This window comes from Oratosquilla oratoria, chromosome 21, assembly GCF_046742065.1.
Source record: "Oratosquilla oratoria isolate Oo_2021 chromosome 21, ASM4674206v1, whole genome shotgun sequence".
NCBI classification, from domain to species: domain Eukaryota; kingdom Metazoa; phylum Arthropoda; class Malacostraca; order Stomatopoda; family Squillidae; genus Oratosquilla; species Oratosquilla oratoria.
Genome location: NC_134797.1, coordinates 20,561,015 through 20,691,014, shown reverse-complemented (window position 1 = coordinate 20,691,014; position 130,000 = coordinate 20,561,015). Strand labels below are relative to the sequence as shown.

Genomic DNA, 130,000 nt, shown 5'->3' with positions numbered 1-130,000 from the left:
CTCACCATAATTCTCAAACACATTTGGGCTTCATATTTCTGCCTCCTTTAAGTCCTAAATCTTTACTTTATGCAGCGCCATGGATACAATCGCCCCTTCGTACAGACTTCTCTTGCCAAGCATCCATCGCCAGATATCTGTTTCCCACGACACTTTTCATACTTCCCAGTCATTCACTTGCTTCCCAAAGTCTGTGGTTTGCCTTCATCCTAATCCTGTATCCCCTGCAACAGGTGACACTAAATGCTTAAAGCCCTCCACTTTCTCCATCCTCTCTCTCTATCTCTTTTTACTCACTTCTAACTTATTACCAGCCCTCCTTTTGTCATCTCATCTTTCATTTTTTACCACATTTACTTTCACCTTTCTTTTCTTTCAGGCCCTTCCAAACTCCACCAAAAAAATGTATGTTCCAATCCCTCCTCTGAATTGGTTACAAGCGTATTGTCATCCATAAACAATAACTGGTCCACTTCTCACTTTCACTCACCAGGTCCAACCCCCTGCCCCTCGCCCTCGCTGAACAACTCTGGTGACATCACACATCCGTGGAGCAGCCCTACTTTCTCCTCGAAACACTAACATTCTTCATTTCCTACCCTGGTAGAAGATTTACTATTAAAGTAAAAAAAAAACCTTAGTCTGCTATCGACAGACTTCTCCGTATCCCATACATCTGTAACACATCACATAATATCGTTTAGTCAACCCTGTCATAAACCTTTTCTAAATCCATAAAACCCCAAAATATATTATTTCGTTTTGCAAAAAAAAAAATGTAAATTCGATCAACATGCCCTCTTCCTTTCCTAGACCTACGTTGTTCTCCTAATCCTCTCTCTTAACACCCTGCCATGTGCTTTATCGACTACGCTTAACAGATTAGGCAATCTCAAATCCATCACAAATCCCCCACTATCTTCGTTTTATATAATCTTCGTAACACCCATTTAACCAGGTGCCCTTCCAGCTTTGATTACTTTCAATGCTCTATTTACCTAATATTTTCCTATGGTTTAATTTGAATTTATTAGTAAATATAAAAATACAATGTATAAAATTTGCGAGGATAACGAGTGCCCTATAATAACAGTTTCCCTGACGGTTCACACTGAATAAAATGGAGAGAGAGAATGGTTTGAGGTGAAGACAGTGCTGTATCAGGGTTGTATAATTATAATTTCTATTATTATCGTTACTATAATTATCATCATTATTATTATTAATTATTATTATGATCAATATCATTATTATCATTACTATTAATGTTATAATTATTATCATCATTGTAATTATTATTGCACTTTGTACAAATTGTTGGTACCAGGACACGACAGCGTGACCCGACGCGCCGTGCTGCGTCAGGTCGTGCGGCATTTCTTCTGCGTTTGTTTAACACTTTTATCCTCCGATCCTTCTGACTTGCAGTTTAACTCTGTGCCCCCTCAAAGCCGTTATTAGGTTAAGATAAGAATAGGGGCACGCTACCTAACGCAACATCTCCTTGCAGTACACGTTTATCAGGGCGCAGACCATGGCAACGGTTAATATGCATGTTCATAAACTGAAGGCAATACAATGCGAGGAATATGACAAAGCCTTTTGACGTCAAGTAGGTAATATGAGTATTACCATAGACCAGTTTATGGTGTGACAGAATAAAATATTTCTGTGGTTCCTCAGCATCATATATATTACAAAGGATTACAACGGCGGAGCATGCCGACAAGAGACCTTTTGGTCCACAACTAGGTCGGATGCTAAAAATATATATAATGATGATAGATGAATAAATAGATAACAAATATAATTATATAAATAACCATAAATAAATTGAATAAATAAATGCATAGGTATGGTAAATACATAAATAAGAATAATAAATAGAATAAATGATAAATAATAAATGAAATGATAAATGAAAATTATAGACAAACAGATAAATAGTAAACAGTAATAATTGACATATTACTATAATAATGAATGAAAACCAAGTAAATAATAAAAACCAAACAGACAAATAATAACAAACAAATAAATAAACAAATAATATAAAATAAATGGCAGTCGCACACATATGTGTGTGTGTGTGTGTGTGTGAGAGAGAGAGAGAGAGAGAGAGAGAGAGAGGGAGAAACGAATGTGTGTGCAACTGTGCATACAGGTCCCCCATCACGACCAACTTAGTATAGATTCCTTTTGCCTGGATGAAATAAAATATAATAATAGAATAAATGAATAAAATAAAATAGAATAATAAAATAGCCTGGCGGCAGGCAGAGCAAATACGCAAGACGTGAATGGCAGAAGAAGAGTTAAAAGGGAAAATGTGTAAATATTTCACACAAAATCTAGCTCAAAGTCGAATCGGGTGAAAAAAAAATTGTATACATAAAGACATCGCTATAGAATCCAACTGACTTTTACAGGACTGGAGGTCTTAGCAAACTAAACAAAGTTAGAGTTTGCCAATACAAAAATCATAACTACTACACTATTCAACGGATTAACTGTGCATAAAACAAATAAATCAGACTCCAAAATATACATTCCGTCCAAGTATTAGCATAGACAGCCCAGCGAAAAATCGTCTTAGTTCACACCAGTCCTGTTTTTTTCATCCTACGAGCAGCGGTTCTTAACCTTTTTCAGTGCCCGTGTACCTCTTGACTATCTAAAAAAAAATCTCGTGCACCCATCCAATATAAATACAATGCAAACATATGAAAAGGATTAATGATATAAACCTCGCTGAGAAATGGTCAGACATATTCAATTACTGAACAAAGGTACTTTTTCTTATTTCAAATCAGAAATGTCAATTAGCACATTATGCTTTCTCCTTGTATATATACAGTGTCATCGCACTGGCTATCATGTCTCGTATCCCCAGGGATTACAGGTACCCCAGTTTAAGAAACACTGATTACTAGGCTACCGGTGAAAATACATAATTTGATTTGTCTAACATATAACGATTTTACTCTAACTATACTAGATTAGGTAATTTATCTGCCCTTACAAGATTTTCCTAAATGTTTTCAATAGTTTATCCTTGGAAACAGACAAATGATATCTACGTTATTTTAATTTAAGCTTAATAATATTGAGTCATAACCAAGATCTATTTCAGTCAACTCGGACATAGAATGCATTCGCCTGAAAAATATATATGTAAATACATACATTCATTGTTCTAAACCCATGTCCATTATGAATATACTACGGAATAACAGTATTATCAACCAAGATATATATTATCAACCACACTTACCTACAAAAGTCGACTTCATGCAATTCAGCGTAATTTCACTTTATAAACACCTCAAAATAATGTTTAAATTTCAGATTTTAACGGCGGTAATTGAAGAGTATAATCACTGTCCTTTTGTATTCACATAAGAAATTCACTCACTATGGAAACAGTTTCGTAAACATTTTCATTCACTACGTTCACTTCCTTTCCACTCGCAAACACGTTCACTTCGACACCCAACGCAAGATAAACCATAGGCGCCTCCTTAGCATGTGCTTCATCTTCACCGACTTTTCATTTTGGTGTGATCTTAATTTCGTAATAGTATATATGTAAGAATCATTGTTATATGAACAAAGACAATATCTGAAACAAGAAAAAACATTAATGACGCAGTTGCAAAAACAAACAAATAAATTATACAACTGAAGTAATATTTCGTGGAAATTTTGTCTTGCAACGCGAAGATTTGAACGACAACAAGGTTCGGTACCGTTTTGCCGTTATGCACCACAGGCGCATCACAGGTCTCTTACCTCTTCAATATCCGCTGTGTTGCGTAGGTTTCCAAAATTGTTGAGAGTTCAATGATTATATTGATTCGTAATGTACAAGTAGTGATTGTATTTTCCATACCGTTCTGAATTAAATGTGCTATAAATTCTACTTGGAATGACCATGATCTTGTCTAGTCTTCTTCATATTGACGTCAACTTGAATTTCGTTTTGTTTCTGTCCATTTCAACGTACAGAATTAATTCTAACGGGAAAATCAACTCATGAGGACATTGTCCAGCACCCTGAACACACACACAACCACTGATTAAAGATGGGAAGGCTTTAAGGGGTCATGGAAGTAAATTAGAAAGACTACATATCAAAAGGATGTGAAGAAATACAGTTAAACAAAATGTGGAATAGTTTAGAAGATGATATAGCCCATCCAACAATGCAGGAGTTCAAATCTAAATATGATAATTGGTAATCAAATATATTAGTTTGAACCATACATGAATTTGAGTCTAGGTATGTAAGAAAATCAGAGAATAGGAGACGGTACCCAACGATCATTGCTCCTTTCCTGTGCACTACAATTAGGTAAATACACATTCCGTCTGATAGTACCTGGTAACACTAATAAAAAAAATCTTATGAGAAGGAAAATTAGTGAATGTAATGAAATGATAATGTTGAATTTAGCAGTGTCATTTGTCGGAGTTTTTAACTAATAGTATTATTTTTCCGGTCTTAACATATGGCAGTACGGAAAAGGACTTGACTGCGCTCAGGACGATGCCCGGTCAACGGTATATTTGAAAAAAAAAAGTCTGGAAGTGAATTTTTTTTATTGAAGTAAGACTTCGTGATGGTGTGATGTATTGCTAATGTATTTCATGTAAAAATATAAATACATACGCACGCACACACGACTCGATGGCGCAGTGGTTGCGCTCACAACTGCTACTACAGCGGTCCTAGTTTGAATCTCGCCCAGGGCTGAAATAACTTCAGTATCGCTGCGCTGCGAACCGTTACTCCAACTCTCCTGGGCGGGGAGTTTTGTGTGTGTGTGTGAGAGAGAGAGAGAGAGAAAGGTCACAATATTACCCATAGATCGGTCATACATTAGCTCTGAGCTCTCATCCGGGAGGATAGTAGCTGTCGATCACGAGTCCAACACGTGACGCAAGACCCTGGTGAATTACACACACACACACACACTCGTTGGCGCGGATGGCAGAGTCCCAGACTGTCAGTACGGCGGTGCCGGCGGTATCTGGTTCGAATCCTGCCCATGGCTGAAATTATTTCAGTATCGCTGCGCTTCGAGTCGTTACTCCAACTCTCGTGGGCGGGGAGTTGGGTGTGTGTGTGTGTGTGTGTGTGTACCCATAGATCGGTCATACGAGCTCTGAGCTCTCTTTCGGGAGGGAAATAGCTGTCGATCACGAGTCCAACCCGTGATCCAAAGACCAAGGTGAATCACACATTCATAAACTAATTGTGTCGTCATTGGAGGAAAGGATATTTCTTTGCCGCGGCTCGTGCCGCTTAAATTCTTCTTATCGGCTTAAGAAACCTGCACAGCGAAGCTATAGCGATAATCCCATACCACACTCCTGGTCATATGGCCATTTCCCGAAGGTTGAGTGTGGTTTGAATTTTCCGCCAAAATCATCGGAAATTTAAAATTCCCGGCTCTGTGCAGGCATGCGCATTGTCGACCCCACCTCCCCCTCCCTATTCCCTCCCTTCTTACCCGGCTAGCTCGAGCCGGACGTCGCGTCACTTCAATGAGAAATGAAGGCTTCGCCTGTGGGAGGAGGGAGGGACCCTAAATCTGTGCAGGTTTCTTAAGCCGATAAGAAGAATTTAAGCGGCACGAGCCGCGACAAAGAAATATTATCGGCTGAAAGAAACCTGCACAGCGAAGCTATGCATGAGACGAGGACAGGTGGGAGGAGAGGTGAAGCCTGAATCAAACCGTTATTACGTGTGTCTTTCCTATGGGAGACTTATTCATTTTATCACTCAGTAGAGGGGAGACAGAAACGTCAAGTACCCACGCCGAAGAATGTGACATGCACAACATTGCACTGTTCACACAATGCGTAAATTATACGAAATTTGTATCCTGTTCAACGGTTCCTGGCCCCTCCCCACTCCTCGGTCGCCCTTTGCCCCCTCCACTTTTTTGAGATGAGAGGGGTGGAGCCGTTTCCATGGCGACACATGGGACAGGGGCGACTGAGTGGTAGAGACACCGTGTCCCCAAGGGAGTCGTCGATGTCCAGTCCCTAGGTCCCGCACCCGCTCCACAGAGTGGGTGCGGAGAAACTCCAGCGACCGGCGTAGGGCCCCCGACCGAAGCCAGGGACGCAACAACCTGTGGAGTGCTGAGGGTATCGGCCCGGGCAGGTCACGCGGGAGAAGCAGTATGCTCCTGTCGACCTCCCGTACCAGCCGTCGGCGCCCCAAGCGGCTCAGTGGAAGGGCCGGGGTCGCGAAGTTGAGGCCCCCCCCCCCCCGCCACCGAAGGAGGGAGGACGTGTGAGAGAAGCACGCTCTTTTGGCGCAGGGGAGCACCCGAAGGACGCTGACTGTGTCCCACTCAATCCCGAGCCAATAAAGTCTGTGTGGGAGCAAGGGCAGACCCGTCCCAGTCCACCCCGAACTCCACGTCCGCCAACACACTCAGAGCCATTGAGATGTCGGCCGATGCACCCTCCCCGGTGGGCAAATGCATCCACTAGCCGTCTAGGAACATGAGTGTGGAGACGCTTGCTTCCGTCCAACGTACGCCTACCACTCTCACTAGTTTCGTGAAGATCCTCGGGGTAAGCGAGAAACCGAAAGGGAGTATGCGAGGCCAAGTTCGTTTCCGAGCGACCTCGTCCGTGGGCGTTAGTCAAGAGGCTTCGTCCTGGGTGAAGACGTTCCCTGAGCGTCTCCCACGAAGACGGGCCTGGACCCTCGGTATGTATCCAACTCACCCCAAGTCTTCCCGCGGGAAGTTCTCGAAGCCCGTGGCGAGCGTCTTCATCCAATAGTGTGCTATGGCAATTTGTGACGTCTCGTCACCCACAAGCGGACTTCTATATGTTTAATACCTAGTGACATCATGTGATTGTACTGTGACGTCACCGGATTGATCATGGCGCCATAGGATCGTCTCGTGACGTCACAGGGACACAAATTGACGTCATAGGACTACATGGTGACGTCAATTTATCACAATGACGTCATCATACCGTGACATCACTGAGTCACAGTGAGCGTTGAAATAAATTTTGACATGGTAAAATTCTGGACCATCATGACTGTAGATTAAATTAAGTTGAATAGGAAAAGTCATGTTCATTTCGACCTAAGTCACAGTGAGCGTCGAAATTAATTTTAACATGGTAAAATTCTCGACCATCATGACTGTAGATTAAATTAAGTTGAATAGGAAAAGTCATGTTCATGTTGACCTGAGTCACAGTGGGCGTTGAATTAGTTTAACATGGTAAAATTCTTGACCATCATGACTACAGATTAGCTTAAGTTGAATAGGAAAAGTCATGGTCATTTCGACCTAAGTCACAGTGAGCGTCGAAATTAATTTTAACATGGTAAAATTCTCGACCATCATGACTGTAGATTAAATTAAGTTGAATAGGAAAAGTCATGTTCATGTTGACCTGAGTCACAGTGGGCGTTGAATTAGTTTAACATGGTAAAATTCTTGACCATCATGACTACAGATTAGCTTAAGTTGAATAGGAAAAGTCATGGTCATTTCGACCTAAGTCACAGTGAGCGTCGAAATTAATTTTAACATGGTAAAATTCTCGACCATCATGACTGTAGATTAAATTAAGTTGAATAGAAAAAGTCATGTTCATGTCGACCTGAGTCACAGTGGGCGTTGAATTAGTTTAACATGGTAAAATTCTTGACCATCATGACTACAGATTAGCTTAAGTTGAATAGGAAAAGTCATGGTCATTTCGACCTAAGTCACAGTGAGCGTCGAAATTAATTTTAACATGGTAAAATTCTTGACCATCATGACTACAGATTAGCTTAAGTTGAATAGGAAAAGTCATGTTCATGTCGACCTGAGTCACAGTGGGCGTTGAATTAGTTTAACATGGTAAAATTCTTGACCATCATGACTACAGATTAGCTTAAGTTGAATAGGAAAAGTCATGGTCATTTCGACCTAAGTCACAGTGAGCGTCGAAATTAATTTTAACATGGTAAGATTCTCGACCATCATGACTGTAGATTAAATTAAGTTGAATAGGAAAAGTCATGTTCATGTCGACCTGAGTCACAGTGGGCGTTGAATTAGTTTAACATGGTAAAATTCTTGACCATCATGACTACAGATTAGCTTAAGTTGAATAGGAAAAGTCATGGTCATTTCGACCTAAGTCACAGTGAGCGTCGAAATCAATTTTAACATGGTAAAATTCTCGACCATCATGACTGTAGATTAGCTCAAGTTGAATAGGAAAAGTCATGTCCATTTCCACCTGAGTCACGGTGAGCGTCGAAATTAATTTCAACATGGTAAAATTCTCGACCATCATGACTGTAGATTAGCTCAAGTTGAATAGGAAAAGTCATGGTCATTTCGACCTGAGTCACAGTGAGCGTTGAAATTAATTTCAACATGGTAAAGTTCTTGACCATCATGACTATAGATTAGCTTAAGTTGAATAGGAGAAGTCATGTCCATTTCGACCTGTTTTTTTTTTTTTTTTTTTTTTTTACTTATATCGATATCAATATCAATATATATATATATTCATTTATTTATTTATTTTTTATAAAAATAATATTGTACAATTCACATAGTGCATAAATTCTATGTAGAATATTGTATCTTGCTCAGCGGTTCCTGGGCCTTCCCCTACCCCTCGGTCGCCCTTTGCCCCCCCTTCTTTTGCGAAGAGGGGTGGAGCCGTTCCCATGGCGACACATGGGACAGGGGTGATCGAGTGGTAGAGATACCGTGTCCTGAAGGAAGTTGCTGATGCCCAGCCCCCGAGGTCCTGCACCCGTTCCACAGAGTGGGTGCGGAGAAACGCCAGCGATGCCGCGAGGCCTCTGATGTTGTGGGCGTGGGGGGCATGGCCCGGGTCGGCCTTCCGGTGCCCTGTTGGTGGTGTCAGCTAGCCAAGACAGGAAGTCCAGAACTGTGCTAGCGGAGATGGTCACTATCGCGTGTCTCCGAAGGAAGTCCTGGAATCTCCGGTTGGGAGGGTTGTTGGATCTGGATGACGGTCGGGACCGTAGCGAAGACGCGGTCTGTCGCTTCCTGGTCGAACAGACCACGGGAAAGGGGAGCTGCTCTCACCACGCCCCGGCGAGCTATCTCCGGGGCCGACCGCGCTGCAGACTGACGAGCTGCCAGACGAGCCGCGGTGAAGGCCCTCGCTGCTGGGGGTAGGGCTGATGACGCCATGTTGGCTGTACCCTCTGCCACGGTAGAGAGTGCCGCCAGGGTGTCTCTGCATACAGAAAACACGCGAATCAAATTAGTAGGGCGAGAAGGATCCCGATCCCCGGAGGGTGTAATAAAGTCACATCGCTCAATTGTAGAACGTATAACATATGCGAAGCCGAGGTCGTTTCCGAACGACCTCGTCCTCGGGCGCTAGTCAAGAGGCTCCGTCCTGGGTGAAGACGCTACCCGAGCGTCTCTCGCCAGGACAGGTCTGGACCCTCTATAGATTGAAATATCCCACTCACCTCAATTCTTCCCGCGGGAAGTCCTCAAAGCTCGTGGCGAGCGTCGTCAGCCAGTTCCTCATCATCGCCATTGCCGTGACGGTCGAGATGGTAGAGGCAAGGTCTTGTCTGGTCGAGGCCTCCGTCGTCAGCAACTTAGCCTCCGGTTCACTAAGTTGCTGGGGGAGGGCGGGGTCCCTGCCCGAGTGCCACAAGCAATCGCGCAGGCCCTCCGGCGCGAAGGGTGGTGGCAGGACGACGGGGAATGATGAAGGGATATGCCGTCGAGGAGGAACCGTCTTGGGTTGGTCTTGGGCCCGCTCGAGAGCAGGGATGTCTAAGGCTTTCTCCCCTTTCTCCTGCGGGAACCAGGCGTTTGGGGAGAGTGCTACCGCCGGTGAGTCCCCCGACCTGTCGACAAACATATGCCCATCAGGGTTTAAACGAGGGTTCTCCAGGAGAGCACCTAATGCGTCCAGAGTGTTAGAGGTGGAAATCCTGGAGGGCGTGGAGGCCGGGGCGGAGAGGGGTCGAATCTTATATAGAACCTTAGCCCCCTCCGCGTCGTTGGCCCACTTTAGGATAACGTCATCTCTCCTCCTCCAGCCCTCCAGTAGCGAGTAGTCGGGAGACCAGGCCACTAGCTTGTGATCTTCTCCAAACGAGTACTCCCAGGACCGGGGAAGGTCACACCATGAGAAGGGGTGAACTCAAGAGTCCGTCATGGTAGGAGGATAAGGTAAAGAAGAACTGTAGTGGTCCTCCACCCCGTCCAACCCGACGGACGTCTGATTGGGGGGTTCCTCCTGAGAGGGGCCTTCTAGTCCTATACCTGTCGCCGGCACGGAGGGGCGGAGGGAAGGACCAGGAGGGAGAGTGGGAGGGGGGGCTAGAGCCGTAGGTTCAATAGGAGGTTGCTCTGGAGAGGGGTGCGTTATGATTTGCGCGGTCTGAAAGGCCGGATAATGTGATAGGGCCGATTCAAGGACGGGGCCTATCAGGGACGGAAGGAGGGCAGCCACTTGGGCAGCCAGAGTTCCCTCTCCCCTCGTTTCGTCCCCCGGCTCCCTGCCCTTGTGGGATTTACGGCGAGGAAAAGGAGAGCGAGGAAGGGAGGGTGAGTTGGGGGGAGAGGCTGTGGAGGGTGGGGACAAGCTGAGCGTCCTGGACCTCGGTGAGGCAGACCTCTTTTTCGAGCGAGATTTCCTGCCGGGTTCACGTGAGTGAACTAGGGAGGAAGACGAGTTCGTGGGGGTGCTTGACAAAGCAAGCCGTAAGGGTTTTAAGGACCCTTGATGGTCGGATGTATGGGGCTGCCGAGAGGCCTGAGGACGCTCGGGGACACCATACTCCGTAACATCAGACTCGTCCCCTTGTACTCCGAGAGGCCCAGGTTGTCCACCAACGGAAGTCTCGGAGACATAGGGAGACGGATGGCGAGGGCGAACGAGGCCCAATTCCACGCCTAACGCCGGATCCGCCCACACCAGGGGGGGGGGGTCGTCAGCGGATTTCAATTTCCGAGCTCTGCGCCATGCCTCCCGAAGAAGTTCGAGGGCGGCTAGCTTGGAACGGGTTTTGGGAGGAGCAGCACGAATCTCCTCAACCCGCGCTTTGCACACAACGCAGGCTAGGGGGTTAAAGCCAGCTTGTGAGAAACAAGGGGCATGGCGGGAGCAGAGGTCGTGGTGGCCGTCTGACGAGATCCTGGCTGTGCAGCCGGATTCCACACACAAGCGTTTGGTCTGAAAATAGAATAATGATAATCATAGAAGGGGTGTCCCAAAGGTGTCTGGACACAACACCGAAGGGGAAAAACTGCAGGAGAACAGGTAGGGCTCCCTACGAGAACACACGAGCACGAGCAGGAACCAGACTTACCGGCATGAAAAGAAGGTGGGTTGTGGAGTGACCGACTCGTCTGGTTCCGCGATGCTAAGTGACGCGACGTCCGGCTCGAGCTAGCCGGGTAAGAAGGGAGGGAATAGGGAGGGGGAGGTGGGGTCGACAATGCGCATGCCTGCACAGAGCCGGGAATTTTAAATTTCCGATGATTTTGGCGGAAAATTCAAACCACACTCAACCTTCGGGAAATGGCCATATGACCAGGAGTGTGGTATGGGATTATCGCTATAGCTTCGCTGTGCAGGTTTCTTTCAGCCGATAATAGTACAACAAGACTCGAAAAAAACTAACATAGTATCAATTCATACAATGAAGGAAATAGAGAAATAATTAAAATAAAAAAACTAATATATACGACCGGCAGGGTATTTAGATTATATGAAAGAACTGTAACAAATTTAATATTTCTATCTAAAATAATCGAACGTGTGATTCTAGATCAATCGATGGAACATGTAAACAAAGTCAATGTTTTACCGAATAAAGTCTGCATATAGACATTTTTATTCCACTGAAACTGCTTTATGTACGCTGACAAATTATATAGGTCTACTGAGGGATGAGGTCTTCCAGGGGAGTGTATTGGGTCCTATTTTGTTTTCCACTTATGCTAGTGAACTGTCACATTTGCTAAAAAAAATTATGGCGTTAGTTTTAAATAATTCGCCGGTGATACTCAATTCTACATGTGTCTGAGTAATATAACGGAAACAAAAAAATATACCGTTATGAGAGAAGTCAAGGTTTGGATGAATATAAAGTAATTTAAATTAAATTATGACAAATCAGAATGATTGATAGAAAGAGAAATTACTTAAGTAGGCTTGGAAAATCCAACTTGAGACTACGTGGGATTGATATGGAAGTGAAAATAGTGCTCAAAGATTTAGGAGTGCCACTTGTCTAACCTGACATTTCGTGATCAAATTAACAATGACAATGTAGTAAGAGTAACAGGATACAATTTACAATACATTGCTTTTTTAAAGAAACATTTAGATCAGAAAACAACAAAGATGTTTGCATATAATAATGTGATTGCAAAGCTAGACTGTTGTAGCTCCCTTTATTTCGGCGTACCTAATTATCTTCTGAAGAGGTTACAAAATGTTATGAACAGGGCTGCAACACTACTTAAGGACTTGCCTTGGCGAGCAAGAATCACACCGGCATTATTTGAACTGCACTGATTATTAATAAAGGCAAGAACTGTTTAAAGATGTGTGCCTTGACATACCAAGTTTGGGAAACCAGAATATATAAGAGATCATCTATCAAGAAGGTTACAACCAAAGACATCTATGGTGCTGAGGCATTGTCTAAACCCGCATCGATTAGACGAGCCGAGGAATAACTTGGAAATTTATTTCAGAGTTTTTGCAAGATATGCATCGAAGCTGTATAACAGGCTGCTCGATGACATAAATGATAGTGACACTAGATCGCTGTTTAAAAAGAAGCTGAAGACACATCTATTCACTCAATGCTACGGTCTAAACGAAAGGAGTATTAGAAACCACTACAAATGTCAAGAAGATACAAGGCGGGGCGCTACAGAGCATTGTAACAGCAGTGGAGAGGGACCCTAGAAATCGACACTTCAAATAACAAGTATAGGGACTCCTTTGGACTTCTCTGCAACCAGTGAATGCCTTAAAGTGTGGCGTCACAAACCTCTGAGGGATCCTTCATCCTGCGTTTACACTCTCTCTCCTAACACCGGATCGAGGACCTCCAGCCCCAGATCTCAGCCTCGCCACATTCTCGCCTAATTCAGTGAATAAAGAGAATAAGATCGCTGCTTTGATTCCCATCCTTGGTTGTCCTTCATACCAGAACACTACACGCGTCCACACCAAGTAAATGGAATCGATTTAATTCATGGAGAATCAAGACCATTCATTAATCGTGTTGGTTCGCTACACTAGTTTCAGTGTAATCGTTTATTACACCAGGCGAATCGAGTCAAATCGTGCCGATTCGCTTGGTGTAAACGGTTACACTAAAACTAGTGTGGTGAATCAAGACGTTTTATGAATTGTGTTGATTCATCATGAATCGATTCAATTCGGTTGGTGTGGACGCATGTAGTATTCTGGTTTGAAGGACAACCAAGGATGGGAATCAAAGCAGCGATCTTATTCTCTTTATTCACTGAATCAGGCGAGAATGTGGCGAGCCTGAGATCTGGGGCTGGAGGTCCTCGATCCGGTGTTAGGAGAGAGAGAGAGAGAGAAGGTCTTGGAGCATGTAGATCCTCGATCCGATGCTAGGAGACAGAAGGTCTGGGAGTTAGTCGAGTTGTTGCTGTTGAGATCGAAGAGGCTGTTCTATGGACTACCTAGGACAGTCCATCCGCTCGCGCGGGATCGGTAGTTGTAGGAGGTGGAAGAGATGTCTGTATGGAAATGAAAAGATAGTTGTGAATAGAAGAGTGCTATTGCCACCGGGCGAATTAGGGGTATTTATTTCGTGGGGTCGTGGCTTTGAAGGGGTCACCAGGAGACTTAGTGTTGGAGGCCGGAATCAATGCATGTAACCGTGAGGTTACTTTGGGACATTTATTCATCTTAACCTCATCCAACAAAGTTAGGAAAGGAGTAGGAGGCTTAGTCGTAGGGGAAGATAGAAAAATTGGAAATGATTTTAGTGGTAGGTAAACTGAAATGAGAAGATGCAGTAGGAGAGAAAGTTAGAAATGAAAATAATTTCAGTAGAAGGAAAAGTTTATGTAGATGTTTGTGCATGTAGTCGTGTTTTTGTTTGCGATATGCTTGTGTGTGTATACTACGCATAGAGGGTTGTTGCCTCTAAGTGTGTGTACATACAGCCTGATAATTAAAGGGCGAGATATCGACATTATTATTATTATTATTATTATTATTATTATTATTATTATTATTATTATTATTATTATTAATAGTAGTAGTAGTAGTAGTAGTAGTAGTAGTAGTAGTAGTAGTAGTAGTAGTAGTAGTAGTAGTAGTAGTAGTAGTATAATCAGCGAGGACTGAACCCGGCCAGCCATAGCACGTCTACTGAGAATCTGTTATCTTTCCTCACGCTTGCCGCTGGATATAGATATTATTATTATTATTATTATTATTATTATTATTATTATTATTATTATTATTAATAGTAGTAGTAGTAGTAGTAGTAGCAGTAGTAGTAGTAGTAGTAGTAGTAGTAGTAGTAGTAGTATAATCAGCGAGGACTGAACCCGGCCAGCCATAGCACGTCTACTGAGAATCTGTTATCTTTCCTCACGCTTGCCGCTGGATATAGACGGATTCATGTCCGTGGTACTTAGTCAGACAAAACCCAGCACATGGTGGCACGTCTGGTCACGATCAGTCAAAGCTGGTGAATGGATACGTTATTGATATGTGCGGCTATACATGATTTCTCGTGTACACTGGACGTGGGAGAGGCACAGCTGACAAATAGCCTGTGCTGTGTGGTCTAGGTGTGATGTGTCGTATTAGGTGTTTGTGTTTGGCGTGCAGTCTTTCTAGGTATCTCATGTGAAGTTCGTGTTTGTGTTGGGTGAGTGGACGGATGTTGGAAACTCGGTGTAGGGACTTAGCGGTTCTGAAGTCGCTCCACTGCAAACCCGTGATGAACTTGACTGTGGCCATTAGAAGAAGGCTGTTCTGGCCTCCGTTGGCAAGAGGCTGTCTTTTAAATCCAGGTAGCGGCTCACAGTCAGGTCCCGGTTTCTGAATAGTCTTCTGATTGGCCGCCTTCCCTTTGGCTATGGGCCAATTGCGAGCCCTGGCGAGTGCGTGCGCTTCCGCTCGCGTTGGTGCCGTCATCAGTCCCGGCTCGGTCTGCATGGGAGACGGTTGTCTCGGACACGGTCGGTGTTGGCGGATGGAGTGCCACCACTACACCACTCCCCCCCCCCCCCATCCAGATCTTTAGAAGCGAGCAGCCCGGAAGGTAAGGAGTCGCCCGAGCGGAGTGGGGGTAGCGGGCAAGCCTTCTGACCAGGCGGTCGGAGCGGGTGATTGTGCCATCGAACGAGATCTCTGGAAAGGATGGGTTGGATGATGGAGAAGAAGGCGACAAGCGGCTATAGGAGTGGTCGTGGATTTGACGAGGGGGTCTTGGCTGGGCATGGAGCTGTGGAGATAGACTGCTAGATGAGTGGGGTTAAGGTGAAAGCGGTAATGAGTCCAAGGATGGGAGTGGGTGTAATGTGTTGGTGGGTGGGTGGAACAATGGTGGTGGTATGAAGAGGTGGGCTGGCGTGGTCGTGATCTTGACGAGAGGGTCCTGGCTGGATATGAAACTGTGGAGATGGTCGGGTAGGTGAGTTGGGTAAAGGCGAAGAAGAAAGTGAGTCGGAAGGGGAAGAAATGTGTTGAAGATTAGGGGGAACAATTGTGGTGGCATGAGGGGGTGGGCTGGTTTGTTGTGGGCTAGTGGCAGGGATGTGTTGTAAGAGGGAGTGGAGGTGGAAAGGAGGGTTGGAATGGGAAGATGGAGGGAGGTGAGCTGGTTTGAACCTGTCGAAGGAAATGCTGTCTGGCTTAGAACCCCGGTCAATGAGGAAGTGCTTCGCCGACCTATTGATGACCCTGTGGGGTCCATCATACGGACGCTGGAGAGGGGTTCGTCTGGAGTCCCACCTGACGAAGACATGATCCGCTGACTCGAGGGATGGGGGAACACACACCGGGTTTGTGTGTGTCGTCCGTGGTGGTGGGGGACGGTTGTTGGCAAAGGTCTCCCTGAGTAGTTGAAGAAGGATGTATCGGTCGGGGTCTCCGATAGCAGAGGTGGATATCTCCCCGGGAAGGCGAAGGTCCTCTGCATACACTAGCTGGGACGGAGACACGTCGCTGTCGACCTTGGAAGTACTACGGATGGAGAGGAGCACAAGAGGAAGGGCATCAGCCCAACCATAAGAGGGTTGCTGTGCTTTGAGTGAGTCTTTCAGCTAGCGATGGAACCTTTCCACGAGTCCGTTGGCCTGGGGGAGGTACGCCGTGGCCCGGTCGCGGTGAGTACCCAAGAACTGGAGGAGTCTGGACCAGATATCAGATTCAAACTGGGCGCCTCTGTCGGTGATGATGGCGTGAGAGACGCCGAATCAGGATGCCCAACCTGAGATGAAGGCACGGGCGGTCGTCTCAGCAGAGATGTCAGGGAGAGGAATTGCTTCCGGCCACCTGGTGTACCTGTCGATGCAAGTGAGTAGGTAACGCATGCCACGCGAGGGAGCTAGGGGGCCCACAATGTCCACATGGACCGACTGGAAGCGTTTTGTGGGTGCGGGGAAGCGATGGAGTGGAGCATGTACGTGGCGCGTCACCTTTGGTGACTGGCAGGTACCAAGGTCTAAATATACAGGTCAGACCGTTTACATTCTTCTGCGCAGCTTCTGACGTCATTTGGCTGAGTCCATTTTCTCTTTGTGATACACTGAAGAAAACTGTGAAACGCCAAGGAAGACAGGAACTATAATATTTTATATATTATATATATATATATATATATATATATATATATATATATATATATATATATTATATATATCATATATATTATATATTCATATATATAGACAGGAACTATAATATTTTATATATATATTTTATATAATATTTGTCAGAATATAACTAATTGCGTGGAGCTGTGCGAGCGAAGGCGACGTCATTTTCGAACGACGGACCAGCTTCAACTGACAGCTATAACCCCACTTTGAACATCCAGGTGACGTTCACGGGCCCGCTGCGCCAACTCCCTCGAAATTCGGTCGGAAGTGGTTAGACCTTATATTCTTAGATCTTGGCAGGTACGGGCCCATTCCCTGACGCCTTTGTTGATACCAGACCAGACGAGCGTTGCCCGAATTCCAGGATCACTGCGGTTGTGGAACATTGAGAAGACATCCTTGCGATGGCAGGCCAGGATGAATGGTCGGGGTTTGCCTGCAGATACGTCTCACCACGCTGTTGCAGGGAGGATGTGTTGTCCAGGCTGAGGCGATGGAGTTCTTTGTCGACAGCCTGGGATGCTGCGGTGAGTGCGTAGTCGATGATCCTGGGAAAACACAGCTACATGCAGCCCAATTCAAAGGAGTGCAATCCTGTAAACATTCCCTTTTGGCCACATAAAATACAAGACTTTGAATTATATACATTTTAGCTCTCTTTCTACTATAAATGTTTACTTTTTCACTATTGTGACAATTTAAAGGCATCACCAACTTGAATATCAAACTATAATTACACCTACTCATCAGTTGTATAGATATTTTGTCTGCATTACCTACTTTTTTAAGTATTGAACTTGGAAAAGGACATTTTTTTTCTTATATTCTGTAAAAGGAAAATGGATACCAACAGGGTGAATAAAAGAAGATACTATAACACTCATATCTAAACTGTAATAATTTTTATATATCTAATAATGATCCCAGCCTTGAAACGGTGACAAGATTTGTAAATTACCATATCCGATTTTGGTCGTTCACACTAGCATGCCAAATATGATACGACAATATCGTTATTTACCTTAGACTCTTCAAACATCCTCATTGTGTTGTGCACAAAGATCTGACTGGAGCGGGAGAGCCAATCAGAATTATCGTCGTGGTGTGAAAACCATGGCGGATCCGCCTGGTATTGTGTTATATGTGTTAGGGGTATTGGTGAGTATTATATCTGTTTAACTTATTGAGAACCTATGCTGGGTTCCCAAATATAACATTTTAGATTTTAATTTGAGAAATTGTAGAAGAATATTAGTGATTGTGCTTGCCGGGTCATGTCAACAGTGTCGTTCCTTTTGTTTCCTTAATTTGATATCATTGTTTCCTCTACTTTCAATAGCCCGGGTTGTACGGCAACAATAATTGTTATAATTTTGAACTTAATGTCATTTTATGGGTTAACAAGCGTTCAATGAAGTCTGCAAATGTGTTGGGCAAAGCTGTAACATTTTGTGTGGCAGAAGTGAGAGAAGTCTATTTTTGACGTAATTTATTTTCTATTTGCAGATTGCTCTAGTCGAGAGTTTAGAATTTTCTGCGGAAGAATGCTTTGCCAAAGGTCTTAATCAGGCAAATCTTATGTGTTCATCATGCGACACTTTAAAAGAATTTAATCTCGATATTTTAGAGTAAGTGAACATCTGATTTTAAGTTGGAAAAAGTGCTTACTTCTTGGTGTCAGAAAAAAAAAAAAAGTATGGCAGAGGTTAGATGTAATTCTGTAAAATGGATCTACACTTCTGTTTTTGATATTGTATTTAATTGGTTTATCCAAAATTAAAAAATTTCAAAAAGCCACTTAAAGCACCTTGGTTCTGGAGCAATATTATAATGTATGCTTAATTGATATAAAAAATATTCCTGGTTGCAAAAAAAAAGATAAATAAATAAAATAGATAAAAATAATGATAATAACAAAAATAAAATTAAAGTAATCCAGATATCCGAAAAAGAGCTTACACAATAACTTCATTTGAACCAATTAGAAAATCCTGCATTACATAGAATTTCACTGATATCCACTATATCCAAGCTGATGGAAAGATTAGCAGTTGAAAGAATTGTAACTAAACTACCCACTTTGGCATTATTAAGGTTGTGCACACCTTCCTGATATATTAATACAAAATTGAATATTAATTTGGTAAATTAAAATACATCAACGTAATGTGTTTTTCATGACAGAAGTCGATAGCAAAAAAATCTTGCTTAAAGCAAATACACTACAGAGCTGCGGCAAGAGTTTCCAGATGCCATGTTTGTGTTGTCTGTCCAATCCTGTCAATGTCAGTTTGATGATGGTAATAGTTACCTATTGCACACCTAAGCAATATATCAGTATATGTAATATCCTATATATATACCAAAGGCTTTCCCACCTTACAAGGGAGGTAGCCAAAAACAAAGGCATAAAAACCACTCCCACCCATTCCATCCCTATACACTCCACTCCCATCCACCCCTTTCCTTCCCTCTTGTATTGGCACCTCCTGGATGATGGGTCATCCCAGCATCTCACCCACTGCCCTGGGTCAGAAGCAGTGTTGCAAGACACAGCACATCCACAGCAAGGCTTCATTAAATCGGTGACCCTCCCCTTTCTGCCCCCTCATGCAGAAAAGGAGAAGATGGACTGCGTCAATTTATTTTTCACACATGCTCTCTCACCCCCCATCCCCCACCCACTCCCCCTCATGCATTACAGCATCATCCATATACAACCATTCTCCATTCACCCGTCTTCTGTCCTCTCCCGTCCTACCTCAACAGACATTACCTTCTTTCCCAATGCCCCCTTTTACCCCATCTATCCATCTCATCCTTGGTGGCCCCCTCACATTCACTCCTTCCACCTCTGCCTTCCACACCTCTTTTACTAACCTTTTGTCACTCATTCTTTCCACATGTCCAAACCATCCCAATACTCTTTCATCAACCCTATCCCCCAACTCCCTTTCCACCCCTGATGTCCTCCTCACCTCCTCGTTTGTAAATTAAAACTCATCTTGGCAGAAATCTTTAACTAGAATTGCTAAAAGTGAGCCAATCATCTCGTTCCCCATGCCACATGTCGTCGAGCCGTGTACTTGTCAATACAATCTGATATCAGTTCATGTGTTTCTTGAAAAAATTAAACACCTACACTCCACAGTCCGATCGGATGCCAAAACCAGCCATTAACATCCCTGATGATGACAACGATCCTGATGATTTGTAACATTACAAGTATTGCATTACAAAATGCAGGTTAGGTTAGAACAGAACAATTTTCGTAGCCGTTCACATCAATCAAAATAAACATGGCATCTGGAAGAATGCATTGTGGTTCTGTTTGGTAGTATATCGCTATTAGCTAGGTTTTTGGTTATTGATTTCCATGATGAAAAACCTATTTTGATGTACAGACGCTCCTCAACTACGTTTTAGTTACGTTCTGAACGGCCGAACGTAACGTGAAAATGAACGTATGTTGTTACTGTACTTTACAGTAATGTATGACCATTAATACTTTACTATACATCGTTTATTTCTATTACTTTATCTTATAAAACACCCCTAAATCATTAATTATAAACATAACATTTTAAAATAATAAGATTAATTTCTAATAAATTAAATTCAAGCAACATAAAGGGAGATGGAAGGGGCGGAGGGGGACGAGGAGAGGCACGTTCAGTCTGTCGTTTGTGCCATGTAAACAATGGGCGCAGCGTCATGGGTAAATATCGTTTGAAAGTCTCGTACTCAAAAATTCACTTTTTTTTTTTTTTTTTTTTTTTTACAATTTTTTTTTTACAGTCAGTTCAAACGTAAAATCGAAAAAACGTAAAACGAATGAATGTAAGTAGAGGAGCGTCTGTATTATAAATTTCTGTATTAATATTTAGATTTCTAAAGCTACATAGTTTAGGTGAACACTTTAAACTTATCCCCACTTCCTCAAATAAACATGTATTCAGTTAGGTTCACCCCAGCACACTGCTCATAAACCTTACCCTTACAAGTGCTAGAAGGGTTGAAAAAAGCTCCACCAGAAAGAACGGTTATAGTAGCTACGTAAATAAGGCACTTGATAAGTCTATCGGAAAAGATCATATACATTAATTTTCATACTAACCAAAAGAAATGGTAAGCTAACATCCTAACAGGTTGACAACGCAGAGTGTTTGCTCTATGCAGACTATGCGAGAGCTGTAAATTAGCATCTTGATTGATATGTGGATCCTTTTTCCACTTGAAAAATTAATTCATATTTTAATTTTTTTTTTAATATTTTCAGAGCAAGTTGCCGTGGATGCTGTCTTGATGATGATGAACTTAGTTCAGCACCCACAAAATATCCTCGTGCACAACTCGAGGTGTGTGGGTGACGACTGGGAGCATATCCGCAGGTTCAGGGTACGTCATATAAAAGTTTTACATCTCATATGCTTCCTTAGTCTTACAACCAATTCCTAGATGCTCATTTCTCTTCTACTACCATCTTCACTTCATCATTCCGCCACTCACTACCCTTCCTTCTGTTCCCTCCATCCCCTTGTTCCACATACCATCTTTGCAGACCTCTTCACTTCCTCCTTGAAACACACCCTCTCCTCTTCCACTCACACCTCTACTCTATCCTCCTTCATCATCTCCCGCACTTCTTTCAGATTCTCCTGATACTTCTGCTCCTTTTCCTCATTTACAATTTTTACTCCAAGCACCTCTCTACTTTCTGTCCTTTTCCTCTTTTTCCACCTATCCTCCACTCTCAACTTATCTACCAAAAGAAAAATAATAATCTGACATTACCCCAACTCTCTCTCCTAAGAACATTGATAGAAATGTGAAATATAACCCTTATATGGTGTCCTTTATCAATTTTCTTTTGGCAGATTCCAGTTTATTTTATTCAGGTTGGGGAACAACTTTATGCCATATGTATGTGTGTGTGTATATATATATATGCATGCATGCTGTTTTGGCTCACATAAAGCAATTTTATTTGGCCGAGGGAATGGCACTATAGTACAGGAATTACATGTTCTTAGAATACTGATACCCATTATTTTCTATGTATCCAACAGCATTCGTAAAGAGTGACCGACCTGCAGCGTTCCCAAACCTCACCATCAAGTAAGTAATTTAATTCAGTTTAGGTATCTAATTTTTAAATGGCATGTAATTCTGTCTATAGACAGTTCTTTAGGGAATGTCTGAGGCACCCCTATGGACCAGAGCCACAAATTATTTGTTAAAGGAAAATCTCTCCCCATAGGGGAATGACGAAATGATCTCTATACTAATGCTGTCCAGTCTTTCTGATTTGTGTATACCACCTTTATGCCATCAGAATTAAAACTTTAGCACTGAAGTGGCATAGAGGAGACTAGGACGGGTTTCAAATTACCCCGTTTATCCAAATACTCCTTAAATCTGAACACTGGTCCAGTGTGCATGTAAATTTTTTGTCCTCCACCCTGTTTTTTGTGTAACAATCATAGTATTCCATTATCTGTCTGCAGTAGTTAGTAATTTTTCTTTCTTTTCCTCAGGTATGTTCGTGGGGCTGATCCCATCATTAAATTGATGGATGAAGATGGTGATGTGATGGAGACATTGGCCATTGACAAGTGGAACACAGATTCTGTGGAAGAGTTTCTTAATACTTACTTAATTCTTTCCGATGACAATCTGGATAGATCTGAAAATGAAATTTAAAATTGGGCAACTAGTTGTCTTCCAAGTAAACAGTAATACTTCAAATTGTCTTTCTGCAAAAGGGTTATGTGTTTAATGTTTCTAGCTGTTTTGGGAGTGGGTACATTTTCACTAGTCAGTGAGGTATTATTGTCTGGGTGTGATGTAGACTTGTAAATACAATAGCAAAGTGAGAAGGCATGTAAGTGAGTGAAAAATTTATGAAGAAGTCTCCAGAAAGCTGTACAAGGTTGGGGACATTGGATGCAGTTTTCACTTTCATACATAGATTTTTTCAAATAATTGCTCATTGTTAAGAGAGAAAAATGACCAAGAATTGCTGATACTCTTATTTTTCTGTATCTTGGAGAATAATAAAATTTATAAAAAAAAGAAAAGAATTTTTTTTTGTATTCAATCAGATATGTTGGGAAAGTAATGAGATGCCATCATCACGTGGTTTAAGATGAAAGGAGAAGGATTCTCTACTGTGACTAGCCACACAAGGTACTGAGATGGGAGGTGGTTGGTAAAATCACTTGTAAAGTTGAAATTTCACACAGTTGAAAATATGAAATGTATGTATTGGTTAACACAACCTCTGGGGAAATGCATTTTTCTATCCATTTATCCAACTTCTTAATTTTGCTGTGATAGTCAAAATTATCAAATAGATATAATTCAGCAAGAACAATAATTACTACTATTACAAAATATATAGATATGCATTTAATACCATAATGCAGGGTGAGTAGCCATTCAGGAAAGGAAGAATCTACAGGGCTGAGGTTTGCATAAGGCTACTGTTGTGGGCAAGAACCACAACCCTTACCCAAAAGTACACTGTAACATTTTTTTTCAACATGGGTGATTCACAATTCTCTGGCAATCATCCCTCTTCTATTAGCCGACATAAAGAGCAACCCTGGACCCACCACAAATTACATCTGTCCAACTCCCACCTATTCCACTCCCCTCCACCACCTTCCTCCCTCTCATCTTAGCTCCTCATGAATGATGGGTCATCCCTATACCCTGCCCACTGTCCTGGGTCAGAAGCTATGTAGCAAGACATAGTACAACCACAGCAAGGCCTCTTCACTTAAACGATGACCTCCCCCACCTCTGTCCCCTCATGTGGAAAAAGAGAAGACAGTGAGAAATCCCTTCGGGCTGTGCCAAAATATTCACAAATAAGCACCTCCTACCCTAGCATCCCTTCCTTGCATAGCAGTATAATCTATAAACAACCACTCTCCCCTATTTCCTGCCTGCTTACCTCCTTGCTCATCAGACATTCCCCTCTCACTCAACACCCTTTTCACCCCATCCATCCATGGTTGTCCCCTCAAATTCACTCTATCTCTGCCTTCCACACCTCTTTTACTAATCTTTCTTCACTCATTCTTTCCATGTGTCTAAACCATCCCAATCTTTTCATCAGCCCCATCTGTCATCTCCTTTTCCACTCCTGCTCTCCTCATTTCTCATTCTATCCAACCTTGTAACCTCTACCAACTCCTTCACAACTATATATCATGGGGCTCTTCCCCCTTACTAGGGAGGGAGCCACTCAAAACATACACTAACCCCCACCCATTCCACTTCCTTGTTTCCTTCTTGACTTAGTTCCTCATGGATGGAGGGTCATCCCTGTATCCTGCCTACTGCCTGGGTCATGAGCAATACAGTACGACACAGGACACCCACAGCAGGGCGACTTCATTTACATGGCAGTGCTCCTTCCTTGTCCCTTCATGTGAAAAATAGAGTAGATGGGGAGAAATCCTTTCAGGCTGCATCTAAATATCCATACACAACTATTATCCACTCACACTTATCCTGTAGCTGCTCCTTCCTTGCTCAATAGACATTTTCCTTTTGCTCAAAGCCCCTTTCACCTCGTCCATCTCATTTTTTATTATCCCCTAAAGTTCACTCCATCCATCTTTGCTTTCACACTCTTTTTGTCCAAAAACCTTATCAACTGATTACAATATGTTAGGATAATAAATTAATACAACAATTATAAATATGTATTGCAATTCATAGTCCTCTACAACTTTTGGATGCAAAGTGGTGTAAAATATTCTTTTTCACTCCATTCAATACAGTCTACTGAAGTATCAATATCAAACATTTTAACAGATTTTTGCAGAAGCTTTGATATCACACTGAAGCAGCTCATTGATAATAAAATATTTCTAAACTTTTTTAAGTTTGAGTAAGCATGATTTTGGAGAACAGTTCTTACAGTCTCAGTAATGACCTTGTGCTCTTCACATCTACCCTGTAAAAACTGTGAAATTGCTTCATCTTTTTGATATATCTGAAAGTAATGCATAAAAGCACTTGAAATAACCTGGCTTAACTCCAAAGGTTCCATATACAAGTTAACAGCATGTGATTCAAACAGGATTTTTTTCACTTTTGTTGTGTTGCCTTCATATTGTATTTGAGGTCCAAGGGCTGAAATCCACAATGTTTGCATCATAACAATATCTTTCTTTTTAATGGCAATGTCAATAACATAATGAATAAATACATGAAGAGCAACATTTGGGTGTAAACTCTGAAAATAATATGGATTCGACTTGCAGGGTAATGTAAATATGGCTTTGCAAACCTCTTTGCGTACTTCAGGATCTTCATCAAGGAGGAGGTTTATGGTGCACTTGACAACAGTTGATTGCATATCTCCCACAAAAATTGCAAAGGAATTCTTCATAATAGGTGCAAGGGCTCTTTTCAATGCATGGGCTGCTGCTAACCTATAGTCTTCAGTACATGTATCTTGTGCATACTCTTGAAGGGATTGCGTCCATGCAATAAGGATTTCAGAACTATGACACAATTCTCTGCCTATATAACTTGATAATATAGTGAGACTTTGGACAGACACTTTAGCACCATAACTTCCTTTAAGAAACGAGAGAAAATTTAACATAGAAGATTCAGATGGATGATATATTGGACCAAATTTATCTAAGAGACTTATAAGTAAATCTAAAGCTGGTGTGGCATGCCATATTTTTCCTGCATATTCATCTACTGCATTCCAAATAAGTTCCTGTAGCTGTAGGGCCAATTCTTTTGTTATGCATTCAGTGACTGATCTTTTAAACTCCTCTAAGCAAGCTTCAGATAAATCCCGATTCAACGACAGGAGATCTTTATCAATATTTTGTAAATTTAAAGATCCTCTAATATATATTTGAAATGCTTTTTTGAAGTACTCTGCAGAGCCAGGGCTACTAACAGCTTCAATTTCAGGCCTTCTACCCAAGTATATTTGATTATGTACTACTAAAATGATCTTTAAGGCAAGGGTTTTATTTACATAACATTTATAATCTGAGGTTAAAAATGGTTCCATAGTTTCAGATATTTGTATGCCTGTTTCATTACTTATTATTTCATTTCTTTCAATCAGCAACCAAAGTGTTAGAAGATTTCCATGCACTGTATTTGCACTCCCATAGTTCTTGACAATGCTACTCAGTATTCTACCACAAAGGTCAACATCTCCAGCTCTAGGTGTGAAAGCCAAGACACTGTGTGCTGCTAAGCGTCGAATGGTATGAACTGGTGAACTAAGAAGGCAAGACAGGACCCTAAGATACTTATCAAAAATCTTATTTAGTCCTTCTGTCTGATGGAGCTCAGTGCCTGGTGACAAGCGACACAACAGGCTAAGAACTGGGACCAGGTGGAATGATGAGGTGCCTAAGGAAATGTCTGGCACTGATGTCTTGCCAAAATCTTTCATATGAATGAATTCTGATGATTCCAGCTTTTGTTGGCAGGTGGTATGAAAGGTGCCATTTTCAAGCACTTTGAGGAGAAAGTCTGTCAGTTTAGGATACCGACTCATGAATTCTGATGCAGTCAAACTGTTCAGAACAGATGTGTCATCCTTCACCTTCTTTTGCCCCACCATCCTGGACACAACAGCTCCATACAACTGCAAAGCAGCATTCCTGAAAAGATACAGCAAACATACTTTCAAAATCAGAGGAACATAAGTCATTCATGCCAACTATGAATAATGGTGAAATTTTCAAGTGATATAGGCATCCATCACTATATCATCAAATAATGTAAGATTGATTGATTAAATTATGTTAAATTTTCTGTATCCTGTACAAGGGTTAGCGCGTCGTTACATGTGGTGATGGTCGAGGGGATGGCATTCGAACCCCACCACTGGTGAAGTTGAACCAAGGGCATGGTTCATTAAATTCCAAGCTACAAAGTCCTCTGTAAAGGGGCACTGTCCTAGCCTCCCGATAGGGGGGAGTTTGTGACATTAAACCATATCAACATCCAGCCAATATTTTAGGGTTACAGAAGCATAAGCAAATGATACTTTTGCACTGCAGTTGTCTCTCCTTTATATTGTTCCCCTGAATCTGTCCCTTACCACATCTATGCCTTTTCTGGATCCCCCTGTGGTGTGGGAAAGAGAATTCCATTTCTGTGTTTCCCATGCATGTGAAGAAGGGAACTAGAGATGGAGTGATGGAACTAGGAAGCTTGCCACTTCTGTTTCTCTTGTGGAAGATCAAGGGATAAGAGGGTCTGAGAGGAGGTCTCCAACCAAGGTCATTATATGTATGTGGTTGTGGTATAGATGATAGTAATAGGGAAGAGAATGGAGGTTTGTTTGTGAGAAGGAAAATAGATGTGTTAGTGTTAAATGAAGCTATATTGATGTGGAGGGATGTATTTGAGTTTAGGAGTGGCTCTTATGGTAAGTGAATTAATAGGAAATTGTGTAGTGGAGTAGATTGAAGGGCCTTCAAAGATAATGTAGGCAAAAGTGAAACGGAGTTGGGAGGTGTGGGTTTTTGTGAGTGCATATAGTCCTGGTAGTGACAAAAGTGAACAGGAAAGGGATGTTTTTGGATTAACTTGGAGTATTTAGTCATGGGAGGAATAAGAATGTATTGGTACTGGGGGATTTCATTACTAGATTAGGAGACTGAGCTAATAGATGGAGCAGCAGGGAAGTTTCAGGTGCCAAGTAAGAATTACAGAGGAGAGATGATGTTTGAGATGTGTTAAGGGGATTGATGATACTAACACACTGTTGAAAAAGAGAGACAAGCATAAGTATACATGGAAAAAGATGGTGGAGTGGAGTGCATTCAGTTCTGGTAGTGAGGAAAAGGGAGCATTTTTAGAATGACTTACATGAGTGATTAGTTTTGGGAGGAATATAAGTAAAGTGGTGATGAGGATCTCAATACTAGATTAAGAGATGAGGCAATAGAGTACTAGGGAGGTTTGGGGTGCCAGGTAAGAATCATAGGAGAGATGATGTTTGAGAGGTGTTTAAAATGGGAGTTGCTGAGAGCAAACAGTGTTTAAGAAGAGAGCCAAGTATAAGCACACATGGGAAAGGGTGGTGGAAGGGAAGATGGTTGATAGTGGATTAATGGACTAAGTAGTGGTACCCAAAGGGAGGTCCAAAAGAGTCTAGGACATTCATGTTTTCAGGGGAGAGAGTGGAGGAAAGTCAGATTTTTTGTAGGAAGGGAAATTAAGAATGGAGAAAAGAACAGAGGAGAAAGAAAAAGGATAGAAAAGTGCTGAGAGCACACAAGTTGAATGAGAGGTATAAGGAGAAAGACTACCAGAAGTTGAGAGAAGCTTGGGAGGTGGTGAGGGGTAAAGGGGAAGAATGAGTAGAAGAATAATAGGTATATTTCTAGGAAGAAGCGACAAAATGCACAAAGAGGTGAAGGAAGTGGTTGAAGAGAGGAAGCAAGCACATGGGAATCGGTACAACTAGGGAGGAATGGCTCAGAAATAACAGAATGGAAGCATCACCCCAGAAATCAACAATAACACTGCTCACCCCAGACAACCATGGACAAAATATAATAAAATTAAATGGCTAAATCCTTCCTTTGAAAAAGAACCCAAAAATTCTGGTTCTAACATTTGATACTCATATGAAATTCAGCCCACATGTCAATGACCTACAGCAAAAATAACCAGGAAAACAAACCTATATAAAACCATCATTGGCACTGACTTTGGACAACAAAAAGAAACCCTTATAACCATCTATATACAGTTAAGAACCATCCTAGAATACACCTCCATGACATGGTTCCCAATAATGAATAAACTGAACACAAACCATTTACAAACACTGTAGCATGGCGCACTGAGAGTCTGTACAGGTTGCACCAAACCCACCCCTCTAGGTCACCTGCATACAGAAACCCAAATCATACCAACAGAACATCAAATAAAAATGACAGGAATACAATTCTATGTCATTACCCTGAGCAACACCCATCCTTTGCACATCTCACAAGTACCACCAACAGAATGATAATAATAATGTATATATATTTTTTTTATGGTTTAACATCACAAAATCCCCCCCCCTATCGGAAGTTTAGGCTGGTGCCCCTCACTGAGGGCTTTGTAGCATGGAATTTAATGAACCATGCCCTTGGTTTAACTTTGCTGAAAGGAGGATTCAAACCACCATCCCCTCGACCTTTGCTGCAAGTAACGGCACCCTAACCTGCCCAGCCTCTTCCCTTTACCTATCGGTGTTTTCTAATGAGAGGTTAGATAAAGTACCTGACTGCGATCCGATTTTCAGAGGGGATGAAGAAAATAGCCTAACTAATATCAGCATTAGTAAAGAAGAAGTTATCAAGCAGATTGACAGACTTAAAGCTACAAAATCTCCGGGTCCGGACGAAATTTTTCCAAGAATGCTTAAAGAGTGTAAATTTGAAATCTGCGACCAGTTAACTGAAATATTCAATAAATCGGTAGACACTGGTTCTGTTCCAACTGCTTGGAGGCAGGCAAATGTTGTTCCTGTTTTTAAGAAGGGAGATAGATCGACCATATGCAACTACAGGCCAATCAGTTTGACATCGGTTATAGGAAAAATGCTTGAATCAATAATAGTAAATAGACTCAGAGAACACATTGAAGGGCATAATTTAATTCGTGACTCACAGCATGGTTTCTCCAAAGGTAAGTCATGCGTGACTAATCTTCTATCCTTTTACACTAAGGTATATAAGGCGTCAGACAACAATGAAAATTACGATGTTATTTACCTTGACTTTAGCAAAGTGTTCGACAAAGTGCCACACCAGAGACTACTAAATAAATTAAAAGCCCATGGCATAGGAGGAAAAGTGTTAGAATGGATTAGAGCTTGGATTAGTAACAGAAAACAGCGGGTCACCATAAATGGAATAAAATCTAGGTGGGGCAATGTTACTAGCGGGGTCCCCCAGGGCTCGGTTTTGGGTCCCTTATTGTTCATTATGTATATAAACGACTTAGACGATGGGTTAAATAGTGATGTTAGTAAGTTTGCGGACGACACTAAAATAGGACGCCTAATTAGGTCAGGAGAAGACGCCCAGATTCTACAGGATGATCTTAATAAACTGTTAACATGGTCGGTGAAATGGCAAATGAACTTCAATATCTCTAAGTGTAGTGTGTTAAACGTAGGGCTACACAACCCCGAAAATAGATACAACTTAGATGACACGTTTTTAGAAAAATCTGAGTGCGAGAGGGACTTGGGAGTTCTGGTGAGTCCGGACCTTAAAACCAGGAAGCAGTGCATTAGCGCCAGAAATAAAGCAAACAGACATTAGATTTCATTGCTAGGACGGTAATGAATAGAAGTGCAGAGGTAATTATTAAACTCTATCTAGCGATAGTTAGACCCATCCTTGACTATGCGGTACAGTTTTGGTCTCCGTCCTACAGAATGGACATAAATTCACTAGAATCAGTACAGAGAAGAATGACCAAAATGATACAAGGACTCGGAAATTTGCCTTACGAAGAGAGGCTTAGGCACCTAAACTTACACTCTCTGGAAAGACGCAGAGTGCGGGGTGATCTAATAGAAGTGTTCAAGTGGATCAAAGGCTATAACAAGGGTGATGCAAACAAGGTCATCATAATAAAACAACAGGGCAGGACTCGCAGTAATGGGTATAAACTGGACAAATTTAGATTTAAGAAGGAAATAGGCAAGAATTGGTTTACAAATAGGGTGGTCGATGAATGGAATAAACTTAGTAACCACGTAGTAAGCGCTGAAACTATCAGTTGTTTTAAAAAACGATTAGACAACTTTATGGATGGGGACGACAGGTGGTGATGGATACGGAGCTGCCTAGTGTAGGCCTTATAGTCTTTTGCAGTCTCCTTTATTTCTTATGTTCTTATGTTCTTTATAAGGGAGGTAGCCAGTCAAGGCATACACCCATTCCCACCCATTCCATTCTCATCCACCACCCTTTGTTTCCCTCTCATCTTAACTCCTCGTGGATGAAGAGTCATGCCTGTTTCCTGCCCACTGCCCTGGTGGGTCAGAAGCAATGCAAAAAGACACAGCACATCCAATGCAGGGCTGCTTCATTCACAAAGAAACCCTCCTTCCCCATCCTCACATAAGAAAAATAGAGAAGACAGGGTGAAATACCTTTGTGCTGCATCAAAATAGCATCCATAAAATAAAAAAAACATTCTCCAATCACACCTATCCCCTGCCTTCTTTCCCTGATCAACAAACCTTCCCCTCTTGCTCAAACCCCATTTGCCTCATCCATCCATCTCATTATAACTAAATCCAAACTGGATCCATCCCATTATACCCCATCCAATTGGATGTGGCAACAGTGCGTGCAAAAAATATACAGGAATTTAAAAATAAACTCGATCCGGAAAGATACAAAGATGGGTCACTACAAGCACAGCTCCCTTTCCATATAATACAACTAGGTAAATACATATATATATATATATATATATATGTATGTATGTACAGTATATACGCTATAAAGCCCTCTATGAGGGGCACCATCCTAGCCTCCCGATAGGGGGGAGTGTGTGATGTTAAACCATATCATACATGTATATAATCTTTTTACCTACCTAAGAGACCATGACTGTGAAGAGAAGGACATAACACAAGTTATGGTAATGGTTGAGAGATGTGGAACCATTTGATGAGACAAGGAGGCATCAAGTACCAGGTCATGAAGAACATGCAGAGCTAAACTTGAAGCAGAATCCACAGTCTCCTGTTTCTCAGTCTGTAAAAGAACAAGAAGGGAATATTTAGCTTTGTTTAAACATGTTTAATCTTTAAGTCATTCAGACGTAAAAAAAATTATGTTCCAACAGAAATGTCCATCTAGATTAGCTGTAGATGAAGCTATTTACAATGATTGCACTCACTAAGCCAAATAAAATCACTTGACATGAGCCAGAGGAAGATTTTGGTTTCTGAGTGTAAATGTTCAACTGAGGTAGTTTTAGTGCATCCCATTATCATTCTTAAACGCACAAACACCAAACAAAAGAGAAATGAAAATATCACAATTCCCCAAATCTATATTATTGATTTCCAAATATCATATTCTGATCTGAATTCATGTATTGTTTCAGCTTGAGCTACATCACCTCACAATACATCCACACAAAAACATATTCACACGCAGATCACTAACCAACCTCTCTAAGGCAGACAACCAAACTCAATACTCCACCAACACCCACCCCAGACATCAGCCCCACAGAAAAATCCCTCTCAAGAGAAGTAAGAACCAGATAAGCACACTTGCACTCAGGACAGCCTCTGGCATTAAAACAGTATCAACACAGAACAGGCCTGGCCACAGAATCAAACTGCCCTGGATGCAACCACCATACTGAAGATACATAAAAACTCATTCTTCAGTGCTCCACACTAACAAACCCTATGCAACAACATAATTTTTTTTCCCCTAAGTGACATATGGCAAACCCAGTGATACTAATGTGGAGGGCTGAATGCACATGTTAGTGATATTGAAAGACTAGTAAAAGAGGTATGGAAGGCAGATGTGGACGGAGTGAACATGAGGGGATGTCCTAGGATGAGGTGGATGGATGGGGTGAAGGGGGCTTTGGGGAAGAGGGGAATGTCTGTTGAGGAAGGACGGGAGAGGACAGAGGACAGGGGTGAATGGAGAATGGTTGTATATGGATGATGTTGTGATGCATGAGGTGGAATGGGCAGGGGGATGGGGGGTGAGGTAGTATGTGTGAGCAAATTTTGACGCAGCCCGAAGGGATTTCTCCCCGTCTTCGCCTTTATGCATGGGGGGACAGAGAGCGGGGGTCGCCGATTTAATGAAGCGGCCTTGCTGTGGATGTGCTGTGTCTTGCGACACTGCTTCTGACCCAGGGCAGTGGACAGGGTGCAGGGATGGCCCATCATCCAGGGGGTGCTAGGATGGGAGGGAGGATGGAGGGGTGTGGAGTGTATTTAGGGATGGAATGGGTGGGAGTGATTTTGTGCCTTTTCCTTTTTGGCTACCTCCCTTGTAAGGGGGAAAGAGCCTTGGTATATGTATGTCTGTATGTATGTATGTCTTCTTTGTATCTGGATTGTGATTATTTCTCCTGTGGTGCCTGTTTCTTTATTTACTTATCTATCTATTTCTTTGTCATGTTTATGCTTTATGTTTAAGCTACACAGCCAATATATATTGCCCCTAGAATTACACTATTTTTTACTCTAGAAGCTACAGTTATGCCATACCTCTGTATTTGTGATGTGTAAAAGTTCCTGTATGGTGCTTGATACAAAAGATGCCCTTGGAGCAGCACTACATGCTGCCTGCAAAGCCATGGAGAGTCCGGCACCCCGACGAGTGACTGAGCGTAATGAGGCCTCCCGCACCTCACTGACTAAATCACGTACCTGCCAATGTCATTTAGAAATACTGAATATTCTAAAAGAACAAGAACAAGAAGCAGAGGAAGAAAAAGAAGAAGCAGAAGAAAAAGTAGCAACAGCAGCAGAAGAAGAAGAAGAAGAAGAAGAAGAAGAAACTGTCTAATTTGTTAGGAATCTCTTGACTTTAGAACAATTAAGATTTTCTTACCAATAATAATAATATTTGTTTTCTCAATTCAATGAATGAAAAATTACATCCCAAAGAAGTCAGCAACAATCCTTAGACACTCCTCTGGGAAAAAATGTTAAAATGCTTTCTGGGTTTCAGAGGTGGAAAGGGAAAGGAGCAGTTACCAGTTGTTAGCTCTTTTTATGTAAAAAAGTGGAGAAGAAACAGCCTAAGTTAAAAGAAAGAGAATTTGAGCCGAGTCCAAAGACTGAGAGCCAGTTCCTTGGGGCTGGACCTCCAGATGGAAGCAAGAGTATTGGTGGGATATGAATACGAGCAACAGAGATGATTCTCTTCAGTATATCTCATTCAACCCACACATGGTCTCTTACCACAATATACTCGTACAAGACCTACAGTATAATCTAATTCCATAATACAGATCCTTCATAAAATATTCTCCAATATAACTCTTGATTAATCAAATGACACATGAATATACTTTGACTTACCTGTCTTTCCAAAATGACCATACCAGGGGGTAACTGGCAGATTATGCTACCAACTTGTTTGTACATCAATTTTGCTGCCTCCATGGCTCCTTTGTGCCTTGTGCCTAACAGGACCTTCACCAATACATTTCGCATCAGGCTATCAACTTCTTCACACTTCATAATGGGCCCAAACCACTTTGTTACAAGAGCACAGCTTACAATACAGCAGGCCTGAACCATAAAAAAATACTTGTAATAAATATCAATGTCACTATATATCAGAACAATATCTCACATATAACAAAAGGCATGATTACCTTCAAGGTCTGCCAACAACAGGCCAGAACAAACTGATGGTTGCGTGAGGTGAAGTTTCCTTCTACTTCTTCACAACAGAACTCATCAAAAACTACTGTTTCACATTCTGTTTCAGCATCTTCACTGGTACATTCCCTCACAATGCCAGCAACTGCATTTTCCATTTCCTCAAAAGAAGGTGCAGAAACTAAAATGGAATAAAAACAAAAATAATAATATTTACTGCCTTAAATTCTAGTGCCTGGATATCCAGAGCTCACAGTGGGTTGCAATGGTCCTCAGGCACCTTCTATAGGTTTCTATGGGAAGAAAAATTGGACTGTTGTTTGTGTTGCATAAATGTGGGACTGTTTCTGTCACCAGTTTATAGTGGTAGGAGGGAAATAGTTGCCAGCAGTTGACTCTCCTTACATGGAAAGATAGAGGAAATACAGTGAAAACTGGTAGAGATTTTAGGCCTGATCTGGAGACCACCACAGATACTGACAGGTATTGAAAATGGGCAGCAGGGACACCATTATCTCTGATGTCTGTCCTGCAGGACCACCACCTGCAGGTACCCATTAATGATACCTCAAAACAATGTACACTTCAACTCGAGTATTTTGATTACTAAGCAATAACAAAATGCATAAATTTATTACCACTTTATTTCTGCATTCATATGAAAATCTCGTAATAGCTACTCAGCGTTATCCTGTAAGGGTATATTAACTGTGTAAGTTTGATGCAGTCAATACATCACAGATATTAGTGAAATCCTGACAGACCAATCATACAATATCTTCTTATGACTGGAGACTAATTTCCTTTCAAAGAATAGTGCTGAGCTATCTCTCCTTTTTACTACACTCCTTAAATCTCACCTTTACCTCATCTAACTCAACATCCTTGGAACAATATTATCCCCAAGGACATAAGTGCAGTGCCCTCCCCCCTCACTTAATGAAATTAATTTGTTCTCCTTAGCAATCTATGAGACAACCCTCTTCTCTAAGCCAGCACACCCTGCATACACTGTACTGACAGTAAAGCATCCACAATCAGTCATGGTGTTGAGGTGTTTTATTGGTAATATTGGTCATGGTGGCCTCTACTTCCTTCCTAAGGTTCAAATAATGAACGCTGATCATTGTCAGCGTCCTCAATGATCACTTACAACACTCATATGCAATGTACATCTCTGCCACTCTTACGCATGGCTCTGCACCATGCCACAAGTAAAAGGAAGTGACATAGTGTCTTGCTGACCACAATATTAGCATTCTGGATTGGCCCTCTAACTCACCTCACCTAGATCCCTTTGAGAATTGTTGGCAAATCATGAAAAAGAAGCTTGCTGAGTCCAAGTCAGCCTCACTTAAAAACATCATGGATGAAATCAAACTTCTATGGGTGAAAGACATGTCTCTGGATTACTTCATCAAACTTGCCAACAGTATACCTAAACATCTCAGCATGATGATTAAATACAAGAGGAACACATCCCACGATTCTTTTATCTTATTGGGTAGAGGGAGAACTGCAAAATAACTTGGTACACTCTTTCCATGCTAATAACTCAAGTAGGTCTACCATCGACAAAAGCAATGCCCTTTTTGCAACTATGTCATTCTTCTGGAAAATATGCCAAAAGGTCTGAAAATTCTTGGAATGGGATTATTTCATAGAAGTGCCACAGAATTTTATTTTCCACAACAATGGATACCAAAGAATACACCAAAACCACCCCAATAAAACATAATTCTATCTACATACCTAGAGCTTTTTCCCCCTTACAAGGGAGGTAGCTAAAAAACAAAATCTAACATATAAAATATCATACAAAAATGATATATACATAGTTCTATGCAAGAACCCTCAACCTAACTCACCCATCTTATCACAACACACAAGTACAAAATATATAAGAGCATATTAATCAAACATCTATAACAACCTACCACCTGCATCATGGAAAACATCCATACAAAAATCAAAGATATAGATTAAATTGGAACCGTATATGAATTTGAGCCTAGGTATGTTGGAAAGTTAGAGAATAGGCGACAGGGACCCAACGAGCGTTGCTCCTTTCCTGTATGCTACAATTAGGTAAATACATTCACAATCAAATCCAACCGCCAAAGTTTCTACTTCATCAAACCCCCTCCAGATATTAACCTCACAGAAAAATCCCTCCTAAGAGAAGGAAGAACCACAATAGCATAACTAAGATCAAGTTATCATCCAACACTAACAACATCAACAAAGAACAGGCCTGACCATAGAAACAAATTACCACAGATGCAAGTTCACACAAAAGACACAGAAGATCTAATCTTATCTTACCCTACCCTACCCATACCCAGACAACACACTGTTCTTCTTTGAATGACATATGGGCCAATCCTATGGTCGTTACTAGCTACCTGGGAGCTGTGAGTCTCCTGCAAGCTCTTGAAGCTCAGGTAATGGAAAGACTGATATTTCATTGCTTATAACCAGTGCTTCTATACTTGGGGACAATATTGTGCCAAAGAAAGGAGGGATAGTAGCAGTCAAAAGTACTCAGCATTCATCTTTGAGTGGGAATTAATCACCAATCCCAAAAGAAGCTATGGGGCCTATTATGTTAGTTGTGTTTTCCTTAAGTTGATCCATATATATATATATATATATATATATATATATATATATATATATATATATATATATATATATATATATATATATATATATATATATATATATATATATATATATATATATATATATATATATAAGGGTTAACTATATTTAAGTAAAACCACATTTGCTGTGTTTATCCACAGCTAGTTCCTATTTTTCAAATGAATCAAAACTGTACTTTTACCTGAGCTACTTGAGGTATCAAGTCCAAGCTTGCACAATATAAACTCAATCATGAGAGTTAGCATCTTAACAACTTTCTGTACAATTTCATTGATTTCGTCTGCACAGCTCTTCTCCAGGGATACATTTTCACACAAGCATCTTCCAAGTGCCTGCAAATAAAATCCACAAGTCTACAATCTCACAAGAGTTCATCATTGACTTTTTTTTTTTCTTGAGGTACCATTGCTCCAACCTCCTTCAGAAAGGGGTAGGCTACTCTAAAGTGCATACCTACAAAACACTCATCCATCCACCCCTCCTACCTCAGCACTTTGGTGTAAAGGGTTGCCCTGCCCCTCCCACAGTGCAGCAAGACATGGCTCCATTAAAAGATACAACAGATGAAGCTGATTTACTCCCAGAGGGAGGGAAGAGGGTGGAGGGGAGTGGAGTGTGATATGGATTGAATGGGTGGGAGTGGTTTTTATGCCTTTGTTTTTTGGCTACCTCCCTTATAAGGGGGAAAAAGCCTTTGGTATATGTATGTACTTCATTCACAGCTCTTTTTACTTCATCCATCCATCTCATTCTAGGTCTCTTTGGCTCACTTACCTCTGCTTTTCACACACTCTTAAATAGTTCTTCCCACTCATTCTTCCCGTGTGCCCAAATAACCTCCACAATTTCTAATCTTTCCTATCAGACAACTTTCTTCTAACATCCTTCCTCTGCCTCACCTCCAAATTCCTCACTCTATATATTCTTGAAAAACTTATCATACTTCACAGACACCTCATTTTCAATGCATTCAGTATATTCCTTTCTGTCTGTCTTAGCTTCCAAGTCTACTCTGTACAGTATGGGCACAAGTTCCTTCATATAAAATTGTTTGGGTAAATCAACTTTGGCTATTAGCCCCTACTGTGGAAGTCTTGAGGTACAAAGATGACCCTTCATCCACAAGGTGCTGAGATGGGAGGGGTATTAAATAGGTTTTTACGCATGCATATGAAGTGTGTGCTTGCTCTGATTCCATCACCCCCTTAAAAAGAGGAGAGAGAGAGAGAGCTTATGGTACATATGCTAGTGAAAGAGTATTAGGATAGTTCAGACACATGGAAAGAACAAGTGAAGAAAGATTAGTAAAAGAGGTATGGAAGGCAGATGTGGAAGGAGTGAACATGAGGGGAAGACCTAGGATGAGATGGATGGATGGGGTGAAGGGGGCTTTGAGCAAGAGAGGAATGTCTGTTGAACAAGGAAGGGAGAAGGCAGGAGATTACAAAGGATTACAAAGGCAGAGCATGCTGACAGGAGACCTTTTGATCCATATCTAGGTCAGATGCAAAAAAAAAAATACTGGTGAGTGGAGAATGGCTGTGTATAGATGACACTTTGATACAAGGAAGTGAGGGGAATGGGGAGTGGTTGTGTGTGGGTGATGTTTTGACACAGCCTGGAGGGATTTTTTCCCCATCATTTTATGCAGAAGGAGACAGAGAGGGGAAGTTGCCGATTAAGTGAAGTGGCCTTGCTGTGGATATACTGTGTCTTGCTGCACTGCTACTGACCTAGGGTAGGGGACAGGAGCCAGGGATGGCCCCTCATCCATGAGGAGCTACGAGGAGAGGGAAGCAAGGGTGGTGGATGGGAGTGAAATGGTATATAGACAGATATATGTACATATATACACACACAAGTAACACTTATCAAACAGACAAACTTAGTCATATACCACTAATTATATACAGAACTTAATACCATCTTTCTGCTTAATCACTGCTCTTCCAGGACTTCAATCCAATCAATAATTACCAGTAAAGTTCCATGTATGGGCTGCATCCTTGCTGCATTAAGAAAATTCATTTTGGCTGTTTCAAATTGTTCCATTACACGATTGTACAAAAAAATTGAGCATCTAACTGAAGCTGCACTTTGACAACCATCCTGAAAAAAGAAAATAAATGAATAAATAAATACATGTGTGATTCTAAGAAATATGTATTTCTGAAATGACCAAAAATCCTGTTCAATTGATCAACTTTACTGTATCATTTGTCAATATACTAACCTCAACTAATAAACTAAATGCAATTCCAGTGTTTTCCATTATATTGGTCACTACTTGAATAATGGCTGACCCACTTTCTGCTTCACTTGCTTTTGGGCTATCGCATAATCCAAGTCCTGTCTGAAGCCAGTGATTCAAACTCCGATTATTTACTATAGCCTGTGTGGCTTCATCAGGAGCCAGATTTCCAGACAGAGGGGTGACAATAAGTTTTATAATTTCTTCTGCTTCTTCCCTGATATCATTCATTTCATCCTGACAGCAATGAAGAAGCATGTCCAAAGTATATGGAAGTGTGAAGTCTCTTACTGGTTGCACAGACTGAGAGACAAACCAGAACAATCTGTCTGGTTCTTCAGTTTTAAACTGTTTGGCAACAATTGCACTTCTGCAGCTGATGAACTTCCTTACACCAAAATATCTGCTAATACCAAAATTTCCTGACTTCTTATCAGGTGTCAGAAATGCAGTTAGGGTTTCTCGATACAACTGAAGCGAAAGAACCCTTCTCTGATAATTGCTAACTGTCTTCAAGTTGTTGTGGAAGAACCATATAAACCAAATGATGAGAGAGCTATTAATATCAAGGATAGAAGACACTTGACCATCATTGTGAGTTGTGGGTTTTCCCTTTAGCTCTACAGCACAGGCATCTCTCATCCTTGCTACTGCAGCTTTGTAATTCTTGACAATAACTTGTCGAAAGGGTGAAGAATCTATATTCATGTTCCATTTAAAGAATTCTTTTAGAAGACTAGCTTCTTCCTGGCATAGGGGCTGTGAGGCTTTAGGTGTTTGGCAAACTACTGCCAGAGCATCTCCACGCACAGATTCATCTTCATGGTACAAAGCTTCCCTTATGATTTCATAAAACCTTGTGTTATCTGTATCATGCTGACTTTTCATGTCCATCATTTCTGAGTTATCATCTAAGTGAATTTTAGAAGTGACATTATTCTGCAGCAACTTCTCTTTATCATATTCTGACCTGTCACCAAATAGATCCAAGCATCCTTGCATTCTGGCAACCTTTATGAGAGAAGCAAAGGCTTCCACTCTTTTTTCTCCTGAATTGCAGTGACTTAGAAGTTTATAAAGTAGATTTGGAAATTTCTTCAGTGTTACTGGGAGCCACAAGGACTTCAGATGAATTTTCTTCATCCTTGTTATAAAGAAAAAATGTAATTATTAACTCTTATTTACCTTGCCTACATTCAGGTGATCACTTATCAATAATCAGTTATCATAATTAAGACTAAACGCTGTTTCATCTTACCCATTCTCTCCATGTAGTGTTTCAAGAAACACAGGCATAAAGTGTTCTTCCCAATCTTCAACACAAATCTGGCTCAGCAACTGTTTATAAACATTAGCCCCCACTGGCGCAAGATGATTGACACTTAGTGAAACTGCTAAACAACTTGGGAAGTCTGGATATTTTCTCATAACCTAGTAAAACAACAAAACATAACCATTAGCTAACCTGTTGGAAAAAAAAGTAATCAAGTAGTAAACTTACACTTTTTTCACTCCCACTCTCTGTTTCACCTTATTTCTTATTTCATTCTTCCTCACAGCCCCCACTGCTTCTCCTACATTTCATCTCAAACACATTTATCCTCTTCTTCCTCCCTTGAATTCCAAGTCTCTGCTCCATACAGTGTCATGGGCACAATCACCCCTTTGAAAAGTCTTCTTTTTGTGTTCATCCCCAGACATCTGTTTCTCATGACACTTCATTTCCCCCTCAAGAAACTTATTTGTTTTCCTTACTCTAATTTACCTACACCCTTACTCCTCCATTCCCTAAAGGGTTACCACTATGAACCTGGCATTAGTTAAGATTCATAAACTGAATCCAACCAAGTGTCTCTTCATAAGAGCAAATCTATACAGTATAATCACATAGCTTTCCAATACATAAACATGTTTTGAGAAGGAAAATTACCTCTCTGTAACTTCTCTAGTGAAAAAATTGGGTGTTCTAGATGAAAAATTGCTTTCCAATAAAGAAATATGTTTTGAGAAGGAAAATTACATTTTTGTTACTTCTCTAATGAAAATATTGAGTGTTCATGACTTATAGAAATAGTTACGAATGAAAAATAGTACCTTATCACAGTTAATATACTTGAGAATGAGATGAAGTGGCAGGTATGTGCTTTTACTGCTCCAAGTAGCAGACTCCACAAGAGCAGATAATAGGCTTTCACAAATTTCTTCTGCTTTTCCAGTCAACACATCTTCATGGATCAGAATCAGTTCCTCCATACTGTCACGGACAATATCACTCACACCTGAATGGATAATAATTAATTATGCACAATTCTTCCTCTTAATTAATACATAATTCACAGTCACACTCCAGAAGCAATCTAAACTCCAACTCAGTAGTATATCTTAACCTCTTTGCTACAATATGGATGCCATAGAGATGTACAAAATGTCAGCCAAATTAGAAAAAAAAAAAACCTACTTGGCCAACCTTCTTATATGGGGGAAAAGGCCTTTTGGTATGTGTATGTATGTATTAGTAACCAGAGTAAATAGAAACATGCTATCTAGTATGAATGAGGACAAATCTATGAAGATGATTATGATAATTTCAAAATAGTACATTTACAAGTTGCTTCTAACACAGGGTAGTGAATGGGATACAGGGATGACTCAGCATCCATGGGGAGATAGGATGAGAGAGGGGAAAGGGTGGTGGATGGGAGTGTAATGGGTGGAATCAGGTACCTGCCTTTGACTTGATTACTTCCCTTATAAGGGAAGAAAAAAGCTCTTGGTATAAACATAGATAGATTGACATTTACAAGTTTTGTTTTAAATGGCACCACAAACTTTGGGGGGTTATGAGAACCCCTCTTCTGAAAGGGATTAATATAAATGCATCAAGTTCTCTTGGTGAAGTATACAAGGGTGATTGTGATGATTTTGGTACATTTGAGGATTTTATTTTAGCTAATGCTACACGTACATACTAAAGAAACAAACCCACTTCACAAACATTAATACCCAATTTACACCCCTCCCATCTAAGTCCCTCATAGATGACGGGTGATCCCTGCCCTCCCACCACAATTCTTAGGTCAAAGGCAATGCAATGAGGCACAGTACTCACACAGCAGGGTCTGACATCTGAAGCTGCTTTATCTGTATTACAACCACTCCTCGTTTAACGACGACAATTGGGACCAGTGCGCCATCGTTAACCGAATTGGTCGTTAAGCGAAAGTGTATACATATATGTACATGTACTGTATGTACAATGTCCAGCAATACATGTATCTTTATTTTCGTGTATTTTTCCTCTTTTATACAGTACATTAAAGCTTTATTTACTGTTTATTTATGGTGGTTAGGTTCCTAAAATTACCGTATATGACCAAATCCGCGTATGCTGACATTCCATATTGAATACCGGGGTATTTTTTTAGTTTCGACCATGGGCGCAATATAGCGATAGAAAATTAATTATCAATTTTGTAAATTAAAATGTATCAACGTAATATGCAATTTTGTGGGCAGAAATGAAAGTAAAAAATACCTTGCTACAAGAAAATATGCTAATGAACGAAGTCGGTAGCATAGGCTCGGGACGCCATCTTGTCGTCTGCCAACGTCTCTCACGACGACGACAACGAGGACGAGCCGGATGACATTTAATTTGCAGGTAATGATTTATTAAACACAGGTTAGGTTAGTTTAGGTTAGACGAATTAATTTATCATCCTTTCATTTCTTCGACATCGGCATCTATCATAACAAACATGGTGTACCATTCGTCCAACATGACTTCGTTACTTACGAAATCTGTTTTAGCATTTTTTTTCATTTCCGCTCACAAAATTGCATATTACGTTGATACATTATAATTTACAAAATTAATAATTAATTTTCTATTGCTATATTGCGCCCATGGTCGAAACTAAAAATTTACCACTACCGGTATACACTGTACCCTAGGTAGTTTTTGCAGCTTGCAGGATGGTAATGTAGACCTAAGCTTCAGAACACTTTACCTCACAGCTAATATCCACCGTACAAGTTCATTTATAACATCATACAAATTTGCCTCAGCCAACTTAATTATTGTACACAACGTCGTAACTTCGGGAGATTTACGTTAAACGACGTCATAAAGCCCGTCGTTACTCCGAGTTGTCGTTAACCGAGTAGGTCGTTAAAACGAGGAGTACCTGTACTTCATTATATCATGATCCCAACCCACTCATCAACTCAAAATAATTTAGATAGCAGACAAGACGATACTTTTATCTCATGTCAAGCTTTCATCCATTAATAATCTCCTTCCGCTCATTATTAACTTTGTACTCTCACCTCCTCCAAAGACATTCCTCATGCATCCAAAGGCCCTTTAACCCCATCCATGCATCTCATTCTAGGTCTCCTCTCAAGTTCAGTCCATCTGGGTCTGCTGTCCGCATTCTTTTTCCTAGTCTTTCTTCACTCATTCTTTTCCTCAAACCACCTAAGCACTTTGATCTACCTTATCCACCAGCTCTCCTTGCACCCTTGTTCTCTGCCTCACCTCCACATTTCTTACTCTATCAATCCTTGTAACACAAGCCATTCATTTCAAAAACTTTATCTCAAATACTCCCTTGGAATAGTGGGGTAAGAGGGTAACCGTCATTCTCTCAGTTCCAGTTCACAGTTCAGATCCTTTCAATGTTCAGATTTTCCTTTCTGCCTCCCTTAAATTCCAAGTCAGTTCCATACAGTGCTCTAGGTACAATCATTCCTCCATACAACTGTCTCTTTGCATTCATCTCCAGATACTTATTTCTCATACCACTTCATTCTACCCTGACACTTATTTGCCTTCTTTATTTCATAATTCACTTCTAAATCCACTCTTCCATTCACTGTCACATGTGACCCCAAACTGCCTCAGATACAACCACCACATATAAGGCAGTGAAGATCTCATCCTACTCTGCCTCACACTAACAATCCCGAGACAATAATACAACATTTCTACCCTGATCTGCAGCCACTACCACTTACCTGAGAGTTGTGAGTCTCCTGCAAGACAAACCTTGGGCACTGAACTGATTAATTTAATTGATTGTGAAAAAAGTGACTCTCACCCTTCACACTCCTATTCAACCTGCCACCATCATCATTCCTTGTGCATCTCACCATTCTACTCTTCCATATTTACTCATAACTTTTGGTGCTACTATAACGTGAGGTCTACCGCCATATGTCGCCTACCCAGGTGCAGCCTGAGGTCTACTGCCTGATCTGTGTTCCTCCGGGATGCTCCCCTCATCTGTCCAATCAAACATGTGTCCTGCCCAAATATATAAAAAAACGTGACCTGTCCACATGACCTGACCAAACCTAACCTATTTGTGTCATTCTTAGAAGATGTACGAAGTGTGTATCGCTAGAATAAATGTATGGAAATATATGATAACATGTTTATTTTTACATTTCTTCCTTTAATATGAATGTAATTAGAAATCCAATTATCTATCTAAGTCATTCCTAGGATATGTACAAAATGTATGTTTATTGCTAAAATGAATGTATGGAAATGGTAGACCTCATGCTATAGTGCTTTCGTGAGGTAGACCTCACGCTATAGTGCTAACACGAGGTAGACCTCACGCTAAAGTAGCACCTAACTTTCTTCTCTCACATATCCTTCCCAATTCAGTCACCACCTGCTTCAATCTTAGAGTCAATCACCAGGAAAGTGTCATCTGCAAATAAGAACTGGTTCACTACCCAGGTCCTTCCATTCTCACCCACCTTGCATTTACATTATATTTTAATATGGCTAACACCAGGCATTTAACTATATTGTAGACCCTAGACTCAAGAATTTTAGCATGAGACAAACCTAAAAATATTACCTTTGGCAGGGTTCTCCCAGTTTGAATTCAAAAGATGGAATACAGTCTTAGTTCCTTTAGGATCCAAGGAAAATATATCCAAACTGAAATGATCTTCACTTCTGTAATTCCTTGTTATTTTTTCTTGCCAGCAATTGCCTTGGTCCCTTTCCTCTGCACATGAAGAATCTGACTTAATGTTATTATCTACTCTTTCTTTATATCTATTCTGAGAACAGACTTTTTCCAAACCCTGCTTCCGTATACATGTTAACCACAGAAATAGGCACTGAAAAGCTTGATAGGTGAAGTTTGATGGCACTAAACATAATTGCTCTATGAGAACAAACACTGAATATACAAAAGTTTTCATAAGTCTGTTACTTGGTGAGGTAACAATGCTGGAATTCTTGGTGGAATCTATGGATACACTTTCCACATCCTTCACACTCACAGCTTGGTAAATCCAATCTACTCCTGAGTTGAATAATCCATACAGTAAAATGAGCACTGAATAATTCACTTTTATTCCATCAAACTTCAAAAGAGGAAGATGTTCCAATTCAATATTCATATCATTTTCCAAAACAGTTTCCTTGGTTTCCTTGACTTTGCGAAGAATGGTCAGGAAACTATCCTTTCTCTTGTCCTCAGCAGCAATTCTTAAAATTTGGAAGAAACATTCAGCAGCATTTTCTTGATATAAAAGAGAAATGCATAGGCTCACAGATGTTGATGAAATGATTGCACAGTGAGATGAAACTGTGTTACCATGCACAACATCTAATAATTCACTTAAAATTTTCAAGATTAATTGCTTCTGTTCTTCTGTTAACTCCTTAATGTCAGTTGGCATCAAATGCTGGAGAACACAATACACTGCCTGAAAACACATAAATTCATATTCAATATTCCAACTCATATATCACTATTCATCTAATCTCAGTCTAATGATGTGAAGATTTACTCAAATAAAAAAATAAATAAACATTCTGAAATCAGCACTATGGACCATGATGAAGTAATCTCGGAACAATGGTGGGTACATAAAGTGATGATGAAGACAGGTTTAAGAGATAATCATCTCCTTGCTGCACTCACCTTTACCACTCCATCCACCTTTCTTCAACACACTTTTTGCTAATCTTTCTTCATTCATTCATTCTTTTCATATGCTCAAATCATCCTAATATTATTTGATCAACTTTATCTGCTACCTCTTTTTCCACCCCTACTCTCCACCTCATCTTCTCATTCCTCACTCTATCCATCCTCATAACCCCCACTATATTTCTTAAACACTTCATCTAAAATATATGTAAACTCCTCCTTTCTGCCTTAAATTCCAAGTCTCTACCCCATACAGTATCATTTGTACAATCACCCCTTAATACAGTCTTCTATTTGTGTCCACCCCAAAATACCAATTCCTCATGATACTTTTCATTCCACAAATCATTTACTTGTTTCCCTTACTCTATAATCTACCTCTAACCATAACTCCAATGACCCTAGATACTTAAATTTTTTCATGTCCTATGGCCTCTCTCCTTATTGACTTACCTCTAACTCACTGCCACCTTCTCCCCTTGTATATCTCATCACTTTACAATTGTCCATATTTACTTTCAGTGTTCTCATCCCACATACTCTCTCAAGCTCTACCATTAGTTTTCTTAGACCCTCCTCAGACCCAGCCACTGGTGCACTCTTATCCACAAACAACAACTGGCTCACCTTCCATTACCCTCCACTCTCACTATCTCCAAACTCCCTCCCATCACCCTTGCATTTATCTCCCATGCCACCCCATTCATCTACATGCTGAACAAGCATAGTGGCATTACACAATCCTAGTGCACCCCCAGCTTCATCTCATACCACTCATTCTCTCCATTTCCTACCCTAATAGGATCTACTACTTATTTAAACACTTTTAACTGCCCTCAACAACCATCCCCTCATTCCATACACAGCTGTTCTTCACTCACCCCTATCTCTTGCCATCTCCCTTCTTTCCTCAATGGACATTCCCCTCTTGCTCAATGCCCCTTTTACCCCATCCATCCATCTCATCCTTGGTCACCCCCTCATGTTCACTCCATCCACCCCTGCCTTCCACACCACTTTTACTAATCTTTCTTCATTCATTCTTTCTATGTGCCCACACCATCCTAATAGTTATATATATATATATATATATATATATATATATATATATATATATATACATATACATATATATATATATATATATATATATATATATATATATATATATATATATAATATAATATATATATATATATATATATATATATATATATATATATATATATATATATATATACATATACATATGTACATACCATACATATACATATACATACACATACTGTCAATTGATCTTGCAATTATACATATGCAAATACTTCAACAAAGCAATTATGTCCCTTGAATTAATACCTACCTTACAAGCAATCTGTAAAACAGACTGATTTTTGTATATACCAATCTGTTTTGAAGATATATGGTACAGAGCAGCCACCAAAATTTCTGTGGTGCAGAGTTGGCATCCTCTCTGAATACAACATCTGCACTCCACTAGCATTGGTACTGCAATTAAAATAATTACCTATTAAAACATATTTAGTTATGTTCTACATCCACATACAATGGAAAAGCACACCAATAGGGGACTGTTTAGCCTAGTATGTTGATCAGGTAAGCTTCCCTACAGAAGAACCACAGTATTTACATCCAAGCAGAGGTGGGGGATTTGGTGAATTACTCTGGATGGCAGGTTGGTAGATGGCTCCTCTCTGGGGGAACTGTGCCTTCAGGGATCCATCCTCTGCCTTCTACACCCTTCCTGCTACTTTTTCTTTAATTATTCTTTCCATTTGCCCCAAACCATCCCAGTATTCTTTGATAACACCATCTGCCAGCTCCTTTTTCACTTTAACTCTCCATCTCACTTTCTCATTTTTCACTCTGTCCATCAACCCATGGAGTCCCTCAGGGTGTGTTATTTTCACCATTACTGTTGAACATCTTCATGAAAGATCTCCCAACTCCAGAACCGGAACTAAACACCAATGTCCTCTCACATGACCTGACAATAATAACCCAGCACAGTAATAACAAAATAGCAGTAAAAGAAACATAAGCCTTCTTCAACAAAATGGAACAATAGCTCAAAGATAGACTGGAAGTTTTCTCCTTGAAATCAACAGCGATGTTGCTAACACCACACAATAATGGAAAAAAAAAAGAAAAAAAGAAAAAAAAGTTTTCCCTCCCTCATCCCTCCTGACACTCCACAACACTCTTAAACTCAAACTCCCCCCTACCTTTCAACCTAGTTTCACATACAAACCACAAATTTTCCCTTTACTCTCATATGTGCCACATTGAATCACGTAATTACTCGGGTTCTGGTTGGGGTCATCCTAGATCCTCTTATGCCTTTTAAGACTTTTGTAGGAGGAAAATACAGAGAGCTGGATCCCTAATTCCATCACTCTGTCCCCCTTGGCCACCTTTTGCAACATGAATAGGAAATATTTTGGCAGAATTCTTTTTCTCCACCACCTGAGGATCAAAAAGAGGCTAAGTCATGGAAGAAGTAAAGGACATGTTCTAGAGAACTGCATAAAGGGAGGGCAGCTGTAAAACAAGAGCGTTACTCTATGAGTAGATATTCTAAACTCTAATATAGACAAATTATGTGCCTCTGGTCTGTAAAATACCCCAAAACAGTCCCCAAAATATTGGCTGCATGTTTTCCTGCAGTCAATACCCGAGTATGGGGCACTTGACTCTAATGTGACAATAAGTTGGTATCATTCAATTCCAATTATCTCTGGAACCTATGAGGCAATAGAATAAGAAAATTAATATCATAATTTAATTATCATCACAAATATATTGCATGTAAAATGTATGAATAATGTACAATATAAGCATAATGAATGTCCAGTAATCATAGAGAGAGTTCTATATATCTGAAAATAAATATGATTCAACATCATACCTACTTCTAAGTAAAACCATAATTCATACCTGCAAGAAGTCCTTCAATCTTGTCTTTTTGTAAAAATTCTGCCAGTTGCTTAGAGACATGGACAGCAATGTCATCACACCACTTGCTTTGCAGAGCATCATGATGATCCTTCAGGAGTTAATGCAATACATACAAATTTATCAATCTCTCTCCCACAAAACTTTGTCTATCACCAATGTATTGAAAAATTGTTAACTATTTTTCTTTTCTCTTTTCTTTTTTGTATGAGTAACTATACTAATAGCAATGGGCATACAAATCTATTGTATACAAAGTACATATGCATATGAACCAAAAGGCACTTTTCTTTGGGGGGGGGGTCACACTCAAGGTGTATACCCAACCTTCATCCATCCCACATCCATGACTGTTCTTTTTATCTTTGCTTCTTGTGGATGAAAGGTCATTCTTGTGCCCTGCCCACTACTTCGTTAAGAAGCAATGCAGCAAAGCACAGCATCTCCACAGCATAGCCCAACAGTTGAAGCTGGTTAACCCCCACATCTTCATTACATGGCAATTCTTCCCTTTCTTTCACTCAAGCATTTAAATCAATATATCAAGCAAATAGAAAATTAGCTCAATTAATGATGAGTGCCTGCAAGTGATGGTCCTTCAAGATGGATGTCAGAGAGAAGCATCTCCTTGCCATTCATCTTCAAAACCCCTCAACAAAGTCAACTCCATGTGGAGGTGTAGTTGATGCTCCGCCTCTCGACTGGGCCAAAGAACCTTTAATTACTTCAAATGCATCTCCACCTTTCCACATAAGGAAAGCTGACAGCCAGCAACTGTTCCCTTTCTCTACTACTTTAAGCCATATGGAAACTGTTCCATACTAATACAACACAGAAAACAGCCCAAAGCCACTGTGGGTTTCCAATTAATGAGATTTGAAGCAAAAATTATTATCACTAATATTCTCTGTAGTAGGGTATTGGATGGGTGCATATCTTAATTCACCCACATATAAAGCCTTCCATTATGTATACATCAGGGAGCAAATATTCTGATTATGTTAATTGTGCACCACACACCCAATGAAGATGAAAAATTCATCATAGATATAAATTTCCCTCAATAATAATAATAATCACAATGTGACTTTTTTTTCCATCTTCTGATATCTAATATTATGGTTGTTATTTTGAGACAGCACTGCATGGCCCACATCTAGTTGTATCATACTCTAGAATTGGCAGAATGGTGGGGTAATAGGAGAGCAACAAGAATAAAGGCTAATAGGTTTTCAACACACATCTTGTGTTCATTTTTGTGATGAAAATTTGTATGTGTAAGTTACTTGAAAATTCATTAGCTAAAAGTAATTTTCTTCATAATAATTCTAGTCTTGCAGTATCATGTTATAATTTGGTTGTAGTTTCTATTCAGATTTAATAACACACCTTTATGTAAAGCTATGGCAACATGTTTCCAGATGATGCAAATATCATGAGTAGAGTAAAAAATGACACTATATTTGCATGGAACCAAGAATGGTAAATTTATTTCAGTACCAAAATATACAAAGTACAGGATATTTGCAATAGCTGCAAAAGACCATCTTTAAACTATTCCTTGGATAGTGAATCCATTGTAAAAGTGAAAGAAAAGTATGATTTGGGAATGTTGATAAAAGACAACCTGTCACCTGACAGACATATCTGCAGGATTGTGGGAGAGACGTATGGACTACTGTAGAAAATTAATGTGATTTTTTACTATGTAGATGAAGAGATAATGAAAAAACTCATTGAAACCTTGATCCATCCAAGACTAGAATATGCATCAGTACTATGAGTTCTTGTATATTTGTTTCTACCTTGTCTGTAAGCTTTTGTTTTATTGCTTCTTCTCTTCCTCCATTTACCCAAATCATGTTCCTTTCTTATTTTATTTTTTTGCAATTTCACACCTTTTGTTGATAATGTCCCATTTCTGCTTCTTCCTTCCACTATTCTTTGACACATGCTTGTTCACTCCCAAGTTGTAAATGCCAAGGAAAATTGTACATTTTCTCAATATCCTTTGGTATTCATGAATTCATCCAGTCTACTTTTTCAAAGAATTTCTTCAACCCTAATTAATTTGTTTTCTAAAAATTGAGTCTCACTTTTTCCTATGGGGCAATAATAGTTCAAGGAGCTGATGATGTCTGGCTCTTTGGTTAGGAGCAGACCTAACCTAGTGGGAATGTCATCTCCTCTTATCTGAGTCACTTCCTTTAACTACAGTACTGAGTCATTGTATTATCCATTACTATATTTAACAGTGTATTTGTCCTAGAATCTGCCTTACCATTTGCATTCCTCCCAGTTGACTTCACTGCAATTAAAATCTCCAATAAGGACTAAATTGTTACTTTTATTCAACAGTTTTCTTTATAAGGAGAGTTATGTCATACATTTCTTGATATTCAGCTTCATTCCAAGCTCTTGTCTTAGAGGGAACATATGGTACCACAAAGTCTCTTCTATTCCGCCTTTTAGTTCTAAATTTCAGGTGAATTGCTGCTGCTTCCCTTCACTCAGAGTTGCTTCTTCCACCTTTATATCACTTCTCACAACAGTAACCATAATCCTTCCACTCATTCTATCTTCTCTGTCTCTTAACCAGGTGTATCTATTGTTCCCCAACTGTAGATAAAAAAAAATTGGGGAGTTTGGTCTCCACTAAAAACAAAATATTAAGCTTGTTTATCCTCAAGTATTCATTTATCTCTAACCTGGCCCACAATAAACCATATTTTAATATAGGCTACTCTAATTTTTCTTGTAATGTATACTGTACAATACTGCCCTCTTGTTTTCTTAGAAACCATATTCCTCTGATTTTGACTGATAACTCAAAAAAAAAAAAAAAATAATAATAATAATAATAATGATAATAAAATGAAAAATAAAAAATAAATAAATAAATCTTTTGTGCTTATTTCATTTGTATGTGTGTGTATTTACCCAACTATGAAATAAAGGAAAGGAGCAACACTTGCTAGGTCCAGTCATCTACTCTCCAATTGTTCATACCTAGCTTCAAATTCACGTATAGTTCCAATTTAGTCTATATCCTTAATTTCCCATCTATCTATATACCAAGAGCTTTTTCCCCTTTATATGGGAGGTAGCTAAAACAGAGGCATGCACTTATTCCCACCCATTTCACTTCCATCTCAGCTCCACATAGATGACGGGTCATCCCTGCATCCCCAAACTGCCCTGGGTCAAAAGTAGTGCAGCAAGACACAGTACATCCACTACAAGGCCACTTCACTGAATCAGCAACTTCACCCACTTTCCGTCCCTACTGCAGAAAAAGAGTAGACAGGGAGAAATCCCTTTGGACTGCGTCAAAATATCATTCACACATGCAGCATAATGGAATTTGGAAAGAGTAAAAATAGAATATCAAAAGATTACAGAGTTGGGGAAGAAAAAATAAATAAAACAAACTATGAAAATGATCTTGGAGTGATGATTGGAAAGGACATGAAACCAGATAAGCATATAAACAAGATGTTCGGAGAAACCTACAACTTATTGAGAGCAATCAAAGTGGCATTTACCTATATGGATGAAGAAATGATAAGGAAAATACTAACTACACTAATAAGACCAAAACTCGAGTCTGCAGCATCACTTTGGACACCCAGTACCAAAAAGAATATTAAGAAACTAGAAAAATTATAAAGAGCGACAACAAAACTAGCACCGACACTCGCCGAACTAACATATGAGCAAAGACTATCCAAATTGAACCTACCAACTCTGGAACAAAGAAGAGAAAGAGGAGATTTGCTATCTACAGAATAATGAAAGGAATGGAAGTTTTAGACAGGAACAGCCTATTAATGTGGGACAACGGTAAAACAAGAGGACACGGAAAAAAATTGAAAAAGGATAGTTATAGAAAAAACTTGAAAAGGAACAGTTTCCCACACAGAGCGATAAATATATGGAACAAATTAGACAACAAAACAGTATGTGCTAACACTATACAAGATTTTAAGATAAAACTTGATGCGGAGAGATACAAAGACGGGTCACCACGAGCATAGCTCCCCTCCCGTATATTACAACTAGGTAAATACATAACCACCCCCTACCCCACTATCTCTCCCTTCCTTGCAAAACAGTATCATCCATACACAGTCATTCTCCATTCATTCCTCTCCTGCCTTCTCCCTTCCTTGCTCAACAGACATTCCCCTCTTGCTCAATGTCCCCTTCACCCCATCCATCTCATCCTCGGTCATTCTATCAAGTTCACTTCCTCCACCTCTGCCTTCCACACCTCTTTTACCAATTTTCATAATTAGATTTAAATTCATGTATCATTCCAACTTGGGCTTTATCACATTATAAGTTGTTCCACATATTTATGCATCTATATGGAAAATAGTATTTCTTCATATTCTTTAGACGTGGAGTCTTTCTTGATTTGTTCTCATGACCTCTTGAAGCTATCTTATCTTTAATTCAAGAGATCTCCTTTGTCAATGTAGTCTATTCCCTTTTGCGACCTGAATACTTAATCACATCACCTCTTTCCCTTCAATCTTTCAAAGTTGGCAGACCCAGTGCTTTTAGTCTCTCCTCATCTGGTTTATCTTACATGCTTGGAACCAGTTTGGTTGGTACCTGTGTACTCTATCTTGCTAATATCCTTCACAATCATGTTGACATGTCTGTCAGGTATGAGATTGCCTTTTATCAATACCCCTAATTTTTTCTTCTCTTTCACTTTTGTAATGGATTCACTTCCCAAGGAATAGTTCATAAATGGTCTTTTAGCGCTACTGCCCATTTCCAATACTTTGCACAGTTTGGGATTGTTCCTAGACAACAATATAATATCTCTTCTCCCAGTGACTTATGGGTTCTGCCCCAAGAGCTGCTGCTGGTTTCCTGGAGGCCACAGTTCTTCTGCAAGAGAGACCAGGCACAACAGTTTGACTGGTCTATTTTGATATTGAATTTAGTTATTCATTCTTGGCTCCATGCAAAAATAGTGTCTAGATCTTTTTGCAGTAGCCTAGATTCTTTATTTTTCACTCTTCCCATGACTTTTGCATCATCTGCAAACATATAGGCATGTCTTGCATCTTCCATCATATCACTAACATAGATAAGATACACAGGTGCTAACACTGAACCTTGCAGAACTCCGTTGGCCACTTATACTGACATCTTATCTCTTACTACTGCCCTCAAATACATTCCCTCAAAAAAAAAAAAAAAAAAAAAAAAATCCATTCAAGTTGTCTCTTAGTCTTCCAATATGTTCCAGTATCAACATAAGGTGGCTGTGAGGTACTTTAACAAAAGTGTTCTCTTGATCAAGGTGTACATAGTCCACCCAACCCTCCCTTTCTTGCAGCACTTTGTGTGCATATTTACATTCATAAGCTTTATATACAAACCTTGTTAATTTTCCTGGCTACAGATGAAGTAATTCCTGGCTTAAAAAGTGGTTCTAGGGTATCAATTACAACATCCATCATAAGCTTGTCTCATTTCTACCTCCTCCTAAAAAAAAAATTGCCTGTAATGTAAAATATCTTTGAGTCAACTAATTAAAAGAAAAAATCTATCAATAAAGTGGTTTTTAGACAATTTCATGCAAAAAATATCCCTCACCAAAAGAAACACTTTACAATATATACCTCTATTATAAGAATTTTATGTCCTCCACTTATCTATGTATCAAGTCATATGGCATGTACCCACTCCCCATGTTTCCCTCTCATCTTGGCTCCTCATGGATTAGAGGTCATCCCTGTATCCTGCCCACTGCCCTGGGTCAGAAGCAATGCAGTAAGACAAATACATCTACAACAAGGCCGCTTCACTTAATCAGTAACCCCCTCTTTGTCTTCTCATGCAGAAAATAAAGAAGGCGGGGAGAAATCCCTTCAGGGTATGTCAAAATATCATTCACACATAACCACGCCTACTTCCCCATCCCCTTCCTTGGATCACAGTATCATCTATATACAGCCACCCTCCACTCACTCCTATCTCCTGCCTTCTCCCTTCTTTGCACAACAGACATTACCCTCTTGCTCAAAACCCCTTTCACCCCATCCATCCATCCATCTCATTCTTGGTCATCCCCTCAAGTTCACTCTATCTACTTCTGCTTTTTACACCTCTTTTACTAATCTTTCTCCACTCATTCTTTCCATGTGTCTAAACAATCCCAATATTCTTTCATCAGTCCTATCTGCCATCTCCTTTTCCACTCCCCCTCATTTCTCACTCTATTCAACCTTGTAGCCCCTACCATACTTCTCAGACATTTCATCTCAAACATACTGAAGCTGCTCCTCTCCATCTCTCTTAAATTCCAAGTCTCTGCCCCATACAGTGCCATCTGCACAATAACCCCTTCATATGATCTCCTTGCATCCATTCCCAAATGCCTATCTCTCATGACATTTTGTAATCCCCCAAGGTACTTACTTGTTTCTCTCAATCTACAATTCTCCTCTATCCCCAACTCCTCCCTTTCCTGCCAAATATAACCCCAATTACCTAAAACTATCCATTTCCTCCAGCCTCTCTCCTTTAATCTTTCTATTGCTCTGCGATTGTTGAAAGGTAAGTACTTCTTTTAAACTAGAAGTACTGCTTCACAGCTATGGTGGTCTGCCACTGATGCCCAACCTGGTTTCTCTTTCATGCAGAGCCACTTGGTTTGCTATCATGCTGGAGGTACTACATTGGGCTGTATACCCTAGCACAGGGGGCTCATTTAGTATTGTTTTCAGGAACCTGTAGTGCAGATGTGAACCTTTCTACTGTGCACCCAAACATGCCTCTAATCTCCTTTGAGAGTAAATTGAAGATTTCTGGACCTTCATAAGGCTGGCTGCCAGTATGATTCTGATCTTCTCTGGAGCTGTAGATGGTAAATTGCATCTTTTGCATTGGCACCCCTTTCTCCGTAACACAGGGCTATAGGTCTTTGGCTAATGGGTCATGCACATCTCTCTAGGACTTTCCAGATGTAGATGGCCCAGTACCTGTCTCTCCTATGCTACTGGGAGTACAGGTCCAGTTTTTGCAGCCTGTCCCAATAACTGAGGTCCTTCATGCCCTATGTTTCCCTAGTGAAAGACCTCTGTACAGCCTCCAGCTGTTGTATGTTTCCTTTCCTATGAGGTGACCACTATGACAATTATATACATATTTTGGCTATTACCTGGTAACTTTACCTACTTCACTCAAATACAACCTTCTCTACTAGTTAAACTGACCCTTTTACAATAGCTAAACTATACACATATTTTTCAGTGTCCTGGCAACTTTCTCCATGACGAGGAATTCAGTAACAGTACCATGCCATTCCTACTCAGAGTAGGGTTGGTACTAACAAGGAACTAGCTTCTTACTGCCAACTTCACCATTAACCATTACTTGTTCCATGTAGACTGTGATGACTTACGTGTGAATTTATAAATTCACCCAAATTGGCGAGATAAAAGCTCTACCTTTGCAGATGCCTCCGTATGCATTCAACCAGTGGTGTCATTGCCCGATTATATCCACCTGCACCAGACAATAATACTGTAATCATGCAATTGTCTCATGCCTCAATGATATTTGGTTATATTAACATCATTAAAATAGAGCGTCGGTGAACAGCTAACATCATGTGACGTGTTGCGTGGATTATAAGATGTCGAATCTTGCTAGTGCCGACGGAATTTTGTGGCGTAATTAAGTAGCCATTGCAAGGGTAATGTTAACTAAGTGTTGTTGATTTATCGTCATAAATTTACTGCCATCCTAATATTCATTGAGTGTGAAAGCTAAGCCCCCGTACAACCTCCTACCCCTTCAATGTCACTGTTTACACTGAATCAGGCCTTCTCTGCGCCCACTTTTACTCGTGTTTGTTGTGGTTCTTCCTGGGGCGAACGTGGAGAAGGGATTGCATTAAGGGGTCACTAAATAAGCGAAGCGCAATTGTTTCTATTTTCCCTTGTTCATCATTGGAAACACGTAAACATGGAAGTAATATAATTACTAATATAATCAAATGAACTAAACAGAAAATAGGTAGTTTCTACTCATGTTGATGATGTAAGAATTAGTGGTGGCTCAACTTGAACATGTTGTCTACGTAAAAAAAAGCAAGAGATAATGCGAGGACGCATATACAGACTGACATGCGCGTACAAACGTAGGCACACACACACACTACATAAGTTAACGAACGTACGCACACACACAGTTGTGTACGCACCACAGGTTCATACACATGCACATACAGACAGGTATTTTATATACTCATTCACATATGCACGAACACACATGCATTTATATGTGTATAAATGTGCGTTATTACCAAGTGTATATATGTATACATTTGTTGATATGCATTTATATTCCTCTATGTGCGAATGCATAGGTATTATAAAAAGATTGTTATTCAGATATAATAGGCATCAGGGTAGCGACAGCCTACATGACAAGAGATGTGATTTGCACTACTTCACCTGTACTTTCTATTTTCCAAATTTCGAGTATGTAGGGGCTTCAGAAGTAAATATTGTTTTTCAAAATATACGAAACTATTTATAATATGCTTCTATTTACGATATTTATAATAATGCTCTACGTGCGTAAATAAATCACTTTTTACAGTATCAGGTGCCAAAATTTATACTTTTCTCAAGGTCTACAGGTGTTTTGCGATACATTAATTGAAGTTTATTTTTCTTAAACCATCCTATGTTTCGTAGAAAATCAAAGTATGATATATTTAGGGTTTTTGTTTTTGTTAGTCTTCTGTTTTTATTTAAAGGTGGCGGGGCGTCATGACGTCACCTACTCGTGCGCATGCGCTTCTCAGTGCGAGGGTCAAGCTGGGAGCATTAAGATGGCGACCAGTAACAGTTTGGACGAGGTGTTGAAGACAGACGTTGATACCAGTGCTGTCAATGCCCTTGTGGGATCTATAGAGACCCCGCTAGCTGCATCTACTAAGACTACAGCAACTCAACCAGTAAACTCTTGTGTTAATGCTGGCCTTGCTTTCAACCAAACGGCAGTAGTGGGGGGTGTAGCAAACGGTGGTAAACTAGGGCTGTCAGGCCCGGTGGTAAGCAGCGGTGCAGTGGTAGTGTCGAAGGTAGTGTCTGCAGTTACCCAGGTGGCGGGCCACAGTAGCCTCTCCACCCAGGGCCAGGTGGTAGGAATATCCCCAGGCGGTTACGTGGCGCAAGCAATCAACAACGGCGCCAAGGACCTGAAGTTAGTGTATGGGGTGGGTCCCACGCCCATGACTGGCGCCCACGGGACACACGTCGTCAACGGGGGCGTCTCGGGGACGGCTGGGGGGGTGATCGGAACCCCAGGGGCCGTCCAAGGGACCGTGCAAGTGGCGACGGGGCCTGGAGGGGCGACGGGGAAAGGTGTGATCAAGCCAGGAGCACCAACCCTTGGTGTGGCAGCTGCAGGGTCAGTGGTCACAGTTGCCCAAACTTCTGGCACTGTCATCATGTCTAAACCAGGCACAGTGACAGCAGTACCCACCTCTGGCCCCCATGGTGCAGTGCCCCTGGCCCCAAGGATGCAGATAGTCAACATGCGCCCAGGCCAGCCCATTCCAGTTGGGCCGCAAGGAGCTCCTCGCATGATTATTAGTCCGCAGGTCGTGCAAGGGATCAGAACAGGCCAGTCGGGGGTAAGTCTTAAATTTTGTCTTATGTTTGGTATTGAGAAAGATTTTTTGTTATATTTAGGCATGTTTATTATCTTAGAATGAGAAAAATACATATTCTGGATGTTTCCATTTGCGGAGTTTTGTATTTATCGATAGATACGTAGTTGTTCCTACCTTTATGTGTTATATGCATATTTCTATATAGCCAAACAAGCTGCAGTTATGTGTTGTTGTATATTTTGTAAGAACAATGATTATTTTGTTTTGCAACTATAGGTTGTATTGAATCCTTCCTTCAATTTTAGTTTTTATTTTCCGTCACAAAGATTCTAATCATATATTTCTACGGGAGGCCTTGTGTTTATTTTTTATTGTTTTTGATGTCCTAATTTCATAGTTTTTACAATAATCTTTTCTATCCTGTCATGTGAAATAGAAACGTGTTATGGTACACGTTGTATGCTGTGTCTAATTAAATAGGTCTTGTATTTTAAGATTTTATCATTGCTTTTGTTAGATTGATTATAAGGGTTTGCTTGGATTTGACAGGTAGCCAGTTGAAATGCTATTAAAGATCACAATCTGTTGCCCAGGCTCACTTGCAGGAGACCCGCAGCTCTCGTGTAACCAGCAGCAGCCGCCAAGTAGCCCCATATGTGATTTAGAGAGGAATATTTTGTTGTTAAAGGATTATTAATATGGGGCAGTGTAGGATAAGGTGTTCATTATCTTCTGTGTGATGTTCATACCTTGGGTAGTTTGATTCTGGCTGTTGTGTTGGTATTGTCTTAAAACTGGATGGTTTCTTGCATGTGAGCATACCACCATGGTTCAGACTTCTCATGAGAAGGATCTTTTGGTGTTATTCCAGTAGAACACAAACACATTTTTCATTTCTTTCTTTCATTATGCATTTCAAGGATTATTTTTGTATGTAATGGTTACAGTGCATTAGGTTAGGTTAGGAGGTATTGGGTAATGTAAATTTCACATTAGATATCCATGTTTGCATAATTCTGGAATTTTGCTGATCTTTCAAATGGGGTGATGTCCTGGGGGTTTGTTTGTTAAACTATTAAGTTTGGTGGTCTGTCTTGAATACCAACACAAACTAGGCTTGGCCACATTCAAACTGCCCCAGATGCAGTCACCACACAGAAGACTCAGACCACCTCATACTTTTTGAGTCTAGATATATTAAAAAACTGGAGAATAGGAGATGGGATCCAATGAGCATTGCTCCATTCCTGTATACTACAATTAGGTAAATACTACTATATATACCCCAAACTAACCATACCCAGACATCAACATACTATCTCTTCTCTGTGTGACTTATAGCCCCAACTGGAGACTTGAGTTTCCTGGAGGCCATGAGTCTTCTGCAAGAGAAACCAGTAGCAATAGAGTGATTGAATGGTCTTGAAGACTTTTTTTATTTATTTATTTATTTATTTTTATTTATTTATTTATATATATTTTTTTCTGTGTGGATGATTGTTTGGTACAAATGGCAGGTTGTATGTACTTGAGTTTCTGTGTGGATGATTGTTTGGTACAAATGGCAGGTTGTATGTACTTGAGTAGTAAACTACAGGATGTTTGTTTTTGTTTTTTTACATTAGATGATTAGGTTAGTAGTGGTTGTATGATAGAGAATGGGTGGGTGACATTTGAGGCTGTTGCATAGGATTATGTGCCTATCATTTTCATATGACATTCTATGAGGAGAGTATTTGTTCCTGTGTAGGTGTCCTACTAGGGTGGTTGTGGTGCATCCTGTTATTTCTTGTTATGCTATATTTTGTATAGTTAGTTATATATGTTTGTTTTCTTGATTGTTGGGAACCAAGCTGTAGAAAGTATAGTCCAGTATGATAATTATGAATTAATTGTGTACATTAATGATTTTCCTTTTGTCCACTACTTGTGATTGTTTGGAATGAGAAAGGAACCAGTGTTGATCTTGGTTGATCTTGCAAATGGACAGTGGAGCTGCCTATTTTCAAAACCTGTGAACCCCCCTCACCCCCATCAGGAGGTACAATACTGAGGGGATGGCACTCAGTCAATGGATTGGCACCAAGAGCTCTCTTTAACAACTTCAACTGTATTTCTTACTTTTTTACACATAGAGAGCTGGCTACTGTTTTCCTCTCCCTAACACTTTGAGTCGGTGACATAGAAATAGGACCACACTGAAACAACACAAACTCAATGGATTGGCCCCAAGAGCTCTTTTTATCAGCTTCAACAGTATTTCTTACTTTTTTACACATAAGAGTGCTGGCTGCTGTTCTCCTCTCCCTAACACTTTGAGTCGGTGACGTAGAAACGGGACCACACTAATATAACACAAACTAAAGTCCAAAGATTCTTCCCAAAGAGATCTGTAGGAGGTTCTGAGAACCATTGCCAGCCACTATCAAGCTGTGGGTTTTCCACCTGGTGAAACTAGAGGCAGCAGTTGATTGAAATAAGGTTTCTGATGGTTTTCGAGTGAGCCATTGATATAGTTTGTCTAAGAAGGGATATTCTTAACCTCTTGAATATGATGACGCTAATGTATGCATCATGAGCTGTGAGTGGGGTATACGAGGATGCCAGCGTCAGCTTCCTGATTATATTTATTTTGTATTTGTAATTGAGTGACCCCCATATTCTGTGAACAAGCTTGGTCACATTTTCTGTGACATTATGATTGTTCAGGGTGAAAGAGAATGAGTATAGCAGCAGTAACCTTATATTTTATAAAGCATGTATTGTGATGTATCATACATCAGGCAACATGTGTGCGTGAATATTTGACTCATATTGAAGAGGTTAAGTGTTGTTTTGTAATTACTGTGCTGGATTATAATTGTCAGTGTATCACACAATTGTTCTCAAGTTTGACTAAGTGGAAAACCTACAGATCTCTGGGAAGAAACTTCATACTGTTGTATCATTGTGTGACTGTTTCTGCCACCAGCTTAGAGTGGTAAGCGAAAGAGAATAGTTGATGATTGTCTACTCTCTGTGTGTGGAAAACTAAAAAAATGCAGTTACAGCTGTTTGGGGAAATCTTGGGTTCAGTACAGAGACCAAGTATCAGCCCCTCAGGGTTGCACCTCCAGTTGGAAATGGCCAGCTTCACTCTCCATCTTTCAGGAATGCAATGTCCAAGTACATGTCACTGGTCCCTGTCAGGTCATGTGTAGGCAAGTGCATTGGTATTCAAGTTCTAGATTTAGTGCTGGGAGATTGCTTGTAGAGAGGAACAGCATAGGTGACAGTTGCACCTTGTGGGGGATCAAGAGATGTTGCTATTTTGGGTTACTCTGGACTGTTTATTCTAATAATTCAGCCATTTTTGTCATTGTTGTGAATACCTGTCTTTGCAATCTTTATGGAGTGTTTTTGTTAAATCCCTCCAGCTATTGGGTTATGTTTATAAGCATTGTGTTGCTGGGCATGTCCTCTCTGAAGTCATGTTGGGTGTGGAAGCTGTCTATCTATATTCTATATGCCAACAGCCTCTTCTCCTTTTAAGGAAGGTAGCCAGCCTATGCATACATCTGTTCCACTCCTATCTGCCCTTTTTTTCTTTCTTTTTCTTTCTTCATCTTGGAAAGAAACAATTCTATGAGCCTAGAGCTATTTGGAATTTAAGACCAACAGAAAGGAGACATTTAGATTTGTTTTAGTTGAAGTGTCTGAAAAGTATGGTTGGGGTTATTGTGAGGGATAGCGTGAGAAATGAGGAGGAGAGCTGGGGGTAAAAAGGGAATTTGCAGATGAGACCGATGAAGGATAAGTATGTTGGGACTGTTTTGGCGTATGGATAGCATGAGTGAAGAGCATTTAGCATAAAGAATGGAAAGTCGAGGTGGATGGAGGATGACCATATGGTTAGGTGAATGGGGTATGTACCTATTTGTATATGCAGGAAAGGAGTGATACTCATTGGATCCTGTCAGGTCTCTCCACTTTATCATACCAAGCCTCAAATTGGTTACACACCAACAACCCAAATATAGTTATCAACTAAGCCCCTTCAGGAAGAACCACTAGACTCGGTAATACATCAACAGCCTCGAGATGAGTCCCACAGAGAAGAGAACCCTTCTACACCAAGCAAGAACCATACTAGCATGACAGCACTCTGGACACCATCCATGATATGACAATACCAATACAGAATAGGCCTAACTTGAGGCTCAGCATATAGATATGTAAACAAATAACTGTAACTGTATACAGTAAAGTGTGAATATAAAAATATGTTGAAGTGCAATTTCTATTGTATTTTCACAATTTCTTTCTTTACATTCTCATGTTGTTTCTCTTGTTCTGTTATCTCCTTTTCTTGAGCCTTCCTCAAATATTATAGAACAGAATTTAATGGAATGTTCAACATTGTACCTCCCAGTAAGTAATTTATTTACTGTTGTGAGAGGTTTTGGAAGGTCATCCATGAGATTCCATGGCCAAGTCACCTTTTGCAACTCTTGACTTTCCTTGTCCCTTTCCCTGACCTGTCCCCACCCCTTTACTTCCTGTTAGACATTTTGACACCCACTTAACCCAGTTCCCTTACCAGCTATTATTTTGTTTCAGTATGCCCCACTAGCTTTTATCTTTCTTTGGTGCTCTTTGTATCTTTTCTTATAGCCCTATTATACTCCTATACCATCACAACCATTTTCTTGGCATTTCCCCTGCCACAATTAAACCCTCCCTATTCTCTATATTTGGCAAAACCCAAGATGCTCTACCCATCTTCCCCATCACCTTTTCCAACACTGGGTCCAGAACTTAACACCAATACACTCGCATAGATGACAACATATATAACCTGCCAAAGAAACTAGAAGGATAACAAGAAACACCCAAGCATACTTAACCTCTTGAATACTATGACACTTATGTAGGTGTCATGAGGAGTGAGAGAGTATACGAGGATGCTAGTGTTGACTTCCTGGTTATTTTGCAGTTGTATCTGAGTGATCCCCCCCTTCCCATGTACTGTATTTATCTAATTGCAGTATACATTAAAGGAGCAACGCTCATTGGGTCCTGTCTCTAATTTTCTAATGTGCCCAGACAGGCTCGATCATGTTTTCTTTGTTTACAAACATTCTAATAGAGGGAGGGGAGTGGAATATATAGTAAATTGAATGGGTGGGAGTGGTTTCTATGACTTTTTCTTTTTGGCTACCTCCCGTGTAGGGGGAAAGAGCCTTTGGTATGTGTATGTACAAACATTCTGGGTGAAAGAGAAAGTAAAACAGTTGTAACTTTATATTTTATAATGCACATATTGTGATGCATCATTGTACATCAGGCAGCTAATGTGTGCACGAATATTTGACTCACATTGAAGAGGTCCAAGAAGCTGGAACAATGGCTTGGAAATAATAGAATGGGAGCCTCACTGCAGAAATTATCAGTAACATTGCTCACTCCAGACATCCATAAATCACAAAAACATCCAAGAAAAGAATACACAAGATTGTAGGTCCCACTTTTAATATTCATATGACCTTTAGGCCATAAGTCAAACATCTAACACTGAACACCTGCAAGAGATTAAACCCCCTAATATAATTCGCACAAGCACAGGATTCAGACAACAAAAGGAAGCTAATTGCTGTCTATAAACAATTCTTAAGAACCGTATTTGATTATGCTTCTACATCCTGGACAATGATAACAGGATACACCAAGCCCACCCCAATAGAGCACCTGTATACAGAAACCAAATCCCTCTAAAGAGACCATCTGGAGATTATATTATTGGTACTCAGTTCTGAGCCAGAACCTTCAACCCCATTTGCTCATCTCATTTTATAATACAAGCACTACCAGCTGAACATTAAAAGACATTACCAGTAGTTCCCAGAAAACTCAATTCATACATATATCAATGGTTGTTTCCCCCTTACAAGGGAGGTAGTTAAAAGCAAAGACATAAAATCCACTCCCACCCATTCCATCCCCACATACTCCACTCCCATTCACCCCCCTCCCTACTTCTTATCTTGGCTCCTCCTGGATGACTGGTCATCCCAGAATCTCGCTCACTGTCCTGGGTCAGCAGTGTAGCAAGCCACAGCACATACACAGCAATACTTACATAAGAAGACATCAGCTCCACAGAAGAATCCCTCAATAGAAGAAAGAATCACCTTATCATGCTTGTATTGAGAACACCACCTTGCATGAAAGCAATATCAACACAGCATCAGCCATGCTGTAGGATCAAACTGCCCCAGATGCAACCACCACAGAAAATGCTGAACACATACAACTGTCCAGCACTAAGAATACCAAGACAACAACAATAATAATTTTATTTCCCCCAAGTGACCTATGGACCTGCCTGGCAGCTTTTGTTTACTGCCTTGTTTTCCTTTAGCATCTGTCCACCAGCATTAACTTTCTCCCTACCTCACACTTTTTTAACCTACCAAAAATCTTTTTATTATTCAAAATTTGTCTGTTAAATGGTTACACCTGCCTCCCTTATCTTGCATTTTACTTTTACCTAGTTTTATCTGTAACTTATCTACTTCCTTAGTTCTTTGCAACACTGCTGCCACCAACTTCACTTGTGTATTCTACGTTTTACTGCTTCTCCTTCTGTTCCCTTCCATCATTCTAATCCTGCACACACCCCACACATCATTTATCCATGTTAGAATAAAAATTTTACTTGTAACGGAATAGTGACAAGATTTACTGCTACTGCCCTCTCGAACTTGAGTTTCAACTTCTCTGATCTCCCTGTGGTGAAGAAGAATGTTGCCACCATGTTCTCATACCTGTTGTAGAGGGTATATATGTCACACCATACAAAACAAAGCCTTAGAGGCAATTATAGGCTGCACAAATACAACACCTACAGACTATTTACACCATGAATTGAAAGTCCTCAAAGTCAAGGATGACCTTGACATGAGATGTACACAAACACTTCCTGTTGCCTTCACAAACACATCACCCCTACTACACAACTTAGCAGAACACCCACACATGACAAGAAACATCACAACAGTCCCCATATACCTATATCACACACAAATTCTCTCTTCTCTTTCTCCACAACCACCAGATGCCAGCCTCCAGGAGCATATCCATAATCATACAACTCCCTGCTCCATCAATAAACTGAAAGATAATACACTGCTGCATGCCAGACCCCCTGATATCCATCCTTCTGAATCCTCTCCCCCAAAAGGACAGAGTCCACCTGGCCAGACTGTGGTGCAGCCACCATCCTGCCCTACTAAGTGACCAGAAGAGGCTAAATGATGGCATAGCAAATAACTGTCCAGGATCCAAAACTTCACCCCATACTATACAACACATATGGAAGTCTGAATTGTACATAATCACACACACCAACAACACAATATACACTATATGGGATTTGTGAGAAACATGTTCAAGCCATGGCATTCCTCAGGGAGATGATAGTGCTCAACCAGACAGTCTAGTGAATGACAACAGCAACAACCTGTTGTAGAGGATGATTGAATGGGACAGAAGGAAGGCATGGTATTTATTACTTGCGTTCAACCCAGTTGCTGCAGTGATACCTTTTATCAATTTTATGGCAAATGCTGGATGATTATTTTCATCTGAAAGCTGGGGATTAGGATCCTCTCTCTTTCTCCTCCTCTTCCTCCTCCAAGTGGTTTTCACATTGTTTGAGTATCTACTTGTGAATTTGAATTATTATGGAGTTGTAATTTCATAGCCAGAAATAGCACTTAGAATTGTTACATGATTTGAGTATCTGCACTTGCATATATTTTTTTGAGTTGTAATGTTGCATAGGGTGTGCTGGTGGTGTAATTGGACATGCACTTGACTTGCATTCACTTAGTTGTCGGCAAAGATGGCAACTTTGGTCCCTGGCCTCTTGTTCAGTTAATTGTGGGTTTGAATCCTGCACTTCTCTCTAATTTCCATCAGTGGCTGTAATTGTCTCCTCATGGCACAGGTGATGACTTTGGCTACAGCTACACGCTTCCTGGCATATGCTCCTCACATTAATAATACATAGCTAGAAGTACCTATTACATAATATAATTTTATTTCTCCAATTAATAACTACTCCTCTGTCTTTCAGCAATTTACCCTGAATGCTCTTCAGGGGTTACCACCTGGAGCACAAGGACATCTGCTGGTAAAGACAGAAAATGGACAGCTTCAATTATTACGTGTCAACACTGCACCAGGTCAACTCCCAGCAGGAACTCCAACTACAGCAGTCGCTCCTCCCACTACAGCATACAGATTTCAACAGCCAACTGTAAGTTGCTCAGTTTTTGTGTAGTATGCCCAAGTCTTTGTTATTTGTAGGAATTAAGATATTATGAGTAAATATTTACATGTAACGCGTTTGGGTGAAGCCCATTAGGCAACATGTGAGGCATATCAGGGTGGCCATTTGGTCAGTGCTTGTGTTGATGTTTTAATGATGTATTGAGAGTATGTTGTACTGCATGTTGTCAGGCAAAATTTTTATTTTATTTGGTTTTAATCTATTTTCACTGATAGTCTTCAATAAACCTGGAATTTTCCAGTCATAGGTACCCTGAAACTTTGCCACATGTGATGCTTATCAAGTTTGATGAATTGAATGACTTTGTGCATAGTTTAGCTGATGCTTGGGATTTCATGGTTCCAGTTTTCATTATTAATACCAGTACTTTTATTGACATAGAGCTTGTATGCTTTTCTCATGTAAGTGTTGTTGTTTATTTACTAGTGATTTATAGTGAGTAAATTCCAGATAGCCTGATTTATTTTTACTGTTTTTGTTTTATATTGTTCATTATGTATTTATTCATTTGTTGATTTGTTTTATTATATGCATAGGGAGTGACAGCTTATGATTTGCTTTTTCAGGCAAAGCTTTAGTGAAATACTCCGACTGTTAGAAAATCTATAGAAAGATATTTTTTTTATAATTTCCATAAGTTGCCATCTCTAGTATATTCATTCAAGGCCCAGGTCAAGCAGAGAGGAATGAAGTGGTTTATATTATCACTTATTTATTAATTTATTTATTTTATTATTATTTTTTTTTTCTCTCTCTTTCCTAAAGTATTTATTTTTTTTATAAGATGTGTGTTGGAATCGTCTTACCACCTGTCTGTAAAACCTTTTAGCACCCTCACCCTTATCCAGAGGTTCAGCCTCCAGGGCAGACCCCCTGGAGGGGGGGGGGGCAAGGTTTCTCTCAGCTGAATGGTATTTGTTTTAGTGGGTGCTGGGCTCAATTTTTTGTGTGTGTTAGTGCTTCAATTTATAAATAAACACAACATACTCTTAACACTAATACAGGAAACTGAACAAACACCACACTCCATACTACCAACATCATTGAATGCACAATGACCAAGGTTTCTCTCAGCTGAATGGTATTTGTTTTAGTGGGTGCCGGGCTTCATTTTTGATGTGTGTTACTGCTTCAATTTGTATATAAACACAACATACTCTTTAACACTGATACAGGAAACTAAACAAACACCACAGTCCATACTACCAACATTCATTGAATACACAATGAGTAGAAGAGACAGCACCCACCACAATGGTGGACTTGTAATTACACTACAACATAATGGTCTTGAAAAATTATCACTAACAGACACCACAGCAGAAATAATCAGTCTAAAGACAAAGAAAAGTACTTATAACATCATAGATATCACTACACCAGTCACCTTATTATCCCCTGAGGTTTACATCCCTCAGCTCTCTAAAAAGAATCACTGAATAATAACAGCAGATCACAAAGAAGACAATGCAGGTAGTCACTGACTTATGGCTCGTTTGTTCATTGACCATTTGTAAATGGATATGGTTGTATTTCACTTGTTTGGATTTTTTATCATACTTCAGGCTAAATATGTTTACGTCAGTTCTTTGATATGATAAATACTCAAGAAAACCATATATGATTAATGTAGAAAAATATAAATACTGCTGATGTGTAGGGTAAAGTAAGAAAGTAAAGATTTAAATTAAAAGAAGAACAATGAACAGGATGTAGCTTATCTAGATGGGGTGCCATTATTTTTCCAGGGTTTATCTGAAAAAGTTTAATTTTTGTTAATGTAAAACACATTTACTATGATAAATCAAAAAGTATATGATGAATACTTCCTACTCAGACATCTACCACAAACACTGCCCAAACTGCACAGAACGTCCATGCAGAAACATATTCACACTCAGATAACTTGTCAAGCCCTGCAAGATAAGACCCCAGACTCCATACTACAGAACATCCCCATTCCACACCAGACAAGAATACCACAAGCACAACTGCGAAGGACACCATCTGTCATTAAGACAGTACCAACACAGAATAGGCCTGGCCACAGATGCAGGCACCACACAGAAAACACAGCACATGCACTAACAATACCTGGACAGTAGCACCATCTCTTCTCTAAGTAATTTATAGTCCTGACTGGGGCAACAGATCGATTGATTAATTGGTGAATACTTTGTATAGTCAGCATTGGATTATATAATGATGCATTATATCATACAAAATCTATATAACAATGGGTTCTAAACGCAATATAGGGGGGTAACCTATCATAGCATGCATCCATCCCACTTGCATTTCTTTGCACTTTTTAGATGAAGGATAACCCCCCCCCCCACCTCCACACACACACTATCAGAAGCAATGCAGCAAGGCTCAGCAGGACTAGCTACTTCATTCATGTGGTGTCCCTCTCCCCTTGTCCTCCATGTGAAAATAAAGACCAGGAAAAATCCCTTTGGATTGTATCAATTTATGTTCTTTTTACAACCATGCTCCACTCATGCCTATCTCGTCTCCCTTCCCTGCTCAACAGACAATCCCCTTTTACAGAGTCCCATTCACCCCATCCATCCATCTCATTCATGGTCATCCCCATAAGTTCACTCCATCCGCCTCTGCCTTCCACACTTTTTTTTTTCCCTAAACAATTTTGGTATTATTTCAACTACTCTGTCTGCCAGCTCCCTTTTCACTACCCACATTCCTCCTTACTCCTCATCTCAAGTTTAAATTTCTCTTTTCTGCCATGCTTCAAATCCAAGACTGCCCCATACAATGTTCTTAGCACAGTCACCCCTTCACACAGTCTTCTCATCCATGACCAGGTACCTATTTCTTGTTACATTTTTCATTCCCTCAAGACATTTACAAGCCTCCTAGATTACAGTTTACCTCTATTCCCTGCTACATGTGATCCTAGATATTTAAAAGTATCCACTTTCTCTAACCTCTCTCCTTTCAGACTTCCCTCCAGCATACTCCCACCTTCACTCCATGTATATCTTATCACCTTTTTTACACACATTCACTTTCAACTTCCTTCTATTGCATATCTTCCCAAACTCCATCACTAGACCCTCCTCCGACCTGGTCACGAGCTAGTGTCATTAGCAAACAAAAACTGGCTCTCCCAATAATTTCCTCCACTTTCTCTCATCATCTCCCATCCTCAGCTGAATCATTGTTGACAAATTGGATTTTACTGAGAAGAAAAGTGGAAAGTAAAGGAAAATCGTGATCATACATGACTTCTACTAATCAGAGGTCATTGTTGCACAGTTAGTTCTATCAGAACAAATTGCTCTTGTCATAAAATCTGGCCGGCATTGGCAAATCTTGCCACATTCAGACCCAGATTTTCGTAGGTAGTAAGGGCTTTGTTGAGCTTCTGCAAACCACCTTTGTAACATTGGATGGACAGGGTGAAGCAATGCAGCAAGGTGGGTGTGAATGGAGAGTGCTGCCCAAAGGTATTTCTCCTGGTCTTCTTTAATTACTCGCAAGTGAACAAGAAGTGACCATCACCTTGTAATGAAGAGGTGGGTGTAAACCAGCTTTGGCTGTCAGGCCCTGATGCTGTGAAGGTGCTGTGTCTTGTTGCATTGCTTCTGACCTAGGCAGTGGGTGGGTGGGGGGGGGGATGGATAAGGATGGCCCTTCATTCACAAGTAGCTAAGAAAGAAAGAAAACCATATGTGTGGGATGCCTTGGCTGGCCACATCCTTTACAAAGGGAAAGAGGCCTTTTGTCATATATATAGATAGATAGAAGTTTGAAAAATTGTTGCAAGAAAGTGTTAAGTGACTGCCTGCACTGCTGTGTGTTCTACAGTTGACCAGTCAGCCAGTAAAATTGAAATCTCCCGTTATCAGTACATCACAGTTACAGAAACAAAATATTTCTTGAAACCAATTGTAATCCACCAGAGGTAATGTCTGGTCTATATTACTCCTGCATTCATATTTTGCCTGTTTTATTGAATATATTGAACCCATGAATTGTCATAAATTTACTTTCACTTCCCCAGTTCACTGGCGTTGATATTGTATTTGACAACACCTTTCTTGTGATTCTTACAGCGCTGACAAATTTTGAATCCAGAAATATAAAGCATTGCTTCCAATTCTTTACCAGTCAATCATGTCTTAGCTATTCCTATCACATCAAGAGTTTCACTTGTGATGTACACTTGGACCCCATGAAATTTGTTTTTGATGCTGCAGGTAGTGAAATGCAGTTTTCATAAAATCTCCTTTCTAGCAATCATTCTTTATATGAAACTGATACAATTTCAGGCTTTTATAAAAGGAGAGTGTAGTTGCTGGAAACTTGTTGATGGAGAGATTTTGGGATCTGTGTTTAGAATATGAAAAAATTGGGCAAAATTGACTGAAGGTTAGGATGGGAGAGCAACAGGAGGGCACAAAAAAGATGAAAAGAAAAGAAAAAAGGCACTTCAAGGTATCTTGACAATTTCTGTACAGGTGCATCAGTTTGTGGGATCGCATAGAAGTGGGAATGATGGAGGCAGAGACAGGTCCTCATGAATGTGTGTGTTTGTGTGTTTATTCTATATATATATTTTTTTTTTACCTGATGTGTTTATCTTGCTGCAGACTTGCATGTGCTTGTGATTGTGTTGTGTTTTGCTGTGTATATATTTTTTGTATCTTTCGCTGTTTTGTCTTTGTATATGTTTTTGTGGGTGTTCATTGTTCCTCATTGCTTTTGACTTATACTGTTTTATTTTATTTATTTATTTATTTATTATTATTATTATTTTTTTTTTTTTTTTCGCCAAAAACAATATTCAGGGCTGCCACTTCACCTCAGTCAACAAGTGACATCCTCATATGTAACCTTTTTGATTTTCTTCACCTCAAATTACATGGGAAGCTGGTCATAATTTCCCCTCGGCTTACTACCCAAAGAAAATTGTTATAAGATTGATTTGCCAATTATGACAATATGATAAAAGTCATGCCTTTTGGCACCTTCACAGCTGAGTAGGTGCCAAAGGATTGAATTTACCGAGTCATCAGTGTTCTTAGCGCATGATTTTTGTGAGCCATAAGCAAAGAATTATCATTACAGTGTATTATTTTTATATGTAAATGAAATGGCTAAATGAATGGTATGAGTGGAGGGTACCTAGGATGGTGAGTGTAAACTGCCGACTGTGCACTGTTACCACACCATGTGCCCACTCAGGTCTACAAAGGTTAACTTCTTTAATATGGGTCAAATTCTCACGGGCAGCATGAGCTTCCTGATGTACAGTGGTGCATCACAATGCTCACATTGTACAATGTAAAGTTACAGCTGTATCACTTGTTCTCGTTCAGGCCAATTCACAGAATATGGGGTTCACTCAGCTACAACTGCGAAGTAAATATAATCAAGACACCAATGTCGGCATCTTCCTATACCCACTCCCTTCTCATGATGCCTCCATAGGCATCATTGTATTAAAGGGATTAAATGCATTCTAGTATGTTTTTTTTTTTTTTTTTCCATGCATAACAATGTAAATCCCATATATCTGGCCAAAACATGATTTTTGTGATATAGAAATAGCTGATTTCTTACCAGGCCCAGCCAAAATTCTTTTGGGAATACTCATGAAACGTAAGCATTTCGTCTGCATTAAAGGATTTGGCATGACAGTAATCCATGCTCAATAATCTAAGTCTGGAAATGTTTGGTTCTATCTAACAGCAGCACAATCATTAGCAGATTGAGTTTCGCTGCTCAAACCTAGCTACCTGATGCCTTGCCATTGTTTCTCGAAGTACCAGCTACCAGTTTTTTCAACAGTTCAAGCTTTCTTGAAGTAGGGAGCACCTTAGATTGTTTCTTCATCTCAAAAGAAAGCTGTTCACTTGTAGAAGCTATTTTTGATGCTTACAAACCAAAAATATTAACCTCGAGATCACCGTGCTTTCAAGAGTTTCAGCTCAAATCATATTGTTTGCATCACTCACCATTTAACCCATGAGTTTGGTAGCTAGCCAGTGAGCCTCATGGGAGGAGTGAAGTATTTGTATCCTACCTAGCCTCAAATTCATGTACAGTTCCAACTTGGTCTGTATCCTCGATTTCCAATTATCATATTTAGATTTGAATTTGTGTATTGTTTCAGCTTGGGCTATATCACTTCCTAAACTATTCAAAATATTTATGCATCTGCATGGAAAACTATTTCTACACATCCTTTAAACATGCGGTCTTTCTTAATTGTGTGTGTGAGTCTTTATCTAGTTGTGATGTAAAGGAACAGAGCTCTGCTTGAAAGGTCCTGTCTCTTGAGCTTCATTTATCATTCTTTGCCCCCATTGCATTTATGGTGTTTAGTTCCATCATATTGACTTTTAGGCCATTCCACTGGTCTAAGCATTTAAGTACAATTGTAGGTTTTATATCATTGAGATGTATATGTATTCATATATATATATATATATATATATGCAATAAATAACACTAGGAACATGTGTTCACAAATGTGTAAGTAACCACTAGGAAAAGTAAACTAACGAAACAGCGCTTTTGTATAATTACATCTTCAGTGCTGATACAGAGAAGGAATCATAAAATGAAGAAACAAGGTACAGAATATATGACTGGGTGAGACATGGTGTATTTCTTCCACTACCTCTCCGAATTCCCTCTTCACCATGTCTCACTCAATCATATATTCTGTACCTTGTTTCTTCATTTTATAATTCCTTCTTTGTATCAGCACTGAAGATGTAACTATACGAAAGCGCTCTGCTTCGTTAGTTTACTTTTCCTAGTGGTTACTTACGCATGTATACTATATACATACATACAAGATTTTTCTGTCTGGTGCCAGAAGATATTTCAGTTTGCATTGACCCTGGGGTTGGGAAAGAGTGTCCTAGAGAGATCTGTGGGAGGTTCCAAGAATGATTGTCAGCCACTGTGGAGCTACAAGTTTTCAGCTTGTTAAAACTTGATGCAACACTTAATTGATTAATGGACACATAAGAAGTGAAAAATAATTTGGTTCAGGTCAAAGCTACCTCATACCCACCTCAGAAGCCTCCTCCACATTGTCACTTTTGATAGGGAGACAAATGTTCCCCAAGGAATGACACTATCCCAAATATGTTTACTGCATAGTACATCTTCACGAATAATAACTACAAACACTAACCCAAGTAAATGTGAAACTGTGTACTCCTATACCTCATCTAAATTGAAACCATGTTGAATAAAGGTTGGCTGTATTTGTGTATGGAAATTGATAGTTGGCTAATGACACAAATCCATTGGAAACAAAAAAGATCAATTGATAGTAACAGAACACTTCGCCACCCATCTTGTATAGGGGAAATGACTTTTGTTATTTTGATATTGATGAAGGTTGATAAGAGTTGTTCTTTGGGAAGTTGCTTTCAGAGAAGCAAGGCACTCAGGAAGTGAATTGCAATAAGTTTGTCAGTGTGTGGGGTTTAATTTTGCAAAGCAGTAATGCAGTCATGGAGTCGTTTAGGGATTTTGATCCACAGGTGAATCTGACATTTTTGTGTTCATTATTAAGGGAGCTTTTGTGAGCAAATGAGAAGCTAAGTCTTAAGGTTTCTAGATTGTAATTTCTAGTTACTCCATAGCACTAATGTAATCTGTCTTTCATATCTACATAATGTATGAAACTATGCCTGGTGTCTTGTGGCTCTCTCTGTCTCTGTCTTTGTCTCTCTCTCTCTCTCTCTCTCTCTCTCTCTCTCTCTCTCTCTCTCTCTCTCTCTCTCTCTCTCTCTCTCTCAATAGGAAAAGTGGTCAGTACCATGGTATAACATGTGTGAGTGAGGTTGTACTTCAGTTCCCATGATGTCAAATACTTGTTCTAATGATGGTGATGATATCTGGAATTCTATATTTATCACTTCAATTTTGAAAAACTGGAACATTTTATAAGTAATTTAATTTCATGTTGTCAGTTTGATTCTAAGATGTGTATAAGGTAGCAAATATGCCATGAAAAGACAGGTTTCAGTTATGAATTAATCCAAGCATCGCTATTGTCTATACACTCAGTCAAGTACTGGTGATCATTTAATGGTTTGCTAGATAACTCAAAATTTTCTGCCTTTTGTGTAGTCTCATTGTTGTAAAACAATTTGGGGTTGTAGTTAAGCAAGTGTTTGTAATGTTATGTCTAGTTTTAATATTTTAATTATGTTTTATTTTAATAGTTTTAAGTTTTTATTCTTCAATTTTTTGCTCAGTATTATTAAGTTCTGTCACCAGTCTGATTTGCATGTCTCGCATGAGAGATTCTTACAAGTTGCTCTGGTGTGAAACCAAAAGACCACAGGTGGTGTATGTCAATTGTCAATAATTGCAATTTGTGTCTTATGAGTGTTATATTTTCCCCCTTTTCCCCTCCCTTGATTCACGCCTGTGTGTTGTTGTGTTGTGTTTAGGGTGGCGTGGTTGGAGTCAGGCCGGTGGTGGTGTCGTCTGCTGCTACCGGTGGTGTTCGGCCCCAGACGGCTATCATGCTCCAGTCCCAGGCCACTGTATGTCCTCTAGCACTAACTTGCTGCCCATCAATCAAGCACACTGCTGTAGCACCAATGAAATGCTTCTTAGAGATCCTTTGTAGAAATCACTAACCACCCATTAGAGTATGACTTTCAATTACTGATAAGTCATTACAAGAAGACGTGTAGACTGAAAGCCTCCCGTCTTCATTTTCATAGCTATAACTACTCCCTAGTCAGAAAGCTTCTCTTCAGTGCATGCTCATCCTTATTTTGCTAATGTAGTGCAGTGGGGCAGCAAATTTGCATGGTTGATTAGGCCTTAATTTTAGGTATTTTTAAGCATGTCATGCCAATTGTATACATATGATTATGTATTGCATTTGTGTATATGATTGTGTGTATGTTGAATTATGTATGTGTATGTATGTATAAAATTTCACAAATTCATACACTATTTACTTTAGAGACTAATGACTGAGTGTGGTGGTGCAAACCAACCTACTCACAAAGTTAATGGTTAATTGAGTATATTATTTACATTTGATTTCTGGTATGCACCTGGGTGGTTGTCCATTAAAACACCATTTAGATGTTTCAAAATGTGTGTTTATGAGTTTGAACTAGAAAAATGAAAAGATGGTACATTTAGAGTTTGATTCATTCTGTTAAAATCTTCCAGTTGAATATTTAGTGAAAGATATACATTTTCATCTGGTGCTCCTTACATGATAAAATGGAGGAAATGCAAAATTAAAAAAAAAAAAAAAGACCCAGGACCTGGTTTGAAGTGCCTTCCCTCGTGGGGTACACTTCTGAAAGGATCTTATGTTTTTGACGGGTGGCAGGGAGATAATTAATTATCTGACTACCCTCATAGAAGGCCACAGGTAGTACCCATCATTGGTTCCTGTTTTGAGACTAATGTAAATAAAAATACAGGTATCCATGCTGTAGATGGATGATAATGTTTGTGTAAAAAGGATAGAAGAGATACAATGTGGTGAGGAGTGATGATAGTGGTAAAGGAAAAAATATGAACACAGATGAGTTCGAGTTTTGACAAAGCAGGGCAGGTTATGATTAAATAACATTTGAAAGGAAAGAGCGTATGTCCCTTCGATAACAGACATCTCCCAAAATTATTGGAAAAAGGGATAACATTATTATGGTGGGTGATTTCAGTTGTGGGATGGTGAACTGGGAGGAGTGTGAAGCAAGGAGGAAGCGATTTAATTGTTGTTTTGATTCTTGCTGACTGGAAACCTGCAGCACCAGAGCAGTTGTCTTCAGGCCATTCCATAGATCTCTCTGAGAAGAAACCTTGGACTGATGTCTGCATGGTATTACTGTGGGACTGTTTCTATGTCAGCTAAAAGTAGTAGGAGGGGAGATGTCACTAAAGTTAGGGAGAAATCCAGATGGTGATAGAGGTCTTGGGCCCAGTCCAAGTTGGGTGCCAAAGAACAGGTAAATAAGCTCACTCTGGCCATAAAAGGAGTGGGAGTTGGCTGGAGATAGCTTCTTCAGTTCCCGAGACCATGTGTCACAGCGGAGAAGGTGGTAGGAGATTCCTCTCTCAGTTTCCAAGGCTGTCTGTACTAGATGAATTCCTGGTCGCCCCTTATATTCACTGGAATCAGGTCATGACCCTTCGCATAGACTGTCCCTTGGGAGATGCTCAGCAGAGATTGGGGGCTGCAGGTGTTCCAGCAGACATGTTTTGTTAAATCCGGAGCAGCGGGTCAGACCTCAAGGACCCTTTTGCTCGACCCAATGCAGCCAGGGCATGACCTCAGGGCAACCGATGACTGTCAGGTGTTCAGTCCCTGGGGGACCTTCCGGAGGTGCTGACATCGATGCTGATGGGTATGTGTCACCAGTGAATGCAACTGCCTCAGACACACGCAAAGTAGGATTTACCTCAAACTAGAATCCAGTGTTACTCAATCTATGGAATATTTAGGTCTTCTTTGCAGCGAAGGTCGAGGGGATGGCGGGTTGAATCCTGCCACCGGCGAAGTTGAACCAAGGGCATAGTTCATTAAATTCCACGCTACAAGGTCCTCTGTAAGGGACACTGTCCTAGCCTTCCGATGGGAGGAGTTTGTGATGTTAAACCTATCATTATTATTATTATTACTTATGAAACATATGGGGAACTCATCCGTGGAAAAATTGGTCTCAACATGGATGAGTCAAGGGATGCACCCATCCCACTCCCATTCTGCACCCATCTGAACCTCCTTCAGCACAGATTCTGCATTACCAGAGACCTTTCATCCAGGTGGGCGAGCAACCCAAATCACTGCTCAATAAGAACATGAAGTGCTAGGATCTGTTCAGTTGTTGAACCCCTGACTGCTCATGCCTATGCAACTTTAACAGATATGGATGAACCTATGCCAGCAACAAATGAGCAAGAACTTTGCCTGGCACACAGCAGTGTGAAACTACTATTGTTATTGCAGTTACAAGAACAAGCAGGCTTCCTTCCTCAATGGCTCTTAGACCACTCAGACCTCTGCTAGGCAAGCACCTTGTGCCTAGCATATAACAATGCGAAACTACTGTAGTTGTAGTCTTTGTAGTCTCATTTCCCTCTCTAGTTAAGGATGACCAGAACTGCTTTTGTAGTCGAAGGGAGTGGTGCCGAACTGCTAAATTGTTGACAGCACTGCATGCAATCCACAGAGCATGGTCTCGCCTGGTTTTGATCAACTCTATGCTGAAATTGTAGGTACTGCAGTTGCTACCCAGTATGGGAAAGAAATGAGGAAGCATATGAGTAAAGAGAGTGAAATGCAAGGTGAAGGATGCTAAGAGAAGAGCAAGTCTGAGGTATGGTTGATGTTTGAATTTTGATAAGAAAGTTTTTGAAGGAAGTGAAAAAAGTGCCCAAGGCCAGAAAAAAAAAAGCCTTAATTGGCCCTAACCATAAAATAAAGGACCTGGAAGACCTGAGTTATCATCAAATTAGTTGCTGTCTCCCGCATGAAATAAGTTTATTAAAATTCATCCTTAGTGGCTTCTCTACAACCAGTCAAGTAATGGAAAAAAGAAATGAATACAACAAACTCCATTGTATGGCATTCATTGACTGTGAGAGCATTTTAACTCGATTCAGGTATCACCAGTATTTGAAACTCATAGAATTATGGAGTTAAAGATGCTACACTGAAATTCCAAAAGACATCAACACTAATTGTACTGCTGTAATGATAGTAGATCAAATAATTAATAAATTTCCATTCAAAAAGGGATTCTCCTAAACATTATGCTGCAAGGTTAGAAGAAGGATTCTGGTTTGTAGAATTATATGACAAATATGAACATAACAGTTTCAGAAGGTTAAGTTTTTTGAGTGGTTGAAAAAGTGTGCGTGTGTCAAGAGGTATAGAGGGAGTACATGGTAAGGAGTAATGTTTGAGAAGTTGAAGATGGTTTACAGATCATTGGTGGTAAGGCAGGTATGTGAGAAGTATTTGACAAAAGGTAAAGATGTTTTTGGGCTTTTGGGGACTTGAGCAGGTTTATGACAGGGTTGACAGAGTAATTGGTGAATGAAACTGACTAATCTGTGTTTAGCAAGGCTGTTGTATGTAGTATGAAGTTATAAGAATGAAAAAGTGTAGACAAGACTATTGTATTAGTGCTGTTGAAATTTTGAGGTTGCAATTGGTGTTAAACAGGTGTATTTCTTCCAGAATTACATGGCTTTTTCATACAAGGTATATGATATATGTGTAGGTGTTTCTTTAAGAAAATGATTAAGTAATTAATGACTGATTTTGTGGCTCCCAAAGAATTTCTCCATTTTCTATATTTCATCATTACCTCAATATTTCGGAGTAATTCTGAATTATCCTGCTTAAAGATGTATATGATGAATGCTTGAAGATGCATATGATGAATGATATTGAAAAAATTGTGTTTCAGTAAGACGGTGCTGTAGAATATATAGTAATAATTATAGAATATTTATAGATAAGACTATTTTTATTAGCTCACTTGTAAACATGGTTTGATATTCCAGAATAGCAAGTTTTGTCTGACAATACTTCTCTCTGGAATTACATGGCTTTGTCATATAAGGTGTGGAATAGCTTTTAGGTGATTCTTACAGGTAAATGTGTGCAAGTAAAACAACAAATGACTAAATTTGGTGGTTATTTTCCAGGAAACTTCACCCTTATACCTGGTATTTTTTCAATGTCCCAAATTATTTTGGCACTATCTCAATATTTCAGGATGATCCTGAATTATCCTATTTGATTATTGCACTTGGCCAGAAACACCAAAATATTGAGAATCACAGATTCTATGATGGATGGATGACAGATGACAGATGGATGGGGTGAAGGGGGCTTTGGGGAAGAGGGAAATGTCTGTTGAGGAAGGACGGGAGAGGACAGAAGACAGGGGTGAATGGAGAATGGTTGTATATGGATGATGTTGTGATAGTATGAGGTGGAATGGGTGGGTGGATGGGGGGTGAGGTAGTATGTGTGAGCAAAATTTGACGCAGCCCGAAGGGATTTCTCCCCGTCCTCTCATTTTATGCAATGGGGGGACGGAGAGGGGGGGTCGCCGATCTAATGAAGTGGCCTTGCTGTGGATGTGCTGTGTCTTGCGACACTGCTTCTGACCCAGGGCAGTAGACAAGGTGCAGGGATGACCCGTCATTCAGGAGGTGCTAAGATGAAAGGGAGGGTGGAGGGGTGTGGAGTGTATTCAGGGATGGAATGGGTGGGAATGATTTTATGCCTTTTTCTTTTTGGCTACCCCCCTTGTAAGGGGGAAAAAGCCTTGGTATATGTATGTATGTATGTATGTACAGATTCTAGAGCAAAGGTAGCATATTTATGTTTGGGTGAAACGAGTGTTTACTATAAATAGGTATTTGGGAATGAATACAAAGAGGTTTTATGAAGGAGTGATTGTATCCACAGTGCTGTATGAATCAGACGAGGTATGCAAGGGAATTGTAATTTGAAATAATGCTTGAGAAATATTATAGTAGTTACAATAATGTGGAGGGGAGATGGAGAGTGAGGGTGAGAAGAATACCATTAAATTGAACAAAGTGTAGAGGTGATATGGACATTGAAAAGAATGAATGAGGAAATACTAGTAAAGATAGCGTGGAAAACAAAAGCTAATGGAGTAAGCCTGAGAGGAAGAAAAAAAATGATGGATGGACTGGGAGAAAGTTGTTCTGGATACACATAGAATGTCTGATGAGGAGGGAAGAGAGAGTGCTAAAGGTAGGAGTGAATGGAGGAAGATTGTGAGTGGATAAGGGAATGACTTGGCCCAGAGATAAGATCTGATCTGATCTGCTTCATAATCTTTTTAGTGAATGTGGGAGGGTGGGGGGGTGTCACTATATGGTAAGCATTGGGAATAAACACCAGGAAGAGCTGTGCCTGATTGAAAACAAAAAAAGAAGGCTGTAGAAACTAAGTTAGGAAAAAAAAAAAAAAAATCCTTATCCTTTTGGCACTGACATAGTCCCAATCATATTGCTGGTCAGTATGATATTAAAAACTGTTTAAGACTTTAGTTAGAATTTTTTGCAAATGTACAAGTACACATTTGTATGCAGGGGGTCTTTCAGTTCGGACAAAGTCCCATTCCTTCTCAACAACATAAACAGAGTTTTTGGCATAGGTAGAAACCAACTTAAGTAAGCACCTTCCATGGTGTTTATTTGCTATCCTTTTCTTCAATGCACTGCCTTTCAGACGACTCTTCCTTATACTTGGGAACTGTAATGAAGTGCAAATAGTTCCCAAAAAGTAACACAAACAAGAGAGCGAATGATAATAGTAATCCAAAATGGCATGTCCTTCCTAGGTCTGTTGTCGCATGATGACATTCCTCCAATGCATTCCTCAACTAGTTTTTTATATTATTAAAAAAAAAAAGATGAATCAACAAGGGTAATTTATAGGGACAGGCACTGTTAGCATCTTAACCACGAAGTGGTGGTGGAAGTCAAGACCATCATAAATTGAGGATTCCCAGATCTCGGGTCACAAAACAAACACTTCATAAAAATCCTACCCAAGAGGAGGAGGAACCATACTAGCTTGTCTGCTTTCAGGTCTCTGTCTAGCATTAAAACAGTACCAACATAGAATAGGCCCAGGTACAGAAACTAAAGTTCTTTGGATGCAAACATCACCCAGAAGATATCAGACATCCCATCTCCCTCTGCACCACCCCAGCTGTACCCGGACCTAGACACCTTATTTCTTCTTTGAGTGACTTTCAGGCCACTCAAGTCATTGTGCTGTTGCCAGTTACCATGGAGCTGTGGGTCTTTTGCATGAGATTGATTGATTGATGGGCACAATCAGAAATATATTTAGGGGTGGGGGGCAATGTCTGCCCATGCATAAATTTGAATACATCTCATACCCCTTGGCTGCACCACTGGTTGATGCATCATGCATGAGTAGATGTTTTTTTTTTTAGGTGTCTATTGTATTCATCTTTCCATCTAGGGGGCCTGTATACATCTTTATGATGTTATTTATTGTAGCCATTCATTTTCTTGTTCTGTGACATTCCCTTTCCCCCTCTTACATCAGGGTATGTGTTTGTTACGTGCTTTTAGGATGCTCACTGGCTGAGCTGGTTAGAACATCGCTACTTGAGATGAAGGGCAAGGTGATGGCAGTTCAAACCCTGCCTCCAGATTGTTGGACCAAGGGCATGGTTCATTAAATTTCACTCTACAAAGTCCTCTGTTAAGGACATTGGCCTAGCCTGATAGGGGGGAGTTGGTGACATTGAACCAAATCAGTATGGTTGAGTAAAAGCAGCAATGACTGCAGCAGCACTGTAGGAGAGAGGCCAAACGCAGAGTATGGGACCCAATATATTTAATGTTTTGCCCAGCAGGGCTTCTTCTGAAGAAGCCCTGCTGGGTGAAACATTAAACATATTGGATCCCATACTCTGCGTTTGGCCTCTCTCCTACAAATCAGTATAGTATCAGTGTGGATAGGCGTTGATTAAGTTGAAGTTTGAGTCCTTTTCATTTTCTTCAGTGTATTCTGGAATTTTACTTTTTTAATTTATTCATTTTTGGTGGGTTTTATTTCTTTTTTATTTTTCTGTAAGTTTTATGGTGATCTTGCAGGGGGAAACAAAATGACAAGAGGTCATGTGAATGTATTTGTGGTACAAGTTGACTTCTCTGTTCCTTTCTTATTGCAGCAGTGTCTATGGTCTATGGGCAGGTGCAGCTTCATGATACTTGATGATCGCTATGCATAATTGGTTGATGACATTAGAATTAGATTTGTGAAGTTAAAATATCATACTCAGTCTTGTAGTAACATTTTTCTGTAGGGTAGAATTACACTATTTAGATGATTCAGAATTGTTACTTGTAATTTCAGTAAAAAATTTTCCACTCCCTACTTTTGTTAAGGTTTTATATAAACATGCCATGCCTAGTTTGATTTTATATTAGGGTTGAATTTTAGTAGCTACTTTATAGACTAGCACAAGCATGTCTAATTTTGAATATAGTATTTGTTGATTTGAATGATTGTTTGCATGCAGCTTTGTGATATCAGCAGATTTGGATATAGAGTAGTTGGTTTCAGTGATTTTGGTCATTTATTAGTCGATCCATTCCCCCTGGTTTCTTTTGCAGAAGACCAGTGGAAGATACCTTCATTCACCAATCACACAATGATTAGAGAAGACAAGATACAAAGGTGGACTCTTTAACACTAGTACACAACAGCATACCCTTCTCCAACTAAACAGATACCAGACAATCACTCGCAGGTGCTGTAACAAATAATGAGTCCAAACACGAAGGAAATCACATACACTATGGCAAACTTACACATCCTACCAGCTACTTCAGCCCCGTGAGGCTTCATCTCACTGAACTGGCAGGTGATCTGAACGCACATCAACCAGTCTGGCTTAACACTGAAATGGCAGATCAAAGAAGACACCAAATATTTGAACAACTCCCCCAATCAAAAAATGAACTCCAGCAACAACCCCATTAGATAACCTCGCCAACACAATCAACATCCAACATTCCTTGATAAAATAACATACTCGCCCTCCCTACAAGCACAGATAACATTGGAACCATTAGTTCTTTTATCTAAATACTTCCCAGTAAAAGTTGCCATACAGCTGGAAGAGAAAATATAAATCAGATTCAAAAGAACATTTATAAACTAATGGAAAGCAAATTGGCAAGAACACTTGGAAGATATAGAGAAAGAACCACAATACTTTGAAATGGACCAATAACCATCCATGGGTAAGCCTGTAAACAAAATAGGAACTATTATTCATAAGGCAAGTAAAAGACACATTCCCAGAGGCTGCCAAAAAAAATTACCCCAACTACATACAGGGTATAGCCCCCTTAAAAAAAAAAATAATAATAATAATTTGAAAAAAAAAAATCATTTAAACCAAACACTTGAGCCACCATCCTCCCTTTTCACCAGTAAAGATATAGAAGGAGCTAATAAGAAATTGAAAGATCCAAAATTTAAGTACTAAACAAGATCACAGATCCACCATAAATACCTAAACCAAACCACCGCAAGAGACAAATTATATTTTCAACTACTGGTTACACAGATCCCAAACATCTGGAAAAGAGTTCATATAATCCTAATCTGGAAACTAAACAAAGTCAACTGGAAACCCTGCATCATGCAGACCAATCTCGCTACTAACCACAATATCCAAAACTGATGTAAAGGTTGATAACAGCAAGGATCACATCAGAAATACGTACCTCTCTCAACCAGCATAATTTCAAGGCAAACATCATACAATTGCTGGAAGGATTCAGTAAAAAGCCTCGCCAGAAAGAACATTTGGTAGCCATAAACAAAGCTTTTTGACAGGGTCTACAGACACATGCTGCCCAAAAACATTTTTAGACAGGTTCTAATCAATTGAAAAAGAGGGAAGGAGAAAATAAATTGAACATTTATCATTTACAAAAGTTTGTTACTAAGAACCTTGTTTAATTATATGTGATTTTGAAATATCAAATAACATAAAAATTAGAACACAATATCAAGGGAGGAAGTGAGAAACGGAGAATATTACTAAACGGGATTTGAATATTCACTACACTGATTGCCGAAAATTGACAGAGGGGCATGCTCACCTATTATTGAGTAGTCAATCGATTCTCTTCTGTCAATTTTGGAGAAGGACTTCCACATAGTTGCAAAGTCTTGAGGATGAGACACGTTTCTTCGTTCAATTGCAAATTGAAGGAAAGACTTCCATATTGTCTTGAAGATGAGAAGTGTCTTTTGTCATCTATGGAGCTGAAGGATGGACTTCCACATTAGCATGAGGTCTTTCTGTCAGCTATGGAGCCAAAGGAAGGACTTCTGCATTGTCATGAAGTCTTTAGCCAGCTACAGAGCTGAGGAAAGGATTTCTACAATGTCATTAAGTCTTGAAGATGAGAAGTATGTCTTTATTCAGGTATGGGACCAAAGGAAGGACTTCCACATTGTTGTGAAATCATGAATAATAGATATACACCATGGTTCAATCTTGGGACTGAAGTAGGACTTTTAAGGTCTATCTTCTCAACCCATTCAATAATTAAGTGATAGTTTGAGCTAGTGCCCATTTCCAAAACATATTTTGTGACATTGAAATTTATTTCCATTCTTGGCTCAAGTCTGTGATTCTTCACATGATTTCACTATCATGCTGGCTAGGGACAATGGTGTATAATTCAATAGCAACTCTACTTCATTCTCTGTGGATGAGTGCCAGGTTTGCCATCTTCCAATCATGTGGCACTACCCCTTGTAGAGAACACAATTAGATTAATTGTTGTTTGCTAGTTGCTAACTGTATTCTTTAAGTATCCAGTTTGAGATTCCAGTGTACCTAGGCTTTCGTTGTATCTAATGATTCCAAGAGTTGTCACACTATCTTCACTTAAGCATTTATATCCTTTAACCCAGTATTATTGCACACATTTCCTTCCCCTACAAAAACATTTCAAAGTGAAAACAGAAAGAAAATTTTCATTCATTATTTCAGCCTGAATTGAATTTTCCTCAAACATCACTGTCTATTCTTAGCTTGGCGATTCCCTTTGCCTCAATTTGCCATTTATAAACCTAATAATTTAAGGTTCATTCCTGCAGTTGTCAGTGATGTCCATTTCCTTGTTCCTGTATTCTTTTCAGGGATCTGGTATAAAATTTTCTGGCCATTGTGTATTTCCCCTCGTCTCTAATGGTTCCCTTCATCTTCCCTGTATCCCAAAGACTGTCTCCGGCTTCTTTAGCAATCTCGGTTTTTGTTGAACCAGTCATTTTTATGGACTGCGTTTCCACCATTTCATGGCTTACATTTATTCACACTCATGTCGTAAAAGAATAAAAAGGATTCCCAGCATCCATGAATTTTTCTTTGTTGGCTTTTTCAAGGAATTTTCTCAAATCCAAAAAGTTCATCTTCGCCAAATTGGGTCTGCCTTGCCTCTGTGTGATTCATTCCTTAGCAGTAATTCCCAATCTTTCAACTGAAAACTAAGTGGCACGTTGTCAAATAGGAAGGCAAAGTTATTGGGAATATTATCTTGTACTTGAGTCACGTTGGGTCATGTTTTCCGTTGCATTGTTAAAAACTATTTCCTCAGGAACCTTTATTACTCCTTGCTTCCCATATCTCCCAAATGACCTTATTACAATTAAAGTCTCCTGGAAGAGCTATATTATCACTTAATTTTTAGGAGGAAGATTGTGTGTGTGTGTGTGTGTGTGTGTAAGTGTTTGTTCCACAGTGAAAAATTGCTCTGTATTTTTAAGTGTTTTTGTGTTTATACATTTACAAGTATGTGCACTTTTTGGATCTTTATGGATGTGTGTATTTAACTTTGTTCTTATTTGAACCTTGCACCAGCAGAACACCGTTGCTCTTTCCACCACCACAACTAGTACCACCACGATACCACAAGCACAACAGGTGACTTCGGTAGTTCCTTCAGCCGCCATCGTAACCCAAGTTGCGCAGGTGTCGCAGGCATCTCAGGTGGGGCAAATTACACAAGTGACACAGGCAGCACCAACACCCACAGCAGCAGTAGCCGTTGCTTCTACAGGAACCACACCTGCTACAGCCCCCATCACAGCCACTCCTACCACACAAGCAACAGTTTCTGCGCCAGTAGGATCTGTAAGTAGGCCTAAGATTGTCGCATAATGTGCATGACATTGTTAAGAAGATAGGGGAGCTTTTTGCATTTATTCAAAATTTAATTGGAAATATACCTCATGTTTTAAATCTATCTACAAGGATTTCTCGATTTATATGTGTTTAGAATGTGCAGTATTGGACTAACATGAGGTAAAAAAAACCTAGTCATTTCCTCATATTACATGGATTATTTAGAATAACTCGATGTAAAAAATCAAGCATGCAATAATAAAACTTAACTGTTCACTTTATGCAATTTTTATATTACATGATCCCTTTAAGAATGTATCCCTCACATAAATCGAAAAATCCCAGTATTTATAGGTATATACCCACCCCTACATACTAAGTATGTTTTAAATAATATTCATTAAAGTGATTGTTATTTATGCATTGCCTTTAGAGCTCAGTATTGTGATATTTTTGGATTTTGTTACAGCAAACAATCTCAGCAGAGTCAGCCAAGTTGAAGTGCAAGAACTTTTTAGCAACCTTGCTCAAATTGGCAAATGAGCAAAAAGTGTCAGTAGCTCGAAACGTAAGAAATCTTATACAAGGTCTTATTGATGGAAAAGTAGAACCCGAGAATTTTACTGAAGAACTACAAAAGGACCTCAACTCTTCACCACAGCCATGCCTTGTCCCGTTCCTCAAGGTAATAGTGGCAACTCTTACCTCTGCATGCTTTGTTTCAGGGTGAAGGAAGAACAAGTCTGACCTGACAGGATCTTGAAGATCTTCCACAAAGACTGTGGCCAAACAGCCATAAGAGCTTTAACTGGTATTTTCAACTCTGTTACACAACAAAATCTCAAACATCTGGAAAAGAACTCGCATAATCCCCATTTTGAAACCAAACAACATGTCTATATATCAAAGACCTCTTCCCCCCCATATAAGGGATGTAGCCAATCAGAGTATGCACATATCCGATTCCCATCTGTCACCCATGTGTTTCCCTTCATCTTGGCCACACATGAGGACAGGGTCATCCCTGTCTCCTGCCCACTGCCTGGGTCAGAAACAGTGCAGCAAGACACTGAAATAGGATGCCATATTAGGAAGGAGGAACATGTAAAATCAAAATGGGGTAGTGTTATTTGTGGAGTTTCCCATTACTCTCTTTGGTCCCTTTTGTACATTATTTATATAAAGGACTTGTGCAATGGGATTAATAGTGATGTCAGTAAGTTTGTGGATTACACTAGATTAGGATACCATATTAGGAAGGGGGAATATGGGATTCTGCAGGAGAAATGGCAAATGGTCTTAAATTTCACAAAGTGCAGTGTGTTAAACATAGGATCACACAGCCCAACAAACAGAATGTGAAAATGACTTTGGGGTGTTAGTGAGTCCTGACCTTGAAATCAGGAAACAATGCATTTGTGCTAGGAGTAGGCTAACAGAGCATTAGGATTTATTGCTAGGACAATTACAGACTAAAGTATTGAAGTAATCATTAAACATTGGGAATAGTGAGACCCTTCCTTTAGTATGGTTTTGGTGTGTCATATAGAACTGATATTCACTATAATTAGTACAGAGGGGAATGACAAAAATTATACAAATCCTTGGAAATTTGTCATACAGAAACATGCTTAGACAACTTGCACATTCTGGAGAGACAAAAAATCCGGGTTGGTCCAACAGAGGTATTCAAATGGGCCATGGGGTTTAACAAGGGTGATGGAAGCAAGGTCATACTAAGACAGCAGGGCTGGACTTGTAGACTTGTTTGTAAATTGGAAAAAATCTAGGTGTAAGAAGGAAATAGGTAAGAACTGGTTTACCATGAGTGGTTAATGAATAGAACAGACTTAGTAACCATGTATTCATTGCTGAAACAATTGGTTGTTTCAAGAAAAGATTATGGATAGGGATGATAGATGGTAATGGACATGGAGCTACCTAGTGTAGTCCTTATGGTCTCTTGCAGTCTCCTATTCTTATGTTCTCACAAGCTCTGCTACTCATGTACATACCAAAGGCTTTTAACTGTCCTTGATAGCCTTCCCACCATCCCATATTATTGCAATTCCTCCTACAATGTTCTTGTGTACCCTGTCATAAGTCTTCTCCAAATCTATAAAGGTCCCAAAAAACATCCCTCCTTTTTGCTAAAAAAAGATTCTCACAAAGCTGCTGTACTACAAAAATTTGTGGTAAACCCACACTGTTCTTCATCAATTACTCCCTTTGTTTCTCTCCTAATCTTTTCAATTAACATCTCGTATGCCTTTCTGACTACACTTTACTGATCTCTAAAACTATTACATTCTCATATGTCCCTATTTCTTTTAAGGATTTGGAGAAAGCATTCAAGGAAATCCCTTCTACAAACCCATAAAAGACTAAAAGATATCATTGTCTTTTGTCAGATATGTCTACCTTGCTAAACTTGATTCATGCACCTTCTTCCTTTCTTAAACCCACTCTTTTTTCCCAATTACTCCGTTTGTTTTCTCAATCCTCTTTATTAACACCATCTTGTATGCCTTTCCAACTACACTTACCAGACCCTCTAAAGTCACTGCATTCATGTTTGTCCCCTTTTCTTGGTATAATAGAACTATACTATACATGTACTCCACCAATATTCTGGCACATTTCCCTCCTTTTGGTACACATTGAACAACCTCACTAGTCAATCCACTATTAACTATTCTTTCCTATGTCAGACACTCCAAATAATACCCATCTAATCTAGGTGCCTTACCAGCTTTCATCACTTCCAGTGTTTTCTATATTTTGTCCTTTCCTAAAACCCTATCAGTAATTTTCCTACTGTCTACTGCTGCTACAATCAGTCCCTTTCTAACCTCCTCCACATTCAACAAACCTCAGAAATAGTGTGCCCACCTTCGCTTCCATTATCTGTCTCCACATTTTGCCTTTTCTTCTCCATGTGTCTCACCCCTCCACACTCTTTAACTTCCTTCCAAAATATCTTTTCATTGTTTTAAAAAAAAAATTGTCAAATTTCTACCCTGTTGTATATCTCTCGCCTTGCATTATGTTTCTTCTTTCCTTTCTATTTTTCTCATATTCTTTCCTAGGTCTGCTGTACCACCAGTCCTTATAAGCTTGCTTCTCTTCCACTACTGCTATTCATCTAACCATTCACTGCCTCTTGTTCTGTTTTCTCCCATCCTTCTCACTCTATATATTATCTTTGCACACCATCATTTCCATCATGAAATGACCCTATTTTTCTTTTACTCCTGTTTCCCACTATCCCTCACTGCCTCCTGCATTTCTCTCAGTTTTTGGTGTTATTTCTCTTTTTCCTTTTTATTTAATCAGGGAAATGGAGAAAGTGGGAGGTGAGCCAGCTGTTGTTTGCTGACGATGCTGCGCTTGTGGCAGGATCGGAGGAGGGACTGAGGAAGTTGGTGACAGAGTTGGGAGAGTATGTGATAGAAGAAAGCTAAAGATAAATGTGGGTAAAAGTAAGGTGATGAGATGTACAAGGGGTGAAAGTGGCAGTAGACTGGAAGTGAGCATTAAGGGAGAGCGACTGGAGGAAGTGGATAGTTTTAGATACTTGGGTGCAAATGTGGCAGGAAAAGGTGGAGGTAGAATGTAGATTGAGAGAAGCGCGTAAATGCCTTGGTGGATTGAAGAGTGTAATGAGGAATAGACATTTGGGAATGGATGCTAAGAGGAGACTGTATGAAGGAGTGATTGTGCCAACAGCACTGTATGGGACAGAAACATGGAACATAAGACAGGAAGAGAGAAGGAGTTTGAATGTGTTTGAAATGAGGTGTCTGAGAAGTATGATGGGGGTTCCTAGGCTAGATAGAGTGAGAAATGAGGAGGTGAGGAGAAGAACGGGGGTGGAAAGGGAGTTGGGAGATAGGGTTGATGAAAGAGTATTAGGATGGTTTGGACACATGGAAAGAATGAGTGAAGAAAGACTAGTAAAAGAGGTATGGAAGGCAGATGTGGAGGGAGTGAACATGAGGGGACGTCCTAGGATGAGGTGGATGGATGGGGTGAAGGGGGCTTTGGGGAAGAGGGGAATGTCTGTTGAGGAAGGATAGGAGAGGACGGAAGACAGGGGTGAATGTGATGCATGAGGTGGAATGGGCGGGGGGGATGGGGGGTGAGGTATGTGTGAGCAAAATTTGACACAGCCTGAAGGGATTTCTCCCTGTCTTCTCCTTTTATGCATTGGGGGGATGGAGAGTGGGGGTCGCTGATTTAATGAAGCAGCCTTGCTGTGGATGTGCTGTGTCTTGCAACACTGCTTCTGACCCAGGGCAGTGGATAAGGTGCAGGGATGACCCATCATCCAGGAGGTGGATTGTATTCAGGGATGGAGTGGGTGGGAATGATTTTATGCCTTTTCCTTTTTGGCTACCTCCCTTGTAAGGGGGGAAAAGCCTTGGTATATGTATGTAGGAATTTTCTACCTTCAAACTAATATCAAGAATTTTGTGAAACGCTCTTGGCAGATATTTACAAAGGATTACAAAGGCGGAGCATACCGACAGGAGACCTTTGGATCCATATCTAGGTCGGATGCGAAAAAAAAAATCATAATAATATAATAATAAATAAAAACTATAATAATGTAAATAACAAATAAAATACATAAATAAATGCATAGGTATAGTTAAATAATAAACAAACAGGTAAATAGTAAATAATAATAAATTGACATATAACTAATAATAAATAAAAATCAGACAGACAAAAGATAACATTGTGGTGTGTGTATGAATTTATATCATTTTTGTTCTCAATACTGTTTCATAGGGATGATTTGTTTCTGAGCATTGATGCTTTATTGTTTTTATTTTGATGTAACTTTATATTTATAAGGCTGTTTTGTGCTACTTGTAGGTTTTCTTTGTATTCCTAATTGTAGGGGGCTAAGCTCTTTAAGCATAGTGCACCATGACCTTTTTGAATTGTATGTATACTATGACAAAATTTTCCTTCTGCTCTCTGAATATTGAGCTTGCTACTGCATAGGCAGTTTTTATTTGCATTCCTGATAAGGTTTCTTGTGTAGAGAGTAAAGGTCATGTGTGTATCAATTGTTGAGCTCCAATATGGTAAGGGTTTTGATTGATATCAGGATCTGAACAGTCAATGAGATGGTGGGTTGCTTATGGGATTCATTGTTGTCTGGAATAAGTAATACTAGTGAAGATTTTTTTTTTTGGGGGGGGGGGGCAACTGTTTTGTGTTAGCCTTATTTCCAGTTCTTTGAGGTATGTTTGCATCCTTTCAATTTTTTGTACACGAGTTGCTCAGGAATAGTTAACCAGTTAAAGTTGGTTCATGTTATTGTATAAACTATTTGTTCCATATGTTACACATCAAATGCAAAATTTAGAACTGACAGTTAAACAAATTTTATACCTTAATGTGACCCTAAAATAATAATTTTATATTTCTTGCTTTCCAGAAAACCTTACCCTACCTGAGGAATTCCTTAGCACGAGGAGAACTATCTATAGACGGAGTAAAACCACCGCCTATTTCATCTGTTACCTCAGTTCCGAGTTCAACTACAGTCATTCCTTCTGTGAGTAGCATCAGGAGCATTGAGTGCTTGCTGCTCCTCCCTAGTCATTTATGACTCAACAATTGAAAAGATTAGGGATGTTGTCCTCAGCTCAAACCATATCAGAGCTGCCCAGGTCCTCCCTCTCTTGTGGATCCAAACAAGTCTTTGATAGACAAAGCTTGCATACAAATTTTCTCTTGGGAATTAATGTACGATATTTGATTGAATGCAACTTCAATTCAGATTAGAACACCCAAGTCCATACCTTATGAGATAAATTTGGACATGAAAGTTGCTCATGACTAAAATTTCAAGTAAGTAATTTGAAAATGTCACATGTGACATTTTGTTATTTTGTGATACAAATATTGAAAATAAAACTCGGCCACATAATCAGGGGATAGAATATGTTTTTTCTATTCTATATACCAAGGAAGCTTGCTGGCTGAGCGGGTTAGGGCATCGTTACTTGCAGCAAAGGTTGATGGGGTGGCGGTTCGAACCCTGCCACCGGTGAAGTTGAACTAAGGGCATGGTTCATTAAATTCCGCACTACAAAGTCCTCTGTGAGGGGCACTGTCCTAGCCTCCCGATAGGGGGGAGTTTGTGACGTTAAACCATATCATCATATACCAAGGAGTATAAGAAGAAGATGAGAGTGCTGTGGGAGTGAGTGCAGGATAGAGTAGAACTAGGAGTGGAGGAAGAATGGGGATGGTTCAAGGAGGGAGTCACAAGGTGTGCAAAGATTGTGTGTGGAACAAGGAGGGTGGGAGGAAATAGAAGGAAAGGTAGTGAGTGGTGGGATGAGGAAGCAAAGAAGGTTGTAGAAGAGGAGAAACAAACTTTCACAGGTTGGTTACAAAATAGGACAAGAGAATCATATGAGAGGTACAAAGAAAAAAGAAGAGAAGTAAAGCATAAGATAAAGGAGGCAAAAATGAGAGCAGATGTGAAATGGGGGAAGAGTATGACAGAAAATTTTGAAAGTAATAAAAAGATGTTTTGGAAGGAAATAAAGAGTGGAAGGGGAGGCGAATCAAGTAGAGAAGAAAAGGTAAAAGATACAGATAGATGATAATGAGAGAGACAGCGGTAAGAGGAAGATGGGCAGAGTATTTTAGGGGGTTGGTATATGTGAAGGAGGATAGGGAGGGAAAGGTAGTTACAAAAGGATTACAAAGGCGGAGCATGCCGACAGGAGACCTTTTGGTCCATATCTAGGTCGGATGCAGAAAAAATCATAATAATGATAAAATAATAAACTATAATAATGTAAATAACAAATAAAATACATAAATAAATGCATAGGTATAGTTAAATAATAAACAAACTGGTAAATAGTAAATAATAATAAATTGACATATAACTAATAATGAATTAAAGTCAGACAGACAAATGATAACAAAACAAAAACAATATAAAATAAATTATAATTGTTACAGCATCTTGCTTAGGTGTTTATCTGAATGATTCTTAAAGCTTCAAACTGAACTACATTGCACTACCTGTGCAGGAAGTTTATTCCATTCATTAACTACACGGTTGGCAAAGTTGTTTCTACCTACTTCCAAATTGAATCTATTTCCGGACAGTTTGAGACCATTGTTTCTTGTCTGATTCTCATTCAATGTGAAAATTTTGTCACTTTTGATGTCAATTCCCTTTAAAATCTTAAAGACCTGTATCAAGTCACCTCTGAGTCTACGCTTTTTTAGGGAAAACAGATTCATATGTTTTAGTCGATTTTCGTATGATTTATTTTTTATATTTGTCACTTTTGATGTTTGGAATCAGTTGTGGTGTGAGGTGCTAAGAAAAAGACTGATGAATGCATAAAATGGAGGAGAAATAAGAAAAGATAAGGTGAAAGCAGTTATTAAAATGATGAGAGCAGGTAAGGCACCTGGGTTAGATGGGTGTCATGCGGAGTATCTAAAGAAGGGAGGTAGAGTGATGGTGGACTGGCTGGTGAGGTTGTTTAATGTTGTCAAAAAGAGGGTAGAGTGCCGGAGAACTGGAAGTGTGCCGAAATAGTTCCACTGCACAAGGGAAAAGGGGACAAATGTGAGTAGTAGTTTCAGAGGGATCAGTTTGTTGAGTATAGTTGGGAAGGCTTATGGGAGGGTATTGATTGAGAGGAATAAATGGAGTATTTGGTGAGGTGTGGGTTTAGTAAAGGTGCCAAGAAAATGACAGTGATGAATGAGATTGTGTGGATGAGATGTTTGTGGTAAGGCAGATATATGAGAAAGCTATAGGAAAAGGTAAGAATGTGTTTTGGGCCTTTTTTGATTTGGAAAAGGTTTATGATGTGGTAGACAGAAAGGTACTGTGGAAGGTATTGCAGATATATGGAATAGCAGGAAAACTGATGAGAGCAGTCAATAGTTTTTACAAGAGTAGTAGAGCCTTAGCCAGGGGTGTGTCATGTTGCCATAGCTGTTCAATGTATATATGGATGGGGTGGTGCATGGGTAATGGGCTGGGGATTGGAGATGGTTAAAGTGGAGAAAAATGGGAGATAGGCCAGTTGTTGTTAGCTGATGACACTGCGCTTCTAGCAGGATCAGAGGAGGTATAAAGGAAATTAGTGATGGAGTTAGGGAAGGGGTGCAAGAGAAGGAAGTTGAAGATAAATGTGGGTTAAAGTAAGGTGATGAGATGTGCAAGGGGAAGAGGATAGCAGCAAATTGGAAGTGAGTATTAATGGAGATAGTCTGGAGGAAGTGGGTAGCAAGTGTATCCCCTCTGATGTAAGTTGTAAATGGTCTGTGGTATATATAGAATAATAACAAAAGTTTTATTATAGCTACTCATAAGTTATGGACTTGCACTTACTATTCAGTAGTTTCTTGAAGTATGAAAGTTTTGTTTCACGGAGGAAGTATACACCTAACTCTGTGGTCATTCTCAGTGACTTTTCTCTATTTTGTAGGGAAATCACTCTAGTCTTATTTTGAAATCTTGTAATTTCAGTGAATGATATGTCGGAGAAAAGGTAATTGAGTGGCAGTCTTTGAGGGATACCCTGTTTTATATTTAGGTTCCAATAAGTCGGGCGTCAGCACCAAGTCCTGCTCCTACAGTGACGCAGACGCAGAGCAATGTACGTATGGCTACGCCTACAACAACGGGGCAGCCTGCCACCACCACGACCACCACCATCCATCGTCCCCCTATCACACTAGGAAGGATTGTTCCGGTAAGTCGTGCTGTTATTATATTTTGATTTTGGATGTGGGGTGGGTGTGCTGTGGCTCTGCCAACCTACAAGGGGGGAAAGGGTTCTTTGGTGTGTACATATTACGATAATCATTGTGATAACTGTTGTAAACTTTATTGCATTTGTAGTGCTTTTTATACTCTGCACCCTTGTTTTTGGCATAACCTCATCTCTATCTTATTTTAGCAACATCTTCGGTTACAAACCAGCAAAACTGTTGTAACAACAGTTAGATCACAGCAAAGTGTAGGCACTGCGACAACAAATTCCAGTAGTACTACCACGCAACAGACAACCCCCACTGTTACCACAACCCCAGCCACACCAGTCACCACAACCAACAGAGTCACAACGACGCAGCCAAAGCCAATAATCACCAAAGATAAAAGCAAAGAGAAAGTTTTCGCTTCATATACGTAAGTTTATTGAGTCATTCTCATTGTGTTTTGCAATAGGAAATTATCTGAAAAGATATGTAGCCACTTCTGGGTAATGCATTTAAATGTATTCCTCTTTTTTTTATCTATATTTGTTTTTCATATTTATATCTATTTGCAGTAGTAGTACTATATCGTCGAGCAGTGTAGCAGATGATGACATCAACGATGTTGCTGCAATGGGTGGGGTCAATCTTGGAGAAGAATCACAGAGAATTTTAGATTCAACTTGTTTTGTTGGGACGCAGATCAGATCTTGCAAGGATGAGCACTTTCTACTTCAAGGACCCCTACAGAATCGGATAAAACAAATGGGTAAGGTACCTAAAGAGCATATAAAGAGAATGATTAAGCAAATTGTGCTCTAACCTTTAGTTTGATATTGTAAGGCTGGTAATAGATAGTATAAATGTAGTCATAATTACTTAAGTGAGAATGAAAGAAATGTTTGGGAATGTCAGGATTAGTGTTATGTTAATTGTATGTTGTTTGTCAGTCAATCAATCATTGCCTCAATTTCCACTAAATGGAAAACACGCATTGGTATAGTGGCTGGCAGTGGTCTTCAGAACCTCCCACAAATCTCTTTGGGAAGCATCTTTGAACTGTTGTCTGTGTTGTATCAGTGTGAGACTGTTTCTGTGTCACTGGCTGAAAGTGATATGGAGAGGAGAGCAGTCACTAGCTGTCAGCTCTCTATGTGTAAAATGCAGATGAAGTTGCCAGAGATCTTGGACGTGGTCTGAAGGCTGGGTGTCAGCTCCTCAGGGCTGTATCTCCGGATTGGATCGAGAAGGATGACAAGTTTTGAAAATTGGCAGTTGCTGTCTGTCTTGCATGACCATATTTCCACATTATTGGTCCCACTGTGCTACAGATGTGCAATGGATGCTGCTTAATGTGTTTGCTTATATACACACTTGTTGCATGCAACAATTTTAGCATTTTATATGGTTCTCATCTTACCACTACATTGAATGGGAGGTTGGAGGTGCAGGGATGACCCATCATCCAGGAGGTGCTAAGATAAGAGGGAGGGTGGAGGGGTGTGGAGTGTATTCAGGGATGGAATGGGTGGGAATGATTTTATGCCTTTTCCTTTTTGGCTACCTCCCTTGTAAGGGGGAAAAAGCCTTGGTATATGTATATGTATGTTTGTGAGTCAAGTGTCAAGGGATGCTTGCTGTCTGAGCAGTTCTGTGTCACTACTTGGGGGACAAGAGTGGAAGCAGTTTGAGTCCTTCCTGGCACCAAGCCCTGTGAAGTTTTGGGCAGACAGTCTCGTGTGGACTGGCGGGTAGTACAGATTGTTGTGGAGGAAGATAATTGTCTGTATCTTCAGGGCAAGTCACATCTGAAGGCCTTTGGCTCCAGGTCCCACCTTGTCCAGATTCGTTTGGTGAATAGTACAACTTCCCGAAAGAAAGTATAAAGGATGAATGAAAATAGACACAATGAAGGAAATTAGTCAAGATGGCTTGATAATATAGTGGTTGTTATTTCCAGGAGGTGCCAAGAGGGAGGGAAGAGGGTGGAGGGGAGTGGAGTATGATAGGGATGGAATGGGTGGGAGTGGTTTTTTATGCCTTTGTTTTTTGGCTACCTCCCTTATAAGGGGGAACAAAAGCCTTTTGTATATGTATGTATATATGTATTTTAATGTATTATCTGTATGTATTAACATAGAAATAAGTTAATTACATGTATGGAAATTTGCCTTGGGCGATTAAAAAGTGTAATGAGAAATAGATATTTGGGAATGGGTGCGAAGAGGAGATTGTATAAAGGGGTGATTGTACCAATAGCACTGTATGGGGCAGAGACATGGAGCATAAGAGAGGAGTTTAAATGTGTTTGAGGTGAAATGTCTGAGAATTATGGTAGGAGTTACAACATTGGATAGAGTGAGAAACAAGGAGGTGAGGAGGAGAGTGGAGGTGGAAAAGGAGATAGGTGATAGGATTGATGAAACAGTATTGGGATGGTTTGGACATATGGAAAGAATGAGTGAGGAAAGATTAGTAGAAGAGGTTTGGAAGGCAAGAGGCAGATGGAGTGAACATGAAGGGATGACCAAGGATGAGATGGATGGATGGGGTAAAAGGGGTGTTGAGCAAGAAGGGATGTCAGTTGAGAAAAGAAGGGAGAAGGCAGAAGATAGGGGTGAGTGGAGAATGGCTGTGTATGGATGATACTGTGATGCATGGAAGGGAGTGTTTGTGTGTGAATGCTATTTTGATGCAGCCCTAAGGGATTTCTCCATACCTTTAATGTTACTACATGAAGGGATGGAGAGGGGGGTTGCTCATTGATTAAATGAAATGGCCTTGCTGTGGATGTGCTGTCTCTTGTTGTATTGCTTCTGACCCAGGGCAATGGGTGAGATGCAGGGATGACCTGTCATCCAGGAGGAGCCAAGATGAGAGGGAGGGAGGGAGTGAAATTATGCCTTTTGACTTTGGCTACCTTCCTTGTAAGGGGGAAAAAGTCCATGGTTTATGTATGTATGTAAGTAGTGTTGCAGTTAAATATGCTTTTATGGCAGTAAAATAAGTTACAGAAGTGAAAACAAACCATAAAGTAATGTGAAAATTAGATTGTTGCAATTTAAAATTATGTTATTATTTTGTTGTCCCACGAAAAGAAGGTTAGCTTGTGTTAGCTATGATTTGCTTAATTAGAATATATAACATTGGTATTATTTTATATTTTGCAGCTGCAGGGTATGGGTTAGAAGAGCCACCAAAAGATGTCACAGCTTTGATTTCCCATGCGACACAAGAGAGATTGAAGACTCTTGTAGAAAAATTAGCAGTTATTGCAGAACATAGATTAGATATCATAAAGGTAAGTTTTAAGTAGTTTTGTCAGAGCCATGATAGCTGAAGTGTGCTACTTCCTTTTCTGGCTTGCAAGTTAATTTTTAAGATCTTGGTATAGTTGCAAGACCAAGTAAAAGAAGGAAAAGGTAATAATGTGGGAACATTAAGGATTCTTTGTTAAGTCTTCCCAGCCCTATTTTGCTCATATCAGTATGTATTACATTCCCTTGATTTTCCCAATTTGCTTCATGCATTTTTGAACCATGTATGAGTAACCTACCCGGGTGGACCAAGTATTGAACAGAACAAGTTTCACAAGCCAGATTGTTGATCTAAGAAGCTCATCACCACTCTAACGGCACCTAAAGGCACAGCCTTAACCGCTTTGATACGATGACGCCTACGTAGGCACCATGAGGAGCAAGTGGGTACGCGAGGATGCCGATGTCGGCATCTTGATTATATTTTTTGTATTCATACCTGCGTGATCCCCATACTCTGTAAACCGGCTTCATCATATTTTCTATGGTTATCAAAATTCACGGGTGAAAGAGAACAAGCTATATAAGCAGTAACTTTATTTTTTATAATGCCAGTATTATGACGCAACATCGCACGTCTGGCAGCTAATGCTGTCCACGAGATTTTGGCCCGTAGTGAAGGGGTTAAGGAGCTAGTACTTGGTTGTCTGGAAGAGGCTCAAAGCTCACACTTCACAATATTTCAACGTCCTTTCATCTTATACCATTGTCATTTTATCTGCCCTCTTGTATCTTCTGCAAGCCAGTAACAGAAACAAACCTAGGCCATACAAATGCCCAAAATGGACAATGTCCATTGTATAGAGTGGTTAATGAGGAGAGCCAGGGTGGAACAGGAGATAGCAGATACGGCTGATGAAAGAGCATTGGGATGGTTAGGACATATGGAAAGAATGAGTGAAGGAAGATTAGCAAAAGAGGTGTGGAAGGCAGAGGTGGATGGAGTTAAGTTGAGGGGATGACTGAGGGTGAGATGGATGGATGGATGTGGCAAAAGGGGCTTTGAGCAAGAGAGGAATTTAGCAAGGAAGAAAGATGGCAGGGGACAGGGTTGAGTGAAGAATGGCTGTGTATAGATGATACAGTGATGCTAAGAAGTCACTATAAGCTAGTGACTTATAAACATTCCTATACTAATACAGTAGACAATGGTCAGTTTCTGTACAGTTGGGTCTGTGGGAGACCCCAACAGCCATTGTTATTGAAACTCAAGGTAACCTTTGTGATTATGAGATGGTGGAATGGTTACCTGGGACATTTCCAGATAATGCAGGCATATAATGTATTTTTGTTTCATGCCTCTTCAGTAATGTATAAAATGGACCGCTTTAGGAATATTATTTAATTAATGTGATCTTCTCCCACTGCAGAGTGAAGCGCGGTATGAAGTAACACAGGATGTCAAAGGTCAGCTTCGTTTTTTAGAAGAACTAGACAAGTTAGAGAAAAAGAGAAAAGATGAACAGGAGAGAGAAATGTTGATGAGAGCAGCCAAATCAAGAAGCAAGACCGAAGATCCTGAACAGGCAAAACTGAAAGCCAAGGCAAAGGAGGTATGCATCTCAATTATGTCAGGGATTTTTTTCTTTTCTTTTCTTTTTCTTTCTTTCTTCCTTTTTCCTTTTTCTTTCCTTCCTTCCTTCCTTTCAGTACTAGAGTTTGGAATGAATTACCCCAAAGTTAGCCCTGATGGTGTTTAATTCTCACAAAGTTGTATTTCTCTTCAGATGTATTCAGGGGGCAGATCATATACTCATGGAAGTGAAGCAGCATACTACTCGGACATATACAACAATTTACATATGTACCCTAGAATACAACCAAACAAAAACACAATTGCACCCAGATGACAAAACAAGCACTTTGAGAAACAAGAACCAAATTAGGACACTTGATTTCAAGACATCTTCCAGCTTTTAACCCTTTGAATACAATGACGCCTGTGTACACGTTGTGAGGCTTGCTTGTGTTTTCTGTGGTTACAAACAGTCTGGGTGAAAGAGAACAAGTATAACAGTTGTAACTTTTTAGTTTGTAATGCACATATTGTGATGCATCGTTGACCAGGCAGCTAATTTGTGCTCAAATATTTGACTTGTATTGAATAGGTTAAGACAGAATAGGTCTGGCCACAGATTTAAAGCGTCCAAGATGCAACCATCACACAGAGGACACAAAGCACCTCATCCTACACTGCCCCACATTAACTCTCCTTAGACAGCAACACTATATTTCTTCCTCAAGTGACCTACAAACCCTGCCAATGGCAGTTGTTCGTTACTTGGGAGCTGTGGGTCTATCTACAACAAGAGAAACCTGGGTCAACAGATGGATTGATTCATTATCATCATATTCCAATTTTCTGTGATGATGAAATGTTCAAGGAGGTTTGACTAATCCAAGTTGTGTTCACAGCTACAAAGAGTGGAGATGGAGGAAATGCGGCAACGGGATGCGAATATGACGGCGCTGAAGGCACTACAGAGCCCCAAGAAAAGACCCAAGCTAGACCTCTCCAACATGGAAGATGTAAGTAACGACACTCCCACGAGAGAGAGTATCTCTCTGTTTGGGGCAGAGATTTAGGGGGCCATTGAGGGGGTGCCTAAATGCATTTGAGATGAAGTGTTTTAAAAGTAAGTTGGGGATTACAAATATAATCAGGAATGAGGTGGTAAGGCAGAGAGAGGGTATGAAAAGAGGTAGCAAATGTGGAGATTGTAGAGTATTGGGATGGTTTTAGCATTTGTGGGGAAGGAGAAAAGACAGACTTAAAAATAAGTAGGGGTGGATAAATGGAATGGAATGGATGGATGGGGTGAAGGGAGCCATGGGTAAAGACTGTTGAGTTAATGAATAAGGAATTAAAGTGCCATTAAGGCATATCTTCTCTGCTGTGGAAATTCTTGAGTGGACGAAGGGAGATGATTGTCATTTAATGTAGCAGTGGAGGGGTAATTACCCAGTTTTGTCCACTGAGTCCTGCTCTGGAGTTCCTCTCTTGCTTCATTGCCTCTTAACTGAGTAATGAAGGGAAACAGGAATAAAAAGGACAATAAATGGTTCCTTATGGATGTGGTCTCGCACTCCAGACAGCTTAAAAAAAAAAAAATAAGAATAAAAATCCTTGAGTGACCTGTGAGCCAAAATGGGGACTAAAGGCCTTGTGGAGGAGGGAATCGGGGTAGCAGATAGATTGATTGAACCCTGAACACGGTTCTGTTCATCAGTATCTTTCACAAATTCATAAGTGGTGTGGTGTGGGTGGGGGGAAGGACAAGGATGACCGTACAAGGTGATAAGATGGGAGAGTAAAAAGTTACGTGGGTATGGGGGGGGGTGTTGATTCAGCCTAGGCCCTTTGCTGTGTATGTATTTAACCTGGTTGAAATGACTAATTTATGGTTTTCTGTTTGCAGGGGAGCACATTCAGTGGAACTTTCACACACAAACAAGTAAGTTGATAACAAAATCAAAAGTTATAATTAGTTTTTAAAGATTTTATGTTTGGTGTGTATTTTTATTTTGTATTTATTTGTTTACTTATTTTTATTCATTTTTCATTTATTGATTCATTGATTTATTGATTGATTTATTTATTTATTATTATTTTTTCTTTACTCTTCCTTCCACTTTGCTATATCCAAAAGCACTTGTGGTTGCACACCTCCAGTGATTCATTTCTGAAAGATGTAACTAAAACAATCTTCCTTTTGTTCAAATATAACTTTCTTCCACACACCTCTTCAAGAGTTCCTGTTACTCTGCATCTAGTAGAACAGCTCAAATGACATAACTCAAGGTGGAACCATAAACAAATTTAAGATTAAGTAGGATAAATGGCATTGTGGTAGGTGCTACAGATCTATGGGATAGGAGGAAAGTTGGTAAGGGCATTCAAGCTTCTATATGAGTAGGTGAGGTGCCCAGATAAGATGGAGGGAAGAGGGTGCAGTGGAGTGGAGTATGTTAGGCATGGAATGGGTGGGAGTGGGTTTTATGCCTATGTTTTTTGGCTACCTCCCTTATAAGGGGGAAAAAGTCTTTGGTGTATGTATATATGTACTTTTCATCCCTGAGGAGCTAAGATGAGGGGGGGAAGGGTGGTGGATAGGAGTGAAATGGGTGCGAGTGGGTATATGCCTTTTTGACTTTGGCTACCTCCCTGGAAATGGGGGAGGGGGTAGCCCTTGGCATATGGATGGATGGGTTTTATATGTAGATTGAATGAGCACTTATTTGTACCTTTATGCATTTATTGCAGGTACACTCTGTCTTCTGTATTTATTGTGCTTTTGTCATAAGTGTAATGAACTGTTAATTGTCGTTTCAGATGCCTCTTCGACCGAGAATCAAGCGAGTGAACCTCAGGGACTTGCTTTTCATTATGGAGCAAGAAAAAGAGACCAATAAATCGACTCTGCTTTATAAGTCGTATCTAAAGTAGTGTTTGGTTTAGGGAAGGTACTATGTCTCTTCTTACAGCCTCTTGGCTCACGCCTACCTAAGACCTTTAAGTTGTTTTCTGATGGCCTACCCAGCGACATGACTTGCTGAAGGGGAATGTGATGGCTACAAAAGAGGACTTGAAGACAGCAAAAAGGAAAGCCTTGAGGTCTGCCACAGACAAAGGAGGGTTCTTCTCCCTACTATTGTCAAATAAAAAAAAAGTATCCAGTTTTGCAGAGGAGTCCATGGAGATGGCTGTTATGTATTTGTGAATTTATTTATCTTTGCTCCTGGATGACCTGCATGACGTACTAGGTGTGGCCCCTATGTGGGTATTGAGGTGCCCGGGTGCAGCCCCCCTTTTCCACTCACCCACTAACCTACCCCGGCCTCTGTTGTTTCAAGCAGGTGGCACTGACATAGTAAACAGACTATGCACTTGTCTTCAGATGTGATTAGTATGATTCCTCCTGTCGGACTACTCCCCTTCCCATTCCTCCCTCTCCAGCCTCGTGAAATGTTGGGCTCTTTTTTTTAGAGCTCGGAAGGCTTGTTGATCTGGTATCAGTCCAGAATGATTTGGGCACCTCTCTGTTGTGGACCCAGTAGAGTTCAGAGCTATAGGAATGCCTTTATTTTTATGTTCATTTATTTTTTCATTTTATTTTTATTTATATGTGTTTTTTTTTCTCTCTATCTCTCTCCTTGTTTATGTGATGGCAGGTAGTCAGATGAGCATCCCTTCATGGCCTGCCTTGTACAGATTTATATTATTCACACCAGTGATGTACAACTGATGTAAAGGAAATGAAATACCCATTTACAGCAAACTGTCAGTATCTACTGCATGAATGTAATAAATTTATTGTCTATCCTAGGGAGTACGATCCTTTTTATTTAGGTATGGACACCCCCTATCAGTGTATATCTCCCGGGAAAGAGAGTTTGATACATAGGTGATGTAGATAGTGTACAGTTTTTAAGGAGTTAAGTCATTCTGTTGTTGTGTTACTTGTGTAAAAATGTGAGCGGTTTATAAGGTGGCTGGCTGGTTGGTTGAGAACAGCTGACCTAGCACAGAGAAAAATATCTTATTTATAAAAGGTTGCTAGTGTAGTATGAGTGTCACATATTGCCTTGATGGAGTAAAATATGCCAAAGCGAGAGAAGTGAGAACATGGAAACAAACTTCATGGAACGGCTACATAAGAGTTTTATGTCTTTAGCGATTTATGTTAACGGCAAATCCACTATTTTTTTGCAATAGCCTTTTATATAAATTCTTTGAAGTGATGTGAAATAACATATAAGTAATGAATGAGCTTAATTTTCTTCTGAGTTTTACCCAAATCCTACATTCTTGTCGTGAAAAAGAAAATTTATTTTCATGGTGAACATTGGAGCATTTGGAGAAAGAGAATCCCTTTGTAGAACCATGAAGCTTGTCCAGGGTTACAGAGGGGTGTGGAGGACAAGGCTTGGAAGAGCAAACAGTCTGGTGTCACACATCACACAGACCCCCCCCAAGGATATGTGCGTGGGATAACAAGCAAAAGCCAAGGAATACGCACATTTGGTTGCACCACCGTGACATTTTTAGCCTTAGTTGTAGCTCCCTCCATTTGCCTCTCATGTACCACTTTTCTTTTCCTTTCTATTCTCCCTTCCCCCCCTTGATGAGAGTGGAAGTTTGAAGCATAATGGGATACGAGGAAGACTGATAGTTGCTGATTCCTGGTGGCAATTACGAATCACTTACACTGCCTCCTCACACTTCGTCATTACTCCCAGTCACACTGAATCTGGGTTCACAATTTCCAGTTCCTTGTTTACAAAAGTTTTGATCGCCTACCATCATACAGTATCGGGTACCATACATCTGGTGACCATTTCTAAAGAAACGGCATCGTGATTGCTTCGAGGAAGACAGTACTGGGTTTGTCAATTTGCTCCTTGGTTGACTGCTATGGATGGTTTCCCACAGGTCCTCAGTTGCCTCATTGGAATCTGCTCACAAGAACACAGTTGCTATCTGATGGTCCAGGATTCAGGTTTAATATCCACACTATTGTAATATTTTCTTTTCCTGCCTAGAGATGTAATTTTTTTTATCACTATATAATTGTAACTATCTTTGTAGTCTATTTACACATCATCTCACCAACCAAGTATTAGTTTGTTTGAAGCTTTTTTATTTTTTATTTTCTTTCTTCCATACTATTTTGTACATTTTCATATATGATTTGATTTTAGATTTGTGTAAATTGTAGTAAGATTTAATAAATCACATGGTTGCTTGTAAAGAGATATTTTACATTTTATGTACTTGAAAGCATTAATCTAAATTTCATCTCTGTGTTATGCATAGAAGAGTACTATTTACTTTTGTAATGAAATCTATTGGTAAGTTGGACGAAAAATGCCGAGACCCGTGCAAGTAGACTGTAACTAGTCAGATTAGAAAAATGAAGACATCTCTCACTCACTCTAGTGTTCATTTTGTCAGAGGTTAGGCCACACCCAAATCTTTTAATACAAACTAAGGTGTATCATCTACAAAGGGAATAATTTTATAAAATGTACTACTCACTTGTGTTTCTTATTTATTCCCAGGCTGCTGCCATAAATCATGTCTTCAACCACTTTTGGTTGTACAATAAAATTCCAACAAAATGGGGAAGAGCCCACTTAATACCCATGTTGAAACCAAATATACCACTTGAAAACCCTACATCCTACAAACCAATCTCGCCACTAACCACCATATCGAAGCTGTTAGAAAGATGAGTAGCAGAAAGAAATGCAACAAAGGTATCCTCTCCAAGCCAACATGGATTCAAGGGACTTTCCATTAGCACACAGCTCCCAAACCTCACTTAATCCCTTCCACACAATGATGCCTATGTAGGCATCATGAGGTGCCAGTGCTGGTATCAGCATTGTGTCAATTTTGTAGTTGTTGCAGTGACCCTCATATTAGGTGAATTGGTCTGATCATATTTTCTGTGGTCATCCAGATTGAAAGAATGAGTAATACAGCTATGACTATTTTATGTGAGCATTGTGATGCATCATCGTACATCAGGTGCATGGATTCGACAAGAAACCTCCAGAAAGAATGGTTGCAGTAGTTATAGATGTAGCCAATGTATTGATAAAGTTCACAGATATATATCATAAAAGATCCTTAAGACAAATATTCACAATGACAAAACTGTTAACTTCTTAGCTGGTAGTGCAGAATAACCCAAAGTTACTAAACTTGATGACATAAAGACTACAGTGGCATCTTCCAAGAAGCAATAATCTATCTTTTTGACTTCTTCACAAGTGATTTCCCAGCATCAGGTCCTGAATATACCAAACTACTTGCCTAAGCAGGTAACCTGATGGTGATAAACCAGCACAGCAACCACAAGGTAACAGTTAAGAACACCCAAACTAAAGACAAATACTTTGACTAACTAGAACAATGACTTGGACATAACAGAATGGAAACCTCACCCTAGAAATCATTAGCAACATAGCTCACTTGAGACAACAATAAGTGAATGAATGGAGGGGGGGTGGATGAAACCAAAGAACCAAAAATTCTAGGCTGGATTGAATACTCATGTGATCTTCAGCCCACATCAAAGATCTGACTGAAAACGAACCTATTAAGATCAATTGCAAGCACAGGCTTTGGATAATAGGACACTAATTACCATCTACAAACAATTTATAAGAACCACACTCAACTATGTTTCCAATGGTTCCCCTAGAAGGTGAGAAATGTGTGCCAATGAGCATGGGAAATAAGAGAGAGAGAGGCATGTATTAAAGTTTGTTTGGCAGAATGGCTCGAGACATATGACACCCCCTGAGCAAACTACTTGGAGCACAAGGCCTATGGCATGCTTCTGTTTAGGACATCATTTAGTTAAAGACTGTACCAGCACAGAATTAAACTACTCTAGATACAACCATCACACAGAGGTCACTGAGCACCTTATCCTACACTGCTGTACACTAATTATCCCTAGACAACAAGGTATTTCTTCATGAGTTACCTATGGGCCTGTCTGATGGTTGTTGTCAATTACCTGAGAACCATGTGTCTCCTGCAAGAGGGAACTGGGACAACAGAATGATTAATCCCTTCAGGTTTGAGTCATGATTATCTTAAATCCAAACAGTTATCACCCAGTTATACTTACAAACTGTCTTTAAGATCCTAGAAGAAAATGTCTTGTTTTAACTTCCATGGCAACTAGAATGCTACTTCTTGTATCCTACCTACAAACAAGGTAGCTCAAAAGGCGGCATCCACCCTTTCAATGCCTCCTCAATTGCCAGTAACATACTATTACCCATTTCTTTTATCAATACTAAACGCGTAATAAGGTTAATGGGAGCAACACTCGACAAGTCATCTAAAAACAATCCATGGGCCATGGCTGTCTTCACATCTACACAATTGTTTTGAAACGGCACCAAAGAACGAAGACATTGCCATCTCATGACAAGAAACTACCCTCCCATTTGCCACAATTTCTGAGCCTGGTTTTTGACAACAGCCTCACCTAGACTCCCCTCTTCAAACAAATAAAAACATTCTGCCTCTGAACTTATGGTCTTTTGAAACTACTATCCCACACGAGATGGGGAGCAGGTAAACAATCACGGAACTTATATCAGGACTTCATACAGAGCAAATGACTGGATGTCAAGCCTACTCCCCTGCTACACCCACAGCCCTCTGAATACTAGAACCTATGTGCTCCCTTGGCCCACACCTCAGCAGTCATCATCATCATTGGGAGCACATCCCAAGGAGTGCATAGTTTCACTCGCACACCATCACCAGTCCCCATTATCTCTGAGGAAGCTCCCATGCTGCTACCCTTCCCATCTAAGCAGGTTTGATCAATGCCAAAGCCATGAGTTCTGTGGGTGTTCCCTTCATCTCCAAGATTTGTCTCTAAAGGAGACAACCATACGAGTGTGACCAACATCAGGGAAACATGCCACATATTCATACAGTACTGTATAGCAAGAGTTTACATTCACAAATTATGATGGCAACAGGCCTAAGACTGACCCTAGCAAGACCAGGAGTACAAGTGACTAAGCTTTGGATCTTAGTCCTCCTTCATAAATATTGACTATGCCACGTACTTTGGTTTAGTGTGACGTGACCCACTCATGCACTACACTACCAAGGTGTGCAAATCTTTCCAAAACATCAATGTCCTCAACTACATGCATACACAGACTGAACTGTGTCATCCAGTAAGTCCCCAAATGCCTGGACCTTGGTCTTGGTCTAGGAGACCTGGAGGCTGAGCGGTCACCTCTTCCTGTACAGTGACTTGATGGCAGCAACCAGAATCAAAACTCCACAAGAAGGACAGTATCATCAGCAAAGACAAAGTCAGTGACCTTAGTGTTGCCAATAGATGTTCTGCAAGAAGTCAACAAGTCTGTCCAATACCCAGTCCATGTAGGTTTTCAAAAGTGATGTGGGTGAGGACACATCCTTGTCTCTCTCCTGAATCAACAGGAAAGAATCTTGACATGCATCCTCTATACTTAACAGCACTATGTCCCAGAGTATAACCCAGACATCAAGTCAATAATCTTCATAGGAATCCCACAGATTCACAAAAGATCCCAGAACACTCTATACATCAAAATGCCCTTCCCCCTTGTAAGGGATGAACAGCTAAGACATACACCAACCTTTCACCCATCCAACACCCATTTGTTGTCCTTTTTATCTTTGCTCCTTTGGATGAAGGGCCACCTGCCCACAGCCTGGGTCAGTAGCAATCCAGCATCCCCACACCAAGCCTGTGCTCACCCCACAAGGGGAAGGGGCTAGAAAATATGTCCAAAACATGGTCTTCCTACACCTAACCATACTGGAGAGCTGCCTCTAGCATGGTCACCCATAATGCTACAAGAATACTTACAATAATAACAAAACAGCAAAAGCACAGGAGCAACAGGCTTCACATAACCAAAGTCCCTCTATTGCACTCCCGCCCCACCCTGTAGCACTTACCAGTGAGCAAAGCGAAGGGGCCCATCCTCGAACTCAAGAATGATCTACAATGGTGACACTAGAACAACTATCTACCTTCTCCACAGAGGGTAATATCCACCACCATTGGCATCATCAGCATACCTAAGTATCACAACTGCAACTCTGATCCCACAAAGAGATGTTGCATTCCCGAACCTACGCAGCTCTTCTAATCAATTTGACCCTGTTAGAAGTAGTCCTCATTTCTCTCCTCACTTCCCTCCTCACCTCATCACTCCCGTCCTAACCTCTTCTCTGCCCACGACATTTGACCTCCGAGGCCTCCCAAGGAAATCCCTCGTGGGGCCCCAGAATGACTAACCAGCGCTAGGGTCTACCATGTGACCACCACAAAACCCCTTTGAAGAAAAATCGGCCAGCCATGACTAACCACACCTCGACCAGCCACGTGATGAACAACTGGATCCATTGAGGAAAACACAACCTCTGTCTTTGTGAGTCACCGGTGTCAGAGCGTTTCGCCTCTGACTTCTCCATGCAGCACACATGACCTCACACCAATTAGGAACACAGGTCATGACGGACGCCGAAGATTCAGATACCCTCGAAGAAGCATACATGAGCATAGCTCGCTGCTCCTCGTTTCTCGTTTCCTTCCCACCCCCCACTCCCTTTTACTCCCTCGCAAGCAGATCGCCCAGGGACACGACGTGAAACACAGTCATCACCTCCCTCACCGTCTCGTTCCCCTCTTCCCACTGGAGCCCAACATTTCATTGCTAAATAAAACCAACTCTACCTCCACTAGAGTTTGCCTTCAGTCAGCCTAACTGGCTGCCCAACGTGGGGCAGACTACCAGTCTAACAGACCCCTACGAAGATAAAGTGGACCTGGATTTGGATTATCCAAGATTTTTGGATCTGAAATCTATCAGCAATAACTCCATAACAAGGAAATGTACAATGGAAGTATACAACAAATTTGAAAACCAATGTGTGACCCCCCTTATATGTGATACCAAGAAGACAATCTTACAATATATCTAGAATCAAGTACATTATGACAGTCAAAACCCTAACAGCCCTGCCAGGCACCCCAGTCCAAACAATACCATATAGAACTTTTAAGCCCAGTATAAGAGTAGTCTGCATGCCGCCTCTACGATATCACACAGAGGAAAAAGTAATGGAAAGAATAGTGAGATGACCAAGAGTAATAAATGTGTGCCAAGTTCAGAAAACCATTAACTGTTCAAAAGCAATACCTCAACCTTAAAAGTGACCTTCAACCAACCACAACCTCCAATTGATTTGACTGTAAATTATTCAAGATATGAATTAGAGAAATGCTATCCACACCCACATTAATTGCTGTTTCAACTGCAAACACTTTGGACATGCTAGACAGACAACTGCAAGCAGGACGACCCCGCATTTCCCTCAGACTGCACAGTATACCAATATGAGAAGACAGTCTTCTGTGTCAGACTCAGAACACACCAGTCCCAGAGAATCCCTAAAATAAGCTCAATTTAGGATCATCAGACCAGGCGTCACACATGCAGATTTACAAAAATTCATTAGATGAACTCCTCTCATGAGTCTACTCAACTAGAACTGGCTGACCTGGCTCAACCCAACCTGTAGTATAAATGCATGCCTCAGCTGCATGTAAGGTAGCTGTAACTTACTAAAGGACTCGTTAACCCCTATTGTCTCTGTAGCCTACATCTCCTACACTCTAATGCCAGAGGGCACCTACTCCAAGACAAGGAATTGGGAATTATCACAAGGTCACATGAAATCCTCTTCCCCCTCCGAGTTATCAGCAACTAGAACGACCTGAATGATGAAGATGTACCAATTCTGAGTGTCACTTCCTTTGAGGGCCGTTAGTGACATTATTGCAAGACTTAAAATATATATACAAATCACCAATTTACACAGCATACAGTACATGTGCACCCAAGACAAACACCTCTGTGTACCTCAGGCACTATAACCTGCTGCCCTTATTCTTCAATGATTAATGTGATATTTCATATTTTCATTCTGTTCTTAATGCTGTCACAATTAAATTGTATGTAGTCCTACGCAACTAAGCCCTTGATGGATAGCGGAAACTAAATCATGAAGATTATCTCCACGTCCAAACAGCAACCAGGATTGCTGATAAGCTTTCTTTTTCATACAATCGTGTAAATTGTCACGGTGCGCATTATAAGGATCTATCCAGAAATTTTGAGTAATTGTTTAGAATTTTGAATGAAAAATGACTATGAAGTAGTTTCAATAAATGACAGTTATTATATGTCAAAAACATACGACATCCCAGACCATTTGATAGCACTGTAGCGGCTTCTTACAAATGTAAACAAACAGACTAACAAGTTGCTCCGTTTCGAGGGAAGAAGTGGGACTGAGGTCCACTACAAACGTTGAAAATGGCTTATCCTTCGAGCCATAAGACTGTGTTTGTCCTTGACCACTCATCAAATTTATCCTCCATGTCAGGGGTCAAGTTAGAAATGGACAGTTTCAACAAGAACAGGAACAACCAGCCCCTGAACCTCATTCCGCTTCAGCCTGTCATGAAAAGTTTATGGACGTGTGCAGTTGAAGCGGTCACAGAATACTGCAGGTAATCAACATAATCAGCCATATTGGTAGAATTTTGTAATAAGATTTCATGGTTGTGATTCAATTTGTACTTGCTAATTGAAAAAAGTCAGATATTTAAAAACATGGGTAGTGTAACTGTAAAGTTGTTATAGTTTGTCGTATTCTTATTGTTTACCTGAACTTGTTAGCTGGACTCATCAGTAGATTCTCCTGTCAAATTAATGATTAATACTGATAAAGTTATAAAAGTATATAATCGGTAAAATTCCAGAATCATTCAAGCACAGATATTTAACATGAAGTTTACATTGTCCAATAGGTCCTAATCTATCCTAACCTAACCTAATGAAATTATTCCATAAAAAATATATTTTTAGAATGAATAAACGAAATAAATGAAAAATGTGTTTACATGATACTGGAATAATACCTCATAATCTTATAGAATTATATTATCTTGTGAAGAAAATATAGTTTCCTATTTGTGACAAAATATGAACAATTTGATGTGAAAGCTATATTGGAGGCGGCAGAATGGAGAGCAAGATCATCAAAAGGAACTTTGTAAAAACATAGTGGCTTTAGGGCTATATAACTTCTTTGAACATGCATATTTACTAATTTGTGGCTTTGTAGTAATCTACAATAGCTGCATAATTTGTACATACATATATATACCAAGGCTTTTTCCCCCTTACAAGGGAGGTAGCCAAAAAGGAAAAGGCAAAAATCATTCCCACCCATTCCATCCCTGAATACACTCCACACCCCTCCACCCTCCCTCTCATCTTGGCACCTCCCGGATGACGGGTCATCCCTGCACCTTGTCCACTGCCCTAGACACAAGACACAGCACATCCACAGCAGGGCCACTTCATTAAATCAGTGACCCCCCCCCCCCTCTCCATTCCCCCATGCATAAAATGAGAAGACAGGGAGAAATTCCCTTCGGGCTGTGTCAAATTTTGCTCACACATACTGCCTCACCCCCCACCCATTCCACCTCATGCATCACATCATCATCCATATACAACCATTCTCCATTCACCCCTGTCTTCTGTCCTCTCCCGTCCTTCCTCAACAGACATTCCCCTCTTCCCCAAAACCCCCTTCACCCCATCCATCCACCTCATCCTAGGATGTCCCCTCCTGTTCACTCCCTCCACATCTGCTTTCTATACCTCTTTTACTTGTCTTTCTTCACTTATTCTTTCCATGTGTCCAAACCATCCTAATACTCTTTCATCAACCCTATCTTCCAACTCCCTTTCCACCCCTTTCTTCTCCTCACCTCCTCATTTCTCACTCTATCTAGCCTAGTAGCCCCCATCATACTTCTCAGACACCTCATCTCAAACACATTCAAACTCCTTCTCTCTTCCTGTCTTATGTTCCATGTTTCTGCCCCATACAGTGCTGTTGGCACAATCACTCCTTCATACAGTCTCCTCTTAGCATCCATTCCCAAATGCCTATTCCTCATTACACTTTTTAATCCCCCAAGGCATTTACTCACTTCTCTCAATCTACATTCTACCTCCACCTTCACTCCACCTTTTCCTGCCACATTTGCACCCAAGTATCTAAAACTATCCACCTCCTCCAGTCGCTCTCCCTTAATGCTCACTTCCAGTCTACTGCCACTTTCACCCCGTGTATATCTCATCACCTTACTTTACCCACATTTATCTTCAGCTTTCTTCTATCACACACTCTCCCAAACTCTGTCACCAACTTCCTCAATCCCTCCTCCGATCCTGCCACAAGCGCAGTGTTGTCCGCAAAGAACAGCTGGCTCACCTTCCACTTTTCTCCATTTTCTTTAACCATCTCCAATCCCTGACCCACCACCCTTGCATTTACCTCTCGCACTACCCCATCCATGTATAAGTTGAACAGCCAGGGCGACATAACGCATCCTTGACGAAGTCCCACCTTTACCTCGAACCATTCACTCTCTCCATTTCTAATCCTGACACAAGCTCTACTACTCTCATAAAAACTCTTGACAGCTCCTAGAAGCTTTACTCCTATCCTGTATATCCACAAAACCTCCCACAGTGCCTTTCTGTCTACCCTATCATAAGCCTTTTCCAGATCCATAAAAGCCCAAGCATAATTTGTATGTAAGAATATAAAACATTTCCTCAGGTACTGATTGTCATAGAAAACACCTGGAAGAGGTGTGTGCAAGTCCAGCTAATTTTGCTCGCTTGAAGGGAACTCGATTGTAGCCATGGCACTAGGTGGCATTAGCTATGAAAATTAATTATGGTTATTCAACATTTCTCTATCTTAGTAGTTGTATTTTTGAGTCTTTCCCAACTAGATCTTATCAGTTGATTTTTACTTTTCCACATACAAGACATGCAGACAAGGGCAAGGACCATATAGAGTATGTACTGTAGGGGTGATTTGGTACAGGTCTTCAAAATTCTCAAGGGAATTGACAACAAAAGTGCAAAATTTTCACACTGAATGCAAATCAGACAAGAAATAATGGTCTCTGTTAGGAAGTAAATTTGATTTGGAAATGGGTAGAAACAACTTCAACAGCCACATAGTAAATGAATGGAATAAACTTCCCATAGAGGCAATGCAATGTAGCACAGTTCAAAGTTTTAAGATGTTTAGATAAACACCTAAGGAATATGCTGTAATGCCTACCATCTATTTTATTTATTTATTATTATTTATTTATTTATTTATGAATTGAAAATAGAGGTGTGGAAGGCAGAGGTAGAAATAGTGAACATGAGGGAATGACCAAGGATGTGACGGATGGATGGCTGGGGTAAAAGGGGCATTGGGAAAGAGGGGAATGTCTGTTGAGTAAGGAAGGAAGAAGATGGAAGATAGGGGTGAGTGGAGAATGGTTGTGTATGGATGATGCTGTGATGCATGGAAGGGGGTGGGTGGGGATGGGGGGTGAGTGAGTATGTTTGAAAAAATAATTTGACACAGCCTGAAGGGATTTCTCCAAGTCTTCTCTTTTTCTGCATGAGGGGGACAGAGAGGGGGGTTGTCAATTTAATGAAGCAGCCTTGCTGTGGATGTGCTGTGTCTTGCTGCATTGTTTCTGAACCATGGCAATTAGCAAGATGCAGGGATGACCCATCATCCAGGAGGAGGTAAGAAAAGAGGGAGGGAGGGGTGGTGGATGGGAGTGGAGTATGTGGGGATGAAATGGGTGGGAGTGGATTTATGCCTTTGACTTTGGCTAACTCCCTTGTAAGGGAGGAAAAGCCCTTGGTATGTATGTATGTATTTATTATTACTTATGTTTATCTTTTATTATAATTATTATAAGATTTTATTAATTATCTGTTTTTTATTATTATTTATCATCATCTATTTATTTAATTTATTTATTTTATTAATATATATTTTTTTATCACATCCAACTTAGTTACGGACCAAAAAGTCTCCTGTGAGCATGCTCCTCCTTTGTGTTCTAGTCACCCTCCACTTTGGCATCCAAAAGGTGCTTCCATTCTACTTTTCTTATCAGATGCTTTGTATTTTGTCATAAACATTAGGGTTATTATTTGTTTGACATGATTTTCTATTGAAAGTAATTACTTAAGAGAAATAAGCCATCTAAAAAAAAAAATAAATAAATAAATAAAAGTGAAAATTCTTGCAAGGGAGACAAGAAGAGATTAGATAATCATTATTATTATTATTATTTTTTTTTTTTCTAATTCAAACATTGTGGCTGTTTGAACATTTGGTTATAAGCTTCATTGATCCATATCTGAGTAACAAATAAGATATTTAATCCTATTTTTTATTATTATTTTGATTTTTATTATTATTAGTAGTAGTAGTAGTAGTATTTTAGTTTATTTTATTTTTTTCATATGTCTATTTTTATATTTTAAAGATGTGTCCCTATTCAGTCATAAAAAATGTTGCTTGACTCAGGTCAATTGGGTGTTAGATCATGCATTTTATGCAGTATTTATGTGTGGATAAGAATTTTTAAACCTATGTTTTGAAGTGCTTGGTTGTAAATTACTGAATGGTGTTTTTATTTCCTTTACTTGCAGGATTGTTTGGGACATATTTCCTGGAACTCGACTTATTCGGTTTGTATCATATGACAAGTCAGTTCACAAACTTGGATCTTGGAATCTTGAGGATCAAAGCATCAACAACCTTACTGCTTCCTTCATGACCCTAAACCCCATTAAAGTTGCCAGTGGTGGTAAGAACGATGTGCTCAAAGGCTTGCGGGCTGCTATTGAGGTTCTAACAGAACCTTCTGCTGTACAGCATGAGAAGAGGACTGCTCTCACAGAAACTGCAACTAAAGTTTTGAACAGAGGTAGGATCATTTTGATTTCCAGATTTGATGATGAAGATGAGGTTAGCAGAATTAAAGACAAGTTTCATGAAATATTGACTCAGATGAACAAGAATGCAGCTTCCACAGATAACTTGATGGCCATAAACCATTGTGACTTGGTGCTACTAAACATATGGCCTCTGGATGTGACGTGTCCCTTACCTGGCAGAGTGCGACATGACATCTCTACCATCATGTCATCAGAATTATACAATGCTCACTGTGGTCAAAGCCTTGCATCCAAACTCTGCAATATGGTTTTAAGACATTATGATCTTGCTTCAACTACGGTCACTGGTATTCCCATGAAGGAAGAACAAAATGCAAGTTCATCGGCTAACTATGATGTAGAGTTGTTTCATCCTGCTGCGGCACATGCAGCAATCCTCCGTGGTATTCCATCTGAAACGGCTCACTTAAAGACAACGCGCGAAGGGACAGATTATGAGACAGTCACATTGAAGTGGTGTACACCCAGGAGTAATACAAGCCTTGAACTTCAGCATTGCTCCTCTGCTTATCGTATTACATCTGTGGATGTCAACAGTCGTCCTTCCTCTTGTTTGACCAATTTCTTGCTTAATGGTCGCTGGGTCATGTTAGAAATGCCCCGCAAGTCTGGTAGTAAAGTAATATCTCACATGCTAGCTTGTCATGGAGGTGATATATTTATACACACCTTGTATATTGCTCGTAGTATTCTGGAGGACCCACCGTCCATAAGTGAAGGATGTGGGGGTCGTGTCACAGATTATAGGATTCCAGATTTTGGTGAACTCATTAAAGCCAACAGACTTGCTCCCTCTCCTCATCATAATCTTGAGGAAGGAGAGGAAGGATCAAATCCCCTGGAGCAGGCTCGTAAGCAGTTGTCGAGACACAACAAGTATTGGCCTATCACCTTGTCAGCAACCTCCCTATTTAATCTAGGACCACAAATAGAACCTCTTGGGACACTTATGCTCAAGGAAACATTGACAGAAAATGAGGTTGTTGAATGTAAACAAGTTATCATGTGTTTGATGAACATGGAAGCACGTGGTGAACCTTTGCCATTACCCATGACAGGACAACGAGGCAAGGGTATGAAGAGGGAAGACCAGTATAGAGCAGTGTGGACAGAGATGGAACAATTCCTCCGACTGTACCTCCTTTCTCCTGAACACGAAAAAGTTTTGGAATGTTTTCTAGACTGCCATAATAAAAGTGCACCTCCTGAGTACAAACATGATGATAAGGTGGACATTGATCAAGCTCTCAAGGAATTAGATAATTACAATTACATGACAGAACAGGAAAAGGCAGAATTCAACCTGGGAGGAGGGACTAAGCATACGCCATCAGATCTTGCTGTACCTGATGCCAAGAGAAGGAAAACGGTTCCACCGCCACTTAATCCAATGGGAAGGGCTAACACTAACCTCTTAGCACTATGGGAGAACAAAGTCACCTCAGAGCAGTCCAAAAGGTGCATGGAGTTTCAGGGAAGAATGAAGAGTGAGAACAATTGTACAAAACTGTATGTCAATTTCTATAAAGAGAAAGAGAAAGAACAAGAAAATGTAACAAGAAAGAAATCTTCAGCACAGTAGTAGTCTTATGAGTAGAAATTAAGAAATTTTATATATTCTAGTTTATAATGAGGAATTCATTAAAGTATCTTTATACAAAATTATTTTTTATTCCAAACTCAATTCCTTAGAAAATTAATTTCAGTTTACTATTCTGCTGTGAAGAAAAAGTGTTTTTCACTCGGAGCTAGAAGATAGATGGTAGTGTGAAGCCCCATACAGGGTACTGACTATATGATTTTTATGGAGTTGAAACCAGTACATGATCCAATGCATGCAAACTAAGTAAATGGGGGCACTGGAAAACTAGTTTGAGTAAATTTATTTAGTGTATGGGTTGTGAATTTATGGAATGCACTTCCTGAGGATGTTGTCACTGCCCCAACTATTAGCAAATTTACAGCAAGACTCCATCAGTGACCCTGGGCAATTAAGTAGTGAACAAGCAAAGCAGTTATTGTGAAAATAGATGTGTGACAAAGGAGATATCATATACAATACTCATCAAAAGTATGGAGGGGCATATTTATGACAAAAATAGGAAGGCATTTTTTGAGGTGAAATTATAAAGATAGAATATATCTGGCAACCCCCTGCTGCCACACTGGGCCAACAGAGTGGAATGTAAGGGAGAACCCAGCCAGTCCCTCTCACACTGCCATGGGAAGAACATTTACAAGTAACCCCCTTCTCTTCAGGACCTTGCCTTTTTTCACACTGGTTTTCTTCATTTCCCTAGAGTGTGTATCATTACCATGGCTCCTACAAAGGAATTAGCTAAAGGTATAACTGCCCAAGTCAATGGACTAAGTAAGGCAAGCCATGGAACTAAAGAAATCAGTGAAATGTTGAGGGTGGCCAAGTCCAAAATCAAGAGATACATTGTGTGATTACAAGAGGGAGGGCTGGATGTACTATCCCAGAAATCTATGATAAGGCATCCTAAAAAGATTTCTCCAAGGGTTTTGAACATCATAAAGCATACTTTAGAGTCATACCCATTATAGAAGTCTTCTTAGGACTGCCTGTACCAGGTTACTGGAATGATATCTCCAGCTCTCCTCCCTCCCGAAATCTCACCACGTATCTCTTGAATTTGGACTTGGCCACATTCATCATTTCACTTTTTACTTTAGTTCCATGGCTTGCTTTCTTTAGTCCATTGACTTGGGCAGTTATATCTTTAGTTAATTCCTTAAATTGTAATATGTAAGCTTTATACTTTAGAGGCTTTTTTGGCATCCCCATGGACCAAAATCCTCTGATTGTGGACCAGAGTCTGTGATTTAAGACTAATTTCCACTCAAAAAAGAACACTGATCACTTTTAACTTCTGCCTTCCCTCCTGTCTACTAACCTGAAATCTCTTCTTTACCATCTCTATGATTAAACCTGTATAGCACAATATTATCCCCAAGGATAGTAACTGGTCGTTAACATTAAGAGGATAAAATAGTTTTCAGGTCTTTCATTATTAGAATCTTACCTAGATATCTGCAAGATAGAAATTCAATAAAGATAAATTATACATCTACAGTAACATGAAACACTTACATGAGCCCATAAGTTTAATATGAAATCAATCAATCTGTTGCCTCCAGTGTCTCTTGCAAAAGAACTGTGACCTTCAGGTAACTGACAACAGCCTCCAAGTGGGACCATAAGTCACCTATGGAAGATATATTGTGTTGTTGTCTAGGTATTGTTAATGTGGAGCATTGCAGCATGAAGTGGTCCGTGGTCTTTGTGATGGTTTCATCTAAGGCAGTTTCAATTTGTAGCCAGGCCTATTCTATGTGGGTATTGTTTTAATGCTGGATGGTGTCTTGATCATAAATGTGCCAGTGTGATTCTTATCAGGTGTGGGAGGACTTTTTCCTGTGAGGTTTATGTCTAGGGGTCATTGTTGGAGTGTTCAGTATGATTGTCTGTCTTGAAGGGCTTGTTTAGTAACCTGAGTGAGTGCAGTTATCGTCTGGTATTTGCAAGGGTTAGGTTCCAAGACCCCACGTGAAGTGCAAAAAATTGCAGATAGTGGACTAGCCTCTTAAAAATAACTTGAATACCCTTTTTCATGGTACAAACCTTGTTTTAACGCTTTTAATCTTTTTATAGATAAATAAATGTTAATACTTCATTTCTGAGTATTTATTTTGTAAATATGATAATAAATTTGAATAGAATTATAGTAGAATAGTCTTCTTTATCAATTGAATCATGCTTTCATTAATGCCAAAATGATGGCCAACAGCAACATTACTTTGTCCTTCCTTCAGTATGTCCAGGACCTTGAATTTCTCCTGTAGCGTCGTCACCTTTGCACACTTAGGTATGCTTGCAGAAACACTAGAAGATGCAGGGCATTTGCAAAAAATCACAAATTTCACACACATAGAAAGCAAACAGTCGTGGCAGATACATATGAATAACTGGCAGGAATGTGAGGATGGTACAGTAGCCAATGGGTGCAAATACTAAATTAATTTTGTGCCCCAATCGGCTACTCTCACATATATGTATATTCATATATATATATATTTATATACATATGCTCCTCAACTTACGTTTTAGTTACGTTCTGAACGGCCAAACGTAAGTTGAAAATTAACGTAAGTTGTTACTGTACTATACATCCGTAAATTCTATTACCGTATCTTATAAAACACCCCTAAATCATTAATTATACACATAACATTGTAAAATAATAACATTAATTTCAAATGAATTAAATTCAAGCAACATAGATTAAGATGGTGGAGGAGGAGGAGGAGGAGGCAAGGCACGTTCAGTCTGTCGTTTGTGCCATGTAAACAATGGACGCAGCATCATGTGTAAGTATCATTTGAACTACGGAGAGCGCGCTAAACTAAAAAAATCACTAAAAAAAAAATTTTTTACAATTTTTTTTTACAGTCAGTTCAAACGTAAAATCGAAAAAATGTAAAACGAATAAACGTAAGTAGAGGAGCGTCTGTATATATATACATATATATATATGTGCGTATATGTGTATGTTTTGTGGTGTGAGCAATGCCACTGTTGATTTCTAGGGTGAAACTTCCATTCTGTTATTTTTGAGTGATTATTCTAACTTATTCAGTTAGGTTTGGGTGTTCTTTACTGTTATTTTGTCTTTACTCTGCTGGGTCATTATTGTCAGGTCATTTAGTGTTGGTTTAGGAGTTAGGAGATAACTCTTGAAGAGATTGAACAGTAATGGTGAAAGTATTGCACCCTGAAGGACTCCATTGTATAGCCTTTTTCCTCCAGAGATTTGGTCATTGTGGGTTACTTTGCACTGTCTCCCTGCCATAAAGTTGGTTAACCACTTTTTGTCATTGTGATAAACGTCTGCCTCTGATCTTTTCTGTATAGCATATGTCTGGAAACCTCATCAAAAGCCTTGTGTCTATGGCTACCATAACTTCTTTTTGATGGGTCTTTTTTAGTGAATCCTTCCAACACTTTTGTGAACAGTGCTGGTATAATGGCCTTCCATGAAAACATGTTGGTTGGGGTAGGTAGGTATTTCTAATTAGGTTCTTGCTGTTATCAGCCCTTTCCATTAGTTCAAATATTGTGGATAGAAGTGAGATTGACCTGTTTGGTGCAGTGGTTTTCAGGTAGCTTATTTGGTTTCAAGATTGGGATTATGTAAGCAAATTATTAGGATTTTGTAGTGTAAACAGAAATAGTGGAAAATATAAATTAAGGCTCGAGTTTATATTTGGCCAAGGTACTGTATATGAAATCTTGTGAAGGGCTTCAGCTATGGTATTTTTTAATTTCTTCATGGCCCCTTCTATATATATATATATATATATATATATCTCTTCTCTATAAAATTATATGAAATACTTAAACTAAAGTTAAAATTGTACCTCAGATATATTGTGAATCAAACATTTTCATTGCAAGATACCACCCAAGTTTCCTCTGGATCATGCCGCACTTATCATCTCAAGTACATATGAAATCATAAAAAAATAAGATAAAACATATTAAGTAAGAGTAAGACAGTATATCAGACATACATTTAGAAATGCAAGAATTCCAGGCAGCCACAAAAATGACCAATTAGGCTATGTGCAGTGCACAATACTTACAGTTGAAGAAGAAAAACTCATCACACTTTTTTAACCTTGCTTGTGCTACTCTCTACACACAACACAATTTTCAAGGCCATCACTTCACAACACCACTCATAACTTCTCATAACCCGTACTGGATGGATCCAGTCACAAACATCCACAACACACACTACTCTCTTTGTGTGAGACAAGAAAAAACAGAGAACATGGAAAGAAGCTGAAAAGTACATGGTATTTGAAGAATATTAAGAAATAATTTTCCATACAGATGCAAAGATTCATGAAGAGGCACGGATGAAGAAATGGTACAGTCAGACAACTTACCAGGTAAGCTAATTTAAAGCTAAATTTGACCAATGAAACCACTCTAACAGGACCCCATGAGCATAGCTTTTAGTGTGTATAATTCAAATAAGTAACTACAACTGTGTTAGGCTGGTTGAAGGCAAACTCTGATGGAGAGAATTTGTTTATTTAGAAATGAATGTTGGGCGCCAATTAATGGTAGCTCGCTTCTAAGGGCGAGAAAAAAGGGGAGGAAATGGTGAGGGAGGTGACGACTGAGAGTTTCAAGTCGGTGTCCCAATTTGGTCTACTTGGGGGCGGAGGGGAGAGGAAGTGAGAAAGCAGGAGCAGTGAGCTAGGCTCACGTATAATGCTCCGAGGCGATCTGAATCTTCGGCTTCCGTTCAACTCTTATGTACACTGACAGGTCATGATCCGTGCTCCCAATTGGCTTGAGGTCAAGTGTCATGCGTAGAAAGTCGGAGGCAAACGTTCTGGTTCACGAAGACATAGGATATGCATCCCTCAATGAATCCAGTGTTCATGATAACGTGGCTGGCCAAGGTGCAGATTAGTCATCGCCGGACGATACTGGTACTGCTCCTCCTGTTATCTTTGGGAGCCTAATGCCACGTCCACACGGTCGAGCACTGTCCGCCGGGCACGAGGGCTTTGCTCGACAACGGGCAATTTCATCGGGCAAACCATCAAACTGTCCGTTCCCGGCACCATTTGCGGGCAGTGGATGGAGGACTGACATCGCTGCCAAACGCACGAGGTGAGGTGCGAGCAAAGTTAGCAAACCCGCTCAGTTCAGACCGAAGTTACCTTTACCACCATGTCCGCACCTTGTACTAGTGTGTACTGGTCTCGACAAGACGTGCTAGCTATTGGTGCTATGCTTTTTCTCATATTTGTCTCTTGCCTTTGTATATGTGGCTCCACTTTCGAAAGGAGAACAGAAAAGCTGCTTAAGCTACAAAAATGGCACCTGCACTTGCAAACCTATCATACGAGGAGAGATTGGCTAAACTGGAGTTACCGACACTGGAGCAAAGGAGAGAGAGAGGTGACCTATTGACCATCTACAGAATCGTGAAAGGCACAGAGGTACTCGATAGTGAGAACTTACTTAACTGGGACAAAAGAAACACAAGAGGACATGGAAAGAAAATAAAAAAACATAGCTATAGAAGAGAACTGAAGAAAAACAGTTTTCCTCATAGAGTTTTAGACACTTGGAACAAACTGGACAATGGAATAGTATGCGCAAAAACCATTCATGAGTTTAAAAACAAACTAGACACTGCAAGATACAAAGGCGGGACATCACGAGCATAGCTCCCCTTCCCGCAAAATACAACTAGGTAAATACAACTAGGTAAATACACGGTCGAGCTGTGCCTGGCAGGGCAAAGTCTGCAGTCTATGCCCGCGTAAGATGTCCACACAGCTGTCTGTGGTGGTTGGAGGGCAGTCGGACGCCAGCAGTTGTTGTGAGCGAGTGGTTCATTACGGTAAGATCACCATGGTGCGCTCCATACTTCGAAAGACGATAGCACTATATTCTATCATAATTGGTGCCTGCATTAAAAAGAAAAACAAGAGACCACAGAGACGTGTCTGGTGCCGGGAGTGGTTGCAGAGACGTGAAAGAATGGGTAGCTCTGTGACAATCCTACATGAATTGCATGAGGAAAATGAAACTTTGTTCCGCAATTACGTCCGGATGGACATAAACAGTTTTTATATTCTTGTATCGAAAGTGGAGAGCTATATTCAGAGGCAAGAGACAAATATGAGGCAAAGCATTACACCAGCAGCTCATTTGTCTATTTCTGTAATCAAAACACCTTACATTCCATAGACATTCATGTGATTTATATATATCAATCGAAGTTATAGTGTCTTGTCGTGACCAATATGCACTAGCACTCGGTGTGGACATGGTGTACTAATAACGTGGTATTCAGTGGATCTGCCTACACCTTACCTCGTGCGTTTGGCAGTGACGGAAGACCTCCATCCACTGCCCTCTATTGGCGCCGGGAGCGGACAGTTTGATGGTTTGCCCGCTGAAACTGTTCGTACAAGGGCAAAGCCTTCGTGCCCGACGGACACTACTCGACCGTGTGGACGTGGCTTAAGGAAATAAAAAGATAGTAGTGTATAAAAGAGGGCTTTTGCCATTGGGCGATTGAGCGAGCGATTAATTGGCGGTCTGTACTGAGCGGGTTTGCTAACTTTGCTCGCACCTCACCTCGTGCGTTTGGCAGCAATGTCAGTCCTCCATCCATCCACTGCCCGCAAATGGTGCCGGGAACGGACGGTTTGATGGTTTGCCCGATGAAATTGCCCGTTGCCGAGCAAAGCCCTCGTGCCCGGCGGGCAGTGCTCGACCGTGTGGACGTGGCTTTATATTCATTCTCATGTAATTGCAAAACAATTGTTCATTTTCATCCTGCAATTCATGTAGGACTGTCACTGAGCTTCCCATTAAATCACGTCTTTGTAACCATTCCCAGCATCAGACATGTTTCCGTGATTTCTTGTTTTTCTTTTTAATGCAGGCAGCAATTATAATGCTGTAAAGTGCTACCTTCTTTCCAAGTATGGCGGGAACCATGGTTATCGTACCGCACTGAACCACTCCCTCCCAACCTCTGCTTGCGACCAACTAACCTCCAACCACCATCGTCAGCCGTGTGGACACTTCGCGGGCAGAGTCTGCGGACTTTGCCCGGTAAGGGCAAAATCTGCCAGGCACAGCTCGACCGTGTGGACGCGGCATTAGACATCTCGTGCGCCATGCTTGACGAGCACCGTATCGACGGAACTAAACAGACGCTAACCCTCAACAACTTCAACAGTCCTCAGCAACCTCTACGCTGTTGACCCGTATTTTCCAGATATAGCCAGTAAGTAGACAAATCTATTCTAGATCACGTGTGTATTTACCTAGCTGTATTTTACGGGAAGGGGAGCTATGCTCGTGGTGTCCCGTCTTCATATCTCATTTTATCTAAACTATTTTTAAATTCATGTGTGTGTGTGTGGGAGGGGGAGGGGTAAGATAAGAGAAGTGACAAGATGCCACAACAAAAGGAAATTCCAGAAAAAAGAAGTTAAGAAAATGTAAAAGAAATGGGAAAAGGAAAAAGCAACCACAAAGGAAAGCCAGACCGTTGACATTATATTTAACGCATCAAAAGTAATTCACTATCAAGAAATATTTAAGGGCAGAATATATATATATATATATATATATATATATATATATATATATATAATCAAATGAGACTTCTCATTTGGCCTTTTTTTTTTTTTTACTATGGGCACCATGGATTCTTCTTCTTAGGTTGGAGAAAAAAAGTAAATGTTCCCAACACATTTTTTATAAGCCTTTAGGAGGCCATGTTGTTAGGTCAGAGGATTTTTTTTTCCAGTTTTGTTTCATCATACTATCTCACCGGCTAGTCTGATAAGCACACAAGCTGCATGTACCAAGCTTTGCATGTTCTTTACAAACAGGTCCTTTTTTATCGTTATACCAGCGCTAGTCTGCAGTTCGGCGGAAATAAAAGATAGAAATTTAGCGGACTATCTCATTATGATTTCAGGTTTTTCATCATCGGCAGGCCCGTAACGCTATGAAAAAAGTCTGTCTTTACACATGAAGAATTCATGGGCTTAACTATATATATATATATATATATATATATATATATATATATATATATACATATATATTTATATACATATATATTATATATTTATACATATATATTATATACATATACATATATATATTATATTATATATATATGTATATATATATATATATATATATGTATATGTATATATATATATATATCTATATATATATATATATATATATATATATATATATATATATATATATCAAGGACTTTTTTCCCCTTATAAGGGAGGTAACCAAAGGCATAAATCCACTCTCATCCATTTCATCTCCACATACTCCACTCCGATTCACCAACCCTCCTTCTTATCTTGGCTTCTCCTGGATGACTGGTCATCCCTGCATCTCGCCCACTGCCCTGGGTCAGAAGCAGTGTAGCAAGACAGCACGTCCACAGCAAGGCTGCTTCATTTAATCGGCGACCTCCCCCCCCCCTCCGTTCCATCATGCAGAAAAAGAGAAGACGGGCTGCGTCAAAATATCATTCACACATACTCCCTCATCCCCCACCCACTCCCTTCCATGCATCACATCATCCATACACCATCCTCCACTCACCCCTGTCTTCTCCTTTCCTTCCTCAACAGTCATTCCCCTCTTTCCCAACGCCCCCTTTTACCCCATCCATCCATCTCATCCTTGGTCGCCCCCTCATTTTCACTCCTTCCACACCTTTTTTACTAGTCTTTCTTCACTCATTCTTTCCATGTGTCCAAACCATCCCAATACTCTTTCATCAACCTTATCTCCCAACTTCCTTTCCACCCTCGTTCTCCTCCTCACCTCCTCGTTTCTCACTTTATCCAGCCTGTAACCCCTACCATACCACTCAGGCATTTCATCTCAAACACATTTAAACTCTTCCTCTCTTATGGTCCATGTTTCTGCCCCATACAGTGCTGTCGGCACAATCATCCCTTCATACAATCTCCTCTTATCATCCATTCCCAAATGTCTATTTCTCATTACAAAATCGATTTGCTGCGAGGTAAAGCATGCGTAGAGAACTTCGATATTATAGCTATTACTGAGTCCTGCATCAACATGGCTGATAAAAAATTCCTTCCGGAAATCGAAATAGAAGGATATAAGTTTTTTTTTTTTCACAAGGATAGGGTTGGAAGGAGTGGGGGAGGTGTAGCACTTTTCGTTAAAAATACAAACTGTATTATCAACAATTCGATTAAGGAAGAGGACTGTACGGAATCCATTTGGGTAGAGATTATAGGCAAGAATAAGAAAGTTATTATTGGCGTCTTGTACAGACCTCCTAACCTCAGCATTGAGCAGACTGATCCCCTGATTCATGAAATTCACAGAGCGTCCCAGTACAAAAACGTTATGATCATGGGAGATTTTAATTATAGAAACATTGACTGGGAAACTTTAATAGGAGATCAGGAAACAAAGAAATTCCTAGATGTGGTGCAGGATAATTTCCTAAAACAAGTGATTACCAATCCTACGAGGGGAGTAAATACTCTGGACTTAGTTTTAACTAATAATGAGCACCTAATGAGTAACGTAAAAGTGGGAGATAGTCTAGGCTCTAGCGATCATCAAGAAATAAGATTTAATATTATTTGGGAAGAATTAAAAAGTACGAATGACGTCCAAGTACCAGCCTTCAGGAGAGCAAACTTTGACAATATAAAAACCTATTTGAAATTGAATATGAAATGTCATGCGAACGTTTCGGACATTGTCGAGTCTCGGTGAGTGACCGAGGGTCAGGTCATGACCAGAGGTCGGGTCACGGAGGGTAATATGCATGCCTTTGGTCAGGTCATTTGGGGGCGATGGCTCAACAGACAGGTCAGTGATTTGGATGAAATGTATAGCAATCTAACTGATTTAATCATTAATGCACAAAATACATTTATCTACCTGAAGTCAATACGGAAAAATAGTAATACTCCAAAATGGATGATGGACAGATTGAAACATGAGATCGGAATGAAAAGAGGACTTTACGTAAAAATAAAAAAAATAAAAAACGGGGAATCACACCTTAGATCAAGATATAACGAAATGGCAAAGCTGGTTAAAAAGAATACATGCACAGCGAAACGTAATTATGAAATTAAGGTTGCCATTCAAGCAAGATCCAACCCAAAGGGTTTCTTTAATCTCTATAGAACAAAAAATAAAGAAAGAATAGGACCAATTGAAAACGATGAAAATGTCATGATAGAATCGGATGAAAAATGAGTGAGGAGTTTAACAATTATTTTCTATCGATGTTTACTAATGAGAGGCTAGATAAAGTACCTGACTGCGATCCGATTTTCAGAGGGGATGAAGAAAGTAGTCTATCTAATATCAGCATTAGTAAAGTAGTAGTCAAGCAGATTGAAAGACTTAAAGCTACAAAATCCCCGGGTCCAGACGAAATTTTTCCGAGAATGCTAAAGGAGTGTAAATTTGAAATCTGCGACCAGTTAACTGAAATATTTAATAAATCAGTAGACACTGGTTTTGTGCCTACTGCTTGGAGGCAAGCAAACGTTGTTCCTGTTTTTAAGAAGGGAGATAGATCGTCTATATGCAGCTACAGGCCAATCAGTTTGACATCGATTATAGGAAAAATGCTTGAATCAGTAATAGACTCAGAGAACACACCGAAAGACATAATTTAAATCGTGATTTACAGCATGGTTTCTCCAAGGGTAAATCATGTGTGACTAATCTTCTATCGTTTAACACTAAAGTATATAAGGCGTCAGATAACAATTATAATTACGATATTATTTGCCTTGACTTTAGCAAAGCGTTCGACAAGGTGCCACACCAGAGACTACTAAATAAAATCAAAGCCCATGGCATAGGAGGAAAAGTGTTAGAATGGATTGGAGCTTGGATTAGTAACAGAAAACAGCGGGTCACTATAAATGGAGTAAAATCTAAGTGGGGCAATGTTACTAGTGGGGTCCCCCAGGGCTCGGTTTTGGGTTCCTTGTTGTTCATTATGTACATAAACGACTTAGACGATGGGATAAATAGTGATGTTAGTAAGTTTGCGGACGACACTAAAATAGAACCCCTCATTAGGTCAGGAGACGACGCAGAGATTCTGCAGGATGATCTTAACAAATTGTTCACATGGTCGGTGAAATGGCAAATCAATTTAAATATCTCTAAGTATAGCGCGTTAAACGTAGGGCTACACAATCCCAAAAATAGATACAGCTTAGATAACACGCTTTTAGAGAAAACTGAGTGCGAGAGAGACTTGGGAGTTCTAGTGTGTCCGGACCTTAAAACCAAGAAACAGTACATTAGTGCCAGGAATAAAGCTAACAGAGCATTAGGTTTCATTGCTAGGACGGTAACGAATAGAAGTGCAGAGGTAATTATTAAACTCTATCTAGCGGTAGTTAGATCCATCCTTGACTATGCGGTACAATTTTGGTCTCCGTCCTACAGAACATCAATTCACTAGAATTAGTACAGAGAAGAATGACCAAAATGATACATGGACTCAGAAATTTGCCTTACGAAGAGAGGCTTAGGCACCTTAACTTACACTCTCTGGAAAGACGCAGAGTGCGGGGTGATCTAATAGAGGTGTTCAAGTGGATCAAAGGCTTTAACAAGGGTGATGAAAACAAGGTCATCATATTAGAACATTAGGGCAGGACTCCCAGTAATGGTTATAAACTGGACAAATTTAGATCTAAAAAGGAAATAGGCAAGAATTGGTTTACTGATAGGGTGGTCGACGAATGGAATAAACTTAGTAACCATGTAGTAAGCGCTGAAACTATCAGTTGTTTTAAGAAACGATTAGACAACTTTATGGATGGGGATGACAGGTGGTGATGAATGCGGAGCTGCCTAGTGTAGGCCTTATGGTCTCTTGGAGTCTCCTTCATTCTTATGTTCTTATGTACTTGCTTCTCTCAATCTAAATTCTACCTCCATCTCCACTCC

At 40.0% G+C, this 130,000-nt stretch overlaps 6 protein-coding genes across 13 annotated transcripts in view; 4 read left to right on the top strand and 2 right to left on the bottom strand.

Moving 5' to 3' along the window:
- Positions 1-10,057: 10,057 nt before the first annotated feature.
- Positions 10,058-11,397, bottom strand: LOC143036618 (uncharacterized). The gene is made up of 2 exons (XM_076204179.1): positions 11,363-11,397; positions 10,058-11,226 (listed from the first exon to the last, which is right to left on the bottom strand). Exons 1-2 carry the CDS (start codon positions 11,366-11,368, stop codon positions 10,192-10,194), a joined length of 1,041 nt encoding a protein of 346 aa, XP_076060294.1. The 5' UTR covers positions 11,369-11,397; the 3' UTR covers positions 10,058-10,191.
- Positions 11,398-17,916: 6,519 nt separating this feature from the next.
- Positions 17,917-22,628, top strand: LOC143036763 (selenoprotein F). Its single transcript, XM_076204474.1, has 5 exons — positions 17,917-18,047; positions 18,396-18,517; positions 21,169-21,287; positions 21,959-22,007; positions 22,427-22,628. Exons 1-3 carry the CDS (start codon positions 18,003-18,005, stop codon positions 21,257-21,259), a joined length of 258 nt encoding a protein of 85 aa, XP_076060589.1. The 5' UTR covers positions 17,917-18,002; the 3' UTR covers positions 21,260-21,287; positions 21,959-22,007; positions 22,427-22,628.
- A 297-nt stretch (positions 22,629-22,925) lies between these two features.
- LOC143036762 (tRNA (32-2'-O)-methyltransferase regulator THADA-like) lies at positions 22,926-57,265 on the bottom strand. 5 transcript variants are annotated; one of them, XM_076204471.1, is made up of 15 exons: positions 57,210-57,265; positions 54,555-54,676; positions 49,135-49,243; positions 47,540-47,685; positions 45,091-45,952; positions 41,309-41,493; positions 40,473-40,645; positions 39,197-40,358; positions 38,941-39,072; positions 37,145-37,295; positions 34,290-34,477; positions 33,991-34,203; positions 33,172-33,333; positions 31,518-31,678; positions 22,926-26,551 (listed from the first exon to the last, which is right to left on the bottom strand). In XM_076204471.1, the coding sequence occupies exons 2-15, from the start codon at positions 54,633-54,635 to the stop codon at positions 24,628-24,630; spliced, it is 5,649 nt and encodes a 1,882-aa protein (XP_076060586.1). In that variant the 5' UTR covers positions 54,636-54,676; positions 57,210-57,265; the 3' UTR covers positions 22,926-24,627. The 5 variants fall into 5 exon arrangements, with proteins under 5 accessions (XP_076060586.1, XP_076060584.1, XP_076060585.1 ...); XM_076204469.1 differs by lacking the exon at positions 57,210-57,265 and adding an exon at positions 56,973-57,050; XM_076204470.1 differs by lacking the exon at positions 57,210-57,265 and adding an exon at positions 56,994-57,033.
- Positions 57,266-57,995: 730 nt separating this feature from the next.
- LOC143036761 (transcription initiation factor TFIID subunit 4-like) lies at positions 57,996-104,729 on the top strand. Of its 4 annotated transcripts, none has more exons than XM_076204466.1 (14): positions 57,996-58,828; positions 66,927-67,109; positions 75,596-75,691; positions 86,606-86,875; positions 87,336-87,551; positions 92,322-92,441; positions 95,470-95,628; positions 95,836-96,065; positions 96,208-96,401; positions 98,803-98,933; positions 100,320-100,502; positions 101,365-101,478; positions 102,369-102,404; positions 103,283-104,729. In XM_076204466.1, exons 1-14 carry the CDS (start codon positions 58,022-58,024, stop codon positions 103,394-103,396), a joined length of 2,853 nt encoding a protein of 950 aa, XP_076060581.1. In that variant the 5' UTR covers positions 57,996-58,021; the 3' UTR covers positions 103,397-104,729. The 4 variants fall into 4 exon arrangements, with proteins under 4 accessions (XP_076060581.1, XP_076060580.1, XP_076060583.1 ...); XM_076204465.1 differs by having other exon boundaries at positions 86,603-86,875; XM_076204468.1 differs by lacking the exon at positions 75,596-75,691.
- A 7,043-nt stretch (positions 104,730-111,772) lies between these two features.
- Positions 111,773-118,076, top strand: asun (integrator complex subunit 13 asun). Its single transcript, XM_076204462.1, has 2 exons — positions 111,773-112,070; positions 116,104-118,076. Exons 1-2 carry the CDS (start codon positions 111,874-111,876, stop codon positions 117,992-117,994), a joined length of 2,088 nt encoding a protein of 695 aa, XP_076060577.1. The 5' UTR covers positions 111,773-111,873; the 3' UTR covers positions 117,995-118,076.
- A 6,838-nt stretch (positions 118,077-124,914) lies between these two features.
- LOC143036759 (acyl-coenzyme A thioesterase 1-like) overlaps positions 124,915-130,000 on the top strand; it is a 29,533-nt gene continuing 24,447 nt past the window's right edge. Inside the window, exon 1 of the mRNA XM_076204461.1 lies at positions 124,915-125,267. The gene's annotated coding sequence lies outside the window, so the exon portion shown is untranslated. The remainder of the gene's footprint in view (positions 125,268-130,000) is intronic.

Coding starts and splice junctions, on each gene's coding strand:
- LOC143036762 (XM_076204471.1), bottom strand. CDS start 54,635: ATGATGGATGTTGTAATTGATACCCTAGAACCACTTTTTAAGCCAGGA. Junction 45,953..47,539: donor TTTTACAGATTGCTTGTAAG/GTAGGTATTAAT, acceptor ATGTGTTTTCAG/GCAGTGTATTGTGTTCTCCA. Junction 33,334..33,990: donor TGGTCATTTTGGAAAGACAG/GTAAGTCAAAGT, acceptor TGACATTGGCAG/GTACGTGATTTAGTCAGTGA.
- LOC143036761 (XM_076204465.1), top strand. CDS start 58,022: ATGGCGACCAGTAACAGTTTGGACGAGGTGTTGAAGACAGACGTTGAT. Junction 58,829..66,926: donor TCAGAACAGGCCAGTCGGGG/GTAAGTCTTAAA, acceptor TCTGTCTTTCAG/CAATTTACCCTGAATGCTCT. Junction 67,110..75,595: donor ACAGATTTCAACAGCCAACT/GTAAGTTGCTCA, acceptor TGTTGTGTTTAG/GGTGGCGTGGTTGGAGTCAG.
- asun (XM_076204462.1), top strand. CDS start 111,874: ATGGCTTATCCTTCGAGCCATAAGACTGTGTTTGTCCTTGACCACTCA. Junction 112,071..116,103: donor GCGGTCACAGAATACTGCAG/GTAATCAACATA, acceptor CTTTACTTGCAG/GATTGTTTGGGACATATTTC.
- LOC143036763 (XM_076204474.1), top strand. CDS start 18,003: ATGGCGGATCCGCCTGGTATTGTGTTATATGTGTTAGGGGTATTG. Junction 18,048..18,395: donor TATATGTGTTAGGGGTATTG/GTGAGTATTATA, acceptor TTCTATTTGCAG/ATTGCTCTAGTCGAGAGTTT. Junction 18,518..21,168: donor TTTAATCTCGATATTTTAGA/GTAAGTGAACAT, acceptor TAATATTTTCAG/AGCAAGTTGCCGTGGATGCT.